Source organism: Leiobunum rupestre, chromosome 6 (genome assembly GCF_980474605.1).
Source record: "Leiobunum rupestre chromosome 6, qqLeiRupe1.1.hap1, whole genome shotgun sequence".
Classification (NCBI taxonomy): domain Eukaryota; kingdom Metazoa; phylum Arthropoda; class Arachnida; order Opiliones; family Sclerosomatidae; genus Leiobunum; species Leiobunum rupestre.
In genome coordinates this window covers 17,993,020-18,137,198 of record NC_143389.1, presented here as the reverse complement: position 1 = coordinate 18,137,198, position 144,179 = coordinate 17,993,020, and the positions used below count along the sequence as shown (strand labels likewise).

At 36.8% G+C, this 144,179-nt stretch overlaps 3 protein-coding genes and 1 long non-coding RNA gene across 7 annotated transcripts; 3 read left to right on the top strand and 1 right to left on the bottom strand.

Moving 5' to 3' along the window:
* Nucleotides 1–492: 492 nt before the first annotated feature.
* LOC149939644 (uncharacterized) lies at nt 493–22,956 on the bottom strand. The gene is made up of 10 exons (XM_090178859.1): nt 22,804–22,956; nt 20,993–21,075; nt 12,211–12,413; nt 11,648–11,744; nt 10,755–10,874; nt 7,764–7,892; nt 5,974–6,059; nt 4,148–4,277; nt 2,680–2,934; nt 493–745 (listed from the first exon to the last, which is right to left on the bottom strand). The coding sequence occupies exons 2-10, from the start codon at nt 21,054–21,056 to the stop codon at nt 570–572; spliced, it is 1,260 nt and encodes a 419-aa protein (XP_090034985.1). The 5' UTR covers nt 21,057–21,075; nt 22,804–22,956; the 3' UTR covers nt 493–569.
* Nucleotides 22,957–25,997: 3,041 nt separating this feature from the next.
* Nucleotides 25,998–27,320, top strand: LOC149939643 (uncharacterized). 4 transcript variants are annotated; one of them, XR_016481303.1, is made up of 6 exons: nt 26,039–26,060; nt 26,117–26,204; nt 26,288–26,350; nt 26,415–26,455; nt 26,517–26,590; nt 26,781–27,320. It is a non-coding gene; the product is annotated as an uncharacterized LOC149939643 (long non-coding RNA). The 4 variants fall into 4 exon arrangements; XR_016481306.1 differs by having other exon boundaries at nt 25,998–26,204; nt 26,517–26,699; XR_016481305.1 differs by having other exon boundaries at nt 25,998–26,204; nt 26,415–26,699.
* Nucleotides 27,321–53,487: 26,167 nt separating this feature from the next.
* On the top strand, nt 53,488–57,371 carry LOC149939642 (uncharacterized). Its single transcript, XM_090179169.1, has 3 exons — nt 53,488–53,552; nt 54,006–56,757; nt 57,222–57,371. The coding sequence occupies exons 1-3, from the start codon at nt 53,488–53,490 to the stop codon at nt 57,369–57,371; spliced, it is 2,967 nt and encodes a 988-aa protein (XP_090035295.1).
* A 22,650-nt stretch (nt 57,372–80,021) lies between these two features.
* On the top strand, nt 80,022–143,883 carry LOC149939641 (bone morphogenetic protein 2-B-like). Its single transcript, XM_090178351.1, has 3 exons — nt 80,022–80,800; nt 116,694–117,097; nt 142,341–143,883. The coding sequence occupies exons 2-3, from the start codon at nt 116,704–116,706 to the stop codon at nt 143,312–143,314; spliced, it is 1,368 nt and encodes a 455-aa protein (XP_090034477.1). The 5' UTR covers nt 80,022–80,800; nt 116,694–116,703; the 3' UTR covers nt 143,315–143,883.
* The last annotated feature ends 296 nt before the right edge of the window (nt 143,884–144,179 follow it).

Sequence of the window (144,179 nt, the reverse complement as noted above, 5' to 3'; positions counted from 1 at the left end):
AGAACACCACCTTGCGGGCAGCCACGGCTGGTGGCAACCATAAGGGATGATACCACCACTTGATTCGTCAGCATAGCTTTGATCCAAAGACAGTGACATTAATGCCAAAGCGCTTAGCAGCCTTCATTATGACTGCACTAGACACCTTATCAAAAGCGCCCTCAATATCAAGGAAAACCTCTAAAGCGATCTTATAAAAGTTAATAGCCCTCTCTATGCAATTACTTATGCATTTAAATCTTCCCTTCGTTACTCACATCATCTTCACTAAACGAAATGACAAAACTTTCCTTAATTGCACAATAATATGAGGAAATAGGCAAGTGTGAAACCCAGTAAAAAAACCATAAATAAACACTCTTAGCTCATAGGCTTTCAGCTAGTTATCTTCTAAGGTATGATGTAACAGGCAATATTTTCTTGATAAGCTTAGAAATAAACGAATGAAGAAATGCGGATCTCTATTCAGTTTAAGTCAAATGATTGAAATAATTTATAATTAAAATCCAATTTAATGCTTCACAGTTTTTACATAGAAAACACAATTAAGTTAGGATTAAATTTTATTTTCAAATGGGTCCTAACCTAGAAAATATACTACGCTTTGCCATAACTTTCGGCTTTTTAACAATACGTTCAGAAGTAGATATCCTGGAGGTTCCACGCAAAGAAGAATTCAAGAGAGTTCTAGTTGGAAAGGTTGATTTCAGAGATAATCTACTTTTTACTCCAGTATCTTTGTGAGCTACAAAAGTGAAATAAAGTTACATTAAAATCGCCAGATTTATACTCATCAATATCAGAAGTTAGATTAAATTTTCACGTAAGTAAAAGAGTAGGATCCAGTTTTAGTGTTGGTCTATGTAACACCCCACTCTTCCTCTTGTGTGCTTGATCATGGCATATGACATCATTATTTAAACAAGTAGTACAGTAGCCATGAAGGAAGATTTGATAAGAACCGTGCATATAGTGATAAAAGGTTTAAATTTTGTGTTTATAGTTTTTGCTATGGGAAATTAATTTCAGTTTGGGGGCACTCTCCATCTGCTAATTGGCATTAGTTAAGCGTGATTAAAGTTGATTGAAAAGTGTATATTGATAATGAATTTTCTCTAAAATATAAGCTACCACATTGGACTTGCGTTGATGTTTGTTTTGGGGGTCATTACTAAAGCGTCTTTTATGTCAAACTCGCTTGCTACAAGCGTAAAATTATTATTTCAAAGTAAACTGTACCAGACACAAATGACAACTAATCCAATTTAATTATAGAAAATCATAAGTTATTTTATATTTAATCAGGCTTAATAGTGTTTAAGAGTTGTAAGGAATGGAGTCTTTACATCCGCCACATTTGCACAGGGCTGTGCATCGTAATGAGCTTTCACACATTTACAGTTTTTGTTACATCCTTTCAACATTTCTTGGCAAGCTTCCTCCGCTGTAGGTTATGTGGTACATAAAGGTTTTAAAACAGAATTTATATTCGTTCATCCGTAGGATTGGACATAACCAGCTTGGTACAATACTCATAAGAGATGTTGAAGAAGCTCATCCTGTGCTGGTGGAATATTTTCAATTTCCCGCTATATTAGAAATGAAACTGCGGACATGTTGCAAGCCATTTAGGCCTATTTTAATATTTAATATTCGTTTTATGAATGCAAAAAATTATGTGAAATATCTTTATAAGCGGTACTATATACTTTCTGGTGATTTAAATTACAGCTGGTCTTAGATTACAGGCATATTTTCTTTTAAATTCTCTAATAAAACCTCTTTTTATTTGTATCTAATACAGTTTAACTAATAACCGTATCTTATACTTTTAAATAGTAATTTTACGCTTATTGCAAGAGTGAGTTTGTCATAAAAGATGCTTTAGTAATGACCCCCAAAACAAACATCCACGCTGAAAGCCAGAGCTTGAGCGGTGAGACCAATGGCTTCAATTTGAGGGAAAATTCATTAATATCAAAATATACTCTTCAATCAACTTTAATCGCACTTAACTAATGTCAATTAGCAGATGGAGATTGCCTCCAATCGGAAATTATTTTCCAATAGCAAAAACTATAAACACCCAAAATTTCGCCCTGTTATCACTAAACGCACGATTAGTTACCGTGGCTGCTGAACTATAGATGGTGCAACTTAAGCCAGGGAAAATATCCTGTTGGATCAATCTAAGGTTTTTGTAAACTTCTATTTTCCTTTTATTTTTAAAAACAAAATAGGCATAGAATGCGGAAATTTCAGGAAGAAAATAATTTTCTTTATTTTAGTAAGTTCTTCTGAGTTGTGTTTGTACCAATGTTTTGATTAGGCGCAACAATATAACTAGAAAACAGTAACACAAAATTTAAGGGCTAGGGGTCATAATTTTTTTTCACAGCATGCAAGTCTGACCCCAAATGTTCCACACTCGCCTTATTGATAGAATATGTGCCAAATGACTACCAATTAAGTAACAACTTTTGTCAGTATACATCTCTAAAGCTTAAGATAAAACCACTGCATTCCAATGGACTTGAAGATAGGGGTACCTGATAATAATTTTGCAAATCCACAATATTATAAATTTTAATTGAAAGGACACAGAAATAGAACTTTTAACCAGTTGTGAAGGGCAAAAAATGGAAATGAAACTTTAAAAAAATTGTGCTAGATAATTACCAGAATTTTGAATCAACTTAGTTTTTCTATCCTGGCTGGCAACATCCGCTATGGATCGCTGCAAAAGTAGCCTTTGAGGTTTGTACATAATTTCTGATGTAGTAGAAACAGTTGATGATGACATTGGTTTTGATCCCAATCTATTTGTGATTGTTTTCTTCACTTGTAGCCCTGACATTGACATTCGTTCAGATAACGTTGATGGTTTAAAAATTGTTTTTCCACGCAAAGCTGCTCCAGTTGTAAGTGATATTCCTAAAATATAAACAGTACATACATGGTAAAACCTTTTAATAATGAGTAAAAATATGAAGTTGCAAATTAGATTTTCAGCAGTATTTTCTAGAATGTATCATTTTTAATCAGGGACAAATGATCTGCGAAAATTATTATCAATTTTTCCCCTCAATGTGACTAAACCAAAATTTAGTCACATCCATTCCCTTACCAAAAAATAAGTTGGATTTCGGTTTGTATTTAGTTTGTATACACATTATTAGTTGATATTGAGTTGGTATTAAGTAGGCTTAAGTTGTCAGCATATTTCAAGTTACTATTAAAGGGGTAATAAGTTGTTATTCAGTTGGTAGGAAAATACTGCTTTTGCTAAGTTTATAATTAGTTGGTTTTTAGTAGTCAGGAAATTACATATTTTTAAGTTGGTTTTTAGATGTTTCCCTAGTAGGATTAAGTTGCTTTTAAGTAGTTAAATGTAAATGTTGATTCTGGTTTAGTTGGAAATAAGTTGATTAATAAAGAGGATTTAAGTTATTTTTAAGTAGGCATTTGTCCCAAATACAAACTGAAAACCAAGTTTAAATACAAGTTGTCCTAAGTGGTTTTTAACTTATTTTTTGGTAAGGGAATTAACTCGGCAGAGTTAAGTCCCAAACCTATATGGTCGGCCAAGCAGTCTAGCAAATTGACAATTATATGGGAATTGTCTTCCGATCCGCAAGAGACTCAGTGGACCCTTACCAAAAAATTAGTTGGCTAAAAACCACTTACGACAACTTGTATTTCAACTTGGTTTTCAGTTTGTATTTGGGACAAATGCCTACTTAAAAATAACTTAAATCCTTTTTATTAATCAACTTATTTCCAACTAAACCAGAATAAACATTTACATTTAACTACTTAAAAGCAACTTAAATCCTACTAGGGAAACATCTAAAAACCAACTTAAAAATATGTAATTTCCTGACAACTAAAAACCAACTAATTATATACTTAGCAAAAGCAGTATTTTCCTACCAACTGAATAACAACTTATTACCCCTTTAACAGTAACTTGAAATATGCTGACAACTTGAGCCTACTCAATATCAACTAATAATGTGTATACAAACTAAATACAAACTGAAATCCAACTTATTTTTGGTAAGGGGAGGCAGGTTTGGTTTTTACTACGGGGGCAGCAAAGCCTATCTACTCGAAATTACAATAACAGAAAATATTTTAAGCACACCTTTGTATGGTAACTCTTTAGAAAATTTTCCTCCAACAGAGTGTTCATCAACGGTAGATGTTGCAACCTGAGACTCGGTTTTAGTTTTTGAAGGACCAAGACGCTGAAATATAGAATGTCCTTGCAGACCCTGTGTAATTGGAAGACAATTAAAATTTAAAAACATCTGAGCAGTTTTGTCACCATGAAAAATTGTTGTGATGAAATTTATGTTAATGCTGCTTAGAAAAAATGGTGGGCAAAAATTAAGACCTCAAAAACATTGCCCTGTTTTGTTTATTAGACAATTGCATACTCATTGACTAAATATTTCAGGCAAAATTGCACTACAGCGGCCTCATGTAATTTCGTTTTTTTTGGTTGGGAGAATGTAGCACTTGACGCGTAGATTACGGAACTACTTTTTTGGGCCGCAAATGATAATTAAATTAATTTTGAAAATTTTGTAATTTTAGGGAATTACCATGTTTTTGTATTTTTTTGTGGCGGAGAATGTAGCACTTGACGCGTAGATTACTAAACCAATTTTTTTGCGGCCGCAAATGATAATTTTTTAATCAACTTAACTTTTAAAAAAGGCGTCATTTTAGGAGTTTAGTAACGTTTTTCGAAAAAATATTTTCGTCGTGTATCCGTCGACACCACTTTTTTGACACGCCCCAGCCCCATTCCGCGCATTGACGGTGAGCCTGCTGTAATCGTACCTAGTGAAATCGTATCAACTTAAATAGGAACAAATAATGAGCACAGGTTTGAAGCATTTAATTGACAGGAAAAGGCGACAACCCGACGAAGATAATTACTTCCAAAACACGTAAAAGACGTTACTAAACTACCCGTATTGGCGCCTGACGCACTTTGAGATTCCCCGTATTGGCGCCTGACGGCGCCGCACACTCACTTTGCTCAAGCGCTGGGGTCGCGCAGCGCCTCCCCAACCCCATACTAAAAAAGCGATGGGCCATCTATCAAGTATATACTTTTAATCTCAACCAGAAAAAAGTGGCCCAAAAATAGAAAACACCTAGAAAATGAACAAAAACTTGATTTTATAAAAAAAAGGGAATACCACGTGGAACTCATTAGGACACCGAAACTGTGGTGTCGGCGAACACACGACGGAAATAAATACAACGAAACACGTGAAAATGCTCAAAAATTAGAAATTTAAAATTACATTAAAAAATTAAAAAATCATTTGCGGCCAAAATAAAAATTACCCTAGGCATCTACGTGTCAAGGTCTATTAGGCGCAACCAAAATTAATATAAAATTCAATGAAAATGATAAATATTTAAAATTACAAAATTAAGTTAAACAATTATATAATCATTTGCGGCCAAAATAAAAAATACCCTCGGCATCTACGTGTCAAGGTCTATCGGGCGCAACCAAAATTAATATAAAATTCAATGAGGCCGCTGTAGTGCACTTGACCCTTTTTGTTAATATAACATCTCTAAAAATGGCTATAACAGTTTCTTTCTAATAAGGACCACAGACCAATATAGGTCTTGGATTGACAACCCCATAAAACTTGTCCATTTTAAAATTTATTAACAAAAAAAATCTTTATTTTTGACAGCCCCAATTACAAGGTTTACATCTGCTGTTTTGTAATGAAGATGAGAATCCATGTAAAATTATGATTTTTTACTTAAGGGTTATTACGAAAGTAAGAAAGCTTAGTCAAATCGAATACAACAGAGTTCCACGGCCTATTTTTAGAATACACTTTATAATACAGCCTGACAATTTACCATTTTCATTTTTAAAAAGGTTCTAAAAACATTATTATTATCATTCTGTACATCAAAACTGCTTACCACTGTATCAGTTGAACTGCTTACAGAACTTTCACCTAGTCTCCTAAAGACTGAGCGTTTCATACTCTCAGTTGAATTTTTAGAATCTAAAAAAATAAATGCTTTCAATTGACTAAGTTGTAAACAAAAATATGTAAAATTAAACATTTAAAAGTACAAGACTAAAGCTAATATATACCTACATTAAAGGAGTAATTAGCATGAATAACTTAATTTTCATCTAAATTATTTATAAAATGATACAAACAATATTTTCTTTTAAACTTTGCCCAAAATGATTTTGGCATGGAACATTTTATTTTTTTAAATTCTAGCAATAATATTTCTTTCTGGCGTTCTTCATTACATCCAAAGTGTTCACTTTTGCAACATGGATGGTCTAGTGTTCAATCCCGGATCCCCCTAAATATATATCATTGAATTATATTTTTCTAATCTGTGTTTTTAAGAATAAAATGAATACAGTTAAATTCCTTTACATTAGGTTTTTAACGCATTAAACTAGTTTTAACTTCATAAAACTATTCTTTATACTAAAAAATATATTTAAGAAAAATATAATTCAAAGTACCTATAACCTTCCACATACTAAAACTAATTCCAATTAGAAATTATAATTTAAAGTTATTAATACATAAAATGTGACGAAGAACAACTTTCTAATTGGAATTTTTGGTCTAAACGTAATGGTTCTCGAGATAATTTTAGTATGACCTTGAAGACAACGGTTCAAGGTCATACAATTTTCCAAATATTAAAATATCCTACCATGATGCGATTGTCTAGCAAATTTCGATAATGTAGCACGACTTATTATGGAGTTATTAGCGCTGTCTTGCAATTTTCCCTTTTACGACATTTGTGATTTTGGTAAAATTTTTCTCGACTTACTATTGGTCGAATCCAATCATGTTCACGCTATGTAGGCATAAAACGTGACGGGGAACACTTTTCTAATTGAAACCAACTTTCTAACACTTACGGTTCTCGAGATAGTTTTTGGATGACCTTGAAGACATGGTTCAAGGTCATCGAGGTTATCATTCTTCTTTGGCCCCCTGCACGTGCTACGTAACATAAAAATTTCAAATTCCTAGAGAAAACGGTTTCTGAGATATTCGCCTTGGATCGTTTTTTAGTGGACACCCTGTATTTAATTACCAGTATAAGATTAAATTTCTACATTTGAAATTATACATAGTTATATTTATATATTTTTGATATGTATACCCAAACTATTAATTAACTTTTATTAGAACCCTCTTAAACAGGGTTGCCACAAAATTTTCAGATTCAAATTCCCTGACTATTCCCTGTTTTCCCTGACCATTTTAAGAGATTTTCCCTGACTTATTAAGGCCAAAATTTTTCTTATATATTTTACTTTTATCAGAAGTTTATAAATTTAGATGGACTTATATTACAGTAAAAAGGTTATTGCAATGTTGAAAAAATTAGCCAAACATTCAAGGAAATAAATGATAATCGTGGAATTTGTCATAGATCTAGAGTTAAATTACCTTCAAAAAGTGCCAAGATAAAATTGAATTCCCTGACTTTTCCCTGAATTTTTACCAATTCTTAAAATTTCCTGACATTTCCCTGATTTTTAGGCCCATTTTCAATTTCCCTGTTTTCCCTGACGTGTGGCAACCCTGTTAAATGTTAGGAAGTTGAGGGAAGTATAACAATTCTTAAAATTTGTAAGGTTAACTAATAAAACTATTGAAACTTAATACATTGCTTTTCACTAATGTAAAAATAAGTATATTGAGAAACGAAAACATTACTTATTCCAACTGTTGTTAATTTTGTTGTAAGCTTCTGAATTTTTTTTCGAGCAGGAAGTGATTCCACAGAATCATCACTAAGCGTTTCCAGTTCACTGACAGACCTCTTAAGAGAAACCACCTTCTTACCTGAAAAAGGAAGAAGATGAAACAAAGCAACCAGCTGTTTGTGGAATTTTGAATCTACAGGCTTAATAACGCTGGTATTTTCAGTCTTCACGTACAGAAGAAGATATGTGACTTTAATGTGTTACCTGAGAGCAAATGTCAAGCAAGTCTAAAAAACCCCATTTGAGAAAACAAATTTGTTTTAAATTGTTTTTTGTTTTAAATCTACAACTAAAAATTGTTTTTTGTTTTAAATATACAACTAAAAATTAAAAACCATAAAAAGAAAGTTAAAAATGCTTTGAAAAAATCAAGTAATGAAGCGGCCTAATGCAAAAATTATAATTTCAAATTTCTTTCAAAAGACAGGTGGTGGTACCATGATTTGTTTGACTCTTGCTCTCAGGTTACGAATGGAGTATCGCCATACATGATTTCAAATTTGTTGCCTAGCTTAGAGTTATTTGCAAATTAAAACATTTTGATTCCTTACAAAAAAAACAGCCCACAATTTTCTTTAATGGGAAATAAGTGCATGGTTTCTGAAACTTTAGTTGTAATGAGTAGTTGGTATCATGAAATAAACAAGTCGATTTTTCTTGTTTTAAAAAGGTTAAATTTAAAAAATTTAACACTATGCTCAAAGAAAATTTAGAACCAATTACCATTTACTTGGCTTTTAACTTAAGTCATCACAATAATAAATTATACTTCATTAAAATAACTATTGGAATAACCGAATGATCGTGATGCCAACAAAGTTAGTGATTAATAAATAAGCAAGAGTCTTAAAGAAATAGTTGAAAATGCATTTTCCGCAAGTTCAGATTATTGTAGAGCAAGAACCAATGGCTTCTCCAGTTGCCTGGGTAACATTAAGGGCATCAAAAATCCTACCCCAAAGAGTGACTTCATCATGAACTTCTGTGTCGTAAACCAAGTCTTCATAATTGTGGCACCACATGAAAGAGTCAAGTGGTTAGTGTTCGTACGGGGACCCCGACCCCGAAAGTCGGGGATCGCCGACTTTTGCCCCTGACCCCGACTGTCGAAAACCAAGTCGGGGTTTTCCATTTTTCGGGGTCATGTTTTCGTAGTGTAATTTTAAATTTTCGCGCCGACGAACCCCGCTAAAATCCTAAAAATATAAAATAGATAGGTTCCTTCTCTCCCTTTTTTCGTGGGCGACAATGGAATGACCTTCGGCTGATGCCGCTGACGTAGCTTGACGCTTGCCTCCGACTTGAGTCGCTTTTTTAAGTTTTAGTTTCATAATTGCCGTTGTTTCGACTTTCGGGCTCTCTCAGTCTCAGCTAAGGAGTTACAACGTTTGGAAATAACTTGTTAGACCCACCCCGACCCCGACTTTATTTTGACCCCGTACGAACTCTACAAGTGGTATAAGGTTAGGGGATCAATCCATCTCTCTCCAAAGCTCTCATCTAGATAAGCCCACACTTCATGGCAAAGTGGGGAGGTGCACGTACCAATTAGCTAAAACCTGAGCCGCATTTGATCATACAGCTGAAAGTGGTCCAACAAATCTTGAAATTCGTGGCACAAAAGGTTGAGGTAGGGCTTAGAGTTCAAACGAGGAGGAAGAACGTAAGGACCAAACATTTTTTGAAAATTCCTCTTAAAACGTTCGATTAGAATTATGTGTGGGGTTTTGTGCAGGTTATGTAAGTTGTGAACACTCTTCCAAAGTGTTGCTCTTGAAGCCATTGACAAAAGATACGCCACTGAGGAACGTCATAGTGGGATGGGTGCTGTAAATCTTAGTTTAATGTACGCTGAATGCTTTCCGTGTCCAGAAATCCTGAAATTTCTCGATCAATAGTCTAGATGGCGCCTATTTGGGGGAAAATTGGCACAATGACTTGAAGCAGCTTCAAAATGTCCTTCCCAATAGGCTAAACTATCATATCAGAGTACTCATTGACTGGATAAATAATCATTAAGCAAAAAAACCATTTCAAAATACCAGCGTTATTAAGCCTAGTTAAATAAAATAACATCTGCTGTCATGGCAATTGTACATGATCAGTACATCAATTGTCGACGGCCAATAAAAAAATGTCATGAGACATTTTTTTATTCCAAATGACATCTACATTTTTTAAATATCCTGTATACAACCATAAGAAACGTATGTGGGTCAAAATTAAATTAAACAGGTGCCATCTTAAGTTAGCAGAATTAAATGAACTGAAGTTATCAGAATGCTATCTTTATGGAAGGAGAGGGGCTACCTGAAATTATTCAGAAATTTTTTAAACAATTTTATGAAACAGACAGACCAAGATAAGGGTTTAAAAAACTAAATAAGATATATAGTACTCTCATATAGCTTATCAGTCACTCATCGGAACATAAATTTTTCAATACTGTCAGAGATGAACAGTAAAGACTTGATTAATTACATGCGCAAATATACCCAAGATATTAGCTATTAAAATTCCCTACATATTCGTCGTTCTTTGTCTCTTTCCTAAAATGAGATGGTTATTCTCTCTCAAATTAAAGGATTGTTCAATAATTCTTCCCATTCTAAGTTTTTGTATGGAATGATAATGCAACTGTAACCGAGATTAAAATTCAGAAAATTTGTGATTATATTAAAGGAAATATATACTGCAAAGCAATCTTTACGGAAGACCCCTTCAACTTTTCAAATTACCCTGTACAGTGGCGCCAACATTTCTAAAGCCAAGGCAAAAGCAGCCAGATCTGCAAACATTGGTGCAGATTCATCAGTATGTTAAAAAACCTTAATTCGGTTATTATGAATGGTAAACCAATGAAATAATCATAATGAAATAAAATCATTGTAGTATTTACAACTCAGGAAAAATTTCAGAAATTAGGAAAATAAATATAAACCTTTAACAGAAGGTGAAGCTGTGGGAAATAATCTTCCTATAGATGTATTTGTGTTTTCAATTTTTGCACTAGGTTTTGACTGGATTTGCTTGGTAATTTTCTTGGCTGGGAATTTCACACCTAATGGTAAAATAAAACTATTATATCTTTTTAGTTCCGTCATTTGATGTCACAGAAATACTAGTAGAAAAAACCAGTGGTCATTTGATTACGCCTTTTGTTTGTGTAAAATAGTTCATTCCTTAAATTATCAATGCCTTAGCTAACCCATAACTAGACGTTATGGTGCGATTGGGACATTTAATGATATACTAATTAAAATTTTGTGACACATTGAAATACCATCAAAACCAATGCATATCCAATTTAATTGGCTTTAGAGTAGCACTCTCAGATTTTTTATTTTTTTTGACATAAAATTAAATCAAGAACAATACAACTTCAATGTACGATAATATTAAATTCTTCATTCAAATTAATTTCTACTGTCATATAATTCAAAGATTCGGCCAATATAGTGATCATTTTTGTGGATAGCCACTTACTTTCAAAACAATGCAAATTAACCAGTCATAATAAGGTATTGAATGGTTCTTCAAGATTTAAACTGAAAATGGTGAACAAAGGACCTATACAAAATTTAAGTAATTTAAGTAGCTTAAAAGGAAACACCGACAATTGAATTTAACAAGTTTCCCATGCTTGTTTCCAGAATATGATTGTTTGTTTCTGGTGTGGCCCTTAAATATAGCACAATTTTAAACTTAGTACGCAAAAAGTGACTTGCATTATAAAAATTTATTATAGCTTTTTTGCATTATTTATACACTTTTATTAAACAAACAAACAAAGGTTCTTTGACAACTGTGAATAAATGTATTAAATCAACATACCAACACGGGAAGAAATAGGAACAAGAGCGGTCTGTTGAGTAGTCCTACTAATAGAGGCTTTAATAGTATCTTCACCAAGAATCTTTTTTTGTGCTTCCTAAAATTTATAAATATCCGCGTAAATGAGTTAAAATATTTAGACTAATGTTAATCCTGGTATCAATATGTTCCTTTAAATTAAAAATATCTCAGGGATTCATAAATTGAAAACCACTGTAGCCCATGCATTATCTCATAAGGATCCAATGTACCAAAGATTTGACATATTGTAACAAGGTCACCTAAATTAATGGCATTACAGGTCACTTATAATGGTACCTGATTTATTATTAGATTCCATTATCATCGAATATTTATATGAATAAGGCAGGCAGTCCTATTAGATAGTCATTACCAAATTCTGCTCACAAATTTGGTAGCATTATTGAAATTTCCTACCCACCAAAAATTGTTGAATATTCAATTGATTTGAAGAATGTAAATGCCAGATTTTTTATTGCCTTCCAAAGTTCCATAACTGATAAAGAGTCCCCTTTAACTACAAATTGAAAGAAAAGACTTACTTCAGTGTATGCAGCTCTTGCGTGTTTTAAAATAGCAATAACATCACCCATCACTCGAATTCCCATGTCATAAAGATATTCTTTATTAAGATCCAAAAGCATATCTGGTTGTATTCGATTCTCTGTGAATATAACCGCATAATTGGCAGCTGCAGCTGATGGGATTCCAGCTTTATCAAAGTACTTCAGCCATTTTGTAGTTGCTAAAATATTTGAATAGAGAAATATTTTACAGTTTGGTTATTACCATGCAAATTTTTTTTATTGTTTATGTAGACAACATTTAATTATCAACACTACTACTAACTACTACTACTACTACTACTATTTGGTGCCTTCGCCTAGCTGATTATTATTTTTATTTTAAATCGTAACATAGTACTTAATACAATATTAGATCCTAGAAAATCCTATATAGATCGCCATAGTTATCTTTGAAGTCTGTTTCAGTAGCAAATAAAAAATTGTTTATTTCCCATGACACTCAGCAAAACTACTTCCCCAATCTTCAAAATACTTTATACCCAATTTAAAAAGATGAATGTTATAGATTTAATAACATCCTCAAGAACATTTACTGTTCAAATAAAGTCTACCTTCCTGATTCGCTAGCAAGATGAGCGCGTAAGATCCTCTTTCAAAGAGAAACCCTCACTTTTCCCTTTGCATAAAATCATGAAGTAGCAGTTGTAAGTCAGAGGAAAATAATGGTAAATAGTGGCAAACTGAAAAATATTACATTTATGTTTAAACAATTATTTATTCTTTTTAAAAACCAATAACATTTAAGTATAATCAAAGGCTACATAATAAATAACAAATTAGCAACATCTATTAATGGTGAATGCCCATTTCTTCACAATATACAGCCATTTCTTCGTTTTAATACTACAAGACCATTGTCTGTCCGGATAGCTTTGACTTTCTTTCCTGTCTGTGTTTCAATTATCTTTATATACCTCTCAAAACTCTGGAACACATCATTTTTCCTTGCCACTGTGTATACCCAAAAACGCTATGGTCATCAACAAAGGCTACATAGTAACAGGCTCCACCTAATGATTTTACTGGGGCTGGCCCCCATTCATCGGAATGAATCAGGTCTAAAATTGTAGCGGACATCGTGCATAACATGGTTTATTATTTTTCCTACTACGCTGGTAGTACTCTTTTTGTTATAGCCCCCACGTGAGTGGTTGGTTCTTTGTTCATGGGGGTTTTTCTACTATGGTGGTTAATATCGTAGTATATAGAATATTTTGTAGAGACGTAAAGTAGACGCATTCTGGCTTCCATCTAAGCACGATGTCGGCCTCACTTTGCCTTTCTAGTTATTCAACTTTTGTGATACCAATCGTAAGTTTTGTTTATTGAGATACCAAACGTTTACTGGGCCTTGTGCTGGCTCTTTTTTATACATTGATGTTGTTTAAGGCCCTATGGGAAGTTAAGGGAGTCTACGATAACGTTACAAAATATTTTTCCTACGAATTTCCCCGATACTGGTGTGATTTACTTAAAATAACATGGGATTTTGATCGATTTCCCTCTGAAAAAATTTAAAAAATTGATAAAATTGTGACCAAACGTCAATTTTTATCAATTTTTTTATAATTTTGGTATTTTAATTTTTTTTTAAATTTTGTAAAGGTCAACCACTGTGAGCGGTCGGGAAAGTAACTCTTAATAGGTAGTGATGCAAACGCTCACCATGTTATCTGGGGCAGCAGCAACTGCAACGATCGTGGTGATAAGCTAATGGAATACGTGGTTAGTACGAAACTTCATATTCTTAATAAGAACAATGAACCAACTTTTGTTACTCGTAACAGAAGGGAGGTCATTGATCTCACGCTGTGCACAGAAAATGTCGCAGCTCTAATTAATGACTGGCATGTGTCCATTGAACCATCACTGTCGGATCACAGACACATTTGCTATAAAGTCAGGTGGAAAGTGGTTCAGGTTTATACCGAACTTCGCAATCCCAGGCGAACCAATTGGCCTGGTTTTAGGGATGATTTAAATTTTCATCTGAAGGATGATAAGCCTAGGCTATCATCAGTGCTGGATTTTGATTTGGCTGTTGATCGCATGTAACATGCCATTATCGACTCCTACCACCGTAACTGTCCGGTTAAGTCTACCAACCAGCCAAGGCTAGTTCCTTGGTGGAATCATGAGATTGGCAGGCTTCGCAAAGAATCTAGGAGGCTTTTTAACAAAGCTAAGAGGTCGCGTGATTGGGTTGACTACAAGCAAACCCTCACTGCGTACCATAAGGCCATCCGCGAGGCCAAGAGGGATCCGTGGAGGAATTTCTGTGAGAATATCTCTGATATTCCAAGTACGGCAAAGTTAATGAAAATTATGGCCAACGATAGGACAAAGTTGAAAGATTGCAGTCATTCTTCGTCGGGTAAGGAGACTAACTCATATGTTAGATGTACACTTTCCCGGCTCCAGAATTACGAACATAACTGATTCTGACCCCCTTCCTATTAGGATTGCATGTACCAAAAGGGAGGACTGGGCGGTGGCTAATAAAATTGTCACGCACTCGAGACTTATTTGGGCTATAAAGTCTTTTAAGCCCTATAAGTCTCCGGGGCCGGATGGGATACTTCCCATTCTTTTGCAGGACGGCATTGACATTATCTGCCCAATGCTGAGTAGAATCTATAGGGCATGTATTGCCCTTGGATATATTCGTAGCACCTGGAAGCTTTCTAGGGTAATCTTTATTCCGAAGCCAGGGTAATCTAACTATCTCAAGGCTAAGGCCTTTAGGCCAATCAGTTACACTTCTTTTTTTCTAAAGATTTTGGAGAAATTGGTAGACAACTATATTAGGGGAGAGGTTATTTCTCATATACCTCTCTCAACGGCTCAGTATGCCTACCAAAAAGGCAAATCTACTGAGACTGCCCTTCATGGCATAACCAATTGCATTGAAAGGGCTATTAACTTTAAGGAAATAGCGTTAGCAGTGTTCCTTGATATTGAGGGCGCTTTTGATAAGGTGTCCAGCGCAGTCATCATGAAGGCTGCAAAGCGCTTTGGCATTAATGACACTCTGTCTTTGGCTCAAAGCTATGCTGACGAATCGTGTGGTGGTATCCTCCCTGCTCGGTGAATCCCTTATGGTCACCACCAGCCGTGGTTGCCTGCAAAGTGGTGTTCTATCACCTCTGCTGTGGTGCCTGGTTGTGGATGAACTTTTGGTGAGGCTAGACAGGGATGGGTGCCGCTGCTTCGGCTATGCCGACGATATCGCCATCATCTTTACGGGAAAGTTCCCCAACACTATTAGCGATTTAGTAAGAAGGGCTCTTGCATCAGTGGAAAACTGGTGCAGGGAAGTTGGTCTTACAGTTAATCCTAGTAAAACGGTACTTGTTCCTTTTACTCGTAAAAGGCTGCAAAACTCTTTCAACGATATCTCTTATTTGGGACTATTTTGAGGGAAAGCACAGATTTAAGTAACTTGGTGTTATTCTTGACAACAAACTAACGTGGAAGCCTCACCTTGACTGTATAGTTAAGAAGGCCAAGATGTTACTTTGGAGGACCAGAAGTGCAGTTAGCAGGTCATGGGGGCTTAGCCCTAAAGTGGTCTTCTGGCTGTACACCATGATCATCAGACCATTGCTCTCTTATGCTGCATTGGTCTGGTGGCCAAGAGTCCGAATTAAGACTGTGCAGAGCGATCTGCGCACCCTACAACGGCTGGCTTGTGTCAGCATCACAGGAGCTATGAGAACAGCCCCAAGTGCTTCTCTAGAAATTCTCCTGAACATTCTTCCTCTTCATCTTTTCATAGAGGAAGCTGCTGCTATGGGAGCCTACAGGCTCAACCAGAATGGTTGGTGGAAGGCGAATACTTGGGATAATAGCCACACCAAGATCTTTCGGGAAATTTCATGTCAATTACCTGTCTATCTCATGGGTTCTGATATGATGACTACGAAGCTACATTTTAGTAAGTCCTTCAAGACTTATTTTCAGAGCCGTACAGAGTGGGCCAATCTTAGTACCCTCGGGGCCAGAGGAGAAATCGTCTTGTTTACCGATGGGTCTAAGACCCGCTCTGGATCTGGTTCAGGGATGTATTGTCTTACTAGCAATCTCGGCTTCTTTGAAAGCCTTGGTGTCTATGCTACTGTTTTTCAGGCGGAAATTGCCGCTATCTGCTTCTGTGTTGACTTTTGTCTTAAAAAGAAGCTTGGTGGCAAGGTTATCCAAATTTATTCAGATAGTCAAGCAGCCCTCAAGGCTCTCAACCAGTTTCAAGTCTCTTCAAAACTGGTTTATAGCTGTTTGAACCTCATCTCGGAGCTAGGCACCAACAATAAAGTTCAGCTCTATTGGGTTCCTGGCCATCAGGGGTACTATGGTAATGAGAGGGCCGATGTCTTAGCCAAGAAGGGGGCAGAGGCTGGGTTCTTTGGTCCTGAACCTGCCGTTCCTATCCCCTCTAGCATAGTTCGCAACCTTATCTCTAACTCCATGACTGACCGTCAACTCAAGCTTTGGCTTGAGATGGATGGCCAAAGGCAGGCTAAAAAGTTTATCTCGGGCCCCTCTAGGCAGAGAGACAAAGAGCTGCTCTCTCTTTCCAAATCTAATATCAGGTTGGTCGTTGGCCTACTAACAGGTCATTGTCTCCTTAACAGACATCTTCACCTGATTGGAATCAGTGATGATCCAATCTGTAGGGCATGTCAGGCTGAGGAGGAAACCGCCTCTCATGTGCTTTGTAGGTGCCATTACTACGCAGCCCAAAGATTCGTGCATCTTGGTATGCATCAACTGGAAGCTGATTTCTATAATATGCCGGCCAAGAGGATTCTCCATTTTGTGTCGGATATTGGACTTTTTAAGTCTTAAGGTTCGGGTTTGCACAATGGACCTCTGGTCGACGTGCGGGAACGGGCATTTCCTTAGCCCTTCACCCCTTCATTAATAATAATAATAATAATGGAATTGACGATATATGTGCTTTCCACCATCTTGAACAAGCAATCTAGAAGTCATCCAGTCAAATGTGCACTAAGGGGTAACTACGCCTTGGTATAACTTTAGATGTTGAGAAACAACCTGAACATTATTCCGGTACCACATAACCACGCTCTGCTACCACTTGTTAATTAAACTATGTGGTAATAAAATACCAGAAATGAACCTTGTAATTATTTAATAAATTAATTAAAAAGAAAACATCTACATAATCACTATCGAAACTAAGTAGGGTCTGACCGACAAAACTAAAAAAAACAATATAAAAACTACAGGTTTGATAGATCATGATTTCCTAGGATAAATACAAAATTAGCAACACCTATTAATGGCAAAGATAAACTACTATGTACAACACTCCCCCTTCTTTGGCTTATTTCAACATTTCAAATTTAACACAAATTTACAGTGCTTTGTTTCAGAGATATGGGCCCGCAAAAATTACCATCTAAAACAACTAAAATCCCTCAAATGTACAAACAATATTCTGCCTTGAACCAAATTGTTTGAATTAAATAAGAATTTGTTTTTCATTGATGAAATGATCAAATTATTAACAAGTGCCAAAAGTTGATTAGTGAATTGTTAGAACTTTTAGAAGTATGTCTTGTTTAATGATTTTAGTTTTAGTAATGCCAACCTAATTCAAATGACTCGATACCATTCAAAACCAAGTTGTTAATTTTATATTTTCCAAACATTCATATGGTACTAATTATATTAACAACAGTTACAGGAATTGTTCGCAATGACCATCGCCGGCTCGAATACACGCATGTGCTTGTCGAATGAATGCTTCATGGACTCTGGCAAAAATTCCTGGCACGTTTCAAATTGCCTCATACCCTTTACGCATTGTTGTAGGGCCTCAACTTCTCGTACTTCCATCTTCTACACTAAGTCTTTCAAATGACCCCAGAGAAAAAAATTTAAAATGCAACTGGGGAGATGTAAGAGCACACCTGGATGAGGCATTCCCCTTTTGGGGGTTCATAACAAGGTGGATCATTTCCGTGGACAGTCCAATCCCTGATTTAAGCCTGTGCAGTTGTTTTCTCTAGGGTCATTTGAAAGTGTGGTAGGTGGTCTATACTGCGCACCATATAGTTATTTTTAATTTGGCTTTACCACTGGCATTGTTCTTATTTAAAAAATGACTTTTCCGCGAACATTGTTAGAACTATAGATACATACTAAACCATGTTGTGAAATGGAATTTGGAACTCCAAATAGAATTTTCACGAAAATTCTCAAGAATTTCTTAGTTGTCATTCCGTCTAATTTGACCAATGGAAGTTCATTTTAATTTCGTTGTACGAAGAAATCTTATAAAGTCTGTTAAGTTTTAAAATCACAGTGGGGCTGCTTAACCTCCGAAATAGCCAAATCCAGTTGGATTTCTGGACCAGTTAGAAGACTCTACGTTAGGCATTGAAGAAGGAGAAAAACTAGCTTTGTTATAAATATGACGTCATGAACTATTGGGGGCTTGGCCAACTTGTTTTGGCGCGCATGGTTTTTGTCTTACTAACTTGTCACTCACTCTCCTGCTTAGTGCGATAGCATACAGTTAATGTTTATACTACTATTAAAATAATTACTTTGTTCAAATGAAAGTTGAATGTTTATTGTAATCAATTAGCTGAATTTCCCCTACAGGCATGATGGAAGTAATGAAACAATCATAAAAAATCCCAATGAAGGAAACCAAAGTGTGTGCCAAAGTTAAACTTCAAAATGAGTCATTTGAAGTTTGGAGCCATATTGGAAAAATCGTCATTTGCGTACAACGAAGGATATCATAACACCATGAACAACCGCAAGATGGATTCTAAGAAATTTCCTACCCACTCTACAAAAAAGGTATAACACCATATAAAACAGGGTTCTAAAAAACCCGGGTTTTTTCCAAAAAGCCCAAACCAATGGGTTTTTTAGGGGTTTTTAATTTAATATACTATTTACATATTTGTATTAGACTATATTGCAAAAAAACTTTAAGCTGAGAGAAATTACAAATGCCTTATGTCAGAAAAGCAGAAAAGTTTATAAAAGTATACAGATACTGCAAAACTGAACAAAAGGACTGGTAGAATTAACTTTGTAAGTTCGTATCACATTACAATTCAGTCTAAGATATACAGGGTGTTTCAAAAGGTTATGCAAAAATTTTAAGTAGTTGTAGGGGGTGAGTTGAGAAGTATGCCTATGTTTTCCCATTTTCCTACAATGAATCTAAATAACGCCAGAGAAGTTCAAAGTGTGGCCTACTAGCCCCTGGAAGTAGGCTGCAGCAAGCCCAAAACCAAGCATGCATTCGACGGGCCTATGCATGCATTCCAGCCAGCAGTGGTCATTTTTAACAATTCCTGTAAATTTTGTTAAATGTACCTTTAAATCTTATTTAATTAGTACCATATGAATGTTTATCAAAAATAAAATTAACAACTTGGTTTTTGAATGGTATCTAGTCTAACAGTTCACTAATCAACTTTAGACACATTAGTACGTCACCGTTAAAACAAAACAACGTATCTTTTCAGTGGCCTTTTTGAGAAAAATGGATTTTTTAATTTTGCAGTGACCTGTGAAATCGCGTGTTAGGTTTTTACATGTGAGTTAATTTTATACATAAAATTATTTAACTATAATTAAATAATTTCATTTCAATATTGAATTTATGAGGATTTTAATTTAAAAATATTTTGCTAAAGGGGAATATTAAGAGATACGTGGTTTTGCGTCATGAAGTGAGATAGGGGAGCTGAAAATAAGCAAGATACATGCTTTTGCGCGAAATAAGTTGTGAATATCAAAGATACGTTTAAATGTTTTCTTGATTTAAAAAAATCCAATTGCAACCTATTAATGTTATATACGTAAATTGGAGTGTAGAAACTATATATGTCAATTTTGTCAAAAACACGTATCTCAAGTTACGTGGTTTTGTTTCAACGGCGACGAACTGTAATTTGATCGTTTCATCAATATAAAACAAATTCTTATTTTAAACAATTTGGTTCAAGGAAGAACATTGTACATTTGAGTGATCTTTTGGGGGCACATTTCTCTGAAACGAAGCACGGTAGGAGTCTCTAACCCATGTTTATTAAGTCATTTTTGACTAATCTGGACACACCTTCGAGTTCACAACATGTTTATCGGAAACACCCTGCATTACTGAAGTTATACATTTTAAAAATAATTTTGGTCTGTTTTGAAATCACATTCCTGATACATTTCGATACAGCCATCAATCCCAATCATGATACAGCTATAGCTGTGTCCAGTACTTCAAACATAATCATAAGTCATACCGCAAATCAAAATTAAAACAAAAAATATTGACATTTTATGATTAACAACATAAGATATTCAATAAATATTCAATAACTAGGGATTGTACGGGGATCCTGATTCCCGGGTTTTCATCCCCTTTCCCGATCGGCTCAGGGTGGGCAATTTTAGAGTCTGTGTTTATTTTTTCGAAAAAAAAAAATATTATTGTTTTCTAAACGTCTAGAATAATAAAAAAAACTGACGCAGACAGTCAGTGTTCGTTGCGCAGGTGCGAAAAGGAATCTTTTCCAATTTTCTGTACACTATTACATATTAAAATTTACCATCAAAATTCAATTATTTTTAATAATTACAAATGCAAATTTTCCCCGTTCCCGACCCCGTTTTCCAGGGTTTTATCTCCCCGCCCCCGACTAAAATCTCTCCCCGTATGATCAAAAAAATCAATATAATAAAAACTCACCACCACTTGAAGTCATTTTGAATACTGTAGAATGTTTATTATAGTCAATAACTTGACTTCCCATAAATTATGTGCAAATAAACCTGAAAAGAAAAATCATTAATAACACATCTAGAAAAGGTAAATTACCTTTTTTTACTTAAAAAGAAATTGCATAATTATTAGTAAGGAAGCAATAAGTGTGAAAAAACTAAATTATGATCACCGACAAGAGAAAGTATACGAGGCAAACCTAGAGGCAGCGGAAGCCTGTTACCAGCCACCAGCCCCATTCTTATTTTACACCATTGGGCCATATGGAATCATACATAGTGACTACGTGACCCCGCCTCCATGGGCAGCAAGTACTCAACGCTACATAAGCCTTAAAATACTAAAATGTATTTTATTTTTAATAATATTATTCATTTCCATCGTGTTATTTCACAACTGTTATTTTTTATACATGTTATAGTACTTATATATAAAATAATGAACCAATATTTTACCGGGATCTATTATTAATTTTGGCCCGTTATTTATGTTCCAATATTTTATATTTATATATTTATAGAAATGATAATAGCGTTGAAATAACATGGCGGAAATTAATAATAATATTCTTAATATTGATATCTGTTACCGACAGTTGCATAGGTAAGGAGATATAGTAGGTGGGGTTTATATATGCATCCACGATGATTTTAAAGAACGGGCTGGTGGGGGGGTGCCGGGCAGCACTCAAAGCGAGTGCCATCAGGCGCCAATGTATAGTCTTAGGTCAATTTTTAATTAAATATATCTCTTTAAAGTATTAATTTCCGAAAAATAATTTTAACGGCAATAGATTCTTTGCAAAAAATGCTATGATACAGCACAATTAAAAGAAATATATACAGGAGAAGCTATTGTAAAATTTTGACAAAAAATTTACTGCTGTTTTAGACAAAAGGTAATTCAAACTAGAGTTTTATAGTACCACGGACATCTTCACAGGTCTCATTATAACCCCAATCACACATTTTATTAGGGATGGCCCAATTAACAGCACTCTCTCTGAACGCGATTTAGGCATTAGTGTGGATCCTTCTCTGAAATTCTCGAGTCACGCTAACAAAATTTCTAAGAAAATTTGCTCTATTACTGGTGTTGTCCGTTGCAATATTTTCTTCCGCTCTCCTAGGCTACTTCGTACCCTTTATAATTCCCTAATTCTTCCCCACGTGGATTTCTGTTCCACAATCTGGCGCCCTCGTCTCCAATCGGATATCCTTGCTCTCCAAAAAGCTCAAAATGCCTTCGCTAAGCTTCTACACAAAAATTCGTCTTTCCCGGCCCCCTCTCGCTTGCAGTACCTTCGCATCGATCCGGTACATCTTCTACACCGTGTTAAGGATCCCTGTTTGCTTCACGATTTTTTCTATAATAACTTTAATCTAAATTTTGACGATTTCTTCTCTCTTAGTTCCTCCCAATTAATTAAGTTTCTAAAGTTTTATTTTATTTACTTAAAAATATCAGTCGAAACTCCTTTGCAATTGGTATAAAATCCAGCGGAACAAGTTTCCCTCCACCCCTAATAATTTCATAAATCCATAATACTGCTAATTATTATATATTTTTCTAACTGTTAACTGTGTAGTCCTTTTTGTTAATATTGTAAGACATTTGTGTTTTTCTCATCCTGTTTAATACTTTTGTATTGTTTGAGCCATGTCTACTGTGTCTGGTAGGTGTGCTCCTACAAAAAGTCATTCTAGCTTCTGAATAAATAGCAAAATTTTATAGCGCATTGATAAAACATGTTAATATATAAATAAATAATAACTTACTTTTTAACATGAAGGCATTCAAGAATCAATTACGAGAATTAAGGGATGCATGAAAGTTTAAAATATTTCTTTAATCCAGTAAATCCACATTCTACAATATCGTTAAGACTTGGGAATTACGCAGTGATGCCAGCCCGCGGAAACGCTCCATGGTGTTAAAATTTCCCTTTTGAAACCAATTATAATTCCCTAGCCTCTAGCAAAGATAATTTAAACTCGTACCCTAGATTCGAATACTGAGAGCTTTCCCATTCACGGTTTTGTTACGAAGCGTTTACCCTTTTCCGGCACGTGACCTCAGAAAAATCAGGCTCCATCGGTTGTGGCAAAGCCAACTTCGATCACGCGCTGCCACGTTATAGCGCGGCAGCGCGTGATCGAAGTTGACCGTGGTTGCGGTAAGGCGCAAACCATGGAGCGAATTTTTTCTGAGTTCCGGCGGGAAGTGGGTAAACGCTATCGGCAACGCGCGAGAGAGTGATTTCTAATCTAGGGTACGAGTTTAAATTATCTTTGCCTCTAGGCATCGACAAATAACCATAGAAATCTCATAGGTAACTAGAATGCTGCCGTGTAACTGGCAAATGGACCAAACGCCGTGGCAAACGATAGCCAGATCTCAGCCAATCAGAGCTCAAAGAGTGGTTCTGCCAAGAATTTAATGTCACCGGAGAGAATGACGTCTCCTAGCTCCCGCGATAGTAGCGGAATCAAGGATGATTATTATCCTCCTTGGCGGAACCACTCTACGGCCTCTCATTGGCTGAAGGTTCAAAACGAACTGGCGACAAGCTCGGCCGTTGGCGGCAGCATTCTAGTTACATATGAGATTTCTATACAAATAACAGCAAAAGTGGATATAAAACAGAAAGTCTGGGAGGAAAAGGGTTCGTTAGCTTTCCCAGTGGTTTCCTTCAAAAATGAGGAGCTGTTTCCCCTATACAATGATTGAGCCAATCAGGAACGACTCTGTTACGTTTGTCTCATGACGTCACGGTCAGAGGAAATAGTTCAGATGGGCGATGCTAGGCTAACCTAGCGGTAAAACCAAGAAGCATATTCTCCTTGGTAAATCTCCCGAAGACGTTGTCTCGTTGGTTAATTTATTCCTGTTTCAAAAATTTTGCCTCTGTTAAGTTCAAGAGTCACTGTGGCTCAAGCTCGTAAGAAATATACACCAGAAGAGTTAGCTTTAAAGCCGAAAAGTAAATTTAGTCAGTGTAATTTATTTATAAAAGATTTGTTTTCAATTGGTACTATACAAAGCAGTGAAGATTTAAACCAAGGCTTAACTAAAATTCCAGTAGATAGGGATGTAGACAAATTTTAGTATAGTAACATGGATTAAATACCTTATAAGGTTATTTAATCAATGATAGTAATAACCAAGGTAATAATGCAGAATCGCAAACTGAGATTGGAGAGTTCATTTGCATATATTGGGTCACAAATTATAACTGGGTCAATTCCTTCTTCATTAAGTACTAAATTGTATACCCAATTGTTCCATGCGTACAGAAAGCCACTATCCTCCTCTTTCTTCAGAGTAATGCGAATGTAACAACTCGTGTTGAGAGCACATATCTTCTAGTAGTTCTTTTAAAGTTTGATTGTTTTTAAATTCGTTAAACACTTTAAGCCGCACACCCTATTCAAATAAAACAAAAACGTTTTTATCAATTATCTACCTAAGCCTTGCCAAACATGTGAATTTTCACAAAGAGCAGACGCACCAAATCCAGCCCAAAGACTATATAATCAGTTGGCTAAGGAACCGAAGAAGAACTATAATATATCAGCCGATTTACGCAGGTACATGCGAGTAAAGTGCCATTTGTAATGCTCCGCCAAAGGGGGTAGGCACAAACTAGGGGCATGCTTGGGGGATCCTCATTTTTGATGGAACAGGGCTACCGGGTCCTCCCAGACTTTCTGTTTTATATCCACTTTTGATAACAGTCGATGCTCTAGGTTTCCAAAACCCCAGAATACTCAGTCTCATGTATGAAAAATAAAGTACCATCTATATTCTCAATATCCAACTATATACTAATAGTTTACATCAAGTATTGTTTGATTTTTCAGATTATTTCTTAAATAAAATACTATCTAAATTCGACCAAAGCCCATAGAAATCGGATAACAAACTAGAACGATTTTTGAAATTTTGTCGCGTGGTCCGATTAGAACTTTTAAAGAACCCTGCCTTTGAATTGGGAATAATACTGCTAGAATTACAATTACGATTTCGGTTGCCATGGTTACGCGGGACCTGTTCTGATAAGACTTTACGAAATTCATCTTTACAGGCGGTAGCGCCATCTATATTTTGAAACTTATATGGCTAAAAATAAATCATTATTAGCTAATTCACCGTAACTTGAGTTAAAAAGGATCGTGTTGACAGAATAAAATTATTTTTAAACAACTTCAAAGGTTTGTTTGTTACGAGTAATCATACATTTCAATTTCGCATCAGATTCGCAAAAAAATTCAATTGCAATATAGTTGCCACCACTAGAGACAGATGCCGCCACGGTAGAATGATAAAGTTTATAAAGTCTCCTTATTTAACGAAATTGGTCCCGCGCCAGCCAGATTTAGTTGTACCTCTATTTATCGGCGCCGCACTGGTGAACCATGGCCAACTTCGTGCGCTCACCAAAAGATCAAAAATAGCGAAATTCGTTCTATGCCGCTACGGAGGCGCTGGAGCCACCTCCGGACCTAACTATTAGCATAGAATCGAATGGAACGATTATGGTTTTTCATTACTTTAAGGAATTTATTGAAAACTATTCGATATATTCGTCGATGCCAGAGGTAGAATAAACCTTTTTCCATGATTTACAACCCTTTTCAAAATTTTCTAATTCATTTTTCCCGCCGAGATCGACTATTTCCAAAAGTGCCACCGCTCAGGCGTCAGTGAAAATCACGTGTTTAGAATGGAATGTAAACAAGCCGACATGTGGAATTTTTCATCAAACGTTTTGGTTTGGATTTTAAACTATTTGATGGCAAGTAGATAAACAATTAAACTGATATTTAAAGTGATGCAACTAAAATTTTAGCGTAATGAGCATAAAAAATACTTTTAATATTTTTATGAAATAATTTGACGTAAAAGTTAATAATTGCATTTTTTCATTAAATTTTAGAGACATATATAGTTGGAATAATAGTAATAATGAACGAAAACATGAATGAACATTGGTAAAAAAAGTGTGAATACTGGTAGATATGAATGAACGCTGGTATATATGATTATATGAATACTGGTAATACAAAAACTGGTAATTATGAATGGTAGATATGAAAGAATCCTGGAAAACAATGAAGTATCACTGGTGAATGGTGATCAAAATATGAAAATCCATAATGAAGTTTTCTCGATTGAGGTTTGTAAACTAGTTCCTTTACTTTCTCAAATCAAATTGTCCTAGTTATGTTATCAACTACCGGTGGTATTATTTTGTCACAGATAAATTTGGCAGATATCAAGGCATGAGGGACATTAAAATTGCAATGCAAAATTGGACACCTGGTAAGTTTCGGCAACACGGGAGATTCAATATTTTCGCTAATTCTTGCTGATTCTCGAAAATAAGGAAGTGCTGCCTCAATGAAACATTACATAATCCTTATTTGGGTAACTTATACCTCCTCTGTCGGATGTTTTAATAAAGTCTAAAAGTGTTGAATTTGAGAAGGGTCCGGAAATGCACTCGAGACACAAGTTACAAAATTCAGATTGCTCCATTTTCTGTACCACAAAACCAGCTACGTAAGCCAAACTTGCCAATTTTAAAGTGGTTCGTTGCGTGTCAGGCTCTGTACTCAACGCATTTGGTATCATATAAGTTGGATACTGTATAGCCACTCTAATCTAGAAGGTTGGGTAACGTGCCTTCGGAGGCCTTAGAGCGAACTATACAATAACTATCCTATAATAATAAAATACTAATATTTCTTAGATATTCCCACCAAGGGAAGAGAATGCAACCTGGCAGCCACTGGGGGAAAACTACAACTGACTAGCAAGCTAGCTGGGAGTTAACCACTCCCATACTAGTTTCTGACTGCTACTAACCATTGACTCTACAGCTCTTAAAAGCCCTATCTCTCTCTCTGCTACCTCCTTTTATACCAACTCCCACACTGGTGCCACCACCCGTGCCCTTGGGAGTTAGGCCTAATAAGATAAGGGTTTGCCTGTTTGGCCTACTAGCAATATGACTGCCACTGACCAGGTTGGCTACAACTGTGGGAATACTGTAGGTATTGCCGTTTTTTCCAGCGTTCGTAATTTAAGACCTTTACGGTAATCTGTTTCACAAAAATGTAAACTACATACAACGCTCAATTCTGATCTGTCATTTATTTGAAAATTATCCCGAGAGATATTTTCACGCCACATGCCTCTCAACGCCCCATCAGAAGGAAACTCGTGGAAAGAAACTCCAGGTGTTTTGCCTTTTACAGATGGGTCATAGGGAACGCAACTCTAAGACATTTTTGGGTAATTTATACAAAAATTATTGATATGTAACAACTTTAAATAATAATTGAAAAATGAAATAAATATCTTTTTACATAAATCTAATATCATTCAGCATTAAGTAATTATCAAGTGTTCGAATTTCCCGCCGCGAAAATTGTTTTAAAAGACAAGAAATCTAAAATCCAACAAGGCTTAACTATTCATACAAACTATTTAAAAATTACCTAAGTAATGAAGTATTTGAGGGGTTATTTATGGAAATTGAACTTTTAAGTTATAACCTAAGTATAAAATAAATACAATTTTCTGATATTTAAATAATTTCCAGTACTATGTACTCATTATGGTCAAGTTTCGCGCCATAGAAAACCATGTTATTTATATCATAAAAGGGGCCGACTTTAAGGTCCGGAAGTAGCGCTCCCGACGGCCGTCGAAGACACTAAAAACCAAACTTTTATTTCGCGCCAATACATGGATTTGAAATTCTTTGGACATAGAAATCTCATAGGTAACTAGAATGCTGCCGCCTACGGCCGAGCTTGACGCCAGTTCGCCTTGAACCTTCAGCCAATGAGAGGCCGTAGAGTGGTTCCGCCAAGGAGGATAATAATCCTCCTTGGTTCCATTACTATAACGGGAGATAGGTGACGTCATTCTCTCCGGTGACATTAAATTCTTGGCAGAACCGCTCTTTGAGCTCTGATTGGCTGAGATCTGGCTTCGTCTGCCACGGCGTTTGGGCCATTTGCCAGTTACACGGCAGCATTCTAGTTACCTATGAGATTTCTATGTCTTTGGATAGGCCGCCTGGTGCGAGCGTAGTGAGTGCGCGAAGTTGACCATGGGTAAACTAACACTATATTTCGCCTAAAGGCGGGTTTATAAGCGAGCGAAAAGCCGAAGCTGTTTGTAGAATCTGAAACTTTTTCGTCGGCGCCGGCTCTCGCGTAAGCGTTTACAAAGAAGCGAGAGCCGATTTCCTACTTGCTGTAGCAGACAGCTTACGCCGAATTCCGACGCTGGCGGCATCAAACTCCGTTTGATATTCTCGCGTGTTTTTCAGAGGTCTCGGCTCTCGCTTGAAATCACGTGGTCGTATTTAACCAATAATAAGGCAACCCTTTCTATGACCTACGTGGATTTCTTTAATTTTTTTATTTAATTTATTTATCTTTTTTAAAATTAGCAATTTTCGTTTTTGAAGCCATAATAAAAAAATTGCATTCAGCACGACAATATTTTAACTTTCTTTCGTAGCCGCCATTAACACTAAACCAACCACGTGATCACGTCAAGTTGAGCAACGTGCTCAGCACGACAAGCGCTTTTGTAAACAATAGCTTACTGCGCAGAGGCAGATTCCGAAAGCTTTTTCCGATAGCGTCGATCAGCTTTCGGCTTCATGCACAAGCTTCTTTGGATTTTCTCGCTCCTTTATAAACCCGCCTTAAGATTAAATGGCCGACTTCAGCTCGACGCTAACGCGGTTTTTTTGACATCTTTAAAGTGACTTATGTTTAATTAAAGTTGAAGAATGGCTCAAAATTGCGTAATTAAATCATGTAAGAGTAAATACACAAAAGAAAATATATCTTTTCACAGGTTAGTGTTAGAAATAGTTTTCTTTTTACCATAATTTCCAATCGCTAACAACGCACTAGAAAACGAGTTTCTTTCAAATCATAGAAAGCTAGTTTTTTTTAACATAAAATGAAGAATGGTTCAAAATTGCGTAATTACTCAAACAAAAACATATCTTTTCACAGGTTACTGTTAAAAATTGTAGTTTTACGCGCAATGGTTATGGGGGAAACCGATGCACAGTAATGGTTTATCTAATTTACGTTAGTATTGTATGTACGGCTATGAATTCAATTACGAACATTAGGGCCCGGCTATTTCCTACAAAAAATGTTCTATTAACATTTTACATACGAGCAATCGTAACATAAAATAGTTGTGTCGTATTCGCGGTTTTAATGTTGTACCCGAAACGCGTCTTACAATTTTGCGCCTTCGTTGACTTAAAACTTGTCCGCCGCTCTTCATGTAATCGCGTTTAATATTTACCACCCAACTAACTCTTGTTATTTCTGCAATAAATCGCTTGAAAATGAAGCTATTGTGAAGGTTGTGTGAGATAAAATGATGGGAAAGTCCGAATAATGGATCACTTCAATTTAAGTTCATATTTACTGCCGTAAGGATTAAACTCACAAGATCAGTATCAATGCTTTGAAAAGAAAACACGACACCGATGAGACTGTTCGACATGTAGAACGCGAGTGAATCAAACGTATAATAAATTATATTTAATACTTTAAATTAGTATATACATTGTGTATTATTTCAACGCTAAATGTAAACCTCACAGCCAGCAAGAATATACTTGGTTTATACAGGGGCGTACCGAAGAGAGTACGTTTGGGGGAGGGGAGTTAAGTGAAATTTGCCAAGTGAAATTTGCCAAGTAAAAAACCAAGTTTGTCAAATCGTCTAAGTTTGGATTGTTACGGTAGATTTCAATTTAAATGTTTCATTAAAATTATAATCGGTGGCGCCATCCACTGTTAGCGGCGGGAACTATATACTATACAATTGAATTAATAGTACTAATGTACCTTGAAAGTTATAGATGGCGCCACCCGTACAATGATAGAGTTGACGGCTGAGTGCGCCGACTCGAAATTTCAGAATTTGTTTCGCGAAACCACGACTACCGAACGCGCCTATGTCATTCTAGCGGTACTATTCCCAATTCAATGGCGAGAACGGCTCGGCGTCTAGTTATAGTGAGTGAAGCATTTGCGATATATAAAGAGATACACGATGAAGAAAAAAGAGATTGAACGATGCTACAGCAATTTAAAAATCCCATCAAACTCGCTTACTATTTTCTCGTCGTGTATCCCGCTGTAGTAAAAAATAGATACATTTCATCCTTACGAATACTAGTTGTTGTTTAACCATAGAAATCTCATAGGTAACTAGAATGCTGCCGCCTACGGCCGAGCTTGACGCCAGTTTGTCTTGAACCTTCAGCCAATGAGAGGCCGTAGAGTGGTTCCGCCAAGGAGGATAATAATCCTCCTTGGTTCCGCTACTATAGCGGGAGATAGGTGACGTCATTCTCTCCGGTGACATTAAATTCTTGGCAGAACCGCTCTTTGAGCTCTGATTGGCTGAGATCTGGCTTCGTCTGCCACGGCGTTTGGGCCATTTGCCAGTTACACGGCAGCATTCTAGTTACCAATGAGATTTCTATGTGTTTAACTGAACTGCTTTGAATAACTGGAATTATTAATACCCAAATATAACATAAACAATTCAAACCATTATTACTGAAATATTAACGTAAGAACAACCGACACTGTATCACACGCTATATTTACCCAACGCAACTTTAGGAATATTGGCTTGTGAAATTTTTACTTTCCTAAAACATATCACTAAAATATTCACGACTTACCTAATTTACCCTAAGTAAGAAAAAAACTGTAACATCTCCTATAGGCAGCTACATAGAAATCTCAAACATAGTTAATGACTTTAGGGAAGTAAATTGCCGGGAAATTTTAAATGATTTGTTGCAACATCTTTTTCCATCGATTTAGTAGTATTTTAATTAACTAACATGTTTCATAATTTTCATTTTGCCAAGTCCACCTCGATTTGCCAACTCCACAAAGTTTTGGGGGGAGCCTCCCCCCGGTACCCCCCAAAGGTACGTCCCTGGGTTAATACCTTATATAATGCTTTAGCAAAGACAGTTTCTCTAAACAAAAGTACATCTAATTTTAACAGTATCAAACTGAAAAACTACTATAAACTAAGTATTATAAGTAGTTAAAAAATTCCCAAACAAACAGTGAAGAAAAATTTAACTTTTGGATATGAGCTAGCTAGGTAACATAAATAATTGCATTACATTAACTTACAAGAGTGACACAGATAGCAAAGGCTAAGCCTAAGCCTTCCTAACTAGCCCTAAATACAATAAACTATTTTTTTTGATAATAAAGATAAGTTACAACAATTATTTAAAAGATAATCTATCATCTCGAAAAATAACAAAGAAGTGATGTATTTGCCTTTCGAAAAATATGAATCCGAGAACCACATTCTGGATAGTTGCCGCCTTCTCTCGCTTTGTAATTACAGCTAAAACCGTTAAAGATAGTTTAAAAGACCCCTAATGAATCAACAACACCTGTAAATGGCTATTGGCAATTTGGCATCAGTGCCTACGTTATTCACAAAGTAGAACTGATCAGTAGATAAAATAAGATTCGTGCGCATAGATGGTGTTACTGTCGTTTTAGCCAAGAATCTAATCGGTGGTCTGCCAGCCATTCGATTAAGCGCTCTAGTTTGTTATCCGATTTCTATGCCAAAGCCTAATTTACAACTAATTTTGCCAGATTTTGTGAATTTCTAATCGTTTCCCTTAAAAATTATCCTCGCCCCGAAATTCCCTAGATTTCACAAATTCTCGGTCTGATTTCCTTTTATTTTTCGTGGATTTTTGGTCTGATTTCCCTTTTCCCTTTATCGAATTTTCGAGCTTAAAATTTTCCTAATTGTTGAAAATTTTCATAAATCTGGAATGACTAATAGCATATGTAACATAATTTCTGATAAGTATGCCACTAGCTCTATTTCTTCACTAATGGTTTCTTTCACAGATATTACGTCATCTGTACCCTACGTAATATTGGACGCCAACGAATCTCAAATGCCGATTAAGCCGTCGGACAATTAGCTCTACCTTTTCTTTTTCTAAACTACTCATTATTTAACTTTAACCGCACAAATACAATTAAAATATAAACCAAATTACAAAACCTGGGAAAATTAAAATAATTAAGCTTATATTTAAGCATAAGCCTATAACCTGTAAGTTTGAAACGGGCATAGCGCCCTTTGTACCACCACTGGACGGGCGAAAAAGAAGAAATCAGGCGATATTATCGGCACCTGGTAGAGATAAATTGAAGCTTCTTCCTTCCCCCTTTCTCTCTCTACGCACCTCTCTCTTACCAAAGCAGCTGGCATCATGCATTGCGGGACGCGTTACGTTTCTCTTTTCAGCCACCGGGTGGATTTAGCGCTGTACTTTCGCCAATTCGCCAGTCGTTTGCTTGAACCAACACTGCCTTTCGATTCAAACTAACGGTTGATAGGCTTATGATTTAAGCTATATTGTGGCGAGCATTTTTACGAACCTTGAATTTACCCATCAATGAGTGTTGTTAAAATTATTCAAATAAAGGAAAAATGCATAAGAAGCATTAAACTGGAAAATCAAGGGGCCTCAAATAAACGCCTTACCTTAAAAATTGAGTTGCTGGTTCGAAGGTGCTTCAACCCAGTAGCGGCGCTAAGGTTTTTTCACAGGTGGGCTAATTATTTTGTGGCCCCTAAGAATTTTGTGGCCCTTAGCGGGAACCTTGGATTGACCATATTTCGCAAAAGTGGTGAAATCGAAAAAACCCAAAATTTTCAAGGAAGCGAGAAGAGCAAGGTCGTTTTATTGTTGCGGCTCTCGTCGCGTTTTTGGTCCCCCTACTGACCTTGTATCTGACCTGCATGTGAGGACACGTGCATGCCTGGATATTTCCGTAAATTCCCATAAGCCCCTTTCTTTTCAACTTTATCTCAATTTCCGCTACCTTCCTTCCGAATCTATATGTCTATGGTCTACTACCTTTTTGAGTAAACAAATTGATTTTGAAAGATTTTTTCCAGAAAAACGTTTCTCCGCAATAAAACAAATTTCTAGAGATAAAGAAAATTCATAAATTAAAATATGTGGCCTCTTAATTATGAATATGTGGCCCTTTTAATATAAATATGTGGCCCCTCTCAGAAATGCAGGGGGGCTAAAGCCCACTTCAGCCCACCCTTAGCGCCGCTACTGCTTCAACCATGATAGTATTTGACCTTGATGAAAGAGATTTGAATGATCATATGTTTGACCAAGAGGTGGGTTGGAGCTATATCATTTAAATTTCCTCGTCCCTAAGGTAATTAACTTTTACACCGACGCGGTTTTGATTTTAAATGTTTTAATATTCCGAACTTTGTTATATTTTCTTGTATAATCTTAAGTAAATACTACTTAATAAACTATAGCAAAATGTATATTTAATTAAAGCAGCACAACTTCGTGTTATATACAATAGCCATGGAGGAACAAGTATCTTTTTAAGAGTATGATCGAGAATAGCATACCGCTAATAATATAGTACAACACCTATCATTTTATTATTAAGTTACATTTTTAGGAACATATTAAATCACTTAATATCAAACCTTAACATAACAACGATACGTGTTACCGAGACGTTGCACAAAGATCTGACTAAAAATATAATATCCAACGCTAATCGCGACGAATCTCGTGCTAATTATGTTTTTAACAACGCCAGTGGCGTAGCCAGAAATTTGCCAAGGGGGGGTCGAACTATGTGAATGTTAAGACGGGGTCGAGAAGGGGTGGAAATTTAGAACAGTTGAAGGTAGGCCCAAGGGGGTCTAGACCCGGAAACCCCCCTTGTCTATGCCACTGAACAACGTTATAATTAGGAACGCTAGGTAACACCGAAATAGCAGGTTGATTTACCTTTCGCAACGTAGACCCTTTAAGTGAATACCACCTCTAGCGCGATCTGTATGGAAGATCCCCACAATTATTGGGATAACCTCGGCAGTAAACCACCAAGTAGCACCGAAACCTCTAAAGCCATAGGAGGGAGCGGCCAACGGCGAGACCGTTGGAGGGCGACAAAAATTCCAGAGGTTATATTCCCTTTAAATTGACAGCTTGCTCTAATAAGTAGTTATTTGTTATGTAATGCAAGTTAAATTCGTTGAACTCTGATGTTAGGGGAAATTAAAAGTGCCCCGATATATGAATAACGCTTTTCCATAATTATTGATATGTGTGCCTACATTATATATAAAGAAGCCCTGAACATTTAAGAAAATGAACTTTCAAGGTACGACAGAGATGGCGATACTTTTGTCATCCGCCAAACAAAAAGCACGGTCAAATTGTCCTTCCCGCCATTCGAATGAGCGTTCTAGTATATATATCCGATTTCTATGGTTTCCACGGTTCGAAACTTCAAAATCCCAAAGTTCCCGACTAAAAATCGCCCAAAACCACGCTTACCGCTTTCACTCGTGAAAACGCCAGACATATCATATTTATCAGACCGCTGCCTACGTAGGCAGCGATCAGACCAAATAAATATTATTTATAAACAGAAGACATACAATTTGAAAAACCACAAATTTTACGAACTGTAAGTATAGGCTTCGTGCGTAGTTTAAATTTTGGTCATAAGTATCGCCGCCTACCGACCGAGTTTAAAATTGAATATATGAAAGCTGTCTGCACGTTCAAAATTATATTTGTACAACAGCTAAAAGTTCAACCGAAATTCAAAAGTTATCTGCTATTTCTTCACATATTAAGTTCACGGATATTAAGGCAGATGGCGCTATATTTCATAAGCTCGAAGCCTATAGTATCGGTTTAATTCTAGCTCTTATAGTTACTGAGATACGCCGATGAAAAAACGCATTATAACCCAAATATTACGAAAACAATCCACAGAAACGCTTTTTGTATTACAAAACGCATTATCAGAATAATGCTGAATTTGTAAATACTTAAAAACTCGTCCGCTCAAGTAGATCATAATAATTTTCCAAAACATATTTTCTAGAAACGCGTATTCGCGCCCGAAACGAGTCTAGGTGGCATAATGGCGCTAGCATCTCCGAGGTAAAATAAAATGGGATTAATAAATGATGAATTTATGATACGCCATATTCTACATTATTTATGAATATTTAGGTAAATTTTTCACTAGTCAAATTGACTTTGACTAGTGAGCCGCAAGATTTCGAGAAATTTTAGTAGTTAGAGCATTTATTTTAGTAGTAAAATGCCGTGACTACAGTAGCGTCACCAGCAATAGGCACAGGTAGGCACATGCCTACGTTGAATTATTTTGAGCCTACTTGGGGCCCCAAAATTTAAAAAAACTTTCAAATAGGGCCCTCAAAATGTGTTAATAATGTGCCTTTTTAAAGCCTGAGTCTTAAATTTGTTTTCTGTATGGACGGTGTTATTTAAAAGCCATTGTATTTGTAACAATCTCGAATCCCAATCCCTGTCGTCATCGCGTTTGCATAGACTCGCGATAGAGGTAGTAATGGTACGGTTGAAACGTTCTACCTGTTCATTTCCCATTGGGGTTGTGGTCATGTTGAGGACATAAGTAATGTTGGATTTCCGGCACAGTTGTTCCAAATTTCCGCCTGTATATGTCATTTCCTGGTCGGTAACCAGTCCCTTAGGCGCGCCGACAATCGCTATAATATCTTCTAAGAATTGCCTAGCTGTAACCATACTGGCGTTTCGTACAGCCTTAAACAATTTAAATATTGTGAACCCATCGATCACGTATCTGTTTCCCTTCAAACTTCGCATGAAAGGTCCCAGATGATCCATGTGGATCGTGTGAAATGGTTCACACACTTTTTAAATAGAGTGAAGCATTCCAGGTAGCTTGCCAGCTGGCTTCTTATTAAACCAACAAGGCAAACACGAAGCAACGTAAGGACGTACATCATGCACGGAAACCAATACTCAGATTTTAATTTAGCGTCGGTTATATCCACGGAGAAATTTCCGATGTCATCGCCGCACGACTTGACCAGTGTCCATTATCGGTTTTCTTATTCGTTTATCGGAATGTTGTGCTGCTATTTATCGGAATGTTGTACCGCTACAAGCCAATCTTCGGTTGATTGTTCGATTTTAAGAACTTCCAAACCCGGGACCAATTTCTTCTGGTTCACCCACGGGAGCTCAACTCAATTCGTCCACGTGAGCCATTCGGGTTCCCGGTCTATGTTCCACTTCATAAGTAAATTCCTTAATATGAAAGAAGGATGGAAAAAACTTCGTTAAATTTTATAAAATCAAAATGGTATTTACAATGTAATTTTGTCTAACCGGTTTCAAAGTGCCTGATGATTAATTGCCAGGCACTTCGAAACCGGTTAGACAAAATATCATTGTAAATACCATTGCTTTTATAAAATTTCAAATTTCTACGAAAGTTAACAGACCTATAAGAACAGGGAGACACGCAAGACATAACTCTTTGTCAAGCTGATGAGTCCCCTACAAGTCATGCTCAATTGTTGCGTGGTCCCACACCGAGTACTGCTACTGGTGTGGATGCGTTATATCACGGACCTCGTCATTTCCAACCACATGTACATCGCTTACCTTTGCCATCTCGTCCATGGCCTACCTTGGCTCCTTCCACATATAGTCGTCCGTATGTTCCGCCTAGCTCTACTGGTTCCAGACAGGCTAGGTCACTGTCTGCTCCTCGAAGGTATCATCGTGCACCAATTTCCCGAGGTCCTCAAATACGTTGCCTAAATTGTGGATTACAGCACATCCGACAGGGCCATTGTCCAGCCTCGGAATCAATCTGTCACGCTTGTTCTGGAGCTCACTCCCTGGCTGCTATTTATAGTGAAGATTTTTCTCACAGCTCACAGGAACCGTTCAACAACGACTGCTATGACACTTCCGTCCATGGTCGTGGGCTACCTTTTGAAACTTCTGCAAATTCGTCATATGCTACCAACTCACTACAATATCCAGAAAATCCTGACTACGATCAACATTAGACCTCATTTGGCCAAAACTCATATTTTTTTCATCCTTCAGACTTTCCACAAGAGGACGTATCGGGTTTTTCTTTACACACTATTGTGGCTGTGTGCGAAGCTACCCTGCTTCCCTTCTCCAGTACTTATGAAGATGAATGGTATGAAGTTATACATATCAACACTATTCCTGTCCGGCTTAAGCTTGATACAGGATCACCGGTGAATATATTGCCCAAGCATATCTATGATCGGTTTCAAGTGAAACCTACTCTACAACCACCTTGTCGCCGCATAGTGGCCTACACTGGTCATTTTGTTCCTGTTCTTGGCGTGACCGACTTGCCATGTACTTTAGCTACTAGTACTCAAACACTTACTTTTTATATTACACCTCATCAGACTACTCCGATACTCGGGGCTTATGCTTCTGAAGCCCTGGCTCTTATCTCTAGAACTTGAACGACGCCGAACCAACTACTTTCAATTCATGCTTCGTCTGCTAGTGGGGTCCTACCAACACAAGACCCAGAAACAATAATGCATGACTTTCGAGACGTATTTCACACGATTGGAAAGCTCCCGGTAAAGTACAATATTAAATTTAAAAATAACGCAGTTCCTTCTATTTCGGTTGCGCATCGACTTCCACATGCCCTTCAACAACCAGTTCTGGAAGAGTTACAACGTATGCTGCATGATGGTATTATTACACCTGTAAGACGACCAACTGCATTGGTTCACCCTATGGTCGTGGAAAGGAAGCCGAAAGGGGGCCTTCGAATCTGCTTAGATCCAAGGAAACTAAACCTAGAAATAAAGCGTCAACATTTTCCATGTCAGACTGGCCAACAAATATTTTCTGACTTGCATGGAAACAAAATTTTTACAGTCCTCGATGCCAAAAGTGCATTTTGGCAAGTACAAATAACGGAGGAAAGTTCTTACCTTTGCACTTTTGCTACTCCCTTTGGTACATTTAGATTCATCCGACTCCCATATGGGATATGTACAGCTACAGAAGTATTTCAGCAGGTTATGCATCAGCTTTTTCCACCGGGGCGATTTAAAAATACTTATATTTCCATACTTATACGAATATTGGAAACAGCAGTGCGAATGGCTTGACCTTCAGCTCCAAGAAAATACAGTTGGCTGTGCAGCGAATTAAGTACCTGGGTCATATAATCACCCCTGACAGGATCGAGGTCGATCCTGATAGATTGAAAGCGATCGTTGACCTCCCACCACCCGGAGACAAGAAAGCCCTCCAACGTTTTCTCGGTATGGTGAACTTTATTATTAGATATTTACCTTCGTACTCCGAACAGGCCTTACCACTTTGAGCTCTCCTACGGAAAGACGCTCTGTTCATCTGGGACTTCAATATGCAAATCGTGTACGACTCTCTGAAAGATTTAATAGCATGCGCTCCAATTCTCACAATATTCGAACCAAATTGTCCGTGCAAGATTACTGTTGATGCAAGCTCGAACGGCATTGGTGCGGTACTTTTACAAGACCAGAGGCCAATAGAATATTCATCGACCACTCTAACCCCGACCCAGAAAAATTATGCGCAAATAGAGAAAGAGCTTCTCGGAGTTTTATTCGCATGTGAAAAGTTTCACTATTCCATAGTTGGAAGACACGTAAATATAGAAACTGATCATAAACCGCTTACTTCTATTGTCCATAAGCCTATGCATATGTTGTCGCTACGCCTACAGCGGATGGTTTTACGTTTAATGCGTTATAATTTCACACTCTCATATGTTCCAGGAAGCAAACTTCCAATAGCAGATACGCTCTCTCGTGCGCCCCTTGCACACATGATCATGGATACCAAGGAAATAGAAGGGCCCCATGTGGCCACACATGCTTTAACTGTTCTTTCAGAACAGAAACGTAAAACTCTACAGAACTCGACTAAAGAAGATGCGACACACCAAATGTTGTCTACTTATATTCAGCATGGCTGGTCTTTTTCGCAGAAAAAGGTGCCTATGGACGTTTCTGCTTATTGGCCAATTAAAGAGGAGCTGCACGAGGCTGATGGACTTATCTACCGGGGCAACCATTTAGTCATACCAACTATCATGCGGAAAGAAGTTATGAGACAAATCCACGCAGTTCATCAAGGTGTCACAGCCTGTTTAGCTAAGGCAAAGTTGCATGTATACTGGCCACAGATAACTACAGACATCACCGACTTTGTTCGTGCCTGCCCTATATGTCGGAAAAGAGACCCTGCTAATCCAGCCATTCCGATTTAACCTTACCCAGTGCCTGAGCTTCCCTGGGAAACCGTTGGGACGGACCTCTTTCAAGTCGAAGGTGCAAAATTAATCTTACTCGTTAACTATTTTTCTAAATTTATAGAGGCGAAGGAGCTGCGCACAACAACAGCTGAGGCTGTCATAGAATTTTTAAGGCCACATTTTGTGAGATATGGGGCTCCTCAACGACTAATATCGGACAACGGGCCGCCCTTTGGTTCGTATATATTTAATGAATTCTTAAAGGAATGGGGAGTGCACCATCTTACCAGCAGTCCATACTACCCTAAATCTAATGGTATGACTGAGAGGTCTATACAGACAATAAAAATCCTCTTGATCAAAGCCAAACAAGATGACCGATATTTACATTACGTATTAATGGAATACCGTACTACACCTATTGGTCGTTTGCCTACCCCCGCACAGATGCTCATGGGCCGCCAGTTACGAACTCCAAATACCGTTGCCAAGACTATCCTGCAGCCGGATTATCCATTTCGAAAGATTCTTGAAGTACTGCACCAGTGACAAGGCACTCAAAAAGCACTGCGGTATCCTATTCCAATCGAGTTTCAGCCAGGAGATCAAGTTTATTATCAGGCGGGACACCGATATTGGCTACCGGCTACCGTACACTCCAAAGCAGCAGAACCACACTCGTACATCTTGCTTAAAGCAGATGCAAAAATGATCCGTCGGACCCGTATATAATTACGCCCACGTCGCCAACATGAGTATGACTCAAACCCACAGCAGTCAAATGGCAAGAGCTTAACGGAATGTCTTCAGAACTCAAAGAACATACAGACTGCAGTCACGAAAAAACCAGTGTATGACGAGACAGGCTACCAAGGAGGTAACGTTATTATTACAACAACACAACCACTAATTCAAGACTCTTTTCAAGCACCTGTGAGGCCGAGGACTGACTGGAAAGAAATTGGTCAGAATCGATACGCCCAAACAGGCCGTCGAGATACCTCTACAACATCAGTGAGACATCACCCACCTAACCTAGGAAGGTCGATTATACCTTCAGTGCCCTCTATGCAACCAGATCGTCACCTACACGATGACGGCCCTATTCTACAAGAAACTCCAACTAAATCGTTGACTACACGTATCGAACCACGGAGTAATGCGGACACCAGCGCATTACCAGCAATACCGCAACGTCATATACTACCATCGCCGTTTCCGTCAAGATGCCCTCCATTCACACAACATCCAGAAACGAACAGCGGAGCAACAGAAGTAACTACTCGTTCCGGCCGTATAGTCAGGAAGCCTTCGAAATTTTTATAAAAAAAAAGGGGGAAGTTGTATTTTTGAGTATCGCGCCTTAAAAAGCTTAGACTACTAAGTGTAATATTTATCGATAGATGGCGCTCGGAGATTTACTATTTGACTTCAGTTCCCGGCTTCCGGTTTAAGTGATATATATAGCCTTGTAAAATATGAGAATTCACTCTCTCCTTCATAACTATGTAATAAAGAAATATGCTTTTATAATTGAACTGCCTCGTTATACTTCACTCATGTTAATCTAACCGACATAATTTGGTGGAATTACTATGGCTTCCTTTGTCCATAGGTTTATCTTTTCATCGGGAAAGGGGGACTTGAATTCGCGTCCAACAGACATCTTCTTGGTCTCCCTGTTTCTCGTCAAATAGTCGTAACGTATTTTGTCTCTTAACAACAGTGGTGGTTCTGTGATTGGAATTGATCTTCAACTTCATAAATGTTGGCCGTGGGTTGGTCCACTCTTTCGTGACCCATTAGGTATCCGACGGGAATGATTTTTCCTGATCCATGCAAATCCGCTAATGACCGTACTTAACTTCCAATTGTTTATCAATTGTCTTTTGTAATGTGACGCATCGTCTTCCTTGATCGATATATGATTGGGTCGACTTACCATTCGCGTCTTTGGAACATTTGGCGTTCGATTCCCCTGACGCGTTTGTAATAATAATAATAATATTTATTATGCAAAAAACAACTTTGCTGGCAACCACTGAGGCAAACCTATACGTAGTGGTTACCAAGACAATACAAACATATAAATTAAAATTATGATTAGAAAACGCTACAAAAATTATTAAATAAAAATTATTAAAAAAAACACATAACAAATTAAGAATTTTGAGAGAGCCAAACGCCGAAAAGGAATTCTGATACTAAATGACGAAATTGTGGCCTTCTCCCTGGTGTCGGTGGCTAACGAGTTCCAGGTCCTAGTACTCCGAAAGGAAAAGGAATTTTCCAAAGCCAAGCATCTGGCAAACTTAAGATAGTACGTCGGGCAAGACTGCAGAGTACATGTACAGGGTCACAAAGTCACCAAGATTGAATGTTGCAGACCTGGTAAATTTCAGTAGCGTAACAACGTCGCAAATGGAAAGCGGTAAAAGATGAAGCTTTGCTAGTCGTTGATCGTACGAGACATGGCCGTGTGAGTAAGCACGCAGAGACTTCAGGTAAAATCGGGTGAAACCCCGCTGAACACGTTCCAAAGTAGCAATTTCCTTTTTGAGTACCGACGTGAAGATTCTCGGTTTGACTATTTGCAGTTCCATCCTTCTTTTGGCAATTGTCGGCCACACGTTCCCTTCTCTGGTATTTCGTACATATTGGCTTTGTCTGTGGCCTTTGCTCGTATTCAAGACAATTAAAGCACAAAAATTAACCTTATTAGTTCCATTTCGGTTTGTAGGTTGATTTTTGGCGTTCCCCCTTTGCTTCTGGGAATTTGCCATCGTCATTTCTTTCCAGCTTCGGTTGATTCTTCGCTCTCTCGTGCTGACCGGTATTCCGGATTTGATTTCTTTTGGTGAATAATAATCAATTTGGATAATACTTTGGAGTAGTTTGTGAGCCGATCTAAAATTCCGTGCTCTAAATGCTGTGGTCATGCAGTCATCTTTGAATCCGACAATGATGTAATCATTCACTGTCTCTACGCTTAGTTCGGCTCGTCTGGCTTTTGCCACTTTATCGTGGAAGTACTACTCCAATTGTTCATCTGGTCCTCGTACCCGTCATTCCAACTCTGCCATTAAATGCATAGTTCCTTGTGGAGCCAGGAACCACTTTCCTAGAACATTCCATTCAACTCACGTAGCGTATGATCGACGGTGTCGAATCCTTCGTACCAGATTTTGGCGGTACCCCTTAATTTAGGTAGAGCATAACGGTTTTTTGCTTTATTGTCCCACGCATACGCGGAGGCCACTGGTTCGACTTTGCTCAATCACATCATTACCACTGAGGGTGCTTTGGATCGAATTTCGGAATCAGTTTCTCAGAATTTCGAAAATTTTGTTTGGCCCTTTAATCGTTCTCCATATGGTGACTGTTCCAATCATAATTTATTGTGTCATCAATGGTATCCCGATCATCTTTCCTCTCACTTCTTTTCCCATGGAGGGCCGTGTTATCCGTTCTACATTCAGCCATATTAAAATTATTGCCAGCAACAGTATTCGTTCGTTCATCGTTTCCGTGCCTCGTCGATTTTCGTTCTATATAGCTTGGCTTTTCTTGTGAATTAAAGTGAACGTCGACTAAGCCTGGCCGTTAATTATAATACGTTAACTTCGTCGTAGGTCAAAGTTGTCGTTCATCAAAGGATATCTCCTGTTCCATCTAATCCATTCAGTAAAAGTCGATCGGAATTATCTTCCAACCTTGTCTCTCATGAGCCTTGATAAGTTTTTTTTGCTGTATTCTCTTAATATATATAAAAAAATTCCCTCCTGATCTATATCTGTTGGGAAAAAACGATATAGACTTTGTCCCTTTCCCCTCCCTTAACAGAGTTTTTTAAATGATAACGTTTAATTTTTAACAATATATATATATTGGAGATTGCAAGCGTGTTTTTCGAGTTCGAGTGAATATATATATATAAATATATATATATATATATATATATATATATATATATATATATATATATATATATATATATATATATATATTCACTCGAACTCGAAAAACACGCTTGCAATCTCCAATATATATATATTGTTAAAAATTAAACGTGTTTTTCGAGTTCGAGTGAATATATATATATAAATATATATATATATATATATATATAAATAAATATATATATATATATATATATATATATTCACTCGAACTCGAAAAACACGCTTGCAATCTCCACCTTGTATTATCATATGAATTTGTTGTGTTTTTAATATGTTGCGTCTTTAATATGTTGCATTGAAATTAAATAAACCAGTTTCATTTTAACTTAAGTTAACTTGTCTTGGATCATTAATCGCGCTCTGCTGGTATTGATCATGAATTGCGACATGACGCGAGAGATGTGGGAAAAGCTACTGGATATTTTCGAACAGAAATCATCAGACCGTTTTCGGAAGATTCTTGTTCAACTGATGAGAGCAACGAAGTCCTCAGAAATCGACATGGTCACTCATCTTGCCCAAATGCGGTGACACTTCAGATGTCAGCGAAGAAAGAGAAGGACGTGGTTTTTGATGACTGCCTTCTTATTGCCTGCATCTTCGAGTCGCTACCACAATTAGACGAGTATCGAGAGTTCAGCATGCTTTGGGATACGTTAACCGAGGGGAAACCGACTGTTACTGAACTGGAGCGTCTACTGATTGGCCGTGCGATGCGAGATGAAAATGCCGTTGAAGATTCTTCTGGTTTGGTAGTTTGACGCAACGGAAGCAATCGGGAGTAATCAACAGGCAACCCGTAGAACCCGGTTCCAATGTTAAAATTGCAACAAGTACGGTCATATGGCTAGAGACTGTCCTGAACTGAAGAGAGCGTCCAGGGGTGGAAGAAACGGCAGCAGCAAGAAGAGCGAAAGTCTTTTAGCCACAAACAGTTCGGTGGCACGCACATCTGGGAAAGCTATTTGGTACTTTGACTCCGGAGCAACCCATCATGTCACGAATTACGCCACTTGTTATATTTTCAGTTTACTGTTTAAATTAATGAATAGCTCTAGTTTAAACAACAAAATATTATTTTAATTACCACGTGCACAACCTGTACATGTTTTCTTCACACTCGCTCTTCTGTGCTTCCAATTTGCGTCCCAACATATTTCCCATTTTTTTGTTGTTATAGTAAATACCGCCATCTATTAAAATACAGATGCTAGCGTCATCTCTTATTAAATATAAGAACTAAAACACTACATTACCCTTCTTTTCTCTTTTAATTTTTTTTAACATATTACTTAGGTCTTTGACATATTGCTTATATACATCACGAAAGGGTTGGGATAACTTAGAATTAGAGTACATCAATTAAGAAACGAGGAGGTCGCCCATTGCGGCGTAAATTGTATCTTGCTTGCTGATTTCTGCCAGGGTGGGGTTCAACCCGCGCTGGTGGTTCGTGAATAGCTCTTTGCTCGTCAGCGTATTTTTTAGCTTTGCCTTTTTTCTTGGAGTCCGCCTGCTTTACTTTAGCGTGTACTTTGGGGTCTATTTTCGTTTCAAAGTGAGGAATCTTTGAGCAATCAAGCCGGCGTTTTGTCCGTCGTAGTGTGTGGCGTAGAGCGATTGTTAAGGAGGAACTCGTGTATTACTTCTTTCCAATTTGTACCTTCAATTTGCGAAGCTTGAAGTACTTTTATAAGCGAGTGCATAAACCGCTCTACCATCCCATTACCCTGAGGCCATCTGGGAGAGATCTTTCGGTGCTGTATTCCTTGCGCTGTGGTAAATTGCTTGAACTCGTAAACATAGTAAGGTGGCCCATTATCAGACTTTAAGATTTCAGGAACTCCAACATAGCAAAGTATTTCAAAAGAATGGGTTTCGCAGCGTCACAGGATGTTGACGAGACCCGATCCACAATTGGAAACGTCGAATACTCATAAACCAAAACCAGAAGATAGTCTCCATTTGGTAATTGACCGTGATAATCCATCGATAGGTACTGCCAAGGATACTTTGGTAGTTCAGACATAATTAACGGCGCTGGTGCCGATTCGTTGCTGGTAGCTTGCCAGGTGACACAAGACTTTATCATAGGGTCGATTTTCTCATTGATGGAAGGAAACCAGACTCCCTTGTCTTGCCCTATATCAACTTTGGATCCGAAGTGTGGAGCCCGCCCCTTCAAGGTGACCGGGACAACCTTACAAAAGCCCACAACCGTTTTACTAAACTCACTAAGGGCCTCGAGTGCCTTCCTCCGGTTGCGCGGAATGAGGCCCTCAAGCTGGACTCCCCGCTTCTCAGACACGCGATTAATGACCTGGTGTGTATCTGGAGCATGTGGTCGGGTCAGTCTGCTCTCCAGTTGTCCACTTTCTTCAAATTAGACACTCTTCGCAAGACCAGGGGTCATGCAGCAAAAATATTCAAACCACGGGCCCGGACCAAACAACGTCAATGGCACCTTGCTTTCCGTGCTATCCAAACTTGGAACTCCCTCCCCGCAGATGTACTTTCTGCTCAATCTCGTTGGACTTTCCGCAGCCGCACTCGGGAGTTTCTCCATTCTACCGTTTAATTTTTTTTCTTGCTTTTCTAGCTTCGTAACTTGTATTTTTCTTAATAATAAATAAAAAAAATAAAATAGCTTTGGTTTTCACAATTTGTTGATGTCCTTGATGTGCAAGTTTCAATCACCGTTCTTGAAGAGTTGGTGGTATGACGATTTGTTGATCTGTGAGTAGGACACTGTCTTTTTCATTTTACTGTTCTTTCACGTGTAACAAGCTTGTCAAATACACTAAATCGATAGCTTTCTGCGTTTTAGCATCAGACATATTCCAACGATTACTCTTCACGAATTGAAAAATCAGTTGAGTAGTAGCATCTTCGATATTCGCTGTTCGTATTTCGTAAATGGTTAGCCCATGTGGTGCGGAGATCTTGGATTCGTGATAAACATATTGCTCTGCTTCCTGCGTACGCCGAAGTTCTATTAGTGTAATAGACGTATCCGGGTGTCGGGACAAATAATCTGCCGGGTTGCCTTCACCTTTCTGATAGAGCACTTGAAAGTTATAGCGTTGGATTCTTAAAAATGCATTCCAGCGCTTTGTGGTCTGTCACAGCTGTGAATTGTGTGCCACACAGATACAAATGGAAGTGCTCGATACCCCAAACCAATGCTAAAGCCTCTTTTTCAACTTGCGAGTATTTTTGTTCAATCGTAGTTAAAGCCTTACTAGCATACGAAATTATATAAGGTTTGCCCTGGGTGTCTTTTGGTGACAAAACAGTCCCTAAACCTACCGGGCCCGCATATACTGCAACGAATGTCTTGCGATCTGAATGAAAGTAGCTTAAAATTGGTGTACTGGTAATTTCGGCTTTGGCTTTATTCCAAGCATTCTCCTCAGCGTTCGACCATTTGAAAGGGACACTTTTCCTCGTGAGCTCTCTCAGAGGTTCGACAATCGTAGTTAAGTTCGGAATAAAACGTGAACAGTAGTTAAGTAACCCAAGAAAGCTTCGAGTCTTTTTGGTACACTAAAAGACCGATATCTCGGCCTGGGAGGGTGCAAAAGTTGGGTTTAGCGGGCCAGAACCTGCTCTACCCATCCTCCATGGTACGCAGCCTGGTCTCCAAGTATATGTCGGATCGTCAACTCAAGCTTTGGCTTGAGATGGATGGTCAAAGGGAAGCTAAAGAATTTATGCCAAGCCCTTCTAGGCAGAGAGCAAAAGAGCTACTCTAAGGCGAATATAAGGTTGGTAACTGGCCTACTTACAGAAACTTAAATCTTATTGGAGTCAGTGATTACCCAATTTTTAAGGCTTGTCTGGCTGAGGAGGAAACGGCCTCTCACCATCTTTGAAGCTGTGACTATTATGCGGCTCAAAGGTTTGAGCATTTCGGTATCCACCGGTTGGAGACGTATGACTTCTTCAACATCCCCGCCAAACAGATTCTTAACTTTGTGTTGGAAATAGGACTTTTTACCTAAAGTCACAGGTTAGAAGTTGCACATTGGACTTAAGGTCGAAGTGCGCGGCTTTCCACCTCTATCAATAATAAATAACTGTACGTGTAACGATGTTTGTAGGATCTGAGTACTAGCATAAGTTTATGGTTATAATATTTTAAAAAACTCAATTACATAGAAAGGTAGAGACAAACGTAAGAAATGTGTATTTTACTACTGTGGCTACTTTCGCTACGCCAATTTATGGGAGAAGACTACGTTGCTTAAACTAAGCACCTATTATTAAAATTATAATTATTTGTTAAAAAAATAATTATAATTATTAAAAAAATAAATGGACACTTTGGTATCAAATAAACAGTTTCAGGGGGATCAGTTATTTATTATTTGAACACTTACATTACAGCTACATTTTGCTAAATCGGAAACCCCCAAGGGCTAAACAGTAAGAATTTGCCTGTACAACGATTACGTAATCATTAATGAGTACAGATGAGTACACATGATTAGGCAATGAGTACACATGATTACGCAATGAGTACAGATGATTACGATGAGTACAGAATTATTAAGATGAGTACATAATAATTACGATGAGTACATAATAGTTACGATGAGTACAGAATGATTACGATGAGTACAGAATGATTACGATGAATACACAGGCAACCCAAAACTTTAAAATTGTTGCACATGAGTAACTGAGTACGGGAGAATTCCAATGAATACGTGTGATTACAGATGATTACGTGCTATTATAAATGATTACACGAGAGTGATTTCCTAATGATTACGGGTGATTACCAGTGCCGGCGTAAGGGGGGGCGAGGGGGGCGGTCCGCCCCGGGTACCAGGGAGAAGCTCGAGGGGGGGATGCAAATCGGGACGATTAAACTTGAAGAAGACGGACGTGAAAACTTCTGCACGGTCCTTGGGGGTGTCACAAAACACTGCCGCCACCCCGGGAACCCAGCCTTCTTAAGCCGCCACTGGTGATTACAGATGAGTACGAAGATTACAAATGATTACGGGATTCCGAATGAGTACAAAAGATTACAGAAGATTACGTAACCATTATAGTTAGGGTATACACCGATTACGGGAAGTGGTTAGCCCCTCGGGTAACCCCCGGGAATAAGCCGAAAAATCTACACAATATCATATATGTTATAAAAAAATTGTATCTTCCACCTCCTAAATGTATGTACTTATCCGTCCTTCTTCACAACGGGAGGTAGAATTGGAACAACTACTTTTTCCTAAAAATGTTTGATACAGAGAGACCAATGATGACAAAAATGTTTAAATAGACATTAAAATGATGATTTTATCAATTTTTTTAATTGTTATTTTTATGATTTAAAATTTTAAATATTTTAAATTATTTTCGTCGAAATTCCGCGAGCAAGGATTTTCCCCCTATAAACGGTACTATAACGTGTAGGAGTTCAGCGCCACGATCGGGTGGTTATATTGCCTTCAATGTAATAACCATTCTAAAAATAATAATCCGCTAGGGGCGCTCACGTCATACACATATTTTGCTCATAGGTTAACACAGAAAAGTCAACGAATGAGATGGCCGCTGTAGCGCGAGAGATCAAAGTTGGCCGTGTTCTAGCAAAGTAGACTTTTCAAACGGGCCTTTACTTCTGCCGTTTTTATACTGAAAAGTGTCACTTACCAGCATGAATTTATTCATTTTATCCATGAATATAGAACCGCTCTAGATATGTTTCTATCTCTGTCGGAAAGAGGTGGAACTATAAGCTCCGCCCCTCTGACACGTGACGGATATACTGTAGTTACAACCTCGTCCAGTGAGTTGCGACGTCATTTCCTCTAGCTTTTAATTGGCTAAACAATTTGACGTAGTAGCGGCATAGCTTCGTAAGCCCTGCCTTCTACCGGATCGGGATAGCACCATACAGGTAAGGTACAGTTCTATATTCATGGGTAAAATGAATAAATTCATGTTACCAGGAACTGAATTTTGACAGCGCAACACGTCACTCCCAGGGAAAAACCGCGAAAGTAGATCTTCCTCAATTATGATGTTTTTATTTGTGAGGCCGGTACAACAAAGACCAATAACTGCGAGCCAGTCGTCTATGATCTAACTTCACCAAGGAGGGGAGAGGAAAATCATGCAGTACCGGTAAAATTTTGCAAATTACTACAAACATTTTCCAAGTGAACTATGTTTACGGAGAGGTTTTACATTGCGAAATGGGGTACGCAACTGCGTACGGGTCCAAAGATTTTTGGAGGCGCAAATTTTCTAGTTCTATTAGGTAAGCATTTTTTTATTTGGTGCAGTGGCGGTGTTAGGAAGTAGTCTTATTTTTAATAAAATAAAAATTTACCCTGCAAAATACATCTGATACAGTAAAAAAAAAATAAGTTACAGAGAAAATTAAAGAAGAACATTCAAATAATAAATCATAAATATAAATGCATCTGTATTACATTATGCATCCCTGAGTCCAGCGGCTACTAACGGATAGTTAATAGTTATTATCTTTACTCATTTGACACTGACTTTTAAGTTTGTAAGTTCTTTTTCTTTACTATATTTTATATTACTTCATTATTTTACATGACATTGATAATACCAGAAATACATGAACCGAAATTATCAGCGTCCTATTCCTCTAACACGTGAGGCAAGTTCCCCGTTTTCCCCCACCTTAGTGGTCGGATGTCATCTTCCCCTTCTCGAAAAGAGAACCTCCTTCACTGTTCAGAAACTATTAAACAAAGTAAGGAAGATCAAAATCACAAATGGGCCCTCGAAATAAAAATAGATTTTCTAGTATATATATATATATATATATATATATAAGTTCGGGATTGGTGTACTAATAGTCTGTCTTGGGGATTCAAGATTAAAAAAAAAGTTTAAAGGGATAAAAATTGAAAATGGTGACTGTAATGGTTGCATTGCTGGACTTACTAAATTCTGACAATTCAAGCTCAGAATCATCGTCTGATGATGAAATGGAAGTGATCGAAAGTGTAATAAGTACCGCCAGAAATTTTAGAATGAGCATTTTGCATTATGACGAGATAATTCGATTAGGCCTAACATATACGACGATCTAGTAAAGAAGTTTGAAAGCTCTGAATATTATCCAGGGATGCCTCTTCAAGGTAATTAAATTAATTACAATTGTATAATAAAATGTTGTAATACATGTACTTGTAAATGCAAATATCAAACATAATGAAGTATGCCTTTTAATAGGTGGCGGAAGGCTTGTTATTACCCCAGAAAAACATTTATTAGTATTTCTGTGGTTTGTTGGGCATCGAAATGTATCATTTAATGATACTTCTGACAGATTTAATGTTACACAAAATAGTGTTAGAAACATATTGAAAAGAGTCAATTCATTTCTTGACAATATGTCTACGAGTGTTGTTTGTTGGCCTGAAGATAAAGAAGATTTGAAGAAAGAGTTTAAAAAGATTTCAGGTTACCCCAATGTTTTAAGTAATGTTAAGTAGCTGAATGGAAATTAAGATATATTAAACAATACATTTAAGGATGTGTAGATGGGACGCACATCAGAATCAATGCGCCTTAAACTCACCCACAGACGTATTTCCTCGCGCATTTCAAGAAAAAAGGAATATTCTTTACAGGTTTTATTTTTAATTAATTATTTTTTGTTCATTAGGAAAATTTTCCTTGTCTATTTTTCAATTGAATTAAGATACAAATCATATGTGATGTTAAAAAGAAGATTGTGAACGTTTTCACGGGATATTCTGGTTCAGTCCATGATGGTCGTGCGTTCATCAACAGTTTTATTTATCCTCAACTTAAAGAAATCTGCAATGGTAAAACTTCATCTCACGTATTGATGGGTATCTAGTTAGTAAGAAATGTATATTCTACAGATGGATACATTTTAGCAGATAGTGCTTATCCTTTAGAGGAATTTTGCTTAACACCATTCAAAGACAATGGACATTTAACTTCAGTTCAGAAAGTATTTAATAAAAAATTAAGTCGTACAAGGGTTTTGGTGGAGAATACGAGATTGGATTTGAAGAAAAAATTTCCATTGAGGGACATCGAACTCATCTGTGATATTATAATATCTTGCACAGTACTCCACAACTTGAGTGATGAAGATGATTTGAACGAATTACATGAATTAAATGATAGTTCGGAATCAGATTGTGATAGTGACAAAGAGGATATTGCCTATGAAAGTGAAGCCAAAAGAAAAGCAAAAGCTGTGTCATTATTTGATAATGAGCAATGGGATAATAATAAAACCATAAGAATTTAAAAGTAAATTTATTTTCAAGTTAAAATTAATTTCATATAATACTGCATTTGTATAGGCTAAGATTAATTAATATATTACTTTTGTACTTTTATAATTATAAATATATGAAATGAGCCAACGTTTTCTTGTTATTCATTAAGTTTTTCTAAAATGCTTTTCAGAACATCTAATTTTTCATTGCAAAACTTAATCTTTTGCTCGTGTTGTTTTTTCTTTAGTTCTATTTTTTCATCGTGTTGGTTTTGTCATTTTGAAGCTCTTCCCTCCATTTTCTTAATTCTTGAGCAACCGTTAACCTTCTTTTAGTTTTGGCACGATTTGTATTTTCCAAAGCACTATCTCCTTTTTCTTTGGATTTTTGACAAGAAGTGTTTTCTGGTGGCAAGGAATCATGTTATCTATTACTTCTTGATCAGGAGATTGTTGAGAAGTTGTAGCCTTAGAACTCAATAAATCACTGTTTTTTATCTCATCACTAATCAAGAAATATTCTTACTTTTCTTGAAAAATATCTTTTAATTGCTGTTGCCTATTTTTTTTTCCAGGGCCTCTCATCACCACTGGTGTAACATTTGGTTTTGACAACAAAATTGCATCCAATTCCCTGTAAATGAAAACATAAAATAATCACTGAAATCTAACATTTAATCACTGTAATCTAAAATTAATTGAAACCTATGTTCCACTAACGTTTCAAATTGACAGGAAACTCTTGCTCTCCCAGAATAATTATTAATTTCTTCGGATTTTTTGTATCCTCTTTCAAGAGTTTTCCATCTATAAGAAATTATCATATAAAATTAAGTAATTAATTTTACGCGTCATTAAAATATGTATGATATACCTATTTTTAACTTTGGCAGCTGTAAAGCTGTAACCTTGCAAAGCCATCTCTTCTGAAATCAGCTGCCACACTCTCTTTGCTGATAGTTGCTTTGATTGAATTTTCGGCAAATACATACCATACAAATTGATTAATAGTTAAGTGCTCGCACGGCCAACAAAAGCTTCAGAAACACATCACATAATTTTGCTATTTTAAATGGTGAAGATACATATCCATTTGAATTTATCACAATGCTTTCGCTCTCATTTATCACAATGTTCTCGCTTGAATTTATTTGACTGCTATCACCAAAATTCTCAACGTTATCCCTATCCAAGAGTATCAAACAAAAATCTTCACCATCCTCATTTTTAGCAGGGTATTCATAGGGTAATTTGTTTATATCGATAGTATTGTCTTTAATTTGATTAACTATACCATCTGTAAAAATGAAATAACACATTTTAAATTTTAAGATACAAATAATAGTAATTACCTTCTCCGAGGAAAACCCAGTGGCCAACCATATTTTTAGGTGAACCATGTTGTTTTTCTAAATAACACCTTATAACAACTAAGTTTCTCCCCATTTTTATATTTTAAACAAAAAAAGTGTTGATCTCTAAATGGACGTTTTAGCGCGCGACACTACAGGTACATGTCTCGGGCACATAGCCTTCTTTGCGTGCTTTTTTGACCATAACATGTAGAGGTATTTTCACTCGCAAAATGAAATTTAAAAGCCGTCAATTCTAGAAATTAAGACGCAAAAAAAACAAGCAGACGAATATAACGAAGTCTGACCTTGGATTCTACTACAGTTCTTACTCTCGAGCAAGTACTGCTCGGACAGTCCCGAACGATCCGAAAACCAGTTCTTAAGAGCGAATAGTCTGCTCCCGAACTGTCCGAGAATTCTATATCCGGCGAATAGTCTGCGACTCTGCGTCGGGACAGTCCGAACAGTTCAAGATTTGCGAATAGTTTTCACCTATGATTGGACTACAGGATACTGATTCCCATCCTCGTAGCCTTTGTAGCTTAAATTCGTCTGCTTTCCCATTCAAGTTTGCTTTATAGTATGACCTTGAATGCGCCTTAAATGCAGACGAACTTTCTCCACAAAAGCTGTGAGGATGGTACCAGGGGTTAATGCTATACGAAAACACATTTCCCGCTTCTCATCTAAGAATGTTTTGAAGTATAGGAAGAAAAAGAACAAACAGTTTTTGAAAAATTCGTCAAAACACATGCTTATTACGAGAAACATTTTGTTACTATTAACAACCAATTGAGGTTCCACAGAGATTGGAACTCGACTCATTGAATTCAAGGTTAACAGTGCTTGTTATGGCGTACGCGACTTCTTGTTTGTCTTATATCATAATTGTTTTTAACGCTTATCAATCAGATATTAGCATTTCTTAATCAATATTACATTTTTTAAATTCTGTATAAAAACCGTTGTAAATCTCAAAAAGGCGTCAGTTTTGATTCCTGTTCGTCTCCTGTAAATATGATTTTAAATTAAAAGTTTGCATATCATGAACCGTCGTTTATTCTGTTGACATCTATCACGTACATATTTTTGGTCCGTCGAGCCGGATACAGTCGCGGTAATTAGTTGAGGTTTCCAATTCCTTGCCGTTACCAGTATCCAGTCTTCGTGGGAAGTAGTGTCACCATTCAGAGTCCGATTCAAGTGCGTAACTTCCATTATCAATCGGTATGGACCATCATACAGCTCGCAGACGATCGATCAAGGGTCAGATTACCAGGTTCGAGGCGGTCATCACGAATCATGCCACCATGCCCATCACACCAGTCGCAGTGGCAACGTACAAAAAGAAAGCCGATGCATTAGCCGCCGATTTGGAAACAGTTCAACAGTTCAACAGTACATCAGTACCAACTGCCCAGTAGATGACTTCAATGCGCACGAAGCAGAGTACAATGCTCTCGTCACCCGTATGGAAAACATAGTTATATTTTTCGACACGCTCAATATTCAAGTGCCAACCGTACCAAGTAGTCTACCGACAGCTGATATTAAGCTACCGAAACTAGAGCTTCCAGTCTTCGGAGGAAACTACATAGACTGGTTCCCGTTCCATGACCTCTTTACAGCCACGGTTCATAACAATGGAACTCTATCAAGTGCCCAGAAGTTTCAGTACCTCAAAACATCTCTACGCGGTAAGGCAGCTATGCTTATCCACGCGATCCCAGTCACGGATGGAAACTACGCCGAGGCATGGGATATTCTTCTCAATCGGTTCAACAACACTCGAGAGATCGTTAACGCTCACATCAAACGGCTACTTAATCAAGCTTCTGTCAGAGACGAATCAGCAGCTTCGCTAAGACGCTTGATTGACACGACGGCAGAGTGTATTCGCTCTCTGAAAGTTCTACAAGAGCCCGTCCAACACTGGAATGCCATACTTATTTATGTAATTGGAGAAAAACTCGATAACGAGTCTAAAAGACAATGGGAGCTATCGCTGACAGGTACTACGAGACCTACGTATGAGGAATTAACCACGTTTCTCGAACAGAGAGCTCGAACCTTGGCCGCTTCCCAATCCACATCGAGAGAAATCAGAAGCAAGCAAGCATCAACGCCATTTCCCAGGAAATATCCGGTATCACATCACGGTTCCATACGAGACAACGCATGCTCGATCTGCACTGACTCGCACCCCACATTCAAATGCCCATCCTTGCTGAAGGCTACGCATGAAGCTCGATGGAATTTAGTCAAATCGCACTCGCTTTGCTTCAACTGCCTAAGAAACGACCACGTCAGCCACGACTGCAAATCCGGTAATTGTCGAAAATGCAAGGCGAGGCATAACACTCTTTTGCATCAAGATTCGCAAGAGATGAACTCCACGTCCCGTGAAAACTCGAGAAGCGAAGTCCTTGCACATGTATCCCGCCAGCATATCGAGCCTTCTCAAGTTATACTGCCGACAGCAATCATTCAGGTCCGGGGTGGTAACGGTTCCATCTGGCCAAGTAGAGCGCTGATCGACTCTGGCTCGCAAGCGAGTTTTATTTCCGAACAGTTCATGCAAAAGTTACAAGTCAGACGAACTCATCAGACCCTGACGATAGGTGGAATTGGTGCGACCAGTCTCAGCCAATCTAGAGGAGGCGCAACGCTGTCCATCAGTTCCAGTAGCGATCCCACCTTGAAGGCAACAATTCAAGTCCTGATCCTTAAAGACGTCACGGAAAGGCTTCCGAATTTCACCGTCAATACTCGTAACTGGTCGCGCATCAAGCAACTACAACTTGCAGATCCAACGTTCAACATTCCAGGCTCAGTCGATATACTGCTTATAGCAAACGTTTTCCTAGACCTCATTCGAGATGGTAAACTAATGGGGAGATCTGGAGTACCTGGAGCGTTCAAGACCGTCTTTGGTTGGGTGGTAGAGGGTACCACCGGAACCCAAGACCGGAACAGTACCACATCGTCAATTAAAGTTCATCATTGCCAGCTTGAAACCCAACTCGCCAGGTTCTGGGAAATCGAAGAACTAGCAGATCAGTCCAATTTCACATCTACCGAGATCCAGTGCGAACAGAACTTTGAAGACACATTCAGCCGAAACGCTAGTGGACGGTTCGTTGTCAGACTTCCAATCAAGGAGGGTCCCGAGCCGCTCGGTGAATCTAGGAGTATAGCATTACGAAGATTCAAATACGTCGAATGCCGTTTAGAAGCTAATCCGTTGAACTACGAGAAATACCGAAGATTCATGGAAGAATATATCCAGTTGCGTCACATGGAGCTCGTTTCCACGGAAAGCAGACTCGCAGATAACACCTACTATTTACCGCACCATGCAGTCTTCGATCCCTTAGGTCTCTTGTCTCCAATCCTGATCCGAGCGAAAATCCTGCTGCAAGAGATGTGGCAAATCAAGGTTACCTGGGATGAAGAGTTACCATCGACGATCGTTCACAAATGGCATACCTTCCGAAAAGATGTAACCGGCATTGAAGATATCCGAATCCAGCGCTTCATCAGTCAACCTCAAGCCTCAAACTTGAGCTTACATGGCTTCTGCGATTCGTCGGAAAAGGCGTATGCGGCGGCGGTTTATTTGAAAACTATTGATGAAGCCGGACTGGTCTCGGTTCAATTGATCGTCGCCAAGACCAGAATTGCTCCTCTTCGACAAATTACGTTACCTAGACTAGAACTATGCGTTACAGTCCTTCTCGCACGACTTATCACACTCGTACAACAGTCTCTACGAAGCACCATATCAGAAGTCGCATCGTACTGTCCTGGCTGGCCTCACATCCTCAACGATGGAAGACATTCATCGCAAACCGGGTGTCAGAAGTTCAAAACATACGACCCGTTATCCAGTGGCATCACGTTTCGGGTAAACTCAACCCCGCGGATTGTGCCTCACGTGGCATTGACGCCAAGGAACTTCTAACGCACCCTCTATGGTGGCATGGTCCAAACTGGCTACAAACTGAACCAATCAACACCGATTAATCACCCATTAAAGAGTATCCCGTATGCAGAATTGAGGAGCAAATCAAACCAGTCATCGCTGTGCATTCCAAGAGCGATACCAGTCTCTTAGAACGATATTCATCATTAACGAAGCTCCTTCACGTTACCGGGTACATTCAACGTTATCTTCGCAACAGCCGAACCTTGCCGGAATCAAGAGAACTGGGCCTGTTAACGAAGGAAGAGAACGATCGGGCATTCAATCATTGGATAAAAGTCACTCAATCGGCTCACTTCGGAGCAGAAATCCGACATCTGGAAGATAAAAAAAACCTCTACCAACAAAAAGCAAAATTCTGGGGCTGACACCATTCTTGGACGCAGCCGGTGTCCTTAGAGTTGGCGGACGAATCCAACATGCAAAAATCTCAATCGATCAAATTCACCCAGTCATCCTGCCTTGAAAAAGTACATTCACTGATCTCATCATCGACAACGAACATGCCAAAACACTACATGGAGGGCCGCAACTAATGATGGCGTCCTTACAATCGAAGTTCTGGACCATAGGGCTTCGTGATGCTGTTCGCTTTCATGTCCGAAGGTGTTTGAGATGTGTCCGACAACAGGCAAAAACCATCACTCAACTTATGGGCAGTCTACCAGCTCCTAGAGTCAACCCCGGACGAGCGTTCTTCAAAAGTGGAGTCGACTACGCCGGTCCGTTCAATCTGAAAGTCATGAAGGGACGAGGATGCCGATCATTCAAAAGCTATATCGCCATATTCGCCTGTTTCTCGACCCGTGCACTGCACCTCGAACTGGTCAGCGACATGACTACTGCTGCGTTCTTGGCAGCCTTCAAACGCTTCGTCTCCCGTCGAGGCAAATGTACCGACGTCTATAGCGATTGCGGGACGAACTTTGTTGGAGCCTTAACTTTAAAATTCACATTTTAAGGTGGGCGGGATGTTTGGGCGTACGCGACTTCTTGTTTGTCTTATATCATAATTGTTTTAAACGCTTATCAATCAGATATTAGCATTTCTTAATCAATATTACATTCTTTAAATTCTGTATAAAAACCGTTGTAAATCTCAAAAAGTCGTCAGTTTTGATTCCTGTTCGTCTCCTGTAAATATAGACAAATTACACAGATAATTCATTTCAATATTAAAACTTCCAACTTGTTTTCAAAGTAATTAATATTTAAATTAATTTGAAAACAAGTTTTAAAATAGACAAATTACACACAAAGTTAATTTCAATTTTAAAACATGGTTTCAAATTAATTGAAATTTTAATTACTTCAAAGTAATTAAGATTTCAATTACTTTGAAAAACAAGTTGGAAGTTTTAATATTGAAATAAATTATCGATGTAATTTGTCTATTTTAATTTAAACTAGTTATGCATTTTACCAATACCATTAATATTTAATCAAAGTAATGTTATATTTCGAACAGAAAATTTGTACTTTGTCTGAAAAATATTAAAACAAAATATTTCACGTAAATAATCACAGCTCATTTGTTAAGCAGTTGCTTTTGTAGAAAGGTACTAAGGTGCGTCAACTTCAGCTTCTTATCTTAAAATGAATCCACAATAAACGGTAGCATGTGGCCAGCATATACGTTTCTCATTGTTTTTTAATATTTGGTCCATAAGCCCCATTTTTGTCTAATCTCACATCATACTTGTTGCTTTTAATTAAAGCGACGAGGTCTTGAGTGACTGGCAGTGGCGTAACTAGGAACTCCGGGGCCCCCCGCGAAAAACGACTCGGGGGCGCTTTTAAAAAGCACCAATTTTAATCATAAACGTTTGGGGGGCCCCTAGTTCTAGGGGGCCCCCCCGCGCCGCGGGGTCTGCGAGGGCGCTATTTACGCCACTGGTGACAGGGCATTTAACCTCTAACATTTTGTCATGGCCAATAATGCCATCAGGGCTTGCACTTAGCCAGGGATCTGTTTCTGAAATCATCATTCCAACTTGATGAACTTCCAAGAGATTTTCATCACAGAAGATATTTCTAGCGACAGGCTCCATCATGTTTCCATGTGCGGTTGCGCTATTTCCTCTGAACTTTGGAAACACGTGGTTTTTTACAAAATTTGCTGGTGATGTGGTCACTTTTTTGGGAACTCCTTTGGCTGTTGACCCTGTTATATGTAGGCGCCTGGTTTCACCCCATAAAGCACTACCTCCTGGTTCAACATCATCTTTTAATTTTGCGATGCTCCTAATTCCAATATCGATATATATTTTAAAGAATTGCTGACAAAGATTGCATTTTATGGAATCTGAAGTTAGTGGTTCGTCTACATTTATGTCGTGGCAGCCATGTACAACGTTACCTCTGTTAGAACAATTTGGCCTTTTAGTTGGACTGAAAATGTTTTTCGGTATAGGTTGATTAATAATTTTTGTGTTTAATACATCATTAATGATAGCTCCTGGCATGGACACTAATTCGCTCAAACCCGAATTTAAAAAATGTTTTCTTAGTGATTCATGGGAATAGAATTGTTTTGGCATCTTGTGATCCTTGACAATTTTCTATTTGATGTTTTGAAAAATCAATTTCAACAAATGCTTGAGGTTCGATTTTTCTTTTTGTAACTGAATTCCATTGGTTTGGTCCATCCGTGCATGAGTAACCTTTTTGCAGTTCTGTATTCTAAAATTCCACTTTGAACATTAATGCCGACACATCGCTACATACTCGGGCTTTTCCAGCCATACACGAGCAAAACGCAGTTAAAATTGTCCCATCAGATTTAAAAACAAACCAGGCATTATGATCTTTCTTGGTTAACTTTTGGGATGAGGTAACATCGCCCTTTAAAGCAACTAAATTGTCACCAACATACGCGGACATTAATTTCCCCACCCATCCACTTTCTAGGTAATTGTTAGCTTGCAAGCTTTTCCTTGCGTCCGCTGGTTGATTATCACATGCAGGGCTATTAATAACATAATTAGAGATTTTTTTTTAGTAATTTTGGGCCAGTTTTCCACACTATCAACCCATTCATCCTTCGGAATCTGACCTGGATTTTTTAACTATAAATTTCCGAAAAAAAAATGCAAATAAGCCTTGGTGCTCAAATGGTTTAAAAGTTTAAAAGATGTACATTTTACCTATAGTTAAAATATTGTTTTCCATTTGAAAAACAAAGCTTGCTACCTTTTTTCCACAATAAGTATATGCTAATTAGTTACTTTTACTCAAAAATTAAAAAAATTTACAGGAGATATTTGTTAAATTTATAAAAATCACATTACGCAGAGAGTCCCGTTTTGTTCACTAGATGGTAGTAAATAACTACACAATTTTAATAGTGGGCGGAAACCTCGTAAACCACGTATAACCAGGCTTGGAAATAAGCAGTGGTCACTGGGTCAAAGACCCTGTTTATTAATTGCTCGGACCAGTTTTTTTATTCAAAAGCTAGGGGTTCACTGGTCTAGTGTCCAGTTTATTAATTCAAAATTATCTACCGTATTATTAACCAACTGGTCTACGTGACCAATTAAATAATTCAAGAGTTTGGAGTCACTGGCCAAAAAGACCAGTTTAGAAATAAACCTTATTTCCAAGCCTGCGTAAAACGATAACAAAATCTAAACTCGTACTTTTGTCGGCTGCTTGAACAGGGAGTTAATCTGGCAAAGCGTCGGCTGCTTGAACTGCGAGTGGACTTGGCAAGGCGTCGGCTGCTTGAACTGCGAGTGGATCTGGTAAATTGGCGGCTTCGTCTTCGATGCGATCTGGAACCTGATCATCAGAACCACCAAATTCGGCAATTCTGTGGCTGACACACTGCAGGAACTCTATTATGGAATGTCTTCCAGAATCCAGCTCCTCCGTGGCTTTTTTTATTCGCAAGTCGTTTAACGCAATGCAATTTCCAGAACACGTGGGCTATAACCTGTTTTCGTGCTCTGGATATTGCATTGCCCTGACGCTAGATGTTAAAGTCTTTAGCTTTTACAGCTTCTACCAGGATCAGATGATCTATATTTCACAAACAAATTATCTTATAAATTCAGGTTCTTTCCAACTCAATAATCTACCTTGAGATTTATAGAGAAAATTGGGCGTTAACGCAATTTTTGCCAAAGATTATCCAGCTTTGACTGAATTCGGCAAATTTGTTGACCCTGCACCTAAATTGCTCTACCGAACTGGAGTTGGAATAGCGATTGGCCTCCCAAAATTAGATAATTTTTTATAATAATAACAATAATGACATTACAATAGATTTAAACATATTTAATTCAAAAGTTAAGTCATTAATTAGTGAGTTAATTACAACATAATTAAAGCGGATAATTTCTATCAATAGAAGCCATAAACAGGGTGTTTTTTTTTTGGCTCGAAAAAGTGACTTTTTTCAAAACCTATGTTTTCTAGAAAGTTGAAATTTGTACTGTACATTAAACGTGCCGGGGGATACGTTCTACCAAAATTGCATCTAAATCGAAAAATATTTTCACGTTTTTTAAATTTTAACCGCTAGGTGCTATAAGAAAATTGTAGAGCGTCACCGAAAACGTATAAATAACGTTGGCGCGAAAAAAATAGACTTCTTTTTCACTGAAAAAATACGACTTGAAAAAGTGACAAGTTGGGCAAGCTAAAATAACTTTTTTTGAATTCCATTGGGAGAGTAGTGTAACTTTATGAAAGTCAGGAATTTGTTAATCTGGTGTTAAATGCAATAAACACCGCTGAAAAATCGAGGAGACAATGGTGAAGAAGGTATTACACGATTTAATTTCGTAGGATGAAAAATGCGAATTTTTTGAAAAAACAAAGAGACATTTTATTTATCTACAAACAAAATTTATAAGTACGTTTTGAAAATACCACCTTCGGCTGCGATGCAGGTTTGGGCATGAACAATCATATTGTCGAAGGCGGCTTGAATCATTTCCGGGGTTACTTCCCGGCAAGCGCTTGCAATTCGTTGACGCAGCTCTTCAAGGGTCTCAACCGGAGTGGCGTACACCTTGTCCTTGACGAAGCCCCAAAGAAAGAAATCCAACGGAGTCAGATCGGGCGACCTTGCTGGCCAGTGTACGGGACCGTTTCTCCCTATCCATCGTTGTGGAAATTCGTTGTTTAGGTAATCTCTCACGGCTCCGTGGTAATGAGGCGGGGCACCGTCTTGCTGAAACCACAGTCTTGCTCGTTGCGCCAACGGCAGTTCGTCAAGTTGTTGTTCTAGCTCATTTCTCAAAAAATCTAAATAACTCTGGCCATTTAGATTTTGCGGTAAGAACACTGGACCAATTAACCGGTTTCCAACAAGACCAATCCAAACATTCAAGCGCCCAAATTTAAATTTATGACGGTGCTCTTATCCCCAGTGTGGATTTGTGTCTTCCCAAACATGACTATTTTGGTGATTGTAAGGGCCGTCTCTTGCAAACGAGGATTCATCCGAGAATAGCATGTTGCGGAGGAATTGTGGGTCGTCGTGCACGGAATTTAGCAGCCAGTTGCAAAAATCCAGCCGTTGTTGAGCGTTTCCACATCGTAAACCGTGGTGAAGCGTTGCTCTGTAAGGATGGTACTTATGCCTATGTAAAATTCCCAAATGCGAGTTTTACTTCAAACCAAATTCTTACTCGCCGTGGCACAACTACTACGTGGATGTGCGGCAAAATAGGCTAAAACAGTGTTTTCAAAGTCCAAATCCCGCTGACCAGGCCCGCGAAATCGAGGTTGTACGTTACCATACTGGTGAAAGTCATTTACAGCTCGCCTTACAGTAGTTATGGATTTTCTTCTATCTGGATGTCGTTGCTCAAAGATCTCACTCACTCATCGTAGATTTCTTCCACCTTCCGCGTAGTAAATGGCCACTAGTTCCGTTCGATCAGCTCTGGAATATTAAGGCATGATTGTTAAGATTGATTACGACAATAATGATACACAGTTTGTATTACAGTTATTTAAATACTAAATAAATTTAAGTATAATTATAATATAAAGTCTTGAAGTTTGTACTTTTATTTCCAAATACCTGACATGGTTATTAATTTAATTCAATTTTACTCATAATTCAATTTTATTTTACTCGACTTTAGACTTTCGCCTTTTTGCTTCCCTTATCTATTATTCGGATCTTTTTTTTTAAATGTCGCGTCTCTTGGATTCCTTGCGCCCGTCCCGACCTTTAAACTTTTTTAACGGGTTAGTGAGAAATTTGTAGAAAGGAAGTTAGTGTGAAAGAAAGGGACTTCGTAGAAGGGGAGGTTAGTTGGGATTTTAAAATCGTTCCGGACTTTTTGCTACACGTGTTACGTGTGTTACGTTTTTGCTACGAGGACTTTTTGCTACGCGTGTTGCGTTTTTGCTACCGTTTTTGCTACGCGTGTTGCGTATTTGCTACCGTTTTGCTACGCGTGCTACGTTTCTGCTACGCGTGTTGCATTTTTTAGTTAGAGTGTGCAATAACTGGTGGCTTTACCGGGGAGTCGGGGTCTGGCTCTTGTAACCCATAAGGGCGGTGGCGCACTGGGAGATATTAGCTCTGATCAAATGGTCCTATCTTCACCTCCGACTTCGGTCAGGTTTGGGCTGGATACTGAACTTCGGTTCAGGCTAACGGAGAGGGTCCAGGCAAACTGGCCGCCTCGGCGCAGTGGGTAGCCTGCTGTGGCGCGGCGGTCCTGTTTCCCGGCCTTTTGGAGTCACACTGGGATCTCCGGTGCCAGCTGTGCCGGGTTACTTGGACTGCTCGTCGTTCCCCTTTAGGAGCTCTCTCCAAAGGGTTTGACTTTATCTACGTAGGTAGGGTGTCGGCTAAAGTTGCTACAGCATCCACTCTTACTCCCACTGCTGTGTGCGAAGTGGGGATTGGTCCACCCATTGCTGCTCCTTCTGCTGGGTTGAGTGGCTTGCGTCAAAGGTGCGACCATCAGTATACTACCCATGCTGGATTTGTAGAGCAATATGATGATAGGCATCCGGTGGTATGGTCTCTGTTACTAGTTACACCGGGCTATAAATTCTGACACACTGACCTTTAAACCTGTGGTCTATTTATCTTCTCGCCTATCAGGGTAAAAATAGGTTTCGAAAAGTCAATAGTTAAATGAGCCAGATTGTGGTTTCAAAAAGAGTGCCACGCCTCATGACCCCCGAAATGTGAAATACTGTATTTCAAAACGATGAATAGGGTGAAACGGTTCGGCACATTTGCCAGCAAGGTTGCCAGATCTTACGTAATTTAAATCACCATTAATAATTTAATTAATTAATTTAATTTCTTCGCCATTGTCTCCTCGATTTTTCAGCGGTGTTTATTGCATTAAACACCAGATTAACAAATTTCTGACTTTCATAAAGTTACACTACTCTCCCAATGGAATTCAAAAAAGTTATTTTAGCTTGCCCAACCTGTCACGACGTCTATTTTTTTCGCGCCAACGCTATTTGTACGTTTTCGGTGACGCTCTACAATTTTCTCATTGACAATTGTCCTATAGCACCTAGCGGTTAAAATTTAAATTTTCAAAAATGTGAAAATATTTTTCGATTTAGATGCAATTTTGGTAGAACGTGTCCCCCGGCACGTATAATGTACAGTTTAAATTTCAACATTCTAGAAATCATAGTTTTGGAAAAAAATCACTTTTTCGAGCAAAAAAACTTCCTGTATAATTGGTTTCTCATGATAGTAGCTTTAAGCTATGACACGATCAAATTGTGGATAAGGGTAAAAGATTAAATAAAATAAACAATTATAATTGTAGATTGATGTTTTCCTTTCACACAAAATTTAAATCAACAAGTGCTTTATTTCTAATAATTCTTGATTTCGTTTTTATTTTAATTAAAAATGTATTGAATAACTATTTTAATTATGCAGTAATTCATAATATCACAATCACGTAACTATTAAAGCTTAATTCCAACTAGGCAAAAACAAATCCGATAATATTAATTCTATAATAATAATAATCAGCTAGGCTAATACCCAAGGCACCACCTCAGGTCTAAGTCATCAAGCGACTTTTAAAGCCATTAATTCAGGCTTATGTTGAGGTATTCATCTTTCTCTGTTTTTCCTACTCTCTGCATGCTTGTCTGACTCACAATTGTCAGTGGTCACTTTGGGATGGAAACGATGTGACAAATAATGAACACGAGTTACCGAATCGAAGTTGACTGTGAAAAGGTAGTCACGTGTTTTTGTTTTCCCATTTTAACAAGTTGGTTAAGACCAAATTTTATTTATAGTTTCGCCTATTCATGTCTACGATTTTTTATTTGCATGAATTTTTATCGGCTTCGTTGAGTTGTCGTCATGAGCCCAAGCAGTTTTTATTAGTGCTTTCACTTATAGTTTTGGTTTTAGCTTTAACTTTTGTTTTTCCGTATAAATTTGATTGTTTAAGACCTATAATACAATGGGTTGGTTTTTCTCTATAAAATAGTTTCTTGCACGTATATTTTACGTTTCGTCAGCGTTCTAATAATTTTAAATTTTGTATTTTCTATTTCTCATTTTGTTGCTTTAGTAATTTAATAACGTTTTGGGTCTAAAGTTAGTTTTTTGTTCTTTTGATATTGGAAATTTGTTTAATGCAATAACATCTGTAATATCATAAGTTAATGATGAGGTATCATTAACTTATGGTAATATTTATAATTTAAATAAAAAATTATCTACTGGTTGTGATAGCACCGGGATAACATTTTTGGATGACGCTTTTGATGGCGAAATATCATTGAGTACCGTGTCCAGTAGTTAATACATCCAAGGGCAAATTCTTCCGAGGAGAGGTATATTTTGGCATGCTTGCCAACTTGTTTTTACCTTTACATCTAGACCAGTGGTGGAAAATAATGCACACAATACGCAATTCTCTAAGGAATTTTGTGCGAAACCTCCTGCGTAGGCTGTGTTACGTAAATTGTAATTTGCCCTAAAGCAGGAATCCATATCTCTACTCGGAATGCTTATCGCTGCAGATTTTCGTCTCGATGGGGCTGACGATTTTTTTGACGTTACTATGTTAACTTAACAAACAACTAGGTGATAGGGGAGCGCGCACAGAGGGGATTTTTTCTCTCGTAGGCGGGGCCAAAGTCGTCAGAATGATCTTATCATACGCGATATGCCAGGATAAGTATTCCAAGTAGAGGTATGGATTCCTGCCTAAAGAAATTTGGCCAAATCGGGAGGCGAATAATTTTTAGTTTAACCAAAGTCTTTCTACGATAATCAGATTCGAGACAAACCATTTCCGACGTTACGCTGCCAAACGGTTTCTTACCGAAATATATTATTTGTAGGGGCAACTAATGAGGAACATTGTTATCCGACTATGCTAAAGATGGCACTACACAACATCATATGGCTTTCCCGCTTCTATTTGATAACGGCGCGTGACGCACACTCGGTGGCACGTGGTAATTAGAACACGCCACGGAGCACGCGTCGCACGTTGTTACTAAATAGAATTGGGGAAAACTATTAATATTTATTATTTGCTTTTGTTAATAGACCCAAATTGATTTAAGAATTTTAAATTCCTGTCAATTTTTAGGTTTTCTAGCAGGAATCCATACCTCTACTTGGAATGCTTATCCTGCCGTATCGCGTATGGTAAGATCACTCGGACGGCTTTGGCCCCGCCTACGAGATAAAAAAATCCCCTTTGTGCGCGCTCCCCTCTCACGTTGTTGTTTGTTAAGTTAACATAGTGACGTCTAAAAAAACCGTCAGCCAAATCGAGACGAAAATCTTCCGCGATAAGCATTCCAAGTAGAGGTATGGATTCCTGTCTAACTTTTGGGAGATTGTTTGATTTTCCGGAACTAGCAACACTACACTACTTTCTTCATCTCAATATCAACAGTTTGCCTCAGGCCGATCAGCCAGGGCATTTTTTCTTCAAAAACTATATAATTCAGGGTATATTTTTTGGCAAGGGAACTTTTAATTATTACATATCAAAAAAATCTGAAAAGAGTTCGTAGTTTCTAAAAATTATTTTTTTTATCGATAGGCGTCATACAAATCATTTCAATTAGAAAGTTGTAGACTGTACTCTCGAACATACTACGTCATGTACCAAAAAAGTTGGTACTACCTAAAGTAACTTTTACGGAAGCATTTCTAAATTAAGTTATACCAAAGAATACGTTTTTATTTAATCAATCAATTAAAAATGTAAGACCTACTAGATACATCAAGACCTGATATTTGTCCATGAACAAAACATAGTGATGTTGTTTAATGTCAATAAAACACAAAATATATTGAGGAAATAAAGTTTCATAAGAGTTAAAAGGTCAAAATAATTAATTAAATGTTTAATAATTCCTCCTTCTGCTGCGATGCAGATCTCAGACCGAGTAACAATATTGCGAAATGACCTCACGAGACGGCCAGCGTCGATGATTCTCTGGCGAGGTGAAACCCCACAAGAAGAGGTCGAGCAGGCTTAAGTCAGGCGATCTTGCAGAACAAAGAAACGGGACCGTTTCGATCAATCCGTCGCTGGGGTAACTCCGCGTTGAGACATTCCCCAAAATCCCCCTGTTGATGTGCTGGATCATGGTCATGCTGGAACCAAAGTTGTAGAACATCGGCCAATGGAAGTTATTCGAACTCATTCGCAACTTCGTTTTGTAAGGTCAAGTAGTCCTGCCCTTTAAGACAAGGTGGAAGTAAAAACGTTCCAATAAGACGACCTCCGACCAGACCTGCCCAGACGTTTAGCGTAAACTTATATTGATGGTGATGAAGCAATCCGCAGTGAGGATTGACATTGCTCTACGTGTTTTGATTCTGGTGGTTGAAAGGGCCATTTCTAAAGAAAGAGCATTCAATAGATACTGCATGTAGACACCAAAAATGCGTATATTCGTGGGCCATGTTCAGAAGCCAGTTCCAAAAGTCAAATCTTCGTGCCATATCCGAGTCTTCATCATGCAGTGCTTGGTGGTCATGAAATCTCCAGCCATAACAAATTCAAGTCGTTGCTAGCGGTATACTTCAATGAAATGAACAATTTATCAGAATGACTCAATTAAAAAAGGATCTTTTGACAAAGCATTAAAATTAGTCAAAAAAAAACATGTTGGTCTTAATGGTCTAATTGTTTTATTGAATAAAATACTTATTCTTTGGTACACTGAATAGTACGTGTTATGCTTTTAACTTAATTTGGTTTTGGTTCATGAGGTAATATCTTAGCGAAAAAATTACCTTTTCCGATGGAAGAAATGTTTGTAGGTTCGAGAACACGCTCTATAACTTTCTAATTGAAACGTTACCCTGAAAATTTCATAACTCAAGATTAAACAGTTGTTTAGAAAAATGCTCTGGTCGATCGTCCTTAGATACCCTGTATACAATTTCTGTGGATAAAAATTTTCCGCTTAAAGAGAGCATCAACTCCGAGAGATTTCTGGCTGGTCAACGAATTTAAAACTACTACCATCAGGTTTAACAGAAGCTAGGGGTGATTGGCGCTAGTTACGTTAAAAACAAGTCGTATTGGTTGTTAGCAAACGGTTTTCCGATTTAGTTCCTATTCTTTTTAAATGCTCCATTAAAAGTTTATTTGTATAGCAGGTAAACCAATATTAAGGGGAATACTTAGTCGTTAGTCGAGTTGGCTGCTTCCGTTCCTGTGTACACAGGGTGTCTTCATTTGATCGGCCGAGGCATTTTTCTCAAAAACTATACTTTCTAGAAATGTGGAATTTTCAGCGTGTACTCTCTCGGGAGAGATCATTGTTATTTGTAAATTTCAGAAAAATCGTGAAATTTTTCACGGTTTTAGAAGTGTTAGTTTTTGAACGCTACGTGGTAGACGAAAAGTTTCAATTTTGTTTGTTTTTCATGACCAATTATTTCAGTGACGAAATGTCCGATTTCCACCATACCAATTCCATTAAAGGTTTTCGAGAATGCTCTAAGACCTGCTTGTGGAAACTTTTCGTCTACCATGTAGCGTTCAAAAACGAACACTTCTAAAACCGTGCAAATTTTCACGATTTTTCTGAAATTTACAAATAACAACGATCTCTATCGAAAATTTCACATATCTAGACAGTATAGTTTTTGAGAAAAATGCCTGGGCTGATCAAATAAAGACACCCTGTATACTTGTAAAATTAATGTACTTGAGACAAACTTTGCATACTGAGGCAACTTAATAACGGCAATGTATTTAGGTCCTCATTAGTCATCATAAGAAGTTGAAGCAACTTAATGTATAACGTTACTTTACAATTTGTTTGAAAGTTCCGTTTCTTAGCGTAGTTCGTCTGTTTCAAAAGCCAAAGTAAAATAATATTTGCTTTCACCATAAGTAACATAATACGTAAGTATGACACTGAAAGATTACGCTTAATGATTGTCTGTCGTATAGTGATTGCGTAATCGGAAACTCTCCCCTACTTTCTCTCTTTGCTGGAATAAGTACTGCCTAATTAGTGTGATGGCTATAAATACAAGCGAGCAAGAGTAGTCTTTAACGCGTAGAAGTCTCAAATTGGAAAATAACTAACTAATATAATTGTAAACTCCATAGTCAATTGCTTTGTCAGTCGTTAATCATATGGTCATTGGCGAAAAAGAATTTAGCGTTGTGACTTAGGAGAATAGGAATTGCCATACTTATTTTGTTATTTATGCTTTCACTAATTAATAATTTCTCTAATGGTGATTTTATGTAACAGTATTAATAGGAAAAAACACCGAAAATTATATTAAAAAATAGAGCTATATTTGAAAGTAATGCTATATAGGCTGCGTTGCCAGCTCCCAAAATTATAGTATCTAAGCCCAAATGTTATCGAATTTCCTAGAAAAGTAAAGTACACAAGTACGGCCAATTTTGATTACTAGCTTTAACGTGGTAGCGCTTGATCGTAGTTGGCCGTAATCCCATATTTATTGTGTCACTCACTTCCACGTTCCACGGCCTATTTCGTTCCTACAACACGCTCGATTGGTCCGCCGTCTTTGCGAGTCTAAGAAGGTACAAAGCAAACACTCCAAGGAGTATAATATTTCCATTCTTGGCCTACAAGGAGTAATAACCCAGACTGGAAACGAGTTCTTAAGTTCACAGAAAGGCACTTTCTAAAATTTCTTTAATTATCGCGCAAATATCGGAAATAAAGTAAAATTATCGCGAAAAGCGTACTATGTAGTACGTCATTGAAATTATAGTACGGAGAAAATCGTCAGGTAATATTATCGAAATGTACTATAATTAGAGAATGGTTGTCAACGCTGTGCAGCTTTGCTAGGCCTAAGTCAGCCCATTTAAAAACACCGTTATAGTACGTCACTGAACGGTCACTCAACGGAAAAACCGACGCTTCCAACAGATGAGTTCGATGAACGATGAGCAGCGTGAATAAGCGTTCAATAAGAAACCGATGACAGCGGTTACTCATCGGTGTCAATGTTGAGAGTTATCGAACGTACCCAAGATCCTTTAACGGTAATATTAGTTCGTGCCTACTGCAGGCTGTTATACTTTTCAAAATAACCACGCCCAGAAATCCGCGTGTAGCGCAATCTGGAGAAAGGCAAAGGTTATTGAATGACCCAGGTTCAAATCTCGGAACCCTTGCGTAAACACTTTTTCAGTATATTTTTCAAAGTATAATTATCATAGAAAGTTTATTTTTTTCCGGCGTCACACTAACAAGGAGACTACCCGAGGTGTAACACACCGATTTAGTTTAAACTCGGGTGTTTGGTAGACCTTCATATAACTTGAAAAACCCCGAAGGGAAATGTCTCCATAGGCAACCAAAAATTATTTTGACAACACAAAAAGGAAATTTTCCCATTGAATATAACATGGGAATCTGAATAATTTTAAGGGTACCGTCTGTAAAAATTTTAATCAATTTCGAATTTTTTCATTATTTTTTATTTATATTTTCAATTTTTAGCATTTTCAAATTTTCCATAGGAAAAATTCCATTTTGTGTTGTCCAAAACATTTTTGGTTACCATGGCAAAACAGTTGCCTATGGAGACATTTCCCTTTGGGGTTTTTCAAGTTACATGAAGGTCTACCAAACACCCGAGTTTAAACTAAATCGGTGTGTTACACCTCGGGTAGTCTCCTTGTAAGTTTTCAATAGTTACCATAAAAATATAATATTTTATCAATTAGAAAAAACAATTTTAGAATAATTTAAAAAAATATACCCATTATATAGTAGCAGAAATACATGTATTTCTGATAGTAGGTAGAAAATATTTAAAAATATTAAAAACACTTTTAACAGGGAGATCCGGAAATCAAGTCCATAAAAATCCAGCAGTTAACGAGTTTCTAGAGTTGGCCGCTACGTGGTCTCTATGCAAACTGAAAAGGCTAATTAAAAAACCTTCTCATTTTCTAGGCTGTGTCCGAACTCAGCGATTCCTCTCCTTCGTTACCTGTATGTGATACACCAAATATCCCATTATAACAGAAGAGTGGGGTGATTGGCGGTAGTTACGTTAAAAACAAGTCATACCGTGTTAGCACTTTCGTCTGGCATTTAGAGGAGCCGGGTTCGATCCCAGCTTGTGGCACTGGGTGAAACAACTCCTTCTGCCAGTTCTCTCCTCGCTGCATGGTTAAAGGGGCTTTCCCCAAGTTCTTCAATTTCCCCTATCCACGTATGTATCTTACCCCCTCTTCAAATTTAACTCCCGAAAAATGTATAAATCATATTTCAATCTATAATTTTCCAAATTCATTCGAATAATAGACAAATTGGGTAAAGGAGGAAACACGAAAACCACGCGAAAGAATCCGCGTTTGAACGAACCAAAGTAATCGATTTTAGTTATTATTTGGTAAGTAGGTAACACGAGGACGGACGCGAAGTAAATGTTTGAACGATATTAACAAATAGATTTTAGTTATTGCGCCGCGCAAAATGTTATCCGACAGATGCCAGTGTAAATACGCGCGAAAATATAGATAATGTATACTTGGAAAATGACCATTGGACGTAACGCGTAGTGGGTGGGCCAAAAAATATAAAGCAAAGAATGCAAATGAATCGGCGACGTTTGTGGTACTGGCGCACTCATCACAAAAGAAAAAACGTGGAAGAGAAATGAGTGCCACCGAGAGATAGGTGAAAGTTGGACGCGTTTCCAAGGAGTATACTTTGTGTGTGTTCTCCGAGAGAATACGAAGGCGGACCCCACAGAAGAACACAAGAATCATTTCTGAGAAGAGAAGAAAACGACTCTATATCGTGTCTGTTGCGGAAAGCCGTAAGCGGCGAGAGAGAGTGATAACTCGGGCCGGTGGGTAAAGTCGCTGGTGGCGCTTTCGGCTCCTTTGGTGACCCCGACTTCAAAGGAACGCAGCCCGCTCCGAACTCTTCTCGCTTCCACCCACCAGCGAGTCTCCCGCCATCCAGAAGCGGAACAAACAAGCAATTACGGCCAAATTCGAACGTCCTCCTTCTGCTGGGCATCTCCTTCTTCGCCTTCCGCTCGCTGCCACCACAAGTATCTCTCTTACGACGGAAGTATCCTGCTCTACGCCACTGCTAATGTTATCAGTGGAGGATTAACTACCACCCGTGTTCCTAGTCTCATTAGGGCACTCCTTGATCCGAATTCTTCTCGGGAACTTCTACCCTTTTGGAAGTTCCGGGCCTCTAGGTTTAAGCCTACTCACAATTGTCCTTCTATTGGTTAGTCGGCCACTGAATGTTATTCACATTCTCATTGATTTTGCAAAGTTTTAAAGAGAATATAGTTTGGGATAAAATACGGCACACGGTGATTTCATAAAACCAGAAGTAAATAAACCGAAGTTATCAGACTGCTATACTCCCCATGTTGGAGGCGTTTTCCTTATGAAGTTACATTTTTACCTCGAATGTGAAATTTTGCGCGCTCCTAGGCCGAAAAAAAAATGTTTTTGTTTTTTTTGAAACAATTTTTTACGCATATAAATAGCTATAGCCACAATTCCCAAGTGCAATTTATCATGTCAAAAGACGGGGATGGAAATTAGCTTTTATTTGACTCGATTTTCTCATCATTTCAATAACTTCAGTTCATTTACTTCTGATAGAACTAATAAACGGGTTAAGCGAACGCCAGAAATGTGTAGGTGAAACTTGTAGCCATACACGTTTTCGAAGGAACAATTTTTAAAGACATTTTTGAAGGTGGATACTTCTACAGAGATATTAGGCGCTTCTGGTAGCAGTATGCGGGAGCTGTATAAAAGTAATTGCGATCCCCGACTCGTAAAACGGGAACTACTTATCTTTAATGAGGATGGATTTCCCTATAACGGAGTGTAAAGCCATTTCGAGTGACATTCCCACGAATCGAGCAAATTCCGTGAACGGACGCCAGAGTGAAGATAAGGTATCACTGGCTGATAACGCGCTCCAAAAGGGTCGAAACAGTCAGTCTTCCTCTTTTGACATCTAAAGGTATCTTTGAAATATCACTCTGGCAAATATTTTCACACATGCAGATAAAAAAATGTCAATGCCGCGATAACTCATCCGAGAAATACCAACTAATATTGGTTGATTACGGAAAACAATTACCATTAAAAGGGTTTCTCAAATTTAACAAGACCAGCGCGTATATTTAAAAGAGACAACTGCTCTTCAAACTAGCTAATTATATTTCGAATTTCTACCGAGATTATTAAGTCATCTTTATTTTAATTATTTCTTTAATGTTGAAGTCTTACCTTCTAAATTTGTTCCAATGTATGAACACCGAATTCATAAGAAATTTGGGATAAATTGAACAAAATTTAGAGGTAGCGCAATGAGCTTGAAAATATATCATATTTCTTAGCATTATAACTAACGGTAATTTTTAATATTTATTAATGTTAATTACGCAAATTAATGTGATTTCCAAATGCTTCTTAACAAATTTAGAGGGTAAGATTTCAACATTTAAAAAATAAATAAAATCTGGACCACCATAATAGACCAATAACATGATACCATCCTTATAACTCGGAAAGTATATAGTTAATGTTTCGCCAATTTGGCAATTTGTAATTTCCTATTTCCCAGCAGACTCCTGCATTTGCAATTAAAGGAAATATAACCATTAGTGTTTCTGTCACACGGCCTAAATGTTTAAAATATTGCCCGCTCCCTCCTATGTCCTTTGAAATTATCGGCGCTGCATAGTGTTTTGCCGCGAGAGGTAATCCCTATTTAGAAAATACAAATCCCGTACACTCCAGTGAAAAATGATTTTAGAAATCACAAATCCCGTACACTCCAGTGAAAAATGATTTTAGAAATTACAAATCCCGTACACTCCAGTGAAAAATGATTTTAGAAATCACAAATCCCGTACACTCCAGTGAAAAATAATTTTAGAAATTACAAATCCCGTACACTCCAGTGAAAAATGATTTTAGAAATCACAAATCCCGTACACTCCAGTGAAAAATGATTTTAGAAATTACAAATCCCGTACACTTCAGTGAAAAATGATTTTAGAAATCACAAATCCCGTACACTCAAGTGAAAAATAATTTTAGAAATCACAAATCCCGTACACTCCAGTGAAAAATGGTTTTAGAAATCACAAATCCCGTACACTCCAGTGAAAAATGATTTTAGAAATCACAAATCCCGTACACTCAAGTGAAAAATAATTTTAGAAATCACAAATCCCGTACACTCCAGTGAAAAATGGTTTTAGAAATCACAAATCCCGTACACTCCAGTGAAAAATGATTTTAGAAATCACAAATCCCGTACACTCAAGTGAAAAATAATTTTAGAAATCACAAATCCCGTACACTCCAGTGAAAAATGGTTTTAGAAATCACAAATCCCGTACACTCCAGTGAAAAATGATTTTAGAAATCACAAATCCCGTACACTCAAGTGAAAAATAATTTTAGAAATCACAAATCCCGTACACTCCAGTGAAAAATGGTTTTAGAAATCACAAATCCCGTACACTCCAGTGAAAAATGATTTTAGAAATCACAAATCCCGTACACTCCAGTGAAAAATAATTTTAGAAATCACAAATCCCGTACACTCCAGTGAAAAATGGTTTTAGAAATCACAAATCCCGTACACTCCAGTGAAAAATGATTTTAGAAATCACAAATCCCGTACACTCAAGTGAAAAATAATTTTAGAAATCACAAATCCCGTACACTCCAGTGAAAAATGGTTTTAGAAATCACAAATCCCGTACACTCCAGTGAAAAATGATTTTAGAAATCACAAATCCCGTACACTCCAGTGAAAAATGGTTTTAGAAATCACAAATCCCGTACACTCAAGTGAAAAATAATTTTAGAAATCACAAATCCCGTACACTCCAGTGAAAAATGGTTTTAGAAATCACAAATCCCGTACACTCCAGTGAAAAATGATTTTAGAAATTACAAAACCCGTACACTCCAGTGAAAAATGATTTTAGAAATCACAAATCCCGTACACTCAAGTGAAAAATAATTTTAGAAATTACAAATCCCGTACACTCCAGTGAAAAATGATTTTAGAAATCACAAATCCCGTACACTCCAGTGAAAAATGATTTTAGAAATTACAAATCCCGTACACTTCAGTGAAAAATGATTTTAGAAATCACAAATCCCGTACACTCAAGTGAAAAATAATTTTAGAAATCACAAATCCCGTACACTCCAGTGAAAAATGGTTTTAGAAATCACAAATCCCGTACACTCCAGTGAAAAATGATTTTAGAAATCACAAATCCCGTACACTCAAGTGAAAAATAATTTTAGAAATCACAAATCCCGTACACTCCAGTGAAAAATGGTTTTAGAAATCACAAATCCCGTACACTCCAGTGAAAAATGATTTTAGAAATCACAAATCCCGTACACTCAAGTGAAAAATAATTTTAGAAATCACAAATCCCGTACACTCCAGTGAAAAATGGTTTTAGAAATCACAAATCCCGTACACTCCAGTGAAAAATGATTTTAGAAATCACAAATCCCGTACACTCCAGTGAAAAATGGTTTTAGAAATCACAAATCCCGTACACTCAAGTGAAAAATAATTTTAGAAATCACAAATCCCGTACACTCCAGTGAAAAATGGTTTTAGAAATCACAAATCCCGTACACTCAAGTGAAAAATAATTTTAGAAATCACAAATCCCGTACACTCCAGTGAAAAATGATTTTAGAAATCTTGAAATCCCGTACAGTCTATAGAAAAATTATTTTAGAAATCTTGAAATCAACTCTAAAATTCTGAGATTTGGGTGAAAATTAGTGCCAAAATCTCAAAATCAGCCAAAACAAATCAGAAATCAACACGAAAATCGTGCTCTGAATTATCAAAATAATTTCCTGATTTGTGAAACTAACAAATCCCGTTCGCAAAATTTGCAAATGTCGAACCACTCGAAATGTTATTCCTTGAAACTAAAATGTAATTTTTGTATGGAGAAGTCTCCCATTGCATTTATCTAAACATAATAATAATTTATGATTTCCAAGAATATATTTATTTGGGGAATGGGGAAGGAGCTAATTTTTGGAGCACGAAGGGGATTGGGGGCTAAGATAAACATCGTCTGAATGTAATCATTCTCCCCCAAATGGAAATACATTATTGGCATTTCTTTATCGGTAAGACTGTTCAAATTCTTTAACTAAAATATATAAAGTGTATTTAGAAATTGGGGTAATAATTGTGCGGGTAGCAAATAATTTGAAATCCCAATTTCGCACTCATCCAAATTTGCTCCAAGCTTTCATGACGGCAAAATAATAATAATCAGCTATAGGCTAATACCCAAGGCACCACCCTAGGGCTAAGTCATCGAGCGACTTTTAAAGCCTTTAATTCAGGTGGCCGGGTTACAATGCGTAGGAGGGTGGTTGCAAGCCCTGCAAGCCACGTGAGCCAACAGCTCCCTACACTAACTATTACCGTTAACCTCAACAAGTTTTTAAGTTCACCCCTTTAAACCGTGAAATGATATCAAATTATTCTAAGATATTAAGAATTTTGATAATACAGCCTCTGACAGATGACAACCCAGAAATGTTTCACGGGGGGGGGGATGACTTACGTTGTTGTCAAGCTCTTTTAAAATATAAATAATAGGCCTTTTCATAAATTCGCTACGACTGTCCAGCTTGTTCTTGAAATTGTGCAGTCAAACTTATGGACGAATAAAGTAAATTTGGTCTTAACCAACTTGTTAAAATGGGAAAACAAAATCACGTGACTACCATATCACAGCCAACTTCGATTCGGTAACTCGTGTTCATAGTTGGCCGTGCGAGGGCAAATAAAATAATTATACCTTCCAGATACTGCAGACAGCTAATTAACTTTCTAATACAAGATGTTTTAAATAATAATTAGATAAATTGATCAAAATTTAAACCGCGATTAGCCAAATAAAATGAATAGTTCGTAATTCTTAGGATAGATGGCGTTGTAGTTCTCCACAAAGACATGTGACTACCATCTTTTCAGTCCCCCCCCCCCCTTGGACTTTATAGTTTCGCCTATTCACTAGCTCTCTTTAATGGGAGAGCTGGGGAAGCATTATAGAAGCCAGAAAAAATACCAGTAAACAAGAATGCCACGTTCATTTATAGAAGGATATATTAATAGGAGGGTTTTAGAATTCAAATCTACATCCCAGCAAGGTAAACAGGAGGGAATACAACATTGACTTTATGTATCAGGGGGGGGTAACTGTTCCCCTTTTTATGGGTATTGTATCGTAAGCGATGCCATTCATAACACACTTCGTTGGATATACCAGGGTTTTTCCATTTTGGTGAGGTTGAATTGCGACGCTATACCAGTAATGGAAACGGGTGTCCCACAATAAGTTAGACTCCCATCCCCCTAGCTGAGTGAACGATAGGGATTTTATGTTGATTTGGGGACAGCAAGTCTGACTTATGGGCGTCAATCGAAAACGTTCGTAAGCTAACCTCCTAAAGTTAAAAGGCCCTGGATATACCACGAAATGATTCCTGACATTTGAAATATTCAACCTGTGATTACCGGTTAATTTTAATTACTATGTCATTAAATTAAAAGAGATTGGATAATCTTAATTATTATTAAATCTCTAGGGCTGACGGGAATTTCGATATGGGAAAAAGTTGCGTTCAAAAAGTTATGAATTTTTGATAACTTGTTGAGGTTAACGGTAATAGTTAGTGTATAGGAGCTGCTGGCTCGCGTGGCATGAAGGGCTTTCCACCGCCCTTCTACGCATTGTAACCCGGCCACCTGAATTAATGGCTTTAAAAGTCGCTTGATGACTTAGGCCTTAGGTGGTGCCTTGGGTATTAGCCTAGCTGATTATTATTATTGTTATTATTATTATTATTATTATTATTATTATTATTATTATTATTATTATTAAAAGTGGTTTTCCAATATTTTGAAGCCACAACTGATTAATTTCGTCTAATGCCATTTAAGATTTAAAGATTTTCAAATAATTTTGCGGCTGAAAGCACCACTACAGCATTGGGTTAAATTGCCTGATTGGTTGTATTTTCCCGTGTTAAAAGTGAATTTTAGAAATCGGTTAAAGGGAGTACTGCTGGTGTTTAACTTAACTAGCGCCAATTTCATCTAGCTTCGGTTAAACCTGGTGGTAGAAATAAGAAATTCATTGATAATCCAGAAATATACATTCATACGCCCTTTAATTAACAATCGGAAAATTAAAATTTCAATGACATTTTGGACTAACGAAGGCTTTAGATTAATTTTCAATACTTTTTGGTTGATTTTGGATAGATACATTAACAAAATTGACTAAAATATTTTTTAATTTTAAATACCATAATATAAGCTTACCAAGGCTTAAAAACTTTATCAATTTCCTTTAATACTAAGAATATAATAATAAGTTTTTAATACACATCTGATGAGAAAAGGACATGAATATAATGGTCGCCAATTTCCGCCAAACCACGGATGGGTACACATCATCACGACTTAGTACTCTGACTAATTATGTCAAATGTAGGAATAAAACTACGTAAGGAATATTTCGTTATTTCTATATCATATTTTCCAGCTGTAATATCTATAAAAAGTCTGTATTTCATGTATTTCGTGCCGAACTATTTTTACTTCCAAACGTCGTTTGAAAAAATGAGCGGAAGCCTGGGCAGGAACATGTTTCAAGTTGATTAAGAGTGTAGAGGGATGAATTCTTAAGTCGGTAGATATGTAATATCATAAGCCTATCAAGGCCCCCTAAGTTTGAAACGAATGGGAGTTTAACGTTATGCTAAAGATTGGCCAAACTGGCTACAAGAATCCACCTAGTGGTGAAAAACTGAAACTGACGCGCAAACCCCCTAATGCATGCTACCGGAAACTGCTTCGTAGATGGCAAGAGGAATAGGTCGTAGGCGTGAGGGGATTGGGAGTATTTGCTCTTTTTCTCCGCCAGGTAGCGTAGATCCTAATTTTGCTTTATTCCGCGCCTTTCTAGTGCCGAATACTTGGGCCCTTCTGCCCAATTCTGCCTTGATAGGCTTATGATATTATATACTTCTGATGCTAACTAATATGCGGATAACAGAAACTTTGTTTTTGGCGGTATCGACTTCATGAGCGTTTCTCCGCTTCGATCACATCGTATAAGTTACGCGCCACAACTTTCTTTAAAATTCTTTCCGCTAGATGTCAGCTCGTTCCAAAACGGAACGGCCTCCGCGAGTTTTTGAAAGTTCGAGACGATTGGCCGGCCTCGGGGCACGAAAATGAACTGGTAAAACCGTATCGCTTCTTCGAAACGTATTCTTAGTTCGCATAGCAGCGTGGAAGGAGTAGGTACGTCGATAAATTCGCTTTCGTTCATTAGCAACAGCTCCGCGATTGGGCTGTTAGCCAGCGGAAACCGATTTAAACCCGATTGGGACATTCGTAACCGTCTAGCGTCCGCGGCTTTTCCTCCGCCAGGGGTCCCCTCTCCGTTTGCCCGCGAGCGTCCAACGACGGAAGGTTTTTTCGCTCGCCTTCGAAGCCGTACGTTTATTACGGTGTCTTTCATTACCTTTTCCCAGTCAGCCATTGTACGCTTAAGACGCATTTTCCTCAATCGCTCCGAACTTTGAAACGATTCCGTTTTCGTTCGTTTAATTCTAGCGTACGACCATTAGAAAAATAATGTAGCGTTTTCCGTTTCGCGTCGAAGTTTTCGAGAACGAAACATTTACGGGCGCTATCAAGGTGATCAGCCTCTTTTCGAGAATCGACTTGAATTTCCGAAGGATATTTTCACTGGTTTGAAGAATAAAGTTGGCGAAAACGCGAACGGCGCGTCAACCTGACAATCAGCCATGAGTACCGCCGGCGAAGACCAACGTGTTTTCCGGTTTGCTTTGACCGAGGAAAGATCAGGTTTTCGCAGCCAGTCCTTAGCGCGTGTTTGGATAATTCCGTCGTAATTGCGCGCGGTGAAAACGGAGAAAACACCCGACGATTCGAGCTTCTTTACCGTTTCGAAATTCGCGACTCACTGGGCTTTCGAAGGGCTCGGAAATCATGGTTGACATTTTTCAGTCGTTCTCCACCGATTTGAAAGACTTACACGAACTGTTTCCGCGCTTCACGCGAAAGACAAATAATATCCCGCAGGATAAAGAACAACGGCGTCACTGTCCGCTTCGAGGTACGTCCACCATCGAGCCTCGTCGGCGGCTATTTCGCCGAGATTAACTCCTCCGAACCAACGACCGTTCATCGGCGCGGCAATCATTTCGCGTCTTGGCCAATCGTTTCGACCAAATTGTTACGCAACGAAAGCTTTTTGGAAACTATTATATATCCCTGGAAACAATTTTGTTCGCTACATGAAACAGAAGGTCTCCGGAGGCTTTCTGTCCCCTTAACTGTGGTGGCTCACATCACGTCAAACTGCTGCTGATGCCCAAAATTATTTTGCAAGGCAAAGGTAAGCGTCGTATCCCTTGATGGCTTCAATTTGTATCGGTTTGCTCATTTGGTTCGGCCTAAATTATTTAAGGTTCATTTGATCGGTTAAGTGCACGTGAATTATCAGTTAAGCGAGAGGGTGTTCTACCGAAAAATGAATTATCAATTAAACTAATGAGTGTTAATTTCAATCTCAAAACTATATTGAATTTTCCAGTATGAATAACCTTACCGCCATCTATCGGTTTAAAAAAAATTGCACCGAATAAGGCAGCGCGTTCTTAAAATTAGTCTAGCGCAAGAGTACCAGCTTGGCAAATTGCGATAAAATAAAAGCGCGTGACAAAATTATTGAAGTTGACTGTACTTGAAAATACCTGTACATTATTGAAACTGGCGAATTGTAATCGCGTGATCCAAAAAGATCTTGTAACGTTTAAAATATTCCCAAATTAGAATAGTGTTATTTTAAGCGATGAAAATTGCCTTAAATATTGTCCAGCGCAATTAATAAAGTTAATTTCTTGGGGTATTCATTCGGGCAAATAGGACTGTGAATATTATGATTAGTAAAGTTTCAAAATATTCCCAAATTAGCGTACTGATATTGTAGTAATAAAAAGTATCATAAATATTATTAAGTTACTATTTTGGCCTATTTATTCGGTCGAATAGGGTGGTTAATATTAACAAATATAAACTAGTAGCTTTTTTAAACATTTCGAAATTAAAGTACTGGTATTTTAGGCGATTATAATGTCCTTAATTTCTTCCCTTAATTTCTTCCCTTAATTTCCTTCCCCTAATTTCTCCACTTAATTTTCTTCCCTTGCATCCCTTCCTTTATTTCTTCCCTTAATTTATCCCCTTAATTTCTCCCCTTAATTTCCCTCCCTTAATTTCTCCCATTTATTTTCCTCCCTTAATTTCTCCCATTAATTTTCCTCCCTTAATTTCTCCCATTAATTTTCCTCCCTTAATTTTCTTCCCATAATTTTCTTCCCATAATTTTCTCCCCTTAATTTTCTGCCCTTAATTTTCTGCCTTAATTTTTTTCCTTAATTTCTTCCATTAATTTTCTCCCCTTAAATTCTTCCATAATTTCCCACCCTTTGTTTCTTCCCTTAATTTCTTGGACCTAAATTTCTTCCATAAATGGTTTCCCCAAAATGGATTTGTCAATTGATTCGTTCGAGTAGGGCTGTGGATATTGGCATGAGTCGGAAGAGAGTCCTTAATTGGCGACGGGGTATTTCGAGCGAGAAACGAGCCCTTCCGAAGAGGCCGTCGGGGATCCGCGAACGGCCTAGATTGGGCTCGATGACCCGTTCTTTTGGGGGAAACTTAGGCCCGCTACGAATCCATCGTCAGTGGCTTATTGGCGAGTGATTGGACCCAGTCGAAGATTCAAATCGCGTCAAAGTACGCTTTCTGACGGGCAGGGGCCCCCGGGCTCTCCATCGCGCCATCCTAAAAATAGAAATTCGAGCGGGCTATTTAATGGCACCCCTTTTTGATTGGGTCGCCGCATTTCTGAAGAACGCTCCTTAGCGCGAAAGTCAAAACAAAATTAGATATTCAAGGGTATGTAATTAACAAATCACGTGTCGCACTCGTGAAAACGAGTCTCATTTTGCCGTTCGCTGTCCTGACGTTTGCTTTTGCCAATTCATTTACTTCTTGTATAGCCATAAGCGAATAATTAAAGTTTTCGCGTTAGTGACCCTTTATCTACGCCGTGTTCGGGTTTTACCGATAACGCCTACAAATCACGCGATTTTAATCGAATTACAAATTCGCCGTAATGAATATTTTTAGAACTACCCAAAAATTAATAAAAATTTCAATAAGATTGCTGTAATTATGTCACTTTTGCAAACAAAATTGCGTTGTCAAAAGCAATTTTATCATTACCCAAAATTGTTTGCTAGAATGAAAATCTTTGGTTAGTACTCAATTTAGAACTAACCACTGAAATAGGTACTGATTTGTAATTGGTCTTAAACCAAAAGAACGGAAAAAATTAAATTATACATTATAATATAGTATAATAGCAGTTTAAATTTTTACAATTACACTAATTTACCAATTACTTATAATTACTTATTTTTTATCGAATGGATTATACATTTATAAAGCGCTTAAATTAGTTTTGACAATTTTAAAGTCAATAATTATAACGTTTTTAATTTTTGAAGAGTACCCCAATAGCAAAGGCCTTTTCAAATAATCCTTGGATAAAATAATCTCCACCAGAGGGCTGTTTGATGTATACGTTTTTGGGTGTAAATTTGATAGCAAAGACTTTATTATAGTCGTCATTGCTAAGAAACGCGTCAACTAAACGCATTTAGGCGATATTACGGAACCGGCCTCAGTCGTAGTCAATGGAATGCTCTCGCGAATTTCGATACTTCGCTGGCCGAGCAAAGGCCACAAGAAAAACAGAGCGTTTTCGGTACCCCTTTTCGGCGCTTGGGGACGCGCCAGTACTCGAGAAGGAGTCGATATGAAAGAGAAACCCCCCCCCCGAGTTGACTTTTTGTTTGTTTGGCGATGAGTGTATGCATTTCAGCTTTCGGGGTAGCTCGCGCCCCTATTATTCTCAAGATGTTTATAACTGGAAGCGGCGGTTTGGAGGAGTGCCTCGGAAACTGCTCCAGTACTCCATATAAAGACGGGGACATGTACCGGGGCTCTCTGAGAGGGCTCGCCACAATGGCCCAGCGGGGGCACCTCCCCCCCTCTCCCCGGATGCTCGGACATCTAAGTGCGGAAGTGCATTAGAAGTATTTTACGAGCGAAGTATCCATATTATTATTAGAAAACTAATGTTATTCAAAATGATTTAGAAGGGAATAATATACGTGTAAGAACGGCCCGGGCCCGCTGAACGCGCCTAACCCAAGAAGTTTCGAAAGAATATACCATACTAGGCGAAAACTATTCGCTAGTTTTGGAATAATTCTTAGGAAACAGCGAGCAACTTCAAAATACAGTTTGGTTGTTTTTGTATGGAAGAAGTTGGTAGTTTGGGGTAAAAGTTGTACTCTTTTCGTCCCAAAGCGAGCGAATAGTTTTGGCCTATTGTCTTTTTTTAACTATTACACAGGGAATATAGTAAATGTCCCTACTCAGTGTAATTTCTTTAAATTTTATTTGAGCCGTGAGGTCGTGAACCCATTCTCGGTTCGCCGGGAAATGAACACGGGCTCCCGTTGGAAGCGTTTCATTTCGGACATTCGAGATGAAAACTTCGGTCGTAAGGGCGATTTGATGTACTTCTGGTAAGGGTACGAAGAAAGGAGCCCCCAACTGAGGGTTCGGGGTATTTTATGGGCAAAAGGGAGCCGTCAAGCGATTCGTCGTGGTATTAGCAGCGGACGGGGCATTACGGGGAACGGGATCCATAAGCGCGCCTCGTCTCGACTGTGCGCGGAATCAATAATGAGCGCTCTTCGTGGAGAGAGGAATGCCTTCGCGACGAGGACCACCGACGGCTCCATCCTCTGCGCCGGAAATATCGGCTTGCGCTTTACCGACGGTCATTATTCTCATTTTCAATATTTACTCGGATAAAGATTGCTCTTAGGGCTCCGTATTTCGTGCCAATTGAAGCAACCTAGACTTTAGTATTCGTATTATCAAGAATGTGTTTATTTCAAGCTAGGAAGAATTACTATGTTGAGACGATTTTTTAGCTTTGCTCCGAAAATTCCCTTCGCGCTCTAAGAGTAAGCTACCAATCCCCCTACGTGCTCCAAGAGTAAGCTACCAATCCCCTACGCGTTTCAGGAGTAGGCTCCCAATCCAACTCGCGCTCCAAAGTAAGCTCCCAATCCCCCTCACGCTCCAAGAGTAGCCTCCCAATCGCCGTAGCGCTCCAAGAGTAAGCTCTCAATCCCCTACGTGTTCCAGGAGTAGGCTCCCAATCCAATTCGCGCTCCAAAGTAAACTCCCAATCCCCCCTAGCGCTCCAAGAGTAAGCTACCAATCCCCCTCACGCTCCAAGAGTAAGCTACCAATCCCCTACGCGTTCCAGGAGTAGGCTCCAAATCCCCTACGCGTTCCAGGAGTAAGCTACCAATCCCCTACGCGTTCCAGGAGTAAGCTACCAATCCCCTACGCGTTCCAGGAGTAAGCTCCCAATCCCCCTCGCGTTCCAGGAGTAGGCTCCCAATCCCCTTCGCGTTCCAGGAGTAAGCTCCCAATCCCCCATCGCGCTCCAAGAGTACGCACCCCATCCCCTCACGCTCCAAGAGTAAGCTCCTCAAAAAATAAAATCAGGTCATTCTTACTAAGAATAAATAAAAACTTTATTGGAGTGATGGTGTCATTCATGTGCGTTAATTCGACTTTAGGGATATTTTTACGAATTAATTTATTTGCAAGGTTTTAATTTTTCTTAAATTTTTAAATTTTAGTTTTTCTTGAATATGTTTTGCGTCTATTAATCGTAAAAATATATAAATAGACGTTAAATGTTTAAGAGAGCCAGGACCTGCAAGTTACTGTTCATATAGTGCTTTTTGAAATAACGGAAACTTTGAGCTGAAAGCCTGAAATAAATACATAAAGTTTGGAACAATGTGGAGGGAAGGGGGGGGGGGGCAGGGTTATCGTCGCTAATTTGCTGTTAGTAAATTCAATCCTGGAGTTTTCTTTTGAATTAATTAATAATAGTCAACATCATTTTTTCATCTGCAAATCGATAGAAAGTACGTTATTTCACCATTACACCTTGGAATTTAGAGTCAAAAATTGGAACATTTCGTAAAAAGCAGAATTCAGAAATTCCAAATTACCAGAAAACGTTTTGTAAATTTATATAAGTTTTCAAATAAATTATTTAAGAATCTGACACTTTGGGATACTCAGTTTCCATTAAAAAATACACGAAATATTATTTAAACTTGGATCGGTCTCATGTTTTGCGATACACTTTTACTGAAATGATTTTTGAAACCTAAAATACTTCTATGTATTTTTGGAAAACAAATGGATACTCCAGCAAATAAAATTCAGGGCAATATAATTAAAAATAATATTTAAATTTGATTAAGATTAATTTGAATTTTAGTTTACGGTACCACTACATTCAAATTAGCAAAATATTTCAATATAATATCAATTAAAATAACTAATATATTAAAATTTAATAAAAAAAATAATAAAAATCTATAAAAAAATTATAAAAATCAATAAAAAATAATAAAAATCTATAAAAAAATTATAAAAATCAATAAAAAATTATAAAAATCAATAAAAAATAATAAAAATAAATAAATATTTATAAAAATCAATAAACAATTATAAAAATCAATAAAAAATTATAAAAATAAAAAATATATAAAAATCTATAAAAATCAATAAAAAATTATAAAAATCACTAAAAGTAATAAAAATCAATAAAAAAAATTAGAAATCAATAAACAATTATAAAAATCAATAAAAATTTATAAAAATAATAAAAATCAATAAAAAATAATAAAAATCAATAAAAAATAATAAAAATCAATAAAAAATAATAAAAATCAATAAAAAATTATAAAAATAAAAAATAATAAAAATCACTAAAAATAATAAAAATCAATAAAAATTTATAAAAATCAATAAAAAATTAAAAATCATTAAAAAAATAATAAAAATCAACAAAAATTTATAAAAATCAATAAAATTAGATTTAAATGAAATAAATAAATAGCAAAGAGACACTAACTGTATTCATTTGCCACGAAATATAGTAGGATTCGAGTAGCTTTTAATATATTGTTAAAAACGTCGAAAATGTTCCACAATTTCTTGATAGACACAATCTTGTATATATACGGCAGGGAGGTTTTTTTGTCAATATGGCACTTGCGCGCAGTATTTGGTCCTCTGGAGGATATTTTCCGTGGAAATGCGTCGGGGAATGGAGATTTCATCCCCTGATAGCGATGATGCCTTTCAGGGCCACGCGCGTGATGGCATGCGCGAGGGTAAGGTCACGGCGATAACCAGCGCCGTCCTCCGAGACACCCAACGCGCTCCTCAGTCCAGCTTCTTCGCCCGAAACTTCTCGCTAAAAATGAAGAAACGTTCTCGCTAATATTTTCCGAAATAAAAAAGCGCAAAATGCCGACGTAAATCTATCCTTAGATTAGAAAAATTCTAGAATGTAGAATGATACGGGATTCCGAAATATAAAAAAGAACTTTCTTCTGCGTATGTGACTTGGCAAAATTACCGTCTTCAGCGAGAGCCCGGGTTTCGCCACCATATTATATATAGCAGCTTATTTTTTATCCCATTACTTCTGTTATCGTATCGAGCGGCCGAGACAGATATTATTCCCAAAATTCGAGCTCGTTTGGTCCGTTTCCTTTATATTCGTTATTAGGATACGTCAAAGGCCTCGCGCGAACGCTATTTCAGGAATGTTCGCTAGATTCGCGGCGTTGTGTTCGAAATGTTTTTCCGCAGGAGTGCCTTTACGCTGATTACGAAGGACGATTCTACGGAAAATGCCTGTATACCACCAAGAACGTATCTATTTATTCTTAATACCACCAAGAACGTATCTATTTATACTTAATACCACCAATAACGTATCTATTTATACTTAATACCACCAAGAACGTATTTATTTATACTTAGTACCACCAAGAACGTATCTATTTATACTTAATACCACCAAGAACGTATTTATTTATACTTAATACCACCAAGAACGTATTTATTTATACTTAATACCACCAAGAACGTATATATTTATACTTAATACCACCAAGAACGTATTTATTTATACTTAATACCACCAAGAACGTATTTATTTATACTTAATACCACCAAGAACGTATTTATTTATACTTAATACCACCAAGAACGTATATATTTATACTTAATACCACCAAGAACGTATTTATTTATACTTAGTACCACCAAGAACGTATCTATTTATTCTTAATACCACCAAGAACGTATTTATTTATTCTTAATACTCCAAGAACGTATTTATTTATTCTTAATACCACCAAGAACTATCTATTTATACTTAGTACCACCAATAACGTATCTATTTATAATTAGTACCACCAAGAACGTATCTATTTATACTTAATACCACCAAGAACGTATTTATTTATACTTAATACCACCAAGAACGTATTTATTTATACTTAATACCACCAAGAACGTATCTATTTATACTTAATACCACCAAGAACGTATTTATTTATACTTAGTACCACCAAGAACGTATCTATTTATTCTTAATACCACCAAGAACGTATCTATTTATTCTTAATACCACCAAGAACGTATCTATTTATTCTTAATACTCCAAGAACGTATTTATTTATTCTTAATACCACCAAGAACTATCTATTTATACTTAGTACCACCAATAACGTATCTATTTATACTTAATACCACCAAGAACGTATTTATTTATACTTAATACCACCAAGAACGTATTTATTTATACTTAGTGTGTGCGCATTTAGGGAATAACCGCAAGCTGAAATAATTAGCCTTTGCAGTTAACATACATTCGCCTAGCGGCCAACGACAGAAGCTCAATTAGCTGCTGTATTATCGTCTGCCTAGCGGATTAAGCAGACGTGCTTAAAAGACGAAAATCTGGATGCTAAGTTAACTTATCGCGTTAGCCGTTAGGGGGCTCTACGTTAAATGAAAGGGCTAACGATTCTAAACAGAGTTCTGCTGTATAAAACTAAGGAAACCGTACCGTTATAATCTTGATGCAGAAAATCAAGCATCTTCAAAATGGAATGAAATTATTAGAGGTCAATCAGGGCTTTTAGTGTTAGTCATCCCGAGTAAATTAAACTACCCTGTATTTTCGGCCATTTATTAAAGACTTATATATATTCTCTGAAATTGCGCAATAGTCGACAATATTAATTAGGTTTACGACTGACAAGAAAGTTTGTTTCTTAAACGGCCTGATACGTTTTACCTGGAAAGCATCGCAATAGCAATTTTCTGCCTCAAAGTCGGAGAGGTTTTGAAAGAGTTTCGGCATTACTTTAATTACTTTTTCTGGGCGTATGATTCGGCGGAAAGCCATCGCAAGCTCCAAGAACACGTTTTCCAACGAATTTATTCTCAGGAGGAATATTTCATTTCAGTTTGAGTAACTTGAAACATTACCGGCTCACGCGGTAACTGTTTCTACGCGTGCCTTTCTTCAAATTGCCAGCGAGTTTCCGGTGATTGATTCACCTCCACTTTAAAAATCATGAGAAATCGTCATTTGGATTAAATTGCGCGATCTATGGCCAAAATTGAAAATACTATAATTTAAGTATTACTTCACTTGCAAATAGAATGTGTGACAAGATGCTTGAAACCTTTAGCATTGAGTTTCCACTTGACCAAATGCATTTAATATTTCGTGATGATATATTTTATTGAAGTCCTTTTTAATTTTAATTTATTGATACGTTGAAAAATTAGTGAAAATTAATATTGTCATATTTCAAAGATGATATTTTAAGGAATTTTGCGAATTAAAAAAAATTAAATTTTATATTACTTTTCACTTATAAAAAATATTCGTAATAACATACGAATTTATTTATAATTATTTTGAAAACGTATATTATAGAGTGTGTGTATATTAATTAAAATATAATAATATAATATAATATAATATAATATAATATATTAGAGTGTGTATATTAATTAAAATATAATATATTAGTGTGTATATTAATTAAAATATAATATATTATAGTGTGTATATTAATTAAAATATAATATATTATAGTGTGTATATTAATTAAAATATAATATATTATAGTGTGTATATTATTTAAAATATAAGATATTATAGTGTGTATATTAATTAAAATATAATATATTAGTGTGTATATTAATTAAAATATAATATATTATAGTGTGTATATTAATTAAAATATAATAAATTATAGTGTGTATATTAATTAAAATATAATAAATTATAGTGTGTATATTAATTAAAATATAATATAATATGATATAATATAATATAATATAATATATTACATTATGTATATTAATACAAATTAATTTTATTAAATTATGTATATTAATACAAATTAATTATATTAAATTATGTATATTAATACAAATTCATTATATTACATTATGTATATTAATACAAATTCATTACATTACATTACATTATGTATATTACTACAAATTAATTATATTACATTATGTATATTAATACAAATTAATTATATTACATTATGTATATTAATACAAATTAATTACATTACATTATATATATTAATACAAATTAATTATATTACATTATGTTTATTAATATAAATCAGTTACATTACATTATGTATATAAATATAAATCAATTATATTACGTTACATTACATTATGTATATAAATATAAATCAATTATATTACGTTACATTACATTATGTATATAAATATAAATCAATTATATTACGTTACATTACATTATGTATATAAATATAAATCAATTATATAACGTTATATTACATTATGTATATTAATATAAATGAAATATATTTCATCATATTATATGAAATCTGTTAAGATTTATGGAACATAAATTTAACAACGATGTTATTAAGTTTTATAAATGCCAAATTTTGTACGATGTCTTTTAATCTTGTATAATTTTGATAATGAAACATCGCGTGAAACTATTTCTAACCCGATACTATACTCATATAATCAATTCTGTGATCGTGTGCTTGTCTTAAATTAGTGTGAGGAGCGTTTTGATAGAAATGTTCACATTTGAACGTGAGTGTATCAGCAGCGCTGCAGCCAGCGCGAATTTTGGGTCACGAGAGATTGACTTTATTAAAATTTCGTCGGCTTGACCCAAATCCAGCTCGTTCCTTTGGCTTGTAAACGAACGCAGCGATGGTAGAGTGCGCACTCCCTTTCCAATCTTTTTTCATTCGAAGAAACTGGAAATCCAACTACCGCTACCGCTTCTATCAATATCCGCGAAACACCAGATAAATCATTCGAAGAAATCATGCTTTTTCTTATTCAATGCTTATCGCATTTTGTCTATATACGGTTATTCATTTGGGTGCACGGTATTTTTTTCTTACTGTGGTTTTCCATAAATATTTGTTTCGCTACCAGAAATATTTATTTCGTTAAATAGGAAATTTGTTTCTTTCTATAGTATTTGTTTCTTTCTATAGTATTTGTTTCTTTCTATAGTATTTGTTTCTTTCTATAGTATTTGTTTCTTTATATAGTATTTGTTTCTTTCTATAGTATTTGTTTCGTTCCATAAGAAATATTTGTTTCGTTCCGTAATAAATATTTGTTTCGTTAAATTGAAAATATTTGTTTCGTTCCATAGTAAATATTGGTTTCGTTAAATTGAAAATATTTATTTCGTTCCTTAGTAAATATTTGTTTCATTAAATTGAAAATATTTGCTTAATTCCGTAGTAAATATTTGTTTCGTTCCGTAGTAAATATTTGCTTCGTTCCGTAGTAAATATTTGCTTCGATCCGTAGTAAATATTTGTTTCGTTCCGTAGTAAATATTTGTTTCTTTCCGTAGTAAATATTTGTTTCATTAAATTGAAAATATTGGTTTCATTAAATTGAAAATATTGGTTTCATTAAATTGAAAATATTGGTTTCATTAAATTGAAAATATTGGTTTCATTAAATTGAAAATATTGGTTTCATTAAATTGAAAATATTGGTTTCATTAAATTGAAAATATTTGTTTGGTTCCGTAGTAATTTCCCCGTTTTATGTTACGACGAAGTGAACTACTACCACGAAACAAAGACAATGTTTATTTGGTTGTTTAAACACTCATTCCGAGCCAACGAAGGTTATTTGAAGGTACTTCTTTCTAAAAACGAGAACTAGATTGACATCGGTTTTGCCCCCGTGTTTTGCATCTAATACAGTTGTCCTTTGATGGCCAGTTTCAGCATTCCAACAAACTTTTCAGATTTCGGTGGCAGCTCTGTTTATAAGAAACGCAATTACAGCGCGTGGAACCCTTTCGTCGAATTCCTCGAACGGAGTGTTACGTGTACATTTAAATACCAAGGACGTTCCGAAGGTCATGAGGATCAAATATTTTATAGACAGGTATTTCCACCAGTTTTCCACCTGAAAAGATCGCTATTTCGTTACCCACGACAGCCGATGTTGGCACCGTGTGTAGAGGTCTTAACGTCGCTAGCGATGCCAATTCCTTTTGACACTGTAACCATTTGCAGCGCTATTCGTAACGTTGTAAAGGGGAACTTTCGGTACTGCAACGACGAATTCCAATGGTGCTTTTTGGGGTTAAAGTGTTCGGGCGACCGGTTTCCAAAAAGTATTTACCGTACCGGTATCTGGGTCGTGATACCATCTTCCACAAAACGCACCGTATCTCTTATTTATCTTGTTAAGTTGATGATGGCAAAACTCATTTCCTCGCTAGATGGTCAAGTGCTGATGTTAAATTCTAAAACAATGTAATTGTTCTTTTAATATCGTTGCAAACGATACAAATGACTAATCCCATGTTTAGGTTTTATCAAAAGTATATAATCTAACTCCCTAGTGAGAAGTATCCACCTATACAAATGAAACGGGTTCCTTCGCAGGTTCGATATTCACGCCAACGGGCGGATGAATTTTTGCACGAGACTGTACTGAAAAATAAAAATATGCGCGCGCTCTCTAACTTTAACGGTACGATGAATCTAACGTAACCACGTGACCTCTCGTATTTTATATAAAGAGCTATAATAATTTTAGTAACCACAACTATTTCTTCAGTGCAGTTTCTCGTGGTAGAAGATGGGGCTGGACATCAGCTTTGTTTTAAATAGATTTCCATTAGGAAAATGCCTTCAAGTTTTGCAGATCAATTCCAATAACTTCGGTTCATTAACTTCTGGTGTAAGTGTGTAAAAATGGGTTAACAACAGCGACATTTTGTTAGACAAGAGCTTACGTTACAACTATAATGCGCGATGAAAGATGGCGCCACCGTGTTGACAGTGCGGAAGGCCAAATCACCTTACAAAACTAGTTATAAATCAAAGTTGAAATTTTTGTTTTCATGAAGCAAATAAATGAGATAGATAATATATTGGTTAGTTATTAAAGGGCTATTGATCGTATTCACAATTGAATTCTGGATCACCATCAGCAATTCAGCATCATTAATTGGGATTTCGGAAATCGTAGGTGTGGTTTCCCTTCCCCTTAGGAGATGCGAATTAAAACCGTCCTCCCTAGGATAAATGTTTTTTGTTTATTTTTTTTAAAAAAAACTTTTGAAAATTATCCTAAGAATGGGTGTTTGCGATTTTAATTTTTGAAATAATACCGTTTATGTTAGAGTTAATAGTAGGGTGATTTTTTTTAAGAACGTCCACCAAAGTGTAGAAAGGCCAATAAAAACATAGGACACCAAGCCCCTTTAGCAAGGAACTCGGGTGCTCCAGAGATAATTTAGGGAAATTAAACCGCAAAAACGAAAGATTGTCGAGCCCCATGCCCCTTTAGCAAGGAGCTCGGGTGCTCCGGTGTGAATTTAATGAAGTTAAGTAATTTAGGGAAAAAAAACGAAACGCTGTCGAGCCTCGTGTTGTTAAAATTTTACCCAAAATCCTTGATCAATTTAACCCAAAATCCTTGATCAATTTAACCCAAAATCCTTGATCAATTTTACCCAAAATCCTTGATCAATTTTACCCAAAATCCTTGATCAATTTTACCCTAAATCCTTGATCAATTTTACCCTAAATCCTTGATCAATTTTACCCAAAATCTTTGATAAATTTTACCCAAAATCTTTGATCAATTTTACCCAAAATCCTTGATCAATTTTAACTAAAACCCTTGATCAATTTTACCCAAAATCCTTGATCCATTTTACCCAAAATCTTTGATCAATTTTACCCAAAATCTTTGATCAATTTTACCCAAAATCCTTGATCAATTTTAACTAAAATCCTTGATCAATTTTACCCATAAAATGGTCAAATTCATCTTTTTGGGTAAGTTTTGAAAAAAAAAATAAGTAAGTAAGTATGTAAACCTTGTGAAATTGTCGAGCCCCATGCCCCTTTAGCAAGGAGCTCGGGTGCTCCGGTGTGAATTTAATGAAGTTAAGTAATTTAGGGAAAAAAAACGAAACGCTGTCGAGCCTCGTGTTGTTAAAATTTTACCCAAAATCCTTGATCAATTTAACCCAAAATCCTTGATCAATTTAACCCAAAATCCTTGATCAATTTTACCCAAAATCCTTGATCAATTTTACCCAAAATCCTTGATCAATTTTACCCTAAATCCTTGATCAATTTTACCCTAAATCCTTGATCAATTTTACCCAAAATCTTTGATAAATTTTACCCAAAATCTTTGATCAATTTTACCCAAAATCCTTGATCAATTTTAACTAAAACCCTTGATCAATTTTACCCAAAATCCTTGATCCATTTTACCCAAAATCTTTGATCAATTTTACCCAAAATCTTTGATCAATTTTACCCAAAATCCTTGATCAATTTTAACTAAAATCCTTGATCAATTTTACCCATAAAATGGTCAAATTCATCTTTTTGGGTAAGTTTTGAAAAAAAAAATAAGTAAGTAAGTATGTAAACCTTGTGAAATTGTCGAGCCCCATGCCCCTTTAGCAAGGAGCTCGGGTGCTCCGGTGTGAATTTAATGAAGTTAAGTAATTTAGGGAAAAAAAACGAAACGCTGTCGAGCCTCGTGTTGTTAAAATTTTACCCAAAATCCTTGATCAATTTAACCCAAAATCCTTGATCAATTTAACCCAAAATCCTTGATCAATTTTACCCAAAATCCTTGATCAATTTTACCCAAAATCCTTGATCAATTTTACCCTAAATCCTTGATCAATTTTACCCTAAATCCTTGATCAATTTTACCCAAAATCTTTGATAAATTTTACCCAAAATCTTTGATCAATTTTACCCAAAATCCTTGATCAATTTTAACTAAAACCCTTGATCAATTTTACCCAAAATCCTTGATCCATTTTACCCAAAATCTTTGATCAATTTTACCCAAAATCTTTGATCAATTTTACCCAAAATCCTTGATCAATTTTAACTAAAATCCTTGATCAATTTTACCCATAAAATGGTCAAATTCATCTTTTTGGGTAAGTTTTGAAAAAAAAAATAAGTAAGTAAGTATGTAAACCTTGTGAAATTGTCGAGCCCCATGCCCCTTTAGCAAGGAGCTCGGGTGCTCCGGTGTGAATTTAATGAAGTTAAGTAATTTAGGGAAAAAAAACGAAACGCTGTCGAGCCTCGTGTTGTTAAAATTTTACCCAAAATCCTTGATCAATTTAACCCAAAATCCTTGATCAATTTAACCCAAAATCCTTGATCAATTTTATCCAAAATCCTTGATCAATTTTACCCAAAATCCTTGATCAATTTTACCCTAAATCCTTGATCAATTTTACCCTAAATCCTTGATCAATTTTACCCAAAATCTTTGATAAATTTTACCCAAAATCTTTGATCAATTTTACCCAAAATCCTTGATCAATTTTAACTAAAACCCTTGATCAATTTTACCCAAAATCCTTGATCCATTTTACCCAAAATCTTTGATCAATTTTACCCAAAATCTTTGATCAATTTTACCCAAAATCCTTGATCAATTTTAACTAAAATCCTTGATCAATTTTACCCATAAAATGGTCAAATTCATCTTTTTGGGTAAGTTTTGAAGAAAAAAAATAAGTAAGTAAGTATGTAAACCTTGTGAAATCGAGAAAATCCCATGCTTTTTTAAATGGAGATTTTTGTTTTGAGAGATCAAAAACATTTTCGGTTGCCATGGGAAAACTAAAGCCCATTACAACCTTTCCCTTTGGCAATTTTCATACTACCGTAAGGTCTACCTAACCCCTGAGTTTCAACAAAATCGGTGATAACCACCCCGGGTAGTCTCCTGTCAGTGGGTATCATTTTCTCGTCAAAAAGGCGGAAGTATATACACCGAATCAAAGCGGAACGTGTACTGCACGTAATAGTTTTAAAAATGCATTATATTAGACAGGTTAGGACATCCCTGGAAAAGGTATATTGCTAATTATCAGGGTTGTTCAAAATGCAAAATGTTTTTACGAATGCACTCTGTTTACTTTTAGCACTAACTGTGGTAACTAATTATTAATTAGTTACGAACTTTCTCTACAAGAGCTGCGATGATGGTACCAGAGTAAAAACATTTTGAAAATGTTTTTCCACATGTCAAACCCACAAAATGCAAAATTTAAAATGCCAAATACTTTTATGCCAAAATGGAATTTAGCATTTTGCATTTTCAAAATGCATTTTGAACAACCAATACCGTGAGTTGAATACTTAGACTATACTTGATATGTTATTTATACTTATGATTTTACTAAAAACCGTGAGTCAACATGATAAGTGGTAGAGTAATAATAATCAGCTAGGCTAATACCCGCAGCACCAACTTAGACCAAAGACATCTGGCGACTTCTAATGCCATTAATGTAGGTGGTCGGGTTACTATGTGTTAGAGGATTTGGGCAAGCTCTTCATGCAACGTGAGCCAACAGCTCCCTTAATTCACAATTACTGAAATTACTTATTTAATAACCTAATATAATTATTGTAAAATTTTGAATAAGACAAAATTGTTTAGTAAAATGGTTAAATAACCATTTTACTAAACAATTTTGTCTTAAGCTTAATTGATCTTTTAGTATTCGTGTTGTAATTTGGGTTAAGTCATAAGTAACATAATAACAATAAGTATGACACTTCCTATTGATTTAATGCTCATTTTCTAACCGTACCTTTTTTCGGCACTGAAACTCTCTTCAAGCTGTGACTAGGACTCGCGACTTACCGTTTTGGATGACTACGTTTTGATAAAAATTTAAGCCTAATATCGGAGAGCACGTTCTGGAGTCGCGAGGGGCTTTGGCTTTGTTTAGAAGCCCTCGTGCAAATCATGCGTGATAAAAAAAACATGAGCTCGTGGCCGAGGGGCTGATCACTCCGCGTAATCGGTGTACAGAGCCGTACCTTTGACTGTACTAATGGGATTACGCGTAATCTTTGAAGTCCCTGCCTTTGGCAGTGGTAATCTAAGCGTAATCCGGTGTACAGACCTTCTAAGAGTGGTTAGCCCCTCGCTCGTGGCGCCGAGAAAAACTTTTTTAATTTTTATCATTTTAGCCTAATATTCCGCCTATCTATCGGAAACTAGATATTTCGGCTTAGAGGAAGTCTCGCTTATTTTAGACACTTGAAGGCTCTGTGCTAAGAAAACATCTTGATAACGCAATAACTATGAAAATCAGTTTGGTTGTAAATCTCGTTAATTGTCACACTTATTGTTATTATGTTACTTATGGTAAAGTATATTCTAAATCGAAAAATGATCTGCAACCCCGGTCTGAGATTTGTTTTTAACTTAACTAGTTAAGCTATAGTTTCTGATAAACCTGGTGGCAGATATTTAGGTGATCCACTATCCAAATATACACTTACCATCATCGCCTTTTCTGTTTATTCTAAATTGTTACTGCTCTTAATTGGGCTTAATTTTGTCGTAAAACAAATTTAGTAGAATTTTATTAATCGTCTCAACCTCAATTTTTCAAGACTTTTTTGAGGTTATATTTTAGTTTCAACCTTGTGACAATATTGTACAAGCGAGCGACGTTCTTGCGCGAAGGTCAGGGCGCCAAGGTCAGGGCGCTGATGTCTTGCGAGTAATTAATTCGTCTCGTGTGATTGTTAGTGTCTGGAGATGTTGTTTAGACGGATTAGGCCCGCGCTAGAAACCGCGTACGGGGGACGTGTAGGGTAACCAGTCTGTACGCGATAAAGCTACGTCTGCACTGCTACAAGTTCCACCTAGGCGTTTTCGATGTACGCGAGCTTAATCAGTCTATATTACGCGCGACTGGCATTCAGTTTTGGGAGCAGCTCGGTGCGTTTCTGCTAGCGCGTTTCTGTAACGAGTTTTAACATGCTACTATTTATTATTTTTATCCAAAGCCACTAAGTACTCCTTCGACGGATACGTGTGATCAAAAGTATATAATGTATCTATAACGAGATAAGAATCCATCGCTACGCCCTCTTTTGGTTGATTTTGTAGCATTTGTCCGAATTTCATTTGTCCGAATCGAGGCGCATTTGTCCGAGTGCTCATTTGTCCGAACTGTAAAAATATGGTTCAGATGGCCGAATTACGGTTTCATTTGTCCGAAAATTATTTTGTATAATTTGTTGGCAATTTAACCATTCTATCCGTTTGTCAAATGTCCGAAATGTCATTTGCCCCATCGTGATACATTGGCTTTGGTCAAATTCGAAAGAATCACATTTAACCGAATTGTCTGAACTAGTGTTCAGGCCTTTTTTCCGGAACATTTTCCGAATTTTTCCGAAAAAAAATTAAAAAGTTTTCATTCCATGATTAGTCTAGTACATTGTTTGCTATTGTAAATAAAGCGGCATTTTCGTTTAATTTTGCGAACCTGAAAGTAAAATTTAACCTCTAGGCTAGTTTAAACTGATTAACAATGTAACACTGTTAATGTTTTGTAGTAGGAATGTTAATTTTCCGGAAAAATAAAATGCGGAAAATTTTCCGAATTGCGAAAAATCAGATATACAATAATATTCGCGATACATGTTTGATACGTGTTAAGTTAATAATAATAATAATAATAATAATCGGCTAGGCTAATACCCAAGGCACCACCTTAAGCCTATGTCATCGAGCGACTCTTAAAGCCTTTAATTCGGGTGGTCGGGTTACAAGGCGTAGGAGGGTGGTGGCCAGCCCTGCAAGCCACGCGAGCCAACAGCTCCCTACACTAGTCTCAACATAGTCGTTATCCCTAAGTAGAAATAAAGACATTGTTGGTTAGGCCTTGTAGAATAAATGTAGGTCAGGAATCCATACCTCTACTTGGAATGCTTATCGCTCTGACGGCTTTGGCCCCGCCTACGAGATAAAATATGCTCTGCGCGCGCTCCCCTCTCACGTAGTTGTTTGCTAAGTTAACATAGTGACGTCGCAAAAACCGTCAGCCACATCGAGACGAAAAACTGCCGCGATAAGCATTCCGAGTAGAGGTATGGATTCCTGCTTAGGTATTATAGGGAGATGGAGACTTTTGTGGTAAGAGGCGCGTGATGGTCGTCCTAATCGCGTTTCATCGGCGCAGCAGCCTCTGCGAAGCATCCGCCGAGAGGAAGCGAGTGTTCGTAATTGGCCGCTCATTTCTGGGGAATCTCTGTCGGAAGCGATTTAGATTTATGAGCTACTTCAAACATTGTTGAACGGAACCAGTACGGGCGGAGGCGTGGGCGGACGCGCTTTAAGAGAGTAGCAGCGTTGCCCCCTCCTGAAAATCAAATACCAGAGACAAAAAAAAAATACGATTTCGGGAAAATATTATCGTATGCCGGAAAAATCTTAATTTTCCGTTAAATACGGACGTTACTCTCGTGAAATAATATTTTTTTAATAAGCTCGACCAATTGAAAACTTGTGTTTAAAAGTTGCAGTTTTAACTGGTTTTCAGCCAAATTAAAATCATTATCCAATGATCGAAAAATGCCTACTATGTAATATCGTACGTCCCAAAAATTACCTCGAAATTAACGACTGGTACGCAATAATTATCGTACGTCCTAGCCCTTTCTAGCGTACAATTTTCATTTAACGCGCCTTTTGGCAAAGCATTTTACGGGCGGGGGGGGGGCATATTCTGAACTTTCCCCTTCCAACGGTTTAGCCAATGAGAAATGTACACACGAAAATAACCGTCTATAAACGCGTTGCGTTCTCCTTATGAGGGGTGTGTTTGTTGTGCACGATTATCTGTGGCCACTAAGCTAGGGTGAACACCCGCGAGAGGTAAAATAGATTTGTTGGAATATATATTAAGCTCATTTTTCTTGGGACTTGAAAAGTACTCTTTTTTAAATGAAAGAAAATTATGTGGTTTTCCAAAGGGGGGCAATTTGGGTGTTTTGCCCCGGGCACCAAAAATCCTCGTTACGCCACTGACACCCGCGAGAAAGACGCGTACTTACCAATTTTGAATAATAAAGAGGTAGGAATAAAGGCTACTACAGACTTTTCACTCTAAAAGTCAGTTAACAACCGTGAATTCAACCATCGAAGGGCAATATTTTGCGCGGATATTTTAGAGTTATTATTCGTTATTCTATATTATTTTTTCCGATTAATACTTTATATTTCCAATCACCTCTAAATAACTCTCGTTATCTCAGAGCGTTTCGAGGAATCAATGAGTTAGCTCGTCGATTTGATTGACTTTTAAGAGGACGCTTTGTCTAATCAAATCATTATTTAAATAATATTGATTTTAATTACCTATTTTACTTCAATGTATTAATGAAAATGTACAAATATAGGTTCTTTACCAATTTCAATTCTGAGTAAACTAAATCAAATTTAATTTTTAATTAGTAATAAAATTTTAGTTTACTTTACCGCTGCACTTGAATTTAATTAGTAATTAAATTTTAGGTTACATTACCACTGCACTCAAATTAAGGAAAATATATATAAAACGTAAAAAATGATTAAAAAACGATTAAATCACATTGAAATTAAATAAATGTACTTTTTAATACTGACAGACTTGGATGTGGATTCTCGAACAACGCTAAACATCGCTCCAACATTGGCATTGTCTCCTAAGTACAAAAAATTAATTATTGTCACTATAAAAGATGATGTGATCTTCAGAATCTTAGAAGCGTAGGTAGATTTCCGAGATTTATCAGCTATCAGTTACTTACGTCCCATTGTTAGAAGGACAGATAAATGAATAATAATCATAATTTACCCATTACTTTTCGTAAATAACGCTGTAATGGTTTATCGGAAATTGTGAAAATAAATTTAGACCGACACACATGTGTAAGGGAAAGACCCTTTAAGGTTCTAACGCCATTAAAGGTTTGATTTTTAAATACGCCGATTCTTATTAGACGGCGCCACTAGTCTGAAACGCAGATTTTTTCAATAGTATAAAATCATTGAAAAATTTAAATTACGTTCTTTTTAAGTCGAAATTTTTGCAAATTGAACATTTGTTCACAGTTTTACATAAAAAATCGCTTAAAATAATTTCAAAAGTGGTTATTTTTTTCTAAGAAATGAGTTGAAATTTATTTCGCTCCAAACGTTGAGATTGCCGCCACCTAGTGTAAAGCGAAACGTAAATGAAAGAGTTGAAATCGAACCTCGAAAGACTTCCCTCTAAATGTTCGTTTCACTGTAAGCATTTGCGAATTGGTATATATATTAATGGCAGAATGCGAACCAGTTCATTACGAATTACATGAACGCAATCATTTCCCGTCAGTCGTCAGAGCACTGATCGCTGTCAAATGTTCCTATTGGGGTTAGAGCGATTCGTTTGGGGTTAGAGAACACCGATGGCCGTTCTTTGGTAATCACCGCAGTGCCGAACCACACCGGTATGTACTTCGTATTATCAATTTCTGTCTTCGTGTTATAAACATTTTATTTTTCCTAATCATCGCCAAGTATTTATACTTGTTCATAAAAATGATTTCCATCATTTTTTAATTGATTACCAAAGATTTCACCGAATTCTAAAGATTTCTTTTGATTCCAAATAATTTCTAAAAATAAATCTTTGATTTTTAAGATATGTATTTTTTCTGATTATTTCGATTATTTTTGATTTTCTAAGATTAAGTGCGACTATTTTTGATTTTCTAAGATTAAGTTCGACTATTTTTGATTTTCTAAGATTAAGTTCGACTATTTTTGATTTTCTAAGATTAAGTTCGACTATTTTTGATTTTCTAAGATTAAGTTCGACTATTTTTGATTTTCTAAGATTAAGTTCGATTATTTTTAATTTATTTTTATTTTTCGGATTTCTTAAGATTTAAAAGTGTTTTTAAAAATTTTACAGATTTTTTAATTTAAGAAAATCGAGTAATCGATTTTTTTCTAAAAGTTAAGCAGATTTCTCAAGTGTCTGGCCCCTCGTAAAAATGTTACTACTAGTCAATGAACGCTCTTGTTTGGCTTTCTTCTTAGCATTGCTGCACTAACTTTATTTTTTAAATGAACTGAAATGGTCAGTGACACTTGAAAATTCGTAGTCGTATTTATTAAATTCAAACGCGTGAAATGCGTCATAAAAGTAACTAAAAACTATGATAAATATTCCATATATTTGTGGAAAAATGCATTATTATTATTTATTGTTTTTATAATAATAAATCATAATTTTCGATGGGTTGCTTAATCTGTCTAATATTTGACCATTGAAGTTCCTTCAAATTCTGGTCGAATTTTTCAAATGATTCTTAAGCAATCGAATAGTATTCAAATTTATTAATTTTCTAGATTTTGTCATTTTCAATGATAATATTCTTTTAAGTTTAATCATGTTTAAGAATTTGAACTATTTGATTCCTTTAGTAGTCGTTACGTATTATTCCGGATGTAGAGCAAAATATGTATCTCAATAAGTAACGCCGACTCTGAAGCTTATACGAAATAACATTGATTGTTCTACCGATGCCCTAAGAACTGTAAGCTACGGTTATACCGTCGCTTGAAACCACTATCCATGGGTAGTTTCTCTAACTATCGTTGGTCGGATGTTCAGAAAAATCCCGTTGACTTACCGAAAAATCCTGGATTTTGGGCAGATCGACAAATCCATGTGTTTTTTACAGTTGGATTTGTGAAAAATATAACTACATGTATTTCTTACAGTTGGATTTTTTTTTTAAATATAAATCCCTGTATTCACATAAATCCATGTATTTTGTACAGTTGGATTTTTGAAAAATTGAAATCGCTGTATTAATATAAATCTCTTTATTTTTCACATTTGAATTTTTGAAAAAAAGAAATCGCTGTATTAATATAAATCTCTGTATTTTTAACATTTGGATTTTTGAAAAATATAAATCTCTGTATTTTTAACATTTGGATTTTTGAAAAATATAAATCTCTGCATAAATATAAATCTCTGTATTTTTCACATTTGGATTTTTGAAAAATATAAATCCCTGTATTAATATAAATCTTTGTATTTTTACAGTTGGATTTAAAAAATATGTAAATCCGTGTATTAATATAAATCCCTGTATTTTTACAGTTGGATTTAAAAAATATATAAATCAGTGGATTTTTACAGTTGGATTTAAAAAATATATAAATCAGTGGATTTTTACAGTTGGATTTAAAAAATATATAAATCAGTGGATTTTTACAGTTGGATTTAAAAAATATATAAATCAGTGGATTTTTACAGTTGGATTTAAAAAATATATAAATCAGTGGATTTTTACAGTTGGATTTAAAAAATATATAAATCAGTGGATTTTTACAGTTGGATTTAAAAAATATATAAATCAGTGGATTTTTACAGTTGGATTTAAAAAATATATAAATCAGTGGATTTTTACAGTTGGATTTAAAAAATATATAAATCCGTGTATTAATATAAATCCCTGTATTTTAACAGTTGGATTCGAAAAATATAAATCCCTGTATTAATATAAATCCCTGTATATTTACAGTTGGATTTAAAAAATATAAATCCCTGTATTAATATAAATCCCTGTATATTTACAGTTGGATTTAAAAAATATAAATCCCTGTATTAATATAAATCCCTGTATATTTACAGTTGGATTTAAAAAATATAAATCCCTGTATTAATATAAATCCCTGTATATTTACAGTTGGATTTAAAAAATATAAATCCCTGTATTAATATAAATCCCTGTATATTTACAGTTGGATTTAAAAAATATAAATCCCTGTATTAATATAAATCCCTGTATATTTACAGTTGGATTTAAAAAATATAAATCCCTGTATATTTACAGTTGGATTTAAAAAATATAAATCCCTGTATTAATATAAATCCCTGTATATTTACAGTTGGATTTAAAAAATATAAATCCCTGTATTAATATAAATCCCTGTATATTTACAGTTGGATTTAAAAAATATAAATCCCTGTATTAATATAAATCCCTGTATATTTACAGTTGGATTTAAAAAATATAAATCCCTGAATTAATATAAATCCCTGTATATTTACAGTTGGATTTAAAAAATATAAATCCCTGTATTAATATAAATCCCTGTATATTTACAGTTGGATTTAAAAAATATAAATCCCTGTATATTTACAGTTGGATTTAAAAAATATAAATCCCTGTATTAATATAAATCCCTGTATATTAACAGTTGGATTTAAAAAATATAAATCCCTGTATTAATATAAATCCCTGTATATTTACAGTTGGATTTAAAAAATATAAATCCCTGTATTAATATAAATCCCTGTATATTTACAGTTGGATTTAAAAAATATAAATCCCTGTATTAATATAAATCCCTGTATATTTACAGTTGGATTTAAAAAATATAAATCCCTGTATTAATATAAATCCCTGTATATTTACAGTTGGATTTAAAAAATATAAATCCCTGTATTAATATAAATCCCTGTATATTTACAGTTGGATTTAAAAAATATAAATCCCTGTATTAATATAAATCCCTGTATTAATATAAATCCCTGTATATTTACAGTTGGATTTAAAAAATATAAATCCCTGTATTAATATAAATCCCTGTATATTTACAGTTGGATTTAAAAAATATAAATCCCTGTATTAATATAAATCCCTGTATATTTACAGTTGGATTTAAAAAATATAAATCCCTGTATTAATATAAATCCCTGTATATTTACAGTTGGATTTAAAAAATATAAATCCCTGTATTAATATAAATCCCTGTATATTTACAGTTGGATTTAAAAAATATAAATCCCTGTATTAATATAAATCCCTGTATTAATATAAATCCCTGTATTAATATAAATCCCTGTATATTTACAGTTGGATTTAAAAAATATAAATCCCTGTATTAATATAAATCCCTGTATATTTACAGTTGGATTTAAAAAATATAAATCCCTGTATTAATATAAATCCCTGTATATTTACAGTTGGATTTAAAAAATATAAATCCCTGTATTAATATAAATCCCTGCTTTGGCGTGTTTCAAGGCTAGCTGGGTTCTCCTTGTGTTTGTTGCTCCTAGATTTATAAAACTTCTACTTAAAAATGAATGTGCTGTGCAGTCCTGAGTGTGAGTTTATTACTCCTAGCTGTAACCGCTACTCTCCGTGAGTCCGACGGAGTTGACGTTGACAGGTAAAATGAGAGGTAATGGCGTGCGATGTATTGTTAGGCTAGTATTTGAGTTACTGTGAATTTTGTTATAAAATATTTCTACTAGATTTAAGTGAGTCTGAAGGCTTCAAAAAATCATCTAAATTCAACGCATTTACGTTTGAATTAAAATTTTTCAGGAAAAACGATAATTTTTGGCCTAGATACCGTAATTTAAGATTTTCTGCCATTCTTGGTAGAAGATTATTTTAAAAAGTTAAGTAATTTCTCGATCGCGACTGAACCAGTAAATCGCGCAATTTGGCAAATGAGTCGCGGGGAAGATGCGGTGCCTTTGGGAGGGCCGCTTTCAACTTGTTGGCCAGTTTCCGGTTTCGCACGTGCAATCCGAACATAAATCTTTCTCGGGGCCTATTAGCGCGCGCTGGTGCGTGAACGGAGCCAGCTGCGACTCGGCCGTACTCGTTTAATTATTGTACTAACGCATCCTCATCTACCAAGAGCCACGGCGGATAGAAAAAACTTTTATCTTTTCTGAAATAGTTAAAAAGACCATTACGGCTCTCGGTCCAAAGTTGATGATTTACCAAAGACCACGTGGAAAGCCCATCTTACCTTATGTCGAGGGGGGGGGGGATATGAAAAGGTAAATAAATTATATTCGGGGTTATTCCAGAGTTGTTATTCGCCACTTTAATCTGAAGAAGTTAAAAATATAAATTACCCGTTTCCAGAAGTAAATGAAAATAATTACGTGACCGTTATATTTCGAAGTAGAAATATTTTATTTAATTATATTTGCTAGAATTTACTCCATAATTGTTGCAAACTAGAAGCAAATAAACCGCGGTCATGGAAATTTAACCGAAAACTGATGTCAATTTTGATTTCAAAAATTTATACGAAATTAAGCAGATACAAATTCTACTTTGTGTCATATTTGGTCCAATTACAATGGATGGCATTTAACTTAATTCCAATTAAAATGGATGGCATTTAACTTAATTCCAATTACAATGGATGGCATTTAACTTAATTCCAATTACAATGGATGTCATTTAACTTAATTCCAATTACAATGGATGGCATTTAACTTAATTCCAATTACAATGGATGGCATTTAACTTAATTCCAATTACAATGGATGGCATTTAACTTAATTCCAATTACAATGGATGGCATTTAACTTAATTCCAATTACAATGGATGGCATTTAACTTAATTCCAATTAAAAAAAAATTATTCAAACTCGATGTGTCTTGCTTACGGCACTCATAGGATGACGATGTCACGAAAAATAGCAAGATTACCTTGTTCCGATAATTTCGGCTCATGAGTTTGGAAAACACCTTAGATTTTCTACCAAATGCGGTCAAAGTTTAGTAATACATCAACTTAAGTAAATTTCTTTGTTGTGTAGTTTTTGGTGTAATTTTGTAAGATTATTTTTTTAAACAATTGTACAAAACATTTCCGTGTTAATATTCACCTCTAATATGGTTTGTTTTTTTTTAAAAAAAAGATAAATTCTTTAAAAATATATTTTTAAATAATCATCTACATCGATTTACTAAGTTCAAAGTTTGGTACTCGTACCTTTTCGCATAAGCCAAATAGATGACATCGTGAAACACTCTTTTTGGAAAATAATTTTAAAGGGAATATAACCGGCATAGCAATCTTTATGGAAGACCCCTTCAATTTATCAAATTACCCTGTACAGTGGCGCCAAACATTTCTAAAGCCAGAGGCAAGAGCGGCCAGAGCTGCAAACGTTGGTGTTCCACACCAAATACCTGAGGTTATATTCCCTCTAAAACGACACCGTCAATGCTAGCTGTTTTAAACATCACGTGACAATTCAAAATTCTAAATCTGTAACATGACGTCGAATGTTTTTGTGAGCCGTGATTGGTGGAGAGTTATGACGTAATATTTTGGAAACTCGATAAGAAGAACGAAAGCTCTGTGAGTTGTTCATTTGTGATCCGAGTACTCGAACTCGATTCGAGTACTCGGATCACATAGCCCTGAAACTCGGTAATACGTAAACTGCTTAACGAGCGTTTATCGAGTTTAACCTTGGACAAATTTGAAACTCGAAAGTTTGGCGAGTTTCTATCGAGTTTCGAGCCGAGTACTCGATTTAAGCGAGTACGATAGTGTCGGTGTCCTTTGGCGCTGTGACCCCTGACTCCGCCGCTGAAGGCTGGCCATGAGTGTCGGAAGCGAGTGAGGAATTGAGGATTGTTTTCGCGAATGAATAATAGATGGCAGCGCGCTCCAGACCGTCGCTAAATAATATCGATAAACTCGAGTTAACCCGTTGTAAAAAACCTTTCGTGGTAAAGGTCTGCATTCCTGGCATTCTCCGGGTTGCGCCACGTTCACGGACGACGTTTTCGGCCGAGATTAATTCGCAGAAACGAAATGTTTTCGCCAAAGAAAGATAGAAAAAATGTACTGACGTAAATGGTTCTCCTTCAAACCGGTTTCGGGATTTCACTCGGCTTTATTTATTCGCTCGTTTCAAGTCAGAGGCGCACTATTTACCCTGCCTACTTTCGCCGCCACTGCGCACGAATATAAATCAACAGTTCGGTTTTTCACTTACCGGTTAGGTAACAACTGATGAAAGGAACTTTCCTCCGAGTTCTTCGGTTTCCCCTTTCCATAAATGCGTGTTGAGGTAGGAAGCTGTTGGCTCGTGTGGCATGAAGGGCTTGCCACCACCCTCTTACGCATTGTAACCCGGCCACCCGAATTAATGGCTTTAAAAGTCGCTTGATAACTTAGGCCTAAGGTAGTGCCTTGGGTATTAGCCTAGCTGATTATTTATTTATCAAAAACCACCGCAACAAAAATGTTAATTATTAGGCTGAATTTTTTAATATTTTAATGCTGACATACTGCGATACTTCAACATATTAAATATGACGAAATCCACCAATTGCTTACAGGGAAACGAACATTTAGTGCGAAGCCATTAGAGGTTCGATATTAATACTTTTATTGATACTAGGTGGCGCCAATATACAGGTTTGGCGGGAAAAGGACAATCCGAAATACCGATTTATTCGTAAAAAAAGTCTGGCACTGTTTAAACCGCGTTTTTATATAAACACTAGCATCACTATGGACAAACGTTTAACTAAAATAAAAAGAAATATTTTCAAAGTTTTTGGATAATTTAAATATTAACTATTCAGACTAGTGGCGCCATCTGATAAGACGCCGGGTATTTAATACTCGTCCTCTAATGGCGTAACCTCTGTGAATGTATCGTCTCCAGTGACAAAAGTGTATCGGTTTCATTCATTTTATCGCTGAAGTTTTAATTAATTAAATAATTTTCCATGAAAGCAGCGTATATATATATATTTACTATAAATGTGTTTTTAAATATTAATATTCTCAAATGAAACGACAAAAATATCGCGTGCACCATTAGAAAGGGTAAATTATAAAATCCATAGAAAATATAGCCAAGAAATAGCGACTCGTCCGATTTGTCGTCTTTTCGGACCTTCGTAGGTCTTATTTTATGGAATCGTAGGCCCTAATTTCTCCTAAGATTTTCGTAGACCCTAGGCACTTTGCCAGGTAAGCATAAGGTGGCGCTGTTTAAGGCCTATTATCTTCAGGTAATGTTATACGCGTTAAGCCTCGTCCATTGAAATATATATTAATTGTAAGTAGAACCATTCCAATTCAATTTTCAATTTTATTTATAAACAAAAGGTGTTTTACATAGAGGTAAGGGACTAAAGCGAGACGATTTGTGCCCTTGAAAATACGTTATACAAACTTGTGAATGACACTTGGGAACGAAAAAATAAAAAACGCCAAAAGAAGCCGAACATAAAAACTTTATAATATAAAATTAATTTCGCGTATCATTAAAGAGAGAGTTTCTAAGATTATTTCTAATTCTAAAAATTAATTTCGCGTATCATTAAAGAGTGTTTCTAAAATTATTTCTAATTCTAAAAAATTATTTCGCGTATCATTAAAGAGAGTTTCTAAGATTATTTCTAATTCTAAAAATTAATTTCGCGTATCATTAAAGAGTGTTTCTAAGATTATTTATAATTCTAAAAATTTATTTCGCGTATCATTAAAGAGAGAGTTTCTAAGATTATTTTTAAATTGTGAAAAATTGGTCGATGTTTGCAGAAAGTGCTCTAAGGAGTTGAATAGCTTACAGCTATGGTAAAAATTTTAAGATAACGTTTTAGATGTTTTATCAGAAGTAAACCCTTACCAAAATTATGTTTCGAAAATAAAACCTTAAAAAAGACTTATTCAAAGCCCATAATAAATCATGAATAAGTCTCCCACAGTCCAAAACTCAGACTAAAAATATACTTAAATCTAGATACAATCAAGTTTTATTTACGTTTCTTTAAGCTAGCCTTAAAGAAGACTCGTTTTTAGCTCTATTTAAGATCTTGCTATGAAACCTAATTTAGATTTGTTTTTTGCGATTTGTTTGAGACTTGATTTAAACCCCTTTTTCCGTGATTTCTGGGAGATTTGATTTAAACCCAGATTTTTTAATTTTTAGGAAACTCAATTTAGACATGATTTTTGCGATTTGAAAGACACTGCATTAAAATTCGCTTTCTGTAGGAGCCTCAATTAAGACCTGTATTTTACTATTTGTAGGAGACTCTATTTATACCTGCGTTTTACTATTTGTAGGAGACTCTATTTATACCTGCGTTTTAATATTTGTAGGAGACTCTACTAAGACTTTTTAATGCGATTTTTAGGAGACTCGATCTAAACTCTGGATATACTGGTAAATGTGCCGATATGAGTACAACCAGGGTGCCCTATATGTGAGCAGTCCACTGTGATTTATAGTTAAATTCTTCACCAGTTATTGCATGGCGGTCGCTATACAGCAGACTACTTTCACAGTCGGGCATCCGTTCAAATCCAACGTTAAAATAATTATTAAACACTGAATCAAAAATGACTACTATGTTCAGCTGCCATGCTGGATTGCAAGTTCTAAAATCTCCAGACTTCATGGCTGGCTCTAGATGCTAGGCTACTTTTAACTCAGCTCAGTTTATTTACACACTCATACGGAATAAATTTTACTTGAAAGGAAATATCCTAGTTTAAAAATTTATATATATTTATATTATTTAGTATACTTAAAAATTTTAAACGGTTATTTTATTACAAAAATTTTAGGGTTTCAAGTGAGTTGAGCTTAACCAAAATTAGCCAGCCCATCCCTTATGACCATTTTGTAACCAAGATTCAAGTTGCAATCCATCATGGCAGTTGAACAATAAGCTTTTAATAACCTGTTTAATATCAAACTTAAGTGGCCATTATATTTACGATTACTTTTATTTTAACTTCAAATTGTAACCTCTAAGCAAATTTCAAGTCCCCAGAAATGAATCTCCCCATATGAGACTAAAATGAAGTCTTAAATGACTCTTATTTTAATCTAAAATTGTAACCCATAATCAACTCTCATTTAAGCCTTTTTCAAGTCCTCAAAATTGAGTATCCCAATATGAGACTAAAGTGAAGTCTTAAATAACCCTTATTCTAATCTAATATTGTAACCCTTAATCAACTCTCATTTAAGCCCTTTTCAAGTACCCAAAATTGAGTCTCCCAATATGAGACTAAAGTGAAGTCTTAAATTACCCTTATTCTAATCTAATATCGTAACCTCTAAGCAACTCTCAATTAAGTCTCTTTCAAGTCCCCAGAAATGAATCTCCCCATATGAGACTAAAGTGTAATCTTAAATAACCCTTATTCTAATCTAATATTGTAACCCATTACCTACTCTCTTTTAAGCCTTTTTCAAGTCCCCAAAATTTAGTCTCCCAATATGAGACTAAACGAAGTCTTAAATAACCCTTATTCTAATCTAATATTGTAACCTCTAAGCAACTCTCAATTAAGTCTCTTTCAAGTCCTTAAAAATGGGTCTCCCCATATGAGACTAAAGTGAAGTCTTAAATAACTCTTATTCTAATCTAATATTGTAACCCACAATCAACTCTCAATTAAGCTTCTCTCAAGTCTCCAGAATTGGGTCTTCCAAAATGAGACTATAATGAGTTTCATCTAAATATATATTAATAAAACTCTTTTAGTGAGACTAAAATAGATTTTATTTAGGACCCAAAATTCGGGTCTCAGTTTTTTATGCTTACATAATACTTAAAAATCCTTGATCCTTCATTGAGACTAATAAGCGACTAAAGTAAGACTCACATTTTGGTAAGGGAATGAACCGAAGTTATTGAAATAGCGCTCAGAATCGGTGGGCGTTTTCCTTATGAAAATGATGAGAACATCGAGTCGAATAAAAGGTAATTTCCATCCCCGTCTTTTGATGTGATAAATTGCACTTGGGAATTGCGGGTATAGCTATTTCTATGTATAAAAAATGGTTTCGTAGAAACAAAAACTTTTTTTTCGACCTAGGAGCGCGCAAAATTTCAAATTCGAGGTAAAAATGTTACTTCATAAGAAAAACGCCTCCAACATGGGGAGTATAGCAGACTGATAACTTCATTTACTTCTGGTTTTACAGAATGGTGCATTTAAGAAGTATTGGTACCGCGTGATTGAATTTATAACATTTTTGAAAAATGTTATTGACGTCTTTAAGGATAACAATTAAACAATTGTAATCATACATTTGATTTGAACCTCGGAGTACGTTTGAAATCCTTGTATAGTTGCTATTCCCCTGGTATACTTACCGTGACATATTTGAATAAACGATAAATGAACCGGCGCTGGCCCAATTTAAATTACGTCATAACCGAAGCCCCCCCGTCGCGTGCTCGAATCGCTTTGTCTGCAACTCTGTCCGCGGTGACTCACGCATTAAGGTCAGCCGCAATTCCAGCGCCGCTCAAACGACACTATTGATTCCCGCCAATCCTCTGGCCACTGCGTGACCAAATCTCCCCTGCCCCTGCTAAGCTCTGTACACGCTCAATCAGCGTTGATAGCTCCCAAAACTGAAATTATTCCAGGGTGACCACAGTGCCTATATTTCCTATTTTTCCCTATAATTTAACGTCCTTCCTTTTTTCTCCTATAATTTCATTAAATTTCCTACAATATCCTATATTTTACCTCAAAAGTCTGAAGAAATTAAAATAGTTGATATTTTACCCTTAGAAGTCTTTAAAACGTCCTATAGTTTTTAAAGATGCTTATTTCCAACACTGTTAGGCGATAGTTTTCGACTTTTTATACTAGATATCAACTTTATTTTGAAGGTTATACCCCCTTGAAACAATTTTGACAATCGTTTTCTCTTATTGTATAATTAATTTATTGTTTTTCTCCCAAATTTCTTCCTATATTTTCCTACATTTCAATGATAAATTTCCTATACTTCCTTTAAAGGATTTTAAAATATTCTGTGGCCACCCTGTTATTCTATCTTCCTAGAAAAGTATAGTACACAAGTACGGCCAACTTTGATTACTAGCACTTGATCGTAGTTGGCCATAATCCCATATTTATTGTGTCCCACATTTCCACGTTCCACGGCCTATTTCGCTCCTACAACACGCTTGATTGGTCCGCCGTCTTTGCGAGTCTAAGAAGGTACAAAGCAAACACTCCAAGGAAACGAGTTCTTATGTTCACAGAAAATCACTTTCTAAAATATCTTTAATTATCGCGCAAATATCGGAAATATAGTAAAATTATCGCGAAAAGCGTACTATGTAGTACGTCATTGAAATTATAGTATGGAGAAAATCGTCAGGTTATATTATCGAAATGTACTATAATTAATTAATTATAGTATGGTTGGCAAGGCTGTGCTCACTAGAACATACTCAAGTCATAGACCCCGTAAAATCCGCATACCAGTGAATGCCAATTCGTACTCATTTATGGGGTAAATTTTCAGACAAACCATTTTACACAGTAAAACAACGATAAATTATTGATTGTGTTAATATTCAATATATAATTTCGCTATATTTTGAAATATACGTTCTTCATATAGTATTCCTTGGTATTATACAAAAATTCGACCTTCTGCTTGGCGATTTAAAAATACCAAATTAAAGAATCAAAAGTCTTATTTAAAATGTTAACTCTTATATTGTGGTCATCTTGTTTGGATGTTAAACAATTTTTGGGCTTGAGTTAACGTTACCAAATCAATTTTAAATTTATGATCATATTTTCATACCCTCGTTGAATTTCGCTGTTTCAACACTAAAGGCAAGTATCGTCAGCCCTATGCCATAGGTGCATCAGATTTAAATTTAAGCGCTTCTGCAGCGTCTTAATGTCATAGCCGACTTAAACTCGTTACCTTAGCAACGGAAACAGATCAGACCCCTGAGGAAACTGCGAATTTAGAATATATTGCTTTTAAGGGAGCAAGTGCCGTCTGGTATTTTAAATTTACACTACTCTAAAAGGGATAGCAATCTGACGTCAGTGGATCTAATTTCCTGCTCGATAATCGACCAGTTAGCCTAACGTTTCACTGTAAGTTTAGATAATGTTAAGCTAACTTCGGCATCGAAAAAATCAGGGTTGCCAGGATGAGTGAAATTGAAAATTGGCCTAAAAAGTCCTGGAAATAACCGAAGATTTTAAGACATTTTTCAAAATATCTTGAACATTTTATGACGGTAATATGAATAAAATAATATAATAATAATAATAATATAATAAATAAAGTAATATATAAAATTAAAAATTGTCCAATTTTGGCCTTAAAAAGTGGCCAGTGAAAGATATTGTGGCAAACCTGTAAATTTTTAAAGGGTGTATGAACTAAATTGAAAAATTGTCTGCTAACACGCGCTACTTGTTTTTAACTTAACTAGCGCCAATCATCCCTAGCTTTGGTGATCCACTAGAAACATGGAAATTCTTTTAAGCGTAAAACCAGTGATCTGCGGGGCACGAACGTGTTTTTCATTTCTGGATCATCATCTGCTCGGCGTGCTTGTAACAGCTGGAGAGCAGCGGAGCAATAATGGGTGATCATTTGCCCGTTTCGTGAGCAAAGTGTATCGTGAAAGACTGCAGACCGATAAATAACAGCTCGTGTTGAGACGCGGAGCAACAAACGTCGAACCACTTTTTACAAAGAATTTATTTATCCTTCGGGAGAATGGCTAAATTAAGACCATCCGCGAACGTCATGCTCGGGTTTTCAGTCCTGAAAATGAACTGACATTTTTATCAGACGTTTCGAGAAGAAGAGTTAACCACTCACTCGAAAACACCAATTTTATTTTGATTTCTAAAGGTGGCACCTTGGAGCAACCAACACAAAGAGAACGCAGCTAGCCTTTAAACACGCTAACGCAGTGTTGCGTACAAATTTCATGTACTCAGAACGTTTTACGTTCAGAGCAGGCGCTAAAGCGTCTAGCCAATGAAAAATGAACGCAAGAAAATACACGACTTTTGACGGGTTGCGTTCTCCTTGTGTGGGGTGTTGTGTTTGTTGCTCCTAGGTGGCACCAACAATTTGAAACATAGAAATTTTAAATTAGCTGAAAACAGCGATAAAAATAAATCTATCACTACAAAATATATCAATTTACATTAAGATATTTCATATTGGTATGATCATGTAAGCTTGTTCATTCGATAGGTTGTGTACGTAAATTTCAGAGAGCTAACAGTTCTACGTCACACGACGTCACCCATTAGTTTTCCTATTGAAAAAAGATCTACCAAAAGCTACTGAGTGTTAGTTCCTTATTACTTTTTAGCTTCGCCAAAAAAGGTGTTTGCGTGGCCAACGCGTTGTGTAAATATTGTATCTATCCGCACGAAGCAATTCCCGATTGCAAATCGCTTTATACTTAAAAGACCCCTTCAATTCCAAATTTGGATTAAATCAATCCCGAGAAGAGAAATTAGTTTCGGGTGGAAACGCTGTATTTAATTCATTGGAAAAAGCTGGTTACCATTCAGACAATCACGAATAGTAGATGGCATAATTATCGTGTACCGTGTGAATCGAATCTCATATTGTCGCCAATTAATTATCCGGAGCTGAAGGTAAAAGGTCTTCTCGAGGCGAAATACGAGTTCCAGTCCACTTAATGTACTCTTCTCTAAATATAGGTCTACACGAGACGCCATTTTTGGGAACGGAAATAACAACGATTAACTAAATTAAAGGTGGTAATTATTTCAAATGACTGGTTCTCGACGATAGCCATTCGTTCCGGTAGAGACGAGGTATCATTACCACATATATTTATACGCCGAATGTAACCTTTCTTACTTATACGCGCTCAATCCTTTCCTCGATTCAGTGCCGTGATTAATTTGGAAGCCACAAAGAAAGTGAAATTGCTCTCTGACTTGTGGCGTCCTCGGAAGGAATTTAACCTCCAGCCATTATGCATCATTCATTTTCCACCAGAGCCATTCCGGTGCCATTGCTCGCGATTGGCCACCAGCGGTTCGCTTTTAAAGCGCTTCCAGATTTTATCGAAGTTAAGTATTTGCACGGGCGCGAGCAAGATCATCCTTGGTAAGGACTCAGTTTGTAATTCGGTGGCGATTTAGAAAATGTGAATTTCTTTTCCATTTATCAAACTGGAATCGTTTCCCCATTTATGAAACCGTGAACCATTTCCCCATTTATCAAACGTGTACCATTTCCCCATTTATCAAAAGGGAACCATTTCCCCCATTGATGAAACCGTGAACCGTTTCCCTTATTTATCAAAAGTGAACCGTTTCCCCCATTTATGAAACCGTTAACCGTTTCCCTTATTTATCAAACGTGTACCATTTCCCCATTTATCAAAAGGGAACCATTTCCCCCATTGATGAAACCGTGAACCGTTTCCCTTATTTATCAAAAGTGAACCGTTTCCCCCATTTATGAAACCCTGAACCGTTTCCCTTATTTATCAAACGTGTACCATTTCCCCATTTATCAAAAGTGAACCATTTCTTTATTTTTCAACATGAGCCGTTACCCCAAATAATCAAACCATGAACCATTTCCACATTTATCAAATCGTGAATCATGTCCCTCATTTATCAAACGTCAAGCGTTTCCGTTTTCCCTATTTATGAAACCTTGAACCATTTTCCCGGACCTATCAAACCTTAAACATTTCCCAATTATCAAACCTCAACTACTTTCTCATTTATGAAACTTTAAAAGTTAACTCATTTATCAAACTTTAAAAGTTAACTCATTTATCAAACCTTAAACGTTACCTCATTGGTCAAACCTTAAACGTTATTTCATTTATGAAACTTAAACATTACCTCATTTATTAAAGTTAACGAATGGGAAAAAAAATTAGCAGATGGAGAATAAAACGTTACACTTATCAGGCGTAAATAGGAAATTTGTAACAAGCCTCATTCAAGCGCGTTCCTAACGTTGTATTTACCGGAAATACGTCACGTATGCCATTCGTGTTCATGGCGTGGAAAATTCTCGAAACGTTTGTGGGTACAATCTGTCAATGAGGGAAAATGGGATAATGGTCCCGGTATGACTCTTAGTAGACCGCGAATGACTACGGGCCGTTAGTCACAAAGTTGAATAAATGATTGCGAATTATTTCTTAGCGCGGTTGAGCGTCAAGTGTTAAAGGTGTAGAAGGAGTGACTAATCGTCGTTTGTTGCGTTTCAGGTTGGGGATCATGCAGTACCATTTAGGGGTACTACGGATGCTAGTATTTGCAACGGTTTTGGTGGAGATGAATGGGACGAAAGTGCAGGCATCTCGAAGCTCATTATTTCAATCCTCCGCGAAAACGTCGAAAGGCAAAGCAGTCATGATCCAAGCCCTGGAAAGCCGGCTGCTCCGCATCCTCGGCTTCACGGAGCGGCCGAGACCCGCCAATGGCCGCCACGCCATCCCCGAGTTCATGATGGAACTCTACCGCGCTCAGAACCTAGTCCAAACCGAAGAGTCGTACCCCTCCAAGCCCTCGTCCCTCCGCGAAAGGGCTCTGCAACTTCACCACAATCATCAAGGTCGTTCCATTTACGCTTCCACAACGAATACAGTCAGAAGCTTCGTTGCCGAAACGGGTAAGCAACCTCTCTCTCTATTCTACCAACTATGTCCTTATTTCGACTTCTACAGAATGATAGTAGGTGGTTTCTGTTCGCCTGTTCTCGGACCAAAAGTGTACTCTTTTTACCCTAAAACGTTTCATTCGCCTGTTCCCGGGATGAGAATTACTCCGGCCCATAAACTATTCGCTTGTTCCGGAGTATTTGGGCTACTCTTTTCAATCCTTCCGAAAAGGAACTGTAGAGATAGTAAATCGGATTTTGTCGTCTGCTAGCCAGAATTTATCCATTAAAAAGGCCACAGGTAGCCATTTTATAATAACGTGTTTACTCCGACTCGAACTATTCGCCACCATAGAATCGGAGTAAAATGACGCCGTAGACTTACTCTTCTTACCCTACTCCGAAATCCCGGAACGAGCTAAAAGAAACCACCTATAGTGTTGAGGCGATTCTTAGTTGGCTCCCAATCCCCCTCGTTCTCGAAGAATAATCGAATCAGTTTGGTATCACATTGGCACCCTGATCCCCACGGATACCCATTCTCCCGAAGTATAATTTCATATACAGGGGGTTTCAAAAGGTTATGCAAAAATTTTGAAGGAGTTGTAGGGGGTGAGTTGAGAAGTATGCCTGTTTTTTCCCATTTTACTACGATGAGTTAAAAGAGCGCCAGAGAGCTTCAAAGTGTGGCCTACTAGCCCCTGGAAGTAGGCTGCGACAAGCGCCAAACGAAGCAGCAGGGACTTCAAATACTGTTTAAGTTTACTTTTTTAGCCTAGTTACCTCGATTGGTTTACAAAGTCCTTTTTTACCCATCACACGAACCCAAACCTTAAAGTTCGCGTTTCCCTGCTGCTTGGTTTGGCGCTTGTTGCAGCCTACCTCCAGGGGCTATAGTACGCCAAACTTTGAAGCTCTCTCATCGTAGGAAAATGGGAAAAAACAGGCATACTTCTCAACTCACCCCCTACAACTCCTTCAAAATTTTTGCATAACCTTTTGAAACACCCTGTATATTCAGGTTCGCAGTTTATCGCTAAATTTGTTTGAAACTGTGGTACTCCCTTCACTGTTACATTCTTCACATTTTGACAAATCACGTTATGCCGTTAATATTTTAACGTTACTTCCCCCACCGTGGAGAAAACGTCAGTAGTAGAAATGGCCTCGATAAGGGCAGTGTCACCCTGGGCGCTAACTCATTGTGGCACTCCTGGACCAGATTATAAAGGAACATTGATTTAATAAAAGATACAAATATTCAATTATAAAGATAATACTCGAGTGACGCTGTACAACGATAGATGTTTCTATAAAATAAAATGGATAAAAAGTAAACAATATAATATGTTGCTCTTACGTCACACGACACAACTTTATTAGTATATTCTTCGCACGCGCAATTTGCACGTGCGCTAGAAAAAACTATATTCCTCTGGCGACAGTTGCGCGCGCTCGTACACTTTTAGAAGCAAGAGATGGTGACGTAAGAGCAACATTAAAACAAGAAGGCCACGTTACTTTCTAAAAAGAACTATTGTAACACCTCACCTTGATTCCAAACGGGAAGTGGGGTTTTAAAAAAAGGGGAAAAAACTGGGAATATTTTCGCCCGTGAGTCAGCTGGGGAGTTGGAAGGGTTTGACGCGTGCTTAGACGTCATGGCGTGCGATAAAAAGCCCGGTGTCCCCCCTTATTTGGTCCCCCCGCAGGCACTACGATAAAACTGTCTACAAAACGACTCCCTATACTTTGGCTCCATGTTACCTAGAAGCAACCACCCCACACAAGGAGAACGCAACCCGTCAAAAGTCGTGCATTTTCTTGCGTACATTTTTCATTGGTTAGCCGCTTTAGCGCCTGCTGCCGTCGGAAGGGGAAATTCGGAATTTTTCTCCCCCCCTCCGCCCGTAAAACGTTCAGCGTAAAGGATCGTCCAAGGAAATTTGTACACAACACTGCGTTAGCGTGTTTAAAGACTAGCTGCGTTCTCCTTGTGTTTGTTGCTCCGAGTCCTAGATGCCACCATCCGGATATTTTCGTTAAATAATTTAGATCTTTGAATTTTATTTCAATTTCCACTTTGAATTTCTGAGAACAACGCCAAATATAAATATTTATTTTGGAAATTAATTTAAAATTTTTAAATGGGAGTGCCCGAAAATGGAAATCGTGGAAACGAATAAAGAGAACGAAAATGGGAAATTTTAATTGAAAACATTTCGCCGTTTGAAGGGATGGGCGGCTATTGCGAGAATTCGAGGTTACACTTTGGCAAAAGGCGTTTTCCCCATCGGCACTTCCAAAATTCTTTCGTCGGAGACTGCGGCTGGAGTTCCCTATTACCTATTTTAAAGGGCTATACAATACTAATCAAATATACAATTTTTTATAAATTAGTTAAAGGGAGAACAGTGTAGGAACGTTAAGCCACATGTTTTTTATTTGTAAATTCACCCAATTGTTTTTAACCAAAGTAGAAATTTTAATCAAAATGTATAATGATAATTTTAATTTTACAAATATGGAATACTGGTTATACAATGTTAAAAATCAACCCTTTAGCAATGTTACAAAAGTTATTCTTGCTATAAGCAAGCTATCAATATATTTCTCTTATAATAAAAAAATGAATGAATGTACAGACGATCCTTCTGAATTGATTGAAAATCATTTCAAAACCCGACTTTGTACGTTCTTAGAAATTGAAAAAGAGAGCTATAAAAATATAAAACACATTTGTTCCACGAATTTTTAGCAAGCGGTATTTTCGACCCAAAATCAAATCGTGTAAGACTGAAAGGTTTCTAATAATTCTTTCCAACCTGTGTAACTCAGCAAATAATATCTTTTCAAACATGTGTAACGCTGTCAATATATGTAAATATGTAGAAACCAATGTACATGTTTTTTTCAATAAACGTCAGCTCCTCGATGGGCTGACTTATAATAAAAAATAAAGGGAATATAACCTCAGCTATTTGGTGTGGAACACCAACGTTTGCAGCTCTGGCCGTTCTTGCCTTTGGCTTTAATAATGTTTGGCGCCACTATACAAGGAAATTTGAAAAATTGAAGGGGTCTTCCGTAAAGATTGCTTTGCGGGTTATATTCCCTTTAAAGGGAATATAACCGGCAAAGCAATCTTTATGGAAGACCCCTTCAATTTATCAAATTACCCTGTACAGTGGCGCCAAACATTTCTAAAGCCAGAGGCAAGAGCGGCCAGAGCTGCAAACGTTGGTGTTCCACACCAAATACCTGAGGTTATATTCCCTTTAAACCCCAAAAACATTCACTAGAGCTTTCTCTAATTTCTATTGAACCTTTGTGAAGGAGCCAAATCTTTCCATGGGGACTTAAAGGGCCACTGTATCATTAAAAAATTTAGCCCAAATTTTGTGTAACTCCGCCTCTTCCGTACCTCGTGATCTCAGATCCGTCTGATCATATTGTGCCAATTTACGGAGGTTTTCGTGGGGAACTAGTGAAATTGAAATGATTCTGTGACCCTTAAACAATGACATTAGGTGATAAATTGAGAATTTGACTGAACACCGATTACTTAATCGGGGAGTACGTCAAGTACACTCTGAGTATTCTTAGAATACGCGACATTAGGCAAAGTAGACCGAGATTACCACGAGTAGACAAAGATTACCACGAGTAGACGGAGATTACCACGAGTAGACGGAGATTACCACGAGTAGACGGAGATTACCACGAGTAGACGGAGATTATCACGAGTAGACGGAGATTATCACGAGTAGACTGAGATTACCACGAGTAGACGGAGATTATCACGAGTAGGCGGAGATTATCACGAGTAGACGGAGATTACCACGAGTAGACTGAGATTATCACGAGTAGACGGAGATTATCACGAGTAGACGGAGATTACCACGAGTAGACGGAGATTATCACGAGTAGGCGGAGATTATCACGAGTAGACTGAGATTACCACGAGTAGACGGAGATTACCACGAGTAGACGGAGATTATCTCGAGTAGACAAGATCACCAAGAGTAGAAAGAGATTACCACGAGTAGACAGAGATTACCATGAGTAGACGGAGATTATCTCGAGTAGACGGAGATTATCTCGAGTAGAAAAGATCACCAAGAGTAGAAAGAGATTACCACGAGTAGACAGAGATTACCATGAGTAGACTGAGATTACCACGAGTAGACCGAGATTACCACGAGTAGACGGAGATTATCACGAGTAGACGGAGATTATCACGAGTAGGCGGTGATTATCACGAGTAGGTGGAGATTATCACGAGTAGACGGTGATTATCACGAGTAGGCGGAGATTATCACGAGTAGGCGGAGATTATCACGAGTAGGCGGAGATTATCACGAGTAGGCGGAGATTATCACGAGTAGGCGGAGATTATCACGAGTAGGCGGAGATTATCACGAGTAGGCGGAGATTATCACGAGTAGACGGAGATTACCACGAGTAGACGGAGATTACCACGAGTAGACGGAGATTACCACGAGTAGACGGAGATTACCATGAGTAGACGGATATTACCACGAGTAGACGGATATTACCACGAGTAGACGGATATTACCACGAGTAGACGGAGATTACCACGAGTAGACGGAGATTATCTCGAGTAGACAAGATCACCAAGAGTAGAAAGAGATTACCACGAGTAGACAGAGATTACCATGAGTAGACTGAGATTACCATGAGTAGACTGAGATTACCACGAGTAGACGGAGATTACCACGAGTAGACGGAGATTATCACGAGTAGACGGAGATTATCACGAGTAGACGGAGATTATCACGAGTAGGCGGAGATTATCACGAGTAGACAGAGATTACCTTGAATAGACGGAGATTACCACGAGTAGACGGAGATTATCACGAGTAGACGGAGATTACCATGAATAGACTGAGATTACCATAATGTAGATAGGGATTCTGATAAGTACTCTTATATTACGTGGATTACGCTGAGATTTACTAACTCATTAAAGGGAGTGTGAACTGAATCAAAAACTCGTCAGCTCCGACATATTTTTTTAACGTAACTAGCGCCAATAACTTCTAGCTTAGGTCTGTTAAACCAGGTGGCAGAAATGTGAATTTTCGTTGTCGGTTGATGGAAGTTCATACTCCCTTTAAGTACACCGATTACTCCGGCTGATCAGCTCCCCACGTGTCCCTGTTTTGCCCGCGAGAGGTCGTACGAGTTTTGGAAATATGGCAAATTTAAAAAAAAAATTATTTTTGGGTTTCGATAAATTTTATTTTTTAACCACGTTTTTGCTCTCAAAATTTCGCGAAATGTCACATAAACCAAAGAGTATAAAAACTACGTAACCTAGAGATATAATGACGGTCGAAAGCAGTAAAGGAAGTTGTAGCAACCGGGAGGGAAGGCACTCAGTGAATTTGCACTTCAAATTTCGGTACCGCAGCGCCACTACGGCAGTTTTTAGTACAATAAATAATAATACCGGAGAAAAATGGCAGTTACGGTGTTGCGGAGGTGCTAAATTTGGCATTTTGGATATTTAATTGTCTAATATCTGTCAATTCAAAAAAGTGACAGTAATTGGTTACTGTTTCGTGATTTTTTTAGTTAGAATTTGTGGATTCGTTGTTTCGGTGTTTATTTTCAAAAAGTGAAGAATACGGCGTTTGTTCTCCAACGTTGCCAAGTCCTAAAGGTAGCCAAGTCCTTAAGGAATTTTCAAGAATGTTGAACTAAATCAAAATGATTGCCACTTAAAACTGCCGTAGTGGCGCTGCGGTACCGAAATTTGAAGTGCAAATTCACTGAGTGCCTTCCCCCCCGGTTGCTATAACTTCCTTTACTGCTTTCGGCCGGCATTATATCTCTAGGTTACGTAGTTTTTATACTCTTTGCATAAACTATAAATTTCCAAATTAAATTGTTAACGAACCGAACAATTTTAAACGGAATTTCTGAAAACTCCACAATTTCCTAATCGCTATCCAATCCAGGAATCAATTTCTAAATTCAGAATCTGAATAAATGTATCTATATGGGTGAAATCTTTGAATTTGTGGCAAATGTCAGAAAAGATTTGCGTGTCCTGTTTATGAGCACGTATGATTATCGCTGGTGCAAGCGACGAAGCGCGTACATGTCAAGTGGATAATTACTCGTGTAATGACCTCGCTGCGCAAATTAAAAAATTGAAATGATCTGCATATTCTACTCGGAGGTGTGTACGCATACAATCGAGACAAGTGCTGTTATCCAGTACAGAGGTCGGAGACATTCCTAGGAACTTCCAAGAACTCATTCTTCAGGAATTAAAAAAACCATTTCAAAGTTTCAGTTCAATCTAAGGAACTGGAGTTGGATCTTATTCATTGCAACCGGAACTTCATTGCAAACGTGTTCTCGAATTGGAGTCCCATTTCCTATAATTTCAAATTTCGAATCCTATTAAAAAGGTTCGGATACTAAATTTCGAATTGTGTTGCCAATGGTTCGAATTTCAAATGCCGAATCCTTTGGCAAATGGTTCGAATTTCAATTGCCGAATTCTTTGGATAATGGTTCGAATTTCAAATGCCGAATCCTTTGGAAAATGGTTCGAATTTCAAATGCCGAATCCTTTGGAAAATGGTTCGAATTTCATATGCCGAATCCTTTGGAAAATGGTTCGAATTTCAAATGCCGAATCCTTTGGAAAATGGTTCGAATTTCAAATGCCGAATCCTTTGGAAAATGGTTCGAATTTCAAATGCCGAATCCTTTGGAAAATGGTTCGAATTTCAAATGCCGAATCCTTTGGAAAATGGTTCGAATTTCAAATGCCGAATCCTTTGGAAAATGGTTCGAATTACAAATGCCGAATCCTTTGGATAATGGTTCGAATTTCAAATGCCGAATCCTTTGGAAAATGGTTCGAATTTCAAATGCCGAATCCTTTGGAAAATGGTTCGAATTTCAAATGCCGAATCCTTTGGATAATGGTTCGAATTTCAAATGCCGAATCCTTTGGATAATGGTTCGAATTTCAAATGCCGAATCCTTTGGAAAATGGTTCGAATTTCAAATGCCGAATCCTTTGGAAAATGGTTCGAATTTCAAATGCCGAATCCTTTGGAAAATGGTTCGAATTTCACATGCCGAATCCTTTGGAAAATGGTTTGAATTTCAAATGCCGAATCCTTTGGAAAATGGTTCGAATTTCAAATTTCGAGAAGGAGCTTACTGCTAGCGGGTGAGGGGGTTTTGTACCGACGTTAAAAATAATCTCAACATAGCAGGAATCCATACCCCTCTGCGCGCGCTCCCCTCTCACGTTGTTGTTTGTTAAGTTAACATAGTGACGTCAAAAAACCATCAGCCACATCGAGACGAAAATCTGCCGCGATAAGCATTACAAGTAGAGGTATGGATTCCTGAACATAGTCATTAAATAAATTCATTCTTGATTAAGAAAAACTCATTAGTAGGAAATTTTATTGGGACTTCCCTGGTATTTTACTTCTGGCCACTTGTTGAGACCATGGATGCACATCGAGAGAATGACCACATTGAGCCGATCCACGGGCACGAGAGGGAACCAATGAGAGAGCGATTCGATTTGACTGACGTTTACGGGGGGAGGAGCTTACTTTTAGAGCGTGAGGGGGTTTGGGAGCAACGCGTCACATCGTCTCAACGTTTGAATTCTTCCTCGCGTGGCATGCAGGGCTCGCCACCACCCTCCTTCGCATTGTAACCCGGCCACCTGCATTAATAGCTTTAAAAGTCGCTAGATGACTTGGGCCTAAGGTGGTGCTGCAGGTCAGCGGCGTAGCAACTAGGGGGACAAACGTACCATATTCCCTCCTAAATTTCCTACTAGGGGACAACACCTGTGTTTGCCCCCCCCCCCCCCTGAAATATTGTGAATTTGTTTTTACAACCATAATGAAAAAGATAAATTTGTCGTTTAAAACTTTTAACAACAAAGTAAGAGCGAATTCAAATTCAACTTCCGATTTTTGGTCAAATTGAAGTGAAATATCCAAATATTTGTCCACTTTTATAATATCATATATTGTGGAGCGACTCACTCGCTTCACTCGCTCCCCCCCAAAACTCAAAAACGTTCCTACGCCCCTGCCTTGGGTATTAGCCTAGCTGATTATTATTTAATAGATTATTATTATGATTAGATTATTATTATGATTAGACAATTATTATGATTAGATTATTATTATGATTAGATTATTATTATTACTATTAGATTATTATTATTACTATTAGATAATTATTATTAGATTAATTAGAATCTAATAATAATAATAATAATAATCTAATAAAAATAATAATAATAATAATAATAATAATCTAATAATAATAATAATAATCTAATAATAATAATAGATTATTTTTATTATTATTAGAATATAAATATCAGGGTGACCACAGTGCCTGGAAAACCTGTAAATCCTGGAAAACTCAGGGAATTTGAATACGGCTCTCCAAGTAAGGAACAAGTAAAAAACTTCCCAAAATTAGTGAAAAAGTCCGGTAAAAATCGGTTGCAAACAGAAAACCTTTAACTTTAATTTGGCAAAGTGTGCGGCGTGAATTTCCAATATCTCGAATATAAACATGAATATGCAAATACCGACGCGTATGCTATTTCGAGTAATTATTTTAGCCAGTAATTTGACAGTTGCTGGTTTGATGTCTTTCGGCGCGAGTGGCCTGCTTGTTGCGACTGGCGCTTCAGCCGCGATCCAATCTCTGTTGCGAAATATCCGTGGCTCAATTACCCCTACCCTGTTGACTAGTTTTGCGCTCACCGTGTGCCCAGAAATATTTGGCAATTATTTCACGTTGTTATTTTACATTCGCATCGTACGTTTCCCGTTTTAATCGTTCTTTTTACTAATCGATTTTTAATTGCCTCTATTACTAATTTATTTTCTCAATACATTTATTCCCTTTAATCGATTTATTTACTTATCGACTTTTACATAGTTCTGTGATCAATTTATTTTTTAGTACATTTAATCTTTTGTTATTAATGTCTTAATTTTAAAGAGATTCGTTTACTCTTGGTTTTTTAACAGTTTATCTTTGAGTTTTAATCTATTCGATTACCAATGCTAGTTTCGACTGACTCTATTGGTAATCGTATTTTAATCGCAGCTATTAACAATGCTAGTTTCAACCGACTCTATAGGTAGTCCCATTTCAATCAACTCTATTTATAATCCTATTTTAATCGCGATGATTACCAGTGCTAGTTTTAATCGACTCTATTGGTAATCACATCTTAATCGACACGATTAAGAAATCGTATTTTAATCGACACGATTACCAGTGTTAGCTTCAATCGACTCTATTGGTAATCACATCTTAATCGACACGATTAACAAATCATACTTTATTCGACACGATTACCAATGTTAATTTTAATCGAAAGGATTATTAATGCTAATTTTAGTCGACTCTTTTATAGATCGCATTCTAATAGAATAGACACGATTACCAATACTAATTGTAATCGATATTATTACAAATGCTAGTTTCATTCGACTCGCTGAATTAGTTGCATATGGGATTCGTTTACGACTTATTACTTAAGCCACGCGTTTACGCGATCGCTAAGAACCAGTTTTCATGGCTAATTCCATTCATTGTATTGGTCAAAACGGGCATTCGAACTACATTAAACTGGCTATACATTATGCTGGCTCTCAGTGGCGTAGCTGGAAGGGGGGACAACCTGTATAATTCATCCAAAAAAAAATTTTATAGACGCGTTGCCAGTTTTACGATACTTATCGTATACGTCGATAATTCGAAAACAATTTTTGGGCCGTACGATATTGTCCAAAGTATATTTTAATTATACAGGATGTTTCAAAAAGTTATGCACAAATTTGAAGGAGTTGTAGGGGGTGAGTTAGTTAAGAAGTATACCTGTTTTTTCTCATTTACCTACGATGAGTTAAAAGAGCGCCAGAGAGCTTCAAAGTGTGGCCTACTAGCCCCTGGAAGTAGGCTGCGACAAGCGCCAAACGAAGCAGCAGGGACTTCAAATACTGTTTAAGTTTACTTTTTTACGCTGGTTACCTCGATTTGTTGACAAAGTCCTTTTTTACCCATCACACGAACCCAAACCTTAATGTTCGCATTTCCCTGATGCTTGGTTTAGCGCTTATTGCAGCCTACTTAATTCCAGGGCCTAGTAGGCCACACTTTGAAGCTCTCTGGCGCTCTTTTTACCTATATTTACCGGTAATTTTATTGGAATTTATCTTACATTTTCCTTTATTTTGCAATGCATTTATCCTATAAACCATCTACAAATTTAGTATTTTTCCTATAAGATTTTTTTGAGTTTTCTGTGGTCCCCTTGAAAACGTACAACGGTCTGGTTGTACGAACAAATCGTAAACCTTGGAGCGATCTTACAGAATGCGTATTAAAATTAGCATATACATTAGCGTCAAAGTGAATATGGAGAAAAACGAGGTATTTCAATCAGCCGTAATTATAGGCTTAAATTAAAAATACTTGGAAATGTTTCCCGTCGATGAAAGCGCCCCGGGTCCCACGCCAATCGCCCGGCACTGCAGCCTCGCCTGTTCTCGTAATTGGCCGCTTTGTAGGAGTGATGAAAAGCCCTATTGCAACGTATCGTCGCGCTTTCAAACGTAGAACCAGTTTCGAATTTCGCCTCGACTTCATTCACGGATTTCTAATTACGGTCGCGTAATTAATACGACAGCGAAACAACAGACCAGACGACGCTCAGCTGAGATCGTTTTCATTTGTTCCATTCTATAAATTTGAATTGTTTTATTAGTTATCGGGATAATACATTTGTAGCGGCAAGTTGAGCTTTACAAAATTTCTATAACTTCCTATAAATACACAATTTTTTTCAAATTTCTCGTACATAAACCGTTGCAATTACGCCAAAATATTTATCACCGTAAGACAATATTTTATTAAACTAAATCCTTTTTTAAGTATTTGAAACCTATATTTTTACGTAATTTCAACAGAAAGTATCCTATTTTTTCCTTCATTTAGCAAAACAATAGCTACTAAAAAATGCTATAACTCGAGTACAATTTTTATATAATTAATAAATAATTTAACAAATTTCATCAATTATATCAGGAAACTATAGAGGTATACACTTGGAATGTCTAAGGTTCCATTGGGACGGTGATACGAAAGCGCGCCGAGAAAAAGGCGGGGCTTAACTACGTCAAGTGTAAGACGTAACACGACATTTCAAATTCATTGGCTCGATGTTTGACGCGAAAAGAATGCGTCGTCATGGTAACAAATAGGCGATCTTCCCGCGCGAAATAGGCTTATAAAACAATGGATTTGAAAACCTCAATTTGTTATCGTACCTAATATTTTAAAGTAATTATAATGTTCTTCGCGAAAGAAGTGTAGTGATACCTAATTTCAGGTATATAAAAGAGACAATCAGGTAAGATAATAATATAATAACTATGACTAGGCTTAATGACGAGTTTTCGTCGAATTAGGGTAGCGAGGCGCGAGAGTTTTTCTCGTGAGTTTTCCCGCTTTAAGACACGGCCGTAAAAATCTTCCTTAGACATTCCAAGTGTATACCTATATAGTTTCCTGGTTATATGCATATATGAATGTACATATTTATTTATTTATTTTGATTTTTTCTTGGCTAGGTGATTTAATATCAATTTTTTTTTTAATATTTATACATATATTTAACAGTTTTTATTTATATTTTATATTCTACTCCAGGGGCTAGTATGCCACACTTTGAAGCTCTCTGGCGCCCTTTTTATCTATATTTTCCTGTAATTTTAATGGAATTTATCCTATATTTCCTGTAATTTTGATGGAATTTATCCTATATTTCCTGTAATTTTGATGGAATTTATCCTATATTTCCGGTAATTTTGATGGAATTTATCCTATATTTTCCTGTAATTTTGATGGAATTTATCCTATATTTTGATGTAATTTTAATGGAATTTATCCTATATTTTCCTGTAATTTTAATGGAATTTATCCTATATTTTCCTATTATTTTGATGGAATGTATCCTATATTTTCCGGTAATTTTAATGAAATTTAATCCTATATTGCCTGTAATTTTGATGGAATTTATCCTATATTTTCCTGTAATTTTGATGAAATTTATCCTATATTTTGATGTAATTTTAATGGAATTTATCCTATATTTTCCTGTAATTTTAATGGAATTTATCCTATATTTTCCTGTAATTTTAATGGAATTTATCCTATATTTCCTGTAATTTTGATGGAATTTATCCTATATTTCCTGTAATTTTAATGGAATTTATCCTATATTTCCGGTAATTTTAATGAAATTTATCCTTTATTTTTTGTTATTTTAATGGAATTTATCCTATATTTTCCTATTATAATAATGGAATTTATCCTATATTTTCCTATTATTTTGGTGGAATTTTTCCTATCTTTTCCGGTAATTTTAATGAAATTTATCCTTTATTTTTGTAATTTTAATGGAATTTATCATATATTTCCTATTATTTTGATGGAATTTATCCGATATTTTCCGGTAATTTTAATGGAATTTATCCTATATTTTCTTGTTAAAGCCTACTTCCAGGGGCTAGTAGGTTACACTTTGAAGCTCTCTGACGCTCTTTTAACTCATCGTAGGAAAATGGGGGAAAAAGAGGCATAATTCTCAACTCACCCCCTGCAACTCCTTCAAATGTTGGCATAACCTTTTGAAACACCCTGTAGAATAGAATATTAGAACCTCAAGATGATGATTAACTTGGCGTATCAATCAGCAGCTTTTATGAATGGCTGTAATATTGGTGGGACATCCGTTTAGCTCAAAGGCTTTTCCCGATGAACCACTGGGAAATTAGTGTCGCCATTCGCTAATTGCCGCTTCTTCCTGGGACTAACCGATTAGCACCGCGAGGGTAGTGTCGCCTTTGACGGTAGTAGCGAGTTAAGATGACTTTTCGCTGATAGCCATGTATAAAAATAGCGAATGAGTCGTTCAGCGTGTCTGTTTAAGCCAGGCGCCCACTGCTCTTCGTAACGTCTCCGTCCTAGCTTCCACAAGCCTTTGCTTCGTAACGGAGACAATGCCTTGTCGAAGGCAGGACGGATACGAAACGGAGAGCCAGTGGCCGCCTAGCCTCAAGCGGCTCCATTTCCTCCGGATGCTCTGGATAATTAATCTGCAAATTCCCAATTCGTTCCTCCGTTAACGAGAATTTAAGAAAATTCTTTACGCAAACAGGGGCGTTCCGGAGGGGGGGCGAGCAACACTTTATTCGGATTTAATCTCTCTCTCGAGAAAATAATCTCAGAAAATCAAAAACAAACTTAGAAAAAATACATAAAAATACTGAGAACTTTAACGCGGATCTTAAAAGTGATTTTAGAAATCATAAATTCATTTAAAATATAAAGAAATCAGGGTTGGCTGAAATCAATTTAATTTAAATCAAGATTTTAATCATTGATTTAAATTATACAATGTATTTTAATGTAGGAATAAAAAATTACAAAAATATTTTCTTAAAAAATGAAAATACACAGAAAATCTGAGCAAACTAAAATATTAAATGGTAATTAAATTCGGTTAAATTCAATTAAGATTTAATTTAATTCGAGATCATCTAACTGATAAAAGTAAAATATCCGTTAATTATACAGGAAAAGAGCCATTAATTGTATAAAAATCAATAAATTCAATAAAATCAAAATATTTATTGATTTAATTTTTATGAACAAATTCAAAATCACTGGGAATCTAAAGAAATCCTAAAAATTATTTTAAATCGGAAAATCACTGGGAATCGAAGGAAATCCTAAAAATTATTTTAAATCGGAAAATCAATGGGAGTCGAAAGAAATCTTTAGTAATCGGGGAAATTTTTGTTATCGAAAAAAATCTTTATAAATCGAAGGAAATCTGTCGTACATTTTTTAGCTGGCCCCTGGATTCGTACTCTTGTTACTCAAAAATAGCCTTACGTGATTAAAAGTGGCTTATTTATATCTCGGATCAAATGAAACTGACCTCCCGAAGAACGAATTTGAGATGGCGAAACACTAAATTGAAAACGTCGATTCGAGGCTATATCCGCTGTTAGCAAGTTGGAAGGGGCTTTGGTTCGGGGACTGCGTGTTTTGGGCCCGCGGAGGCCCCGTCTCGAACTGACAAAACCCTCCGTCGCTCAAAACGCTCGAAGAAGAAATGATCATCAAGATAAAGAAAGAACGTTCGTGTTCGGATTTCTCTCCGCGATTTTTGATACATTCGCGAAGCCGCGGAAATCCAAATGACAATCTTTATTTGCCGCGCGGACTTAGAAAGCGAAGTCCCCTCCAAGATATTCCCCCGCGAATAAAAACCACGCCCCTCGCCTAATCTTTCGGCTCTCCTTTGTGCCTGTGAGGGGGGAAGACACCATCTCAGCCCCCCGGCCACCTGTGTAAAGTCGCTAGATGACTTGGGCCTAAGGTGGTGCCAAGGGTTGTATCCTAGCTGATTATTATTATTATTATTTTGTCATTTTTCATTATTCGAAACGAAAATGTCTTTATCAGCTAGGAGCAACAAACACAGCACCCCACACAAGGAGAACGTAGCCCGTCAAAAGTCGTGCATTTACTCGCGTACAGTTTTCATTGGTTAGACGCTTTAGCCTGTCTTTCCTCCTTCCGTAAAGCGGTCAGCGTAAATGCTCATCCAATGAAATTTGTACACATCACTGCGTTAGCGTGTTTAAAGGCTAGTTGCGTTCTCCTTGCGTTTGTTAACCCTAGTTATTAGGGTTCCTACAGACCTGGAAAACCTTGAACACCTGTAAATATCAGCATATCAGGGTTTTCAATTGTCGACAAGAAAGTCAGGGAAATACCAATTTTTTGTTAAAATCAGGGAAATTTTTGAGGGTTGTGAAACTTTTCCGTAAGACCGTAATGGGTACTAATACACATCAGTAACTGTTCTTGTACAAAATTTATCTACCTTTTTGTACAGATAATAATATTTGACTTTATTACTTCTTTTATATAATATGGAATCAATTTAGTTTAAATGACAATCATGAAATGAGCTACTTTTAAATCTTAGTTTTAATTGTGGTTATCTTACACCTGGAAAAATCTGGGAAATCGGGATGCCATTAGTTGTATAAACCCTGTTTATTTATACAGGGTTGCCACGGTACCTGGGAAACCTGGAATTCCTGGAAAATCAGGGAGTTTGAATATGGGTATAAAAGATTAAAAGTCAGGTAATTTTAAAAATTAGTCTAAAAATCAGGGAATTTAATTTCGGTTGCAAATAGGAAACCTTTACTAAAAAATATAGGTTAAAAAATACAAAATCTTCGCACAAAATAAGTCGAGGAAAATCTCCAGAGATGGTCAGGGAAAACCTGGAAAAGTCAGGGAATTTGATTGTTAAAAATCTGTGGCAACCCTGTTATAGTTAAGAAAGACGTTAGTGTTCGTACGGGGTCAAAATTAAGTCGGGGTCGGGGTTAAGTTATCCCCGAAAAAAAATAGTTAGGATCAGGTAAGGCCACCGTCGAAATAAATAATACTGGTTTATTTATAACTAAAAGAACCAAATAATTTCTTGGAAGCAGGTTTATAGTAAAAAAAAACTATAGTATTTATTACAGACTTACAAGTTACAGTACTAATTCCAAAGTTCCAACATACATTCCCGAAACATAACACTCCCGACTTAATTTTTCATCTAACACTAGAAGACGTCAGTGTTAGGGAACCAATGGGATGTAGGGCTGGTTTGATTGACTTGAGGGGGATTCAGAGCGTCGCGTATGTTTTATTCGCTGATCAAAGGGGCCCCGGGATTCTGTTTGACGAGTCAGAACACCCTGAAGATACTACACTATTGTTTAAAAATAAAATCCTATTTGAAGCCATTTCAAAGTTTGGCATATTGCCTTCCAACCGAACCCACCACTTTTAAATTCAATTTCTTATCAATCTTAAGTTTACCTTATATATCTGCGAATGTATATAATATAACTGTTACGATCAATTTATTTCTAACCAGCTAGGCTAATACCCAAGGCACCACCTTAGACCCAAATCAACTAGCGACTTGTAAAGCAAATAGGCCTTTCTATACAATAAGATATCCTATCCTTGCTGAACTTGTTTTTATGTAGCTCATTCGTCACGAAATACGGAGAAGTTCAGTTCACTTTTTTCTTAAAAACAGGGTGCCTCGTCGAATAGGCGAAACTACAAAGTCCAAGGGGGCTGAAAAGATGGTAATCACGTGACTTTAGGGAGAGCTGCAGCGCCATCTATCCTAAGAAATACCAACTATTATTCATTTTATTTTGCTAATGGTGGTTTAAATTTTGATCTATTCGTTTAAATGATCTATTTATTATTATTATTTAAAACATTTTGTGATTGAAAAGTGTTAGTTAATTAGCTGTCTGCAGTATCTGGAAGGAATATTTTTTTTCTTTAAAGTCGCACGGCCAACTATGAATACGTGATTTTGTTTTCCCATTTTAGTTGGTTAACACCAAATTTACTTTATAGTATCGCCTATTTACTCTTATGTCCAGGGCTTTTCTTAGTAAAAATACATCACCCGTGACCATAAGTCTATAATATTATTCCATAAGTTTGTCACTTTGGGGAATATTTCACTTAGAGCTAGTAACGGAGTGACGTCATCACAAGAAGAAAATCTCCCCCTAGCGAGGCGCTGTCAAAGGCTACGTGTGACGCGTTAGCAAGAGGACGCAAAACGTCGACGAAGCCCGTAATGTAGTCGTGTCTTTTGAATAGCTCTCAGTTAAACTTTTGCAAGTGTCACACTTACGTAGCAATATTATACACTTACGCGTGACGCAGTAGCAACATCAAAACAAAATGTCCAATGTTACTTTATAGAAAGGCCTATTACCGGTGTAGTAAAGTGTAGAAATCATATTTTTGCGATGTCATAGACTAGTTTAATAAACGTCTTTTGAAAAATCGGTGTTAGCCGGCTAATATCAGTATTGGCAGATGGGAACTTATCTCGTAAGATATATCTTATATACTTCTGGTTAGATGCACGATTGATGCCAGTAATTTATCATCCAATCATTAAGCTAGTTAAACTAAACGGGGTAGTCCGAAGCGTTTGCATAATGAGGGTCTTTCAATTGACGAACATAATTTGATAAGTTTTATCTTGGCAACACAACCAATTAAATCGATATTTTTACAAAAGTGATACAGTGCAATTTTTTCGACAAAGAACAAGTTAAGCTACTCTAACAATAACGCTTGAACGGTGAAAACATCTTGTAGCGGCTAAATCTGTATGAATTCCTTGAAGAGTTTCAGCTACATCAGTTCCTTATTGGAAATGGTGGTTATCACATTTAATTGCCGCCTTGGGAAAAGACATTATTTGGAGGGAATATAACCTCAACGCGTAACCTAAAACCATTAGAAATATCTAAAGCCATATAATGAAGAGGCAAATATTGGTTGACTGATATTCTTATTTCCTTTAAGATACATAAAGGTAGTATAGAGTAGTAGCACTCCGTAGCTTTGGCCATGGCGGCCATTGTGGCAGCGGCGTAGCTGATGGTCCGCAGGGGGGCCTTGAGCTTCGGGGGGGGGGAGGCCCGCTAACCATAAAAAAAATTAAAAAGGGGGGCCTCAAACAGATTTTTGTTGGGGGGGGGGGCTACGCCACTGCATTGTGGGCGCTAATTTTTTATGAATAGGAAAAAACATGGGTGACGTCGTGTGAGGTAGAACTGCCATTACTCTATAAAGTTCCATATTTCTGGTGAATAACCTAATTTAATATTTCTGCCACCAGGTTTAATAGAAGCTAGGTTAGATGGCGCTAGTTACTTTGGAAACAAGTAGTAGAGTGTTAGCAGACGACCTTTCGCAAAAGCATTCCTTCGAAATTTAAATTTCTTAGAGCTCGATTTTACACCGGCTTTTGAATACCACTAGATCCACCCAGGGGTACGTCAAGTTGATAAGATTTCTTGCAAGAAATGTAAGATTTCTTGTGATATCGCGAACTTGACGGTTTTTAAAACCGGAAGTAAGAGCGATTGACGTCAGAGATCTTACAAGATTAGTAAGATCGCTTTAGAGGTAGTTTTAAATAAGAATTCAAGATGGCGTCGGATGGCGGATAATTATTTAACATAGACCTAAAGACGATGATACGGGAATAATTTGTAAATTTAAAGTTCCTGCCGAAGAATTTCAGCGAATTTTGAATGGTAAATATATCTTAATTGTCCTTCGAGGCTTTTATAATATTAAATCAACATTTCGGCGTACTGATTCAATCTTATGTCCAGGGCTTTTCGTAGTGAAACGTCATTGATACGTCACTCGTGACGCAGCAGCAACAAACATCAAAACCAGAAGGCCAATGTGACTTTGTAGAAAGGCCTATTTTCACTCAGTTCGTTACAATATAACTATCGATAAGATCTGTTTGTCGGGGGAACCGCCACAGCAGCCCTGGGTCCAAAGCGAGCCCCGAAAAATGCGACTATCCTTCTCGCGCGGGCCATTTCTCCCCAAGGGAAGAAGAGACGAAATATTTCGGCGCTCGGCCGTTATCAGTCTTGCCAAAGAAAAACTACTTTCACGAACATTTGGCCAGAAACTGCGTCTTTTCCTTATCTGTCCACTTTCGAGTCTTAACGACGAGGACTCGCTACACCTCGGCTCTGGTCACGTTCGCATCTACAAGACCAGCCTTATTTCACTCGTTCACGGGAAAATGGTTATAAAAGTCGGGGAATTTTATGAAAATGGCTCTAAAAGTAAGGCAATTTTATGAAAATGTTTCTAAAAGTCAGGGAATTTTACGAAAATGGGTCTAAAAGTCAGGGAATTTTATGAAAATGGGTTTAAAAGTCAGGGAATTTTATGAAAATGGGTTTAAAAGTCAGGGAATTTTACGAAAATGGATCTAAAAGTCAGGGAATTTTACGAAAATGGGTCTAAAAGTCAGGGAATTTTATGAAAATGGGTTTAAAAGTCAGGGAATTTTATGAAAATGGGTCTAAAAGTCAGGGAATTTTATGAAAATGGGTTTAAAAGTCAGGGAATTTTATGAAAATGGGTTTAAAAGTCTGGGAATTTTACGAAAATGGGTCTAAAAGTCAGGGAATTTTATGAAAATGGGTTTAAAAGTCAGGGAATTTTATGAAAATGGGTTTAAAAGTCTGGGAATTTTACGAAAATGGATCTAAAAGTCAGGGAATTTTACGAAAATGGGTCTAAAAGTCAGGGAATTTTATGAAAATGGGTTTAAAAGTCAGGGAATTTTATGAAAATGGGTTTAAAAGTCTGGGAATTTTACGAAACTGGATCTAAAAGTCAGGGAATTTTACGAAAATGGGTCTAAAAGTCAGGGAATTTTATGAAAATGGGTTTAAAAGTCAGGGAATTTTATGAAAATGGGTTTAAAAGTCAGGGAATTTTATGAAAATGGGTTTAAAAGTCAGGGAATTTTACGAAAATGGATCTAAAAGTCAGGGAAATAAAAATTAGTATATAGTTTCAAAATTGACAAATTTTGTCTTAAAATAAGTCAGGGGAAAATATCCGAAAATGGCCAGGGAAAACCTGGAAAAGTCAGGGAATTTGATACGTAATACCCATAATTATGACAACAATTGTGTTCAAGGAAGAATGAAAATTTTACATTTGCGTGGATTTCGATGTTTTTTAGGGAGATTTTTGAGAGCTTGTATCTTTTAAACGGGACACTTTAGGACCATAGTTCACTAGACTTTTTCTACTCGTAGAGACGCATAGAATGCATTATAAAAGTTTCCGTACCCTTATCCGTAACACCCTGTATATTATACTGAATAAACGAACAATCCCTAAAAACTTAAAGCACTTGCTCTTATTCGCTATTAGAATATTTGGAACTCACTCGGCGCATGCGCAAAAGTGTCACAAGAAGGGGCTATGCTTAACAATTGAATTATGGTTTACGGTTTCTTAAACATGGAGCAGTTACGCCTATTTTTCCCGATAGAGGGATCAGAGAAAGAGTTTTCGTGCATCCTAAAGAAATTCTGTCACACCGGAAACGTCCCTACATTAACGCAATGTTAACGGTGGCGACATCTACGGCTGATATTCTAAAACAGCCATTATTTCGCTGTTGCACAAACCAGTGAAAAGGAAATTACGAACAAAGCGTTAGAAGTCGATTTTTCAATACCCAAAGTTTTGCTAGATGGCGTCAACAGTCCAAAAAGTAGAAATTTTAAATTAATTCAAAAGCTAACTATCGTTCATTGTTTTTACATAAAACATCTCGTTAACAGTGGTTTTTAACAAATCGGTAAACATTTATTATGTAAATGGGCGCCCTCTAGTATAAATAAAATAATTAAAATTGAACCTCTAATGTCTTCCCTCATATTTGGAATCGATCTATTAATTGTAAAGCAAAATGTGCATACAGACTTTGTGATAAATCAGTTACCACTCCGCGAACTGTTGATTATTATATTTAACCTTTAATGTTAATTAAAATGATTATTAATTAATAAAGACCATAATGCGGTCACTGAGAACAAACGGGTCTGCCACAGGGTTGGACATAAGGATATTTTTTAGTAGCCAGCCTGACTAGTGAGCGTCCTATCTCAATTTATTTTAGTAGTAACTGAGTAGTGTGGGTAAAAAGGGGGTATAAAAACAAGGACAGCCAACATTTTGCTTGACCCGTCAGAATTAAAATAGGAGTTTATTATCGCTTGAGTGACATGATGTGATTTTTTAAATAAAATGGGATTGATGAATGATGAATTTATGATACGCCATATTCGCCATTATTTATGATTATGTAGGTAAATTTTTCACCAGTAAAATTGACTAGTGGGCCCCCAGATTTCGATTAATTTTAGTAGTCAGAGCATTTATTTTAGCAGTCAAATGCCGTAACTAGTGCCTTATGTCTAACCCTGGTCTGTCACTACGTATATCTGTTATCTGGTTTATTAATGCTTTATGGATTATCAGAAATAAAAGTGAAATTTACTTCACAATATCATCGGTGATGTTGAAATCATAAAATTAATGGCGCGACATGGATTAAACAAAACGCGTAACCCTCCGCAAACGTTTATTTTTGTAAAATATTCGGCAAAGCAAAATCGAAGCTAACACGATTTCTCTCAAAGTGTGAGGCTTAAATGCAGCAGGGTTCGTACACGACCTGGAAAACATGGAAAAGTCAGGGAATTTTAAAATGTTTCCAAAAGGTCAGGGAAAAGTCGGGGAATTTTTTAATGTTTGGAAAAGGTCAGGGAAAAGTCAGGGAATTTTAAAATATTTCCAAATGGTCAGGGAAAAGTCGGGGATTTTGAAAATGGTCCGAAAAAGTAAGGGAATTTTAAAATGACCCCCAAAAATTCAGGCAAATAAATTTTTGAATGAAAATATTTTGCAAGATTTTGACCTCAAACCATTCATTTATTCTACAAAAATTTGGCAATTTGGTCAAGAAAAACTGGAAACGTCAGGGAATTTAATTCCGGAAATTGTCTCGGAAATTTTGTACGAACCCTGAAATGTCTTAAATCCGCGTTAAAAATAATTAAAATATCCGTTTTCCGAATGTAACCGAGTTATTGCTAATGAGATTTTCGCGCGTAAGAGAACTGGATTTTATTGGAAAGAGCCACGGAGAAAAAATAACCATTTAAATAATTTGAAACCACGTGTAACAGATGAAAAATTATTGGCTGTATCAAACGCCTTAGCAACGAACAGCCCCGATTCAGGGTCTTTTTAACGGCGTGCCACGATCCCCTTTGGGCGAATTCCAGAAACGGACACAACCCCTCCCAGCCCCTACGTCACTTCCTGCCACAGAAATCCTTTGCGCAATGCCTTTGTTTTTTCCGGTACACCAATTTATTTATTTCTATTTAACCACCGAAAAAAGTCCATGGTTAAAACCTCTTTTTTTATTACTTAAAAAAATATTGAGAAATGAATTAGAAGTATTGAAAATTTTAAATACTATTTATTTAAAAACAAAAATGCAGAATATTATATTTTGCATTTTTTATTCCAAAACGAAACTAAAATTTAACTTTTTGTCGTAAGTAATGAGAGCTAGATATAAGCAATTGGGGGATTTTAAAATTCATTTTGCACGTGAAAATACGACGCTATGTTAGGGTAAAAATAGAGGTCGGCGTTTGAATAAGAAATTATACGATTGTTTATATTCATCCATAACCGAGAATTATTCGGAAATATTCGAAAAAAATGATTAATTTTGCATGTTAAATCGTATAATTTATTCTTATAAAACAAATAATACTAATTTTAATGATTAATTGAAATTTTTGCGGTTAATTTATTGGTTCCGCCGACCTCTAGGTAAAAAAGCCCGCTATACCTAACAACGGAAAGGTACTGTCACGAGGAAAAAAAAACATAATTTTGAAATCGGTCAATTTGAGCATTTTCGAAGTAATGAGGATTTTTTAATATTTTAAAAAGCCGGTTTCTTTCCAACCCCGCGTATCGTCCCAACTAAATCCTTCTCCCTGAGTACAAATAAATACATTATCGAGTGCAGTAAGTGGCGTTGTTATTGCCATGTTTCTCTGGCAAAGAGAGAGAAGCAGTTCCAATTCGGGTTTCACTCATTTCGAAATAACTGTTCATCTCCGCTAATTGGGAAAAAACGGCCCAATCTGTTTGGGCGCGCGCCCTCCCACCGACGCTGTTCGCGATTCGAGGCACGCGCTAGGCTCGACGCGAGGAAATTCAGAAAAATAAAGAGTCCCTCATTTTTAAAAGCGTTGAGGGATTTTACAGTAGCGAGAGCGGATTTACGTAAGGAAGAACCCGGCGCTTCGCTGTTCGACCGATGCCCCGCCTCATTTCAGACTCCATCTTTATTTGAAGCGCCATCTAGTTATCGGAACAAGAAATATTTTATTTTATTTTAAATATATTATGTTTTATCAAGAATGTATTTATTTATACTCAGGGAGAATGAATATGTCGAGATTATTTTTAGCATTTCTCCAATTCCACCCGTTGGGGCCCCCGGTATGCTCCTCCGCTTTAAAAAAATCAAATAATACTGCAATCTCATTGGTTCTTAAAAATTACGTTTTTCGACATGATTAACGCTGCTGCGAGGACGCAAAAAATAAGACCGCCTCCTTTTTCCCTCCCCCCCCCTTAGCGTGACGGGGTTAGGGCCTCAACGTGTCCGTATCTCGACATATTCATTCTCCCTGAGTATAAATAAATACATTCTTGGTTTTATTATAAATATTTTGTTTTATTATAAATATTTTGTTTTATTTTAAATATTTTGTTTTATTTTGATTATTTTGTTTTATAAATATTTTAGTTTATTATAAATATTTTGTTTATTATAAATATATTATGTGTTATTATAAATTATTATGTTTTACTATAAATATATTATGTGTTATAAATATATTATGTTTTATTATAAGTTTTATCTTTTATTATAAATATATTACGTTTCATTATAAATATATTACGTTTCATTATAAATATATTATGTTTTATTATAAACGTATTATATTTTATTATAAATACAAGAATGTATTTATTTATACCTAGGGAGAATGTCTATGTCGAGACGGTTTTTAGCCTTTCTCTCAATCCACCCGTTGGTCCCCCCAGTACGCTCCTCCACTTAAAGTAAAACGAATAGTCCCGGTATTTCATTGGCTGCTTAAAATTTACGTCACCTAACGCGATGGAAATCAAACGCCGGTGACGTTTTGTCTTTCCCCCCGCACGAGACGGGGGAAAGGCGTTCAACGTGCACGGCGATTGTCGCAACATAATCATTCTTCCTAACTATAAATAAATACATTCTTGATAAATATATTATGTTTTAGTATAAATATATTATCTTTTGTTATAAATATATTATGTTTTAGTATAAATATATTATATTTTATTATAAATATATTATGTTTTAGTATAAATATATTATCTTTTATTATAAATATATTATATTTTATTACAAATATATTATGTTTTAGTATAAATATATTATGTTTTTATCGTCGTAAATATATTATTTATCGTCGTAAATATATTATTTATCGTCGTAAATATATTATTTATCGTCGTAAATGTATTATTTATCGTCGTAAATGTATTATTTATCGTCGTAAATGTATTATTTATCGTCGTAAATGTATTATTTATCGTCGTAAATGTATTATTTATTGTAAATATATTATATTTATTGCAATAAATGTATTTGTTGCAACTACGTTATATTTTAAAATATTAATATGTAACATATTAGTTACATTTGATTCGAATTGTTTGGTTTTTTATGCATAACAATTTTCTTATTAATAATTAAAAATTATGATGTATTCATTTTAGATTTAACATTCTTGTTGTATTATTTTTCAATAGGATATTTAGAAATTGGTAATTTAGTATTTGTGAAAGTGACCATTATTGTTACTTTCGTTTTCGCTCAATAGATGGCGGCATCTGAGTCTTACTAAAATAAATAAATTTGGTAAAAACGGTTTTTGAACGTAGACTCGACGTAGACCGGTAGTATAGTATTTTAAGCATGGTGAATTATTAAATAATTTAAATGACAGTTTACATAGAGTCACCTAGCGGCCAACACGAAAAGCTCACATACTGCTGGATTTTCGTGGATCAATTTAAAATGGAATGTCCAATTAGTCGTAATTTTCATTCTAAGCAATATCGTCATAAGTATATAATTATATATCACATTAGTGTGTCAGTTCCTTATTTCCCGCGTGTTACACTTTTACTATGAGCCCTTCGTCGAATGAGCGCGCATTTTTGGGGGGTTTTAGACTAAGTCATTAGGTCTAATACTGACTCTCCGCCTCGTCGTCATAATGAGCGCGTGCAACGAACCTTGCCAAGGCTTAGAGCCGGCGCGTGATCATTTTTTTTTCGAGTTCGGGTATTTTTCTCGCTAGAGGCGCTTATCTTTTTTTGTTTGTGACGTCAATTCTACGTCACTACGCTGGTAAAGCTTATCGGTAATTATTTCGACAAAGCGACCCACTTACGAAACCCAATAGTATACTTATGACATGGTTTTTTCGAAGAGCGATTTGATGGCTAACGTATCTTGTTTTTTCTTTTATCTTTTCACGCTCAACTGACGTCGTGGCGCGAAACCTTGGACCCGCAGAATATCCCCACGAAGAATATGGCAATACTAAAGATCTCCATTTGTGGTTCAACGTCACATCCGTTCCGTCCGACGAACTGTTGCGGGCCGCGGAGCTGCGCGTGTTCCGGCGGCGTCGGCGAGCGGGCTGCGGCGTCGTGGCGGCGCCGAGTCTGGCTGACTCAGCGACGGAGGGCGACCGCGCTCGCCGGAAGAATAAATTAAAGCAGACGCCGAGGAGCGGGGTTTACCTGCAAGTGTACGACGTTCTGAGGCCGTCCGCGCGCCTCAGCCCGACCGGAGACAGTCGCGGCGCGAGAGCGGACTATTTCGCGGATCCGTTACTTCGATTAATTGATACGCGATTCGTGTCGACGGACCACGACGGGTGGGAGAGCTTCGACGTGGCGCCGGCCATTCGCAGGTGGCGCGGCCGGCCTTCCGACAATCACGGGTTGGTGGTGCGGCTCGCCCACTCGGACGGGAAAACGATACGGCTGCGCAACGGCGCTGCGAATAAGACTCGGTCGGCGGACCGCTGCTACGGCGGCCTCGGGGACGCGGCGGCGCCGGCTGACCGCCAGCCGTTGCTGGTGACCTACACGGACGATGGCCGCGACGCCGCGTTACGCTCGCCGCGATCCAAGCGGAACACCCGGCTCGACCGACGGAGGAAACGAAAACATTGTCAACGGAAGAATCTCTACGTGGATTTCCAGGACGTTGGCTGGAACGACTGGATCGTGGCCCCGCCGGGTTACCACGCTTATTATTGCCAGGGGGACTGCCCCTTTCCCTTGTCCGACCACTTGAACTCCACGAACCACGCCATCGTCCAGACGCTGGTCAACTCCGCCAACCCCACTCTGGTGCCTCGCGCCTGTTGCGTGCCAACTGAACTGTCTCCCATCTCTCTGCTCTACGTTAACGAATACGAAAAAATTGTCCTCAAGAACTACCAAGACATGGTGGTCGAAGGATGCGGTTGTCGATAATTCGCGCCATCGAGAAAGTGCTAATTGGTCGTTCGCGCGAAAACGAAAATGTGCTCGAATAACCGAGTGCGCGAATTAATTTTGGTAACAGTCAAAAACCACCAGGTGGAAAAGCGGCATTTCATGTTTGGAAGATCCGGCACTCTGTTCGAGTCAAACATACCGTCCAAATAAAAGTAATCGACGCTCACAAATTCTGTTACGGGAGATACGAATCCAACGCGTTTATCCGCGCCTAATCCAGGTTTTCGCGTTGACGACACGCGCGCGCCTTGTAGATCGAGCAAACCTTATAAATAGGTTTTTATCGCTTTAATGAATTTATTATTGTCGTGGTGTTATTATGTAAACCACAAATTAAATTTTAATTGATATTCCTAGATCGAAAAGAAAAACCGGTTTGGAAAAATAATAGTTGCGTAAGAGAATCATTAACGGCGGAACACTCGAAGCGTTTTCCGCCCAAAACACTCTGTAAATTATACTTGACCGTGTTTCTACATTTATAACGTCTGTGCCTCTGTGCTCCCGAAATCACTCAACGGTTATACTATTTTTAAAATAAATATACTGCTATACGCTATGTACAACATGTTCATTTATTTATACACACTAGTCCTTTCTATAGAGTGTTGTCATCTCATACGATTTTGAAAACTTGTAACGTCACAGCTGTAGTGTTAATAGTGGCCGCCATGACAGTTACCGTTTTTAATGTTTTCAAATTACAATGGTGACGTCGCAGGGTTTCAGACGACAACACTATAAAATAACGTGGCCATCTTGATTTAATGTGGCTCTTACGTCACAGTCTACGAGCGCGCGCTACAGTCACGAGGTGAATAGCTTTTTCCGGCGCGCGTGC

Bases quoted from the DNA above. Each gene is read 5' to 3' on its own strand.
- LOC149939644 (XM_090178859.1), bottom strand. From the start codon at position 21,056: ATGGGAAGTCAAGTTATTGACTATAATAAACATTCTACAGTATTCAAA. The intron at 12,414-20,992 runs GTGAGTTTTTAT...CAAATATTTTAG, and splicing joins CAAAATGACTTCAAGTGGTG to CAACTACAAAATGGCTGAAG. The intron at 11,745-12,210 runs GTAAGTCTTTTC...TATAAATTTTAG, and splicing joins CAAGAGCTGCATACACTGAA to GAAGCACAAAAAAAGATTCT.
- LOC149939642 (XM_090179169.1), top strand. From the start codon at position 53,488: ATGGTACCAGGGGTTAATGCTATACGAAAACACATTTCCCGCTTCTCA. The intron at 53,553-54,005 runs GTATAGGAAGAA...TGCCGTTACCAG, and splicing joins TCATCTAAGAATGTTTTGAA to TATCCAGTCTTCGTGGGAAG. The intron at 56,758-57,221 runs GTAAACTCAACC...TCTTGGACGCAG, and splicing joins CCAGTGGCATCACGTTTCGG to CCGGTGTCCTTAGAGTTGGC.
- LOC149939641 (XM_090178351.1), top strand. From the start codon at position 116,704: ATGCAGTACCATTTAGGGGTACTACGGATGCTAGTATTTGCAACGGTT. The intron at 117,098-142,340 runs GTAAGCAACCTC...TTGGACCCGCAG, and splicing joins AAGCTTCGTTGCCGAAACGG to AATATCCCCACGAAGAATAT.